The sequence below is a fragment of the Trachypithecus francoisi genome, unplaced genomic scaffold (genome assembly GCF_009764315.1).
Source record: "Trachypithecus francoisi isolate TF-2019V2 unplaced genomic scaffold, Tfra_2.0 Lachesis_group12, whole genome shotgun sequence".
Taxonomy (NCBI): domain Eukaryota; kingdom Metazoa; phylum Chordata; class Mammalia; order Primates; family Cercopithecidae; genus Trachypithecus; species Trachypithecus francoisi.
This window is the reverse complement of record NW_022681457.1, coordinates 46,995,025-47,135,973: the sequence shown is the minus strand read 5'-3', so window position 1 is coordinate 47,135,973 and position 140,949 is coordinate 46,995,025. Positions and strand designations below refer to the sequence as shown.

The 140,949-nt window shown below is 39.6% G+C and overlaps 2 protein-coding genes across 6 annotated transcripts; one reads left to right on the top strand and one right to left on the bottom strand.

Moving 5' to 3' along the window:
- Positions 1-21,029: 21,029 nt before the first annotated feature.
- WDR63 (WD repeat domain 63) lies at positions 21,030-94,819 on the bottom strand. Its single transcript, XM_033225444.1, has 23 exons — positions 94,637-94,819; positions 84,862-84,939; positions 84,096-84,134; positions 74,488-74,669; positions 73,487-73,591; positions 71,301-71,450; positions 69,961-70,160; positions 65,476-65,592; positions 62,062-62,252; positions 61,158-61,282; positions 59,694-59,783; positions 58,130-58,216; positions 57,138-57,266; positions 53,082-53,155; positions 47,290-47,434; positions 45,385-45,472; positions 37,963-38,093; positions 34,587-34,650; positions 30,174-30,304; positions 27,684-27,888; positions 25,587-25,678; positions 24,349-24,471; positions 21,030-21,336 (listed from the first exon to the last, which is right to left on the bottom strand). Exons 2-23 carry the CDS (start codon positions 84,923-84,925, stop codon positions 21,193-21,195), a joined length of 2,676 nt encoding a protein of 891 aa, XP_033081335.1. The 5' UTR covers positions 84,926-84,939; positions 94,637-94,819; the 3' UTR covers positions 21,030-21,192.
- A 13,778-nt stretch (positions 94,820-108,597) lies between these two features.
- MCOLN3 (mucolipin 3) lies at positions 108,598-140,717 on the top strand. 5 transcript variants are annotated; one of them, XM_033225448.1, is made up of 14 exons: positions 108,598-109,090; positions 109,889-109,923; positions 112,908-113,137; positions 117,438-117,605; positions 124,680-124,833; positions 125,932-126,016; positions 126,096-126,192; positions 129,358-129,457; positions 132,532-132,644; positions 132,728-132,877; positions 136,419-136,520; positions 136,627-136,749; positions 137,538-137,744; positions 139,560-139,694. In XM_033225448.1, exons 3-14 carry the CDS (start codon positions 112,910-112,912, stop codon positions 139,692-139,694), a joined length of 1,662 nt encoding a protein of 553 aa, XP_033081339.1. In that variant the 5' UTR covers positions 108,598-109,090; positions 109,889-109,923; positions 112,908-112,909. The 5 variants fall into 5 exon arrangements, with proteins under 5 accessions (XP_033081339.1, XP_033081337.1, XP_033081338.1 ...); XM_033225447.1 differs by having other exon boundaries at positions 108,990-109,090; positions 109,889-110,188; XM_033225446.1 differs by lacking the exon at positions 109,889-109,923 and having other exon boundaries at positions 108,950-109,090; positions 139,560-140,717.
- The last annotated feature ends 232 nt before the right edge of the window (positions 140,718-140,949 follow it).

Sequence of the window (140,949 nt, the reverse complement as noted above, 5' to 3'; positions counted from 1 at the left end):
CTGACCATTTTCACTTTGAATGCAATAAGGGCCACATTTGATAAACACTGAAATGCCACAAGTCACATTTCTTGATTGCATTCTGCCTCAGCCAGAAATGGACTTGCTAACTCAGGCAGAAATTGAATTATTGAGAAAATAGTGTATCAGAAGGAAGACTTTTGGGTGCTGAAAGTCTTTTATATTTTCGTCCAGGTGGTGGTTTCATAGGTGTTTACATATCAGGTTGCATCCTTAAGATTTGTGCCTTTTATATGTCATACCTCTATTTTTTATTTTTATTTTTTTAATGGGAAAGCTTGAGAAATAGACTTGGAAAATAAACAGAAACTAAGGGGCTAGGTCGTCAGAATGACAGTAATCAAGGCTGTGTCTGGTTACGACGCTGATGTTGCTGTGACTGTCACTAAGCAGCCCCACGTTTTCCCCACTGGAGTTAGTTAGAAAACATCCTCACTCTGCGTTATTCCTGATTCAGAGTTCTGGACAGAAGCTTGAGTTTGTACTCCAGCTTCCAGGAGGCAGAGAGGATTTAGCTTGCATCCTTTCTTAGAACTTACATACTAAGTAGATTGTATGACTGCAGAAGGAGATTTGGATGCTGAGCAGGCAAAACAGTGACACACACAATGCTTTCCTAATCTTCCATCTGAACCCTGTTGCTCCAAAATTGGAGTCTTTCTTACCCCGTCCCCCCAGTATATCCCAGTCATCAACAGGTCTGAGTGCTGTGTGTCTGAAACTGTATTGGAGTTTGTCACTGCTAACACCCTAGTCCAAGCCACCATCATCCCTCAATCTCCTAGTTCCTCTCTGCTATCGCTCTCCCCTCTCCACACTCATGATCCAGTCTCTTCATGGAAGCTAATGTGAAAAAGATAAACTACATTTCCTAGGCCTTCTCCCTTGTTCCCCAGCTCTAGCAACACTGGGGACCCTCATTCCTGTCTGAGGCTCTCTGCTCTTGCCATTGACCCTGTCTGGAAAGCTCTTTATCCAGATGTTAGTTAGGCAGCTCCTTTTTGTCATTCGCCTCTCTGCTCAAATGTCACTTCAAAGAGCCGGCTTCTGAACTGTCTGCTCTGAGAATAAGGGGAAGAAGCAGATGGAGATTTCTGTTTCTTGTAACAAATGCTATTAATAAGCTATTAATAAACACTTATGGTACTATCTGACTAAACTGCAGATATTTATCACTTTGGTAAATGTTTACATTTAAACCAAATTTAAGAAAAATGTTTGAAGAACTATACCCACATCCATTGTCACTTTTTGTCATATCACCTGGGCTTATTTTCTTCAAGGCTTTATCATTATCTGAAATTATCTCATTTATTTGTTTATTCATTTATTGTCTACATCCACTCTTCTAGAATGTAATCTCCATGGCAGCAGGGACTTTGTATATCTAGTTCATTGCCATATGCCTAGGGACTATAACATAGAAGCTGTTCAATTAATTGTTAATCAGCGAATGACTGTAACAAGACTTGAGAATGGTTGTCTTTTTGTTAGGAAAAGACTAAGTATTATAATCACAATGTCTACATAATTTTAAAAATATTCACTCCTGAGTAATAAATTATTTGTGGTTAAGAGAGTAATGTTATTTCTTTTTAAAAAACGACTTGTCTTTTTTTTTGTAGTTAAAATGGTCTTGGGAAAATTAGTGACTACAGGTAGGTGGGTGGGTAAATTTGGGATGATTTTTTGTAGTATTTCTTTGCTGCAGAATACAGTCTAAACATTTATGTGATATGTATATGAAAATGCACATCTCACCGTAACAAAGGAACATCTTTAAGAAATATTTTGTTAAAATGCATCATTTCTTTATGGAAATCATAAAGAGCAAAATATATCCTCTTGATTTTAACCTGATTTACTTCATATGCACTTTCTCTGGAACTGGAAAAAACTATCTTTCATTTTGTTAAAATATTTTCATAAAACTTGAATGAACCCTGTAAGTAGAACTCTTCCTTATTAGAAAAAATAGCAGAGAAACCACTTTGAGGGACAGGCACTACATTTAATGTTTTTATTTTCCTCAATGCCAAGTGTTTGTTTTAAGCAAGTGAGAAAATGCGTAAACATCGGCCTTGGGTTGGGTTAACTTCATTCTTATTTGTTTCATAAGGCCACTTGACATGCTTTTAAGTTATTTGGGTTAATCTTGCGTTTTTGCTTAATGGAGGCATAGATGTAGTAGAAACTTGGTGTTGCCCTCTATTTTCTATATACTTTGGAAATTCCATTCTTCAAAATAATTTTCCAAAGAGAGTTTAAAATTTCAACTTTAGAAAAGTACAATCCACATTAAATGAAGAAACAGGAAAGCCCCTCACATTCAAGACTTTTTTTTATGTGAAAGTTATGAAACAGCATGCCTGCAGCTCACATTTTTTTCACAGCTGCAGACATTGAACAGTGACCCCTTGTTCTTGACCTTTGTTCAAGAAACGAGATGCAGGTTGCCAGCCTGTTTGCGTCTGTTCTTGCCTTTTTTCCCCCTGTGGCCATTGTAAAACCCACTCTTTAACCTAAGAGCAAGTTTGAATCCTTAGGTAAGTGAAAACTACTTGTCTGAGTTGGTAGGTAAGAAATGTCAGAGCATAAAGTACCATCTGTCCAAGGTTATAAATCTACATTTGATCTGTACTCTGTGTCAAACTCACCTATAAAGCCAAGGAAATATACATAAAAGAAGGCATACCAGTGTCTTTTCCCTCAACATTTATGAACACTTTCAACTACATAGAAAAGTTGAAAATTTTATGGTGAATACCCATATATCTAGCATCCAGATTCTATAATTTATAAGCTGTTTGTTAATTTGCTTAATCACATATCTATCCATTATTTGTCATACTTTTTTGTGCATTTCAAATTAAGTTGCAGGTATCAGGACATTTCACAGTAAGTGTCATTTTGGAAGCCAAAGAAAAGATTCAATTGTTGGTGAACTTTGTGTGATTATAATTAACCTCTAAAAGATCTATGGTATTAATTCATCACAAATCTTAGAATTCATCACTGTTAGAAAGAACAAACATTGCTATTAATAGCCTCTAAAAAGTAATGAATATTTTGAGTATCTTGTAATTATTACTATTATTTTTTTTGAGACAGAGTCCTGTTGTGTCACCCAGGCTGGAGTGTAGTGGTGTGATCTTGGCTTACTACAACCTCTGCTTCCTGGGTTCAAGCAATTCTCCTGTCTCAGCCTCCCAAGTAGTTGAGATTACAGGCGCGTGCCACCACACCTGGCTAATTTTTGTATTTTTAGTAGAGCTGGAGTTCCACCATGTCGGCCAGACTGGTCTTGAACTCCTGACCTCAGGTATATCTTGTAATTCTTACATTACTTTTAGCTATCCTAGACTTCCATCATTCACAGACAACCTGCACAATTTCTACCATATTTAAATACCGTGTGTAATATTATTTTCTTATTTTCTTTAAAATTATTTTTTAATTGAAAAAAATTGAATAAAACTTCACACTGCTGCCATATGTGGAAAACCAGTATCAATTGTTATTAATGAGTTAAACAGTTTTTTCTATACACTAAAATGAATTCATAACTATTAAGATAATTAAGGTGTGAGCTCTATGTACTGTTATGTACACCTTAACATGCATACCACACTTTGGGAAATACTGAGTTATAATCTCTGCTATGGTTTGGATATGGTTTGTTTGTCCCCAGCGAATCTCTTGTCAAAATTTACTCCTCAGTGTGGTGTTTTGGGAGGTGAAAGTTGTTTGGGTCACGGGGCAGATTCCTCATGAATAGATTAATACCCTCCCTGGGAGGTGGAGTGAGGAGTTCTCACTGTATTAGTTCCAATAGAGCCAGTTGTTAAAAATAGCCTAGCACCTCTTTGCACACTCTCCCTCCACCACCACCCCTTTCTCGTCATGTGACCTGTGCATACGCTGTCTCTCCTTCACTTTCTCCCATGAATGGAAGCAGCCAACAGTGCTCACCCAATCTTGAACTTTCTGGCCACCAGAATCATGAGTCAAATAAACCTTTTTCCTTTATAAATTACTTATCCTCAGGTATTCCTTTGTAGCAACACAAAATTGACTAAGATAATCTCCATCTTTTGTATCACAGATGTTGGGCACAAGAAAAGTCAAAGCTGCATTGAAAGTTGAACACATAGATAACACCAGTCTGTTTTCTTTTTAAGGGACAAAAGCACCTTGTCCAGGTAAGACACTGGACTAACTCCCATCTGGAGCTGGCGATGGAGAGAGTGAAAAGTCTCCTAACGCAGCGTTGGGGAGGGTCTGTCTGCGGTCTGAGATTGTGTCCCAAATGGGGCCCATTCTTCTTGAACCCTGTAGGTGCCACACTGGCAGGAACAGAGCCAAAGCCCAATTCTTACAGCCTGCATTTCTGCCTTGAGGACTTCTCAGTGCTGTTTCCCTGACCATATTTTTTTTTTTCTCATTTTGTTTCCTCTCACATTGTTAACCCTCTCCTACCAGCATATTTTCCCCTGAACTACCAACATAGGGTTGGCAGGAAATCAACAAAAACTTATCTTTCCTTGCTAAGATTAGAACCAGGGCATAGGAGCCAGACATAGAGATCAAAATACCAAATTTACTTTTGATAAAGATAAGCTGGAGAATATGGCCTGAGTCTATGGCCAAGTGGGCTGCTTCATACATCCTCTGTGATCTGATCATCCCCACCTAGTCACTGGTGGAGTTAATGAAAAAAGGCCTCTCCTGGCATGGGCAGAGCCTGTCAGCACCATAAAAGTATGTATTACCAACAGGCTGGTATGTGGTGAAAGAATGCAGAAGGCCCCTAGCCAAGCATGCTCAAGTTCTTCTCAATTCACTACTCAGATGAGTCATTCTTTGTGACTTGGGGAACAGTAAATGAGGGGTTTAAAGAGAAACTGGAAGTGGTTCTCTCATGCTCTTTTACCTTGAGAAGTAGCGAAATCCCCTCCCTTTTATGGAAATGGTAAAAATACAGGATGTTATCCTCTAAAAATGACCTCCTATTGTTTCCTCTTAATAAAGGACCAAATTGTCACAAGATAAACTTTGGGACCCTTCTGTAAATGGAGCAGGAAGTGGAAATGCTGAACTGCACATAGGCAGTCAAAAAGAAACACACATAAAGATTTTCCAGGTATCACTAGGCAATTGCTGCCATGGGGCACCCAGTTAATTTGCAAAGTGGCCAAAACAGCATATTCTCACCTCTCTTGGTAAATCCTTTCCCCTCAGGCCCCCATGGCCATGTGCCACCTCTGGCTGCCTTGGGCCTCAGATATCCCAATCAGTCTTGCCTTTCCTTCCTGTGCCCAACAGAATCTGTCTCCTCCTTCTCTACCTCCAGGGAAATCTTGCCTTCCATTTGGTTTTACAATCTTGCCTGGAAGAATGTGGTCTCATCACCTGATTCAAATACTAACATGTTAATGATGGATAGGGTTTATTTGTACTTTATTTTAAAACGGAAGCATATTAAACTATGCCTAAGAAAGTGCTAGGGGTACTCCTTAGGTTCTCCTGGTTCTTTTTGCTAACTGTGGGGTCCCTTGATGCTCCTGCTACAGTTCCATGTTATGTTCATTTCTGAAAGACTGTTGGCTTTTGTATTAGCCATCTCAACTTCTCAGGTCTACTTTCATCCTCAGCCAGTAGGGAACAGTACTTAAGCCATTATCAGCCATATCCTTAATGCATTTAAACAGGGCCTAGGTCACAAGGAAGTTGTTGGGCTTCTGACAAATCACCTAGTGGAAATTTTATGAAAGTCAGAATTGCATATATAAATTTTTAAAATATACATACGCATACGAAGGACTAACCAAAACAACTTTGAAAGAGAACACAGTTGGAGGACCAACATTATCCAATTTTAAGGTGACTTATAAAGTGACAGTAATCAAGATGGTATAGTAATGGCATCAAAATAGACAAATCAATAGAATAATAGTTCAGAAATAGATTCATACATACATAGACAACTGATTTTTGATGAGACAATTCAGTGAAGAAAGAATAGTCTTTTCAACAAGTGCTGCAACAGTAGAATATTCCCATGAAAAAATGCCTTTAATCCACATCTCATACCATATGTAAAAATGAACTCAAAATACATCATAGACCTAAATGTAAAGCCTAAAAGTATAAAACTTCTAGAAGAAAACCTTGGATTATGCACAGATTTCTCACCAAAGACATGACACATAAAAAATTTTTTTTTGATAAACTGAACATCATCAAATTTACATCATCAAATTTCTGCCCTTTGAAAAACCCTGTTGAGAGAATAAGAAGATAAACCACAGATTGGGAGTATACATTTGCGTATATCTGATAATGGCTGACATCCAGGATGTATAAAAAAATTCCAAAACCTCAATAATAATTTAAAAAACACTCCCCTTGCTCCCTGCAATGAGCAAAATACATGAACAAACACTTCATGAAAGAATATATATGAATAGCAAATAAAGACATGAAAATTAACAACTATCATTAGTCATTATGAAATGCAAATTAAAACTACAAAAAGATAACACCACAGAGCAATTAGAATGGCTAAATTTTAAAAGAGCGACCCTACTGGCAAGAATGTGGAGGAAATGGGACTCTCATATACTGCAGGTGGGAATGTAAAATGGCACAACCACTTTGGAAAATATTTAGCAATATCTTAAAAAATTAAACATATACATACCACAGGATCCAGACATTCCATTCCTAGATATTTATCCAAAAGAAATGAATGCATATGTCTGTAAGGAAAACTTGTACAGAAATTATCATAGCAGACTAATTTGTAGTAGCAAGATACTCATTTCACAAAGGTCTAATATCCAGAATCTACAAGGAATTTAAACAAATTTACAAGAAAAAAAAACCATCAAAAAGTAGGCAAAGGATATGAACAGACACTTCTCAAAAGAAGACATTTATGCAGCCGACAAACATATGAAAAAAAGCTCATCATCATCACTGGTCGTCAGAGAAATGCAAAGCAAAACCACAATGAGATACCATCTCATGCTAGTTGGAATAGTGATCATTAAAAAGTCAAGAAACAACAGATGCTGGAGAGGATGTGGAGAAACAGGAACACTTTTACACTGTTGGTGGGAATGTAAATTAGTTCAACCATTGTGGAAGACAGTGTAGCAATTCCTCAAGGATCTAGAACCAGAAATACCATTTGACCCAGCAATCCCATTACTGGGTATATACCCAAAGGATTATAAATCATTCTACTATAAAGATACATGCACATATATGTTTATTGCAGCACTATTCACAATAGTAAAGACTTGGAACCAACCCAAATGCCCATCGATGATAGACTACATAAAGAAAATGTGGCACATACACACCGTGGAATACTGTGCAGCCATAAAAAAGGATGAGTTAATGTGTTTTCAAGGACATGAATCAACCTGGAAACCATCATTCTCAGAAAACTAACACAAGAACAGAAAACCAAACACCGCATGTTCTCACTCGTAAGTGGGAGTTGAACCATGAGAACACATGGACACAGGGAGGGGAGCATCACACACCGGGGGCCGGGCGGCTAGAGGGGATAGGGGAGGGATAGCATTAGGAGAAATACCTAATGTAGATGATGGGTTGATGGGTGCAGCAAACTACCATGACACGTGTATACCTATGTAACAAACCTGCATGTTCTGCACATGTATCCCAGGACTTAAAGTATAATAAAAAAGAAAAAGAAAAAGAAAGTATATTATGTAGATGCGTCCATTTAAATTTAATGGGTAAAAAATTTATTAAACATACCTACAAAATATAAGCAAGACATGAATTTAAAAAAAAAAAGAACAGTGCCTGACACTGTAACAAGAAAGATAGCTACTGCTATTAGGAGTGTGGCATCTATTAACAGTTTCCACCAGCAAACACAACCACTGTCAAATAATAAAGATCTATTATAAAAATATTCAAGCAACAGAGATCTATTAAGTTTTATCTTTGCTTCAAAATAATCTGGAGTGAGGAGTATAGATTAAAGATTAGCCATGTACTGATCTTTATAAATGCTGGGGCTGGTAAAAGTCCCCTCTTTGCCTTGCACACTTCTCCCTTCTCCCATTCCATCCCTCAGAAGTAAACATAACGAACACATTGATGGCTACACTTCCAGACTTTTCTATACATACAGAGAAATGTGAATGTTGGTACAAATACACATACACAGTTTTACACAAGTGGGGTCATATTGGATATATTGTTTTGCAACTTGATTTTTCCCTTGATAATTTGTAAACCTCCTTTCTTGTTGGAATGAAGAATGTTCCTTATCACAGCTGAAGAGTGGGTACTTGTCTGATGAACATATTTTGCCATTTTCCTAGTGATGGGCATGTAGATCCCTTCCACACATTATAATTTTGTTCTGGTTAATATTTTCTCTCTCTTTTTTCTATCTCTTTTTTTTTTTATCACCTGCTTCATTTTTCCTTTATCTATTTTCTCTCTTTAGTACCAGAAGTCAACACTTTTGTCAGCTTCTAGGTTAGCACTCCCCACCCACTGCTTCCTTGAATGCTCTGAAGACCAATGAATTCCTTATTCTATGAGCCTGCCCTTTATAGGCCAAAAAAGAGAGAGGAAAATAGCCAAGGAATTTCTACTACTGTCACATTTAAGTCACAGTGCAGGCTGCTTTTGCTTTCCTGAGAAAGTATGTCAAGTATTTTTTATATTCTTTTTTAAACATTTTCTTTAAAACCGTATTTTTTTCTTGTTCTTTCTTTTCTTTTTCTTTTTCCTTGCCAGCAGAAAGTGAAGGAGACACACTTTCAAGTTTGCTTTTTAATTCACAAACTCAACATTTTTTCTTTTCTGTTTACTAAGTCACACAATTTCCTTGGAGGCAGACCTTTATGTGTCCCTTTATTAATGTTTTGTCTTTTATTTTCCATATAAAGTAGTAAACTAATAAAATCTTTATTAGAATTTCTCTCCAACTTTGGAATCTTTTTATGAGGTTGTAGGAGCCTGAATAATGGTACCAAAGCCATCTGTGCCCTAATCCCTGGAACCTGTGAATGTTACCTTATGCGGCAAAAAGGATTTGACAAGATTTAATTAAGGATTTTGAGATGGGGAGATTTTCCTGTATTATCTAGATGGGGCCTAAATGTAGTCACAGGAGTTCTTCTGAAAGGGAGGCAAAGGGAGATTTGACTAAAGAAGAGGAGAAAGCAGTGTGCAGGTGGAAGCAGAGATTAGAGTGATGCGGCTACGAGCCAACAAATGCCTACAGCCCTGGGAAGCTGGAGAAGGCAAGGAATGGGTTCTCTCCACTGGAGCCTCCAGAAGGAACTAGCCCTGCTGATTTCGGACTTCTGGTCTCTAGAACTGTGAGAGAACAAATTTCTGTTGTTTTAAGGTACAGAGTTCATGGTAGTCTGTTGGGAAATGAATATAGAGCTCTATTCACAATGTTCTGTAATTAATTTTGCTTTTTTTTTCAATTTGTTGCTTGTTATTGTTCTTGTTAATTGCTCTTCTTCCCAGTAGTTTGCAGACCTCAAAACAAAGTTATATATTTAAAACTGGTGATAAACAATGAGTTTATAATAGCCTTTCCTGGTAGAAGTAGGGGCTTATTTAACTCCTCACCTCACCTGTTTTTGCCTTCCGCACTGGCACTCTAGCTGCACCAAACTCCTAGGGCTTTGCTTTGATACGGTCCTGAATCTGCAATTCCACTCACTAGAGGTGGTTTCTGCTATTTAGAGTTTTTTTTTTTTTCACCTTTATCAATTTTTAAGACATGTAGCACTTATTTCCTGTTTTCTGTTCTAGGTATTTGAGTACACAGCTTATTGTGTCTGCTGGATTGTATGTATTAAAGGCAGGGATTTACTATACACTATACTTCCTTATCATCTTTCCTGGAACAAAGTAGAAAGAAACTATTTGGGAGGTAATTTCCCAAATAATGGCCCCAAAGAGATTCATGCCCTAGATTTAATTAAGGTAAGGATATGGAGAGGGGGAGATTGTCCTGGATTATCTAGATGAGCCCTAAATTTAAGTCACAAAGATTCTGCAGAAAGGGAGGCAAAGGGAGATTTGACTATAGAAGAGGAAAAGGCAGTGTGCAGATGGAAGGAGTTACTGACACATTATAGATATAATAACTAACATTTACTGAGGATCAATGTTTCAGACACTGTACTGTGCATTTTATATATTCTGTCTCAGTTTATCCTCACAAGAGCCATGTGAAGTGGTTTTCCAGTTATCCATTGCTACATAATAAACCATCCCAAAACCTAGTGACTTAAAATAATGACAGCATTGGCCGGGAGCGGTGGCTCACACCTATAATCCCAGCACTTTGGGAGGCTGAGGTGGGCAGATCACCTGAGGTCAGGAGTTCAATACCAACCTGTCCAACATGGTGAAACCCTGTCTCTACTTAAAAAAAAAAAAAAATTAGCCAGGTGTGGTGGCGGGCGCCTGTAATCCCAGCTCCTCAGAAGGCTGAGGCAGGAGAATCACTGGAACCCAGGAGGCAGAGGCAGCAGTGAGCCGAGATCACACCACTGCACTCCAGCCTGGGTGACACAGCAAGGCTCCATCTCGAATATAATAATAATAATAGTAATAATAATAATAAATGACAGCATTTGCTTTGCTCACCAATCTGTGTTTGGACAGGTCGAGGCAGGGAAAGCTCATCTCTGCTTCGCTCAGCGTCAGCTTGGGTAGCTCGAAGGCTCAGGGTTGGAATCAGCTGAAGGTTCATTCACTCACATGCCTGGTGGCTGACACTGGCCATGGGCCGAAACCTTATTTGGAGCTGTTGACTGGAACACCTCCATTCTCTCTCTCTGTGAGCTGCCTCACAATGGTGGCTGGGTTCCCAGGGTGAGTGCCCAGTGAGAGAGAGCCAGGTGGAAGCTGTCTCACCCTTGATGACCTGGCTTCAGGTGAGATGCAGTGTCATTTCCACAGCATTTTGTTCTTTGAGCAATCACAAAGTACCACCCAATTTCTAGAGGAGGGGAAATGGAGTCTGTCTCTTGATGGGATGTGGCAAGAACCTGTGGAATGGGAAATGTTGCTCCACTTTTGAGAATTCCTTCTGCTGCAGCAGAAGCTTGTCATGGTTAAATGATTAAAGCTTGTAAGTGACTGAGTGCTCAACATTCTGACTGCAAAGCCCAGACTATGATTCAGAGATTTCTCTTACTATGTGACTTTTAAAACTATTAATATCACATGATCAATTCCTTTTATAAACTCTAAACAAATTCTTATATGCACTCTTTATTATTTTTAAACAAAAATTTTTATTGATTCACATAGATGTACATAGTTTCAGGATACATATGATCATTTAATACATTTACATAATTTGTAAAGATTAATCAGTGCATGTGGAATATCCATCACCTTAAATATTTGTCTTTATGCCCGAAACATTATTCTCTTCTAGCTATTTTGAAATCTACAATAGATTATTATTGACTATAGTCACCCCACTAATCTATTGAACACTAGGTCTTTTCTATCAAACCATATATTTGTACCCATTAATCAACTTTTCTTCACCCATACCACCCCCTCACCTTCCTGGACTCTGGTAACAACCAATCGATTCTCTATCTTCATGAGATCCACATTTTTAGCCCCCACAGATGAACTAGAACATGTGATGTTTTTCTGTGCTTATTTCATTTAACATAACCTCAAGTTCCATCCATGTTGATGTAAGTGGCAAGATTTCATTCTCTTTTATGGCTAAATAATATTCCACTGTGTGTACCACACTTTCTTTATCCAGTCATCTGTCAATAGGCACTTTGGTTGATTCCATGTTTTGGCTGTTGTGAATAGTGCTGCAATAAACACGGGAGTGCAGATGTCTCTTTGATATATTGATTTCCTTCCTTTTGAGTGTATACCCAGTAGTGGGATTGCCAGATCATATGGTAGTTCTATTTTTGGTCTTTTGAGGAACCTCCAAACTGTTCTCCATAGTGGTTGTACTAATTTACATTCCCACCAGCAGTGTATACGAGTTCCTCTTTCTCTACATCTTTGTCAGCATTCATTATTGCCTATCTTTTTGATAAAAGTCACTCTAACTGGGGTGAAATGATATTTCGTTGTGGTTTTGATTTGCATTATTCTGATGATTAGTGATGTTGAGCATTTTTTCATATACCTGTTGGACTTGTCTTCTTTTGAGAAATGCCTATTCAGATATTTTGCCAATTTTTTAATCCGATTGTTCTTTGGCTATTCAGTAGTTTGAGCTCCTTATATATTCTGGTCATTAATCTTTTGTCAGATTGGTAATTTGCAAATATTTTCTCCCATTCTGTGTGTTGTCTCTTCACTTTGCTGACTGTTTTCTTAGCTGCGCAAAGCTTTTTAGCTTGATGTAATCCCATTTAGTCTATATTTACTTTGGTTGCCTGGAGCACTGTTCATTTTTCCATAGGAGGACTATATATGAATTATTTTTCAAATGTGTATAGATACTGTTGTGCTGCATAACATACTAATTCATAGAGCATTTTTGAATTTTTGGTAGTTTTTTATCCAGGGAAAGGGAATAGCATTTTCAAGGAAGCAAGAGGTGAGAGGGTATAGCATATGTGGAAAACAGCATGGAGTGAAATGGCTAGAGCAGAAGTAGGGGAGAGCAAGGCTGTAAGAGATGAGTTTACAAGCAAGCAGGGCCATGCCACAGGAAGGCAAAGAGCTTAGACCCAATCCCTGAGGCAAGGAGGAGCCATTGAAACGTTGTAAGCAGGGAAGTGATGGAGTTCAGGCCTGATTCGTGTGTGTGTGTGTTTGAGACAGAGTTTCACTCTTGTTGCCCAGGCTGGAATGCAATAGCTGGATCTCGGCTCACTGCAATCTCCACCTCTTGGGTTCAAGCGATTCTCCTGCCTCAGCCTCCCAAGTAGCTGGGATTACAGGCGCATGATACCAAGTCCGGCTAATTTTTGAATTTTTAGTACAGATGGGGTTTCATGATGTTGGCCAGGCTGCTCTCAAACTCCTGACCTCATGATCCACCCGCCTAGGCCTCCCAAAGTGCTGGGATTACAAGCATGAGCCACTGCGCCTGGCCTGCCTCTGATTTTTAAATGACCACTTCAGCTTCAGTGTTGAGAATTTAAAAGCATAGGATTTGGAGTGATATGTAAATCTCAATTCACCCACTTACTGCATAATTTGAATTTGCTTAGAATATTTTATGCTCTTTCACTTCGTAGACACAGGTGATTTTCAATTCAGGAAAGGTTTTTTTTTTTTTTTCCTTTTGATATCTTTGGCTTTTTAATTTTCCTGGTGTCTTATTAACAGTGCATAGATTTAAGTTCAAATCCTGGGTTCCAACTGAGAGTTGGGCACATCTGTTCTAGTAAGACAGAGTGCTCTCTAATCTGCCCAAGTTCATCAGGATGGGCTTAGCTAATGGCATAACAAATAAAACCTGAAGTCTCGGTGGTTTAATATGATGAAGGGTTATCACCTGCTTGTGAAAAGTCTGATACAGAATGAGAAACTATTCTCTACTTTGTAAATGATGGCCTCAGGAACACATAGCAGGGGGAGATAAAGCTGGAAGATTCCATGAGATGAGTTAAAGTAAGGCCTGGAGTGGCTTCTGTCACTTCCACCCACATCCTGTTGGCTAGAATTCAGGCTCCAATCTGACTGCAAGGAGGCTGGCAAATGCAGAGGTGCACGGGGGATATTTGACCAGCACAAGTGGTTTCTGCCATCTTCCTCCTCATCCAGATTTTCTGTTACTCTCAATCAATTAAAATTGAGATTCTCATAATAAAAGGATGCAGTTTTTTTATTTCAAATTCTGTCTACAGCATATCATTTCTGAGGACTAGATGCCTCACCAGTATGCCCTACTTACAGCCCAGGTGTTTTTCTGGAGTTTGCCCTCTCCTGATGCTAAGGTGCCTGTTAGAGAAATGCAGACAAAATTCCAACAGTCTTAAAAAATAAAATGTACAATTGAGTAATGGCTACATGGTTCCCTGCTTGACATGGATTGGTTGAAAGGAACATACAAAGTGTCATCCTGCCTTTTAAACAGGTGGATGTCTTTTATATGACCACGTCTAATATTTTCCCCTTATTTCTAAGTTTCAGACTTTAAGATCCATAAAATTGTTTTTATTTTTTATTTTTTTCTACTCTTATCTGCTGAAGGGACCCACATAATTATTAAACTAAATTAATTAGCTACTAATACATGTAAATTATTTATCTAGTAGGGTAAGAGAATGGATATCTTGGTTAGCTGTTTTTTTCAGTAGGTACAAGGTTTCACCATGTTGGCCAGGCTAGTGTTGAACTCCTGACTTCAGGTGATCTGCCTGCCTTGACCACCCAAAATGCTGGGATTACAGGCGTCAGCCACCAAGCCAGGCCAAGCTGACTGTTAATTAAACACTATCGGGAATTACAATGTAATAAAAATATACTACAATAAATATAATTAAACTTCCTTTGATAATTCAGAAGTCACCTCAGAATCCCAAAGCAGTTCAACATCTATGTAAAATATTTTAATATGTATTTTACATATTTTTAAAGCACTTAGACTTTACAAAGTACTTTCATATGTTTATATCTTATTTAATCTTTATAATTCCATGCAGTGGGATTTATTATCCCCATTTGTTAGATGAAGAAATGAATCAGAAAGGTTATTTACCCAACATTACAAAGCTTGAGATGAGCTGTCTTTGTACTGAGGACCATCAGTAATTATTGTCAGTCCTGCAGACATGACAGTCTGGCTGAATTCTGACATTTGGATGGACCTTGAATTTGGTTATACACCTGATGATAACTCCTTAATAAAAAGTTGCTTATTTGTCTTTTGTTGTCATAAGTGTTCATTACAGAACTAGAAAATAATGAAGTTCTAGCTATTGGTTGTTAGGATTCTGGATAATTGGGAGTTTATTCTGTTTTGTTTTGTTTTGGAGACAGTCTCACTCTGTCCTCCAAGCTGAAGTGCAATGGCACGATCTCAGCTCACTGCAACCTCTGCCTCTCTGGTTCAAACGACTCTTGTGCCTCAGCCTCCTGAGTAGATGGGATTACAGGCACACACCACCATGCCCGGCTAATTTTTTTGTGTTTTTAGTAGAGATGGGGTTTTGCCAAGTTGCCTAGGCTGGTCTTGGGGTTACCAGGGTGAGCGACCATGACTAGCCTCTGTTTTTTATTTGTTATATTTAGATACGTACAAACTTCATTATAAATGAACAACTGGTACCAATTCAATTGTTAATTTAGCTTTTTTACTAAGGCTGAAATAAAGTAGACACTTTCTTTTCTTTTTTTCTCAGACAGAGTTTTGCTCTCATCGCCTAGGCTGGAATGCAGCGGCATAATCTTGGCTCACTCCAACCTCCGCCTCCCCGGTTCAAGCGATTCTCCTGCCTCAGCTTCCTGAGTAGCTGGGATTACAAGCGCCCATCACCAGGCCCAGCTAATTTTCTGTATTTTTAGTAGAGATAGGGTTTCACCATGTTGGGCAGCTGGTCTTGAACTCCTGACCTCAGGTGATCCACCTGCCTCGGCTTCCCGAAGTGCTGGGATTATAGCTGTGAGACACCGTTCCCGGCCAAAGCAGACACTTTCTGTATTTTAGATTTTACTTAGCATTATTTTCTAGAGTTTTCTTTTTTTTTCTCTAAAGGGAATTATTATTCTTAAAAATATGGTTCCTAAGAAGTACTGGAAAATGCATCTCTAGTTAACAGGGAAGAATGTGAAATCTTCTATTTTATATATTTCTTCCTTTTCCTTTTTAAGAAAAAAAGAATAAAAACATCTCAGATTTTCACATATACAGATGAGTTTGGGAAAGCTTATTTTCTGTCTTTTTAAGTTTGGAGCATTGACATTGTAGAAAAACACAACCTATATTATCTGTCATACTCACCGTCTATGTTTTTTATGTCATATTTGTTAACAAGAAAGCATTCAAAAGCAATTACACAACTTTTAAAAATCCATCGTTTCCCAATAAGCTCCCAAGGCTGGTTTTGCTGGTGTGCAGGGTTCTGCTCTGACAGTGTGCGCTATTTCACATTAGCCCGTGGCCCTCAGAGAGCTCATCAGCCATGGCAGGAGGAAATTCACTGCACAGGGGTTCATCGGCCCTTCACTAACATATTTAATTTCCGTTGTGAGGACCTTGCTCAGTTGCATAGATCTGTCCTGGCAATGGCAACCTAGCAACCCGGTGGAGCGGAACTCACCCTGGGCAGTGCTCCGAGGTAGAAGGGTGCAGGAGACGTTAATTATTTACAGTGCTGGATTAGTGAAGCTGTGAAGAGCACCTAGGCCACCATCCACTGGAGTTAATTGCCTTTTCATCTGAAGTGGACACACACAATGTGCTTATCTGAGGACCTGAAAATATGCTGGTTTAATCACCTGTTTCTTGGCGGATAAAAAGCAATTTGTAAAGCTGAATGATCATTAAATTTAATTTAAATTAATCAAATATTGGAATGATCAATTTTCTGAGTAGCATTATCAGTTCTGCAAAAAAAAGAAAGCTGTTCAAATTTATTTAAAATTTATGTTAAATACTACGTCCAACACTTGGGGTCTCATATTAAAATGATCAAAGGCTAATATTAAACCAGGCATGGACAGTCACTGCTTAAGTTGCATTTGAGTCTGGGAAACATTCCTGTTATTATTAGTAGCAACAAAAAGTTAAAATCAGAGATTACTACATAGAACAAAGAGGAAACACTATAGTTTCTTTGGTGTGTGTGTGCGCGCGCGCACCTGTGACCAAGCAAGAAACGGCAACAACATTCATTAAGCCAACTATATTCCAGGTACTTTATATACATTGTCTGTGTGCGGGGTAGGCTAGGTATTATTATTATCCCCACTTACAGACAAGGCATTTGAGACTTACAGGATAGTGCAGTTTGCCCAAGGTGATGAAGCTAGGATTTGGATTCGGGTCTGCCAGGACCTAAAGACCCCTGTCTTTTCACTACACTGTAGGCCAGACCAAATGACTTAAGGCTGAAGAAGATCAGATTGGCTCACAGTGGGTGGTAGGAGAAAGGGTTGGAGCTGTGGGGATTGGAAGGAGGCACACCGGTTAACTCCAGTTTCATTCACACCTGATATTCCTACAGCTTCAGTACAGGTGGTTAGCAGCCTCGCTTGAGCCTCAGCTGTGTTCTTTACTGGGATTCAGCATGCCTGGCCTTGTCTGCCAAATGGAAGGTCTGGGCCAAACAAAAGGACCTTAGCTTAAGGGGTTGAGGAGCCTCGGAGAGAACTCATCCCAGAGAAGGAAGAGACATCACTATGAGTTTGTTTCAAAGTCTTAGTGTTAAAGAGAGGTATCATGAATAATTAAACCACACTGAGTGGTCTGAGATGAATCCTATCATCTTCTGTCCTTTCCTCTTTCCTTCCATAGGTACCAGACCTGCACAATAATACCTAGCCTACCCAGCACAAAGCCAATGCATGAGCTCTGAAGGCTCTCCCTTGCTTCTTGCACCTCTGCTTCTGCCTTGGTGTTTGCTTCTTGCTGAACTTGAACTAACCCAGAAGCACTGTCCCAGCACCTTCCCCCATGTTACAGGCCATTAGGCAGCTCTAGCATTTTTGAGAGAACAGAGCCCTGAGTGCCTGGTGGTTGTGGCCTTAAACATATGTGACTCCACCTTCATCCCAGGGGCCACTGGACACACTTGGGGGCACTCTGCAGAAGGCTAGGCTACCTGAGAGGCAAGTGGGGCAACGGCCCATGAAACCTGGGCTGTGGCTGCGGATGTGACTGCATGGTGGACACAGGTGATGAGACTCAGGAAAACTGAGGTTATAAACACACAATGAAAATGCCACACCAGGGCTGGGTGCGGCGGCTCACGCCTGTAACCCCAGCACTTTGGGAAGCCGAGGCAGGTGGGTCACTTGAGGTCAGGAGTTCAAGATGTGCCTGGCCAACATGTGAAACCCTGTCTCTACTAAAAATACAAAAATGAGCTGGGCATAGTGGCACATGCCTGTAATACCAGCTACTCAGGAGGTTGAGGCAGGAGAATCACCTGGGAGGTGGAGGTTGCAGTGAGCTGACATCGCGCTGTTGCACTCCAGCCTGGGTGACGGAGCGAGACTCCATCTCAAAAAAAAAAAAGAAAAAAGAAAAAAAAAATCGTGCTGAACTGATAACAACGGCTGTCATAACCATAAGGAGCCCCATGTTTAGTTTCTATAGCAAGAATGTTACAACCATTTTGTATTTGTAAATTAGGCAAAACATATTTACTGCTTGCCATATGCTAGCCACTATACTAAGCTTTTTATTTGCTAACCCTAAGGCAGACACTTATTCAATATCCATACTCCAGTCCTTTACTCTAACAACACCCTGCTTTTATTTGAGACAACAATGTGCTTAGCCTCTGGTCATGGTTTATGACACTCAGTCATGACCCTCCTGTTCTCTGTAGTCCCAGCTTCTTTTCACGAAGGGAGGGAGACTGGGTTATGGAACACACTTCTAGAAGACTACAGGTGAAACCCCTCATGCCTTTCAGGCCTTTGCTCAAGTGTCATCTTCCCTTACCACCCTGTTTAAAATGATAGGCCCTGGCACATAGAAGGCACTCAATATATTTTTTTAAAGTCAGGTGTGGTGGCATGTGTCTGTCGTCCTAGCTACGCAGGAGGCTGAGGCAAGAGGATTGCTTAAGACCGACAGTTTGAGGCTGCAGTGAGCTATGATTGCACCACTGCACTCCAGCCTGTGCAACTGAGTGAGACCCTGTCTCTAAAGACAAACAAACCATTTTTTAAAGTGAACTCATGAAAATAAAATTAGAAGAATCTCTGGAGAAAGTACTGAACAGCAAGCACAGATGCCCAGGGAGAGGAAGATGCCTGGCATGTTTGGTGAACAGGAGGCCAGCATGACTGGGATGGGTGTGATGGAGGGGAGAGAAAGGAGGGATGGGACCAGGTGACAGTGGAGGGCCTGCCTGCACAAGGGTTTGCAGGGCACAGAGAGGCACTGGGATCATACTCTGAGTGATCATACTATGAGGCTGAGGAAGGACTCTGTGCAGAAGGATGACAACATCTGACAGCATCCATTTAAAATTACCATCTGGTTGTGGCTGAAAGAGACTGAAAATGACAACACAGAAGCAGGGAGAACAAGAGGCTGCTGCAAAATCCAAGTTGGTGATGATGCAGCTTGGACCATGGTGGTAGCAATGAGGGAGAAGAGAAGTGATCAGGTTTCGCATGCATACTGAATGTGTAGTCAACAGGACTTGCCGACAGATTGGATGTGGATTGTGAAAGAAAGGAGATGAAGGATGACCTTAAGGCTTTTGCCCCAAGCAGCATCATGGAGGACTGCTGGAGGAATGGCTTTTGGAGGGAAACATCAAGCACTCAATTTTGGATATGTTTAAGTTTGAGATGCCTATTAAACATTCAAGTGGAGATACAAAAGGTCAAACATACACTCCTCTTGATTTTAGAGAGAAGGCTAGGTCACAGAGGTAGTATTTAAAGCCTTGAGAGTGGATGAATGCACCTAGAAAGTGAGTACAGAAAAAAGAAAGAATAAAAGAAGTTCAAGTGTAAGGATGAGCCCTGGGAGACTTCAGTCATGATGACAATAATATGTGCCAGGCACAGGCCCCTTATCTTCAGGTGCTCATTTGCCCCTTACGTAAATGCTGCAAGGTAAGTTCTCTCAACCTGACTTGATAGAAGGGGAATCTGTTTCACAGAGCTGGGTCATCTGTTCAAGGGCACACAGGTGGTTAAGAGCTAAAACCTACCTGACAAAGTTTTCTTTCCTCTAGCAATCTAACTTATAAACCTTGGTATTATCTTGTATCTTCCCTTCCCCATCCAACCAGCCTTTCATTTCTACCTTCACATTAAGCTTTAGTACAGGGCATCCTAATCCTTTGCCCTGAACAATTCCTCCTGCCTCCATTATAATAGGATTTCTTGCCATGAGACTCTCCCCCACTCTAGTTCATTCCTTGTTTCCTAAAAATAAAGCTGTTCGGGTCAACTTCCTGTTTAGTCCTTCTATTCATTCCCCATAAATTCTAATCCAGCTCCTTAGCTCGGTAAACAGGAGTCTTCACAATCTGGCTCCAAGCTCTTCTGTGTCTCAGTTTCACATGCTGTTTTTGCTCTTTGGTGCCTATGCTAGGCTTGACCAGCATAGGCAGAATAAGGCAACTGCAGTACATGATGTTAGGTACCTGATGGTGTGCCCTGTGTCTTGTTCCACAACTCAAAGGAAAGCTTTCTACTTGTCACCATGAAGTATGATGTTTGGTGTAGTATTGTTTTACACACCCTTCATCAGATTACAGGAATTCTTTCTGTAGATGCTAAGAATGTATTGTTATTATCACGAATGGATGTCAACTTTTATAAAATGTTTTTCTGCATCAGCTTGGCATCATAATTTATCTCTTTTGATTAATCACTGATTTATTTTCTACTCTTAAATTAACCTTACCTTCCTTGGATAAACCCAACTTGGTCTTCGTGTGTTAACCTCTTTAAAATATAAATATATATATATATATATATATATATTTTTTTTTTGGATTTGATTTGCCAATATTTTGTTTAGCACACGGCCCTACAGTTTGTGCAGTGACCCAGGGGAAGCACTTTTTTTGGAAAGGTGGCCAAAAGCAAGCTGATAAGTAGGAGCAGTTTGATTTTGCCTTCTGCCTGGGATGAGGACCTCTGTGTGGATGGCAAGGATTGGGATGGAGGGGACATCCAAAGTTCTCTATTATTATAGGAAAATAAAAATTTTGTTATTGAAAACATTCATTAAAAAAAGAACACTTTCATATTCAGTACAAAATTCGGTGCATATTTGGTACAAAAACTGAAATAGATCTCATTGTTAAAATTCAAAAATTTTAATAGCAGTGAAATAAAAGTCTATAAATAAGCCTCTCTCTCTATATAGATAGATAGATAGATACACACACACACACACACACACACATATATATATGTTCAGCTTGCCAGTTCACCTGACATAAAAAAAATAAATAGAGCGAAGAAGTCCCCAAAACACCCCTTCAGGAAGCTTTTTCACATCACATCTGAGTATGACCCCTTTTCTGTGACTTTGATTAGGCCAAGGTTGATAAGAACAGTCTTTTCCAGTTCCAAATAACTCTCATAGTCCATTTTTAATTCAGCCTCCATTTGTTCTTTTGACTTCTGATATATTTTCTAGGGGGGAAAGAAAAACAAGACATCCCTATAAAACACTGATATCTAAAAATACCAAAGGATGAGAAGGGGCTGTTTGTGAATAGTTGACCTGGCTGCTGTTTTCTGGAAAGGATTGGATGGAGGGCAGGTGGGTGGGAGGCAGTCAGATGTGCTGGGAAAGGAGGGAGTGGAGGGAAACATGGTCCCCAACCACTCTCTCTCTCAAAAACAAATCCCTTTTTCCAGCCTTCTTCCCTTGTTTCCCTTATGTAGACTGGAGGGTGACTAATAGCCTAGAGGTTGCAGAATTCTTTTGAGATCCCCCTCTTCTGAGTCCCATATGGAGGGCATAGCTTGTGGATCACACGGCAATGACTACTCTTCCCAGGCTGAGTCTCCAGCTGAAATTCCAGTTAGGAAAATTCCCATTTCATATGCAATTAGAGCAGTGATTATTATTATCCTTTGAGGAGGTAGCTGTATCCAGATTATATGTTTACAAAGAGATGGATGCATGATTTTCCTGAAAGCTGTGTTGAACTGTACAGCCTCATCCTGGCACCTGCTGAGCACTCATACAGGCCAGCCTTGCTGGATGAACATGCGAACACTTTCTATGTGCCAGTCATTGGCTAAGTGCTGTAAATATTTTAACTCATTTAATCCCCATTGCAATCTTCTGAGGTTGTTACTGTTCCCATTTTCCCCTTTATCAGCCGTTGCTTAGAAGGAGACATTTCTGGCCGGGCGCGGTGGCTCAAGCCTGTAATCCCAGCACTTTGGGAGGCCGAGACGGGCGGATCACGAGGTCAGGAGATCGAGACCATCTTGGCTAACACGGTGAAACCCCGTCTCTACTAAAAATACAAAAGCTAGCCGGGCGAGGTGGCGGGCGCCTGTAGTCCCAGCTACTCGGGAGGCTGAGGCAGGGGAATGGCGTAAACCCGGGAGGCGGAGCCAGTGAGCTGAGATCCGGCCACTGCGCTCCAGTCCGGGCGACAGAGCAAGACTCCGCCTCAAAAACAAAAAAAAAAACAAAAAAAAAGGAGACATTTCTGACTAACATTAGTTGTTTTTACTTAGTGACTTTTTCTTGTTCTAAATGTAACAGAGGAACCCTTTCAAATTCATTCACATATCCACAATCAATTAATAGTTCCAGCGAAAATTTGAGAAGTGGTGGCTTTACTTAAAAGAGGGCACCATATCAAATGGAAATGAAGTAACAAGAAGTTGGGAACGTTTTGGAAATTGAAAAGTATAATACAATTTAAGATATTATTATTATAATATGCAGGTGTTTAAAAAGTATTTCACATGCAAATTATTTTTGGATTATCCACAATTCTACTTGCTCCCACTGATGTAGATAATTAGGAGCTGTTGCTATGGTATTTAAACACTCATAATAGTCATGGATAATTGCTGGAGAAGGGGAAGGGTGGCAGATTATCTCCCATAATAGAATCTCAACAAACCAACATTTGTTAAGTGTGCAAAAGAACAAAACTAAGATCAATTTGTTTGTAGCAGTGGAATGGAAAGAAAGGTTAATAAACTGGCATTCTTTTACACTTTGTCTCCAAACATGTTTTTGAAATGAGATCCTCTGCTTTTATTGCACTAATTAGTATCTATCAATAAGTGATAATGTTAATGTATTTGCTAATGCAGCACATTACAATATTTCCACATGCTAATGCCTTTCTTTTTTCTTTTTTTTTTTTTTGAGACAGAGTTTCGCTCTTGTTGCCCAGGATGGAGTGTAATGGCACAATCTCGGCTCACTGAAACCTCGTCTCCCGGGTTCAAGCAACACTCCTGCCTCAGCCTCCCGAGTAGCTGGGATTACAGGTATGCGCCACTATGCCTGGCTTATTTTGTATTTTTAGTAGAGACAAGGTTTCTCCATGTGGGTCAGGCTGGTCTCGAACTCCTGACCTCAGGTGATCCACCCACCTCAGCCTCCCAAAGTGCTGGGATTACAGGCGTGAGCTACCACGCCCGGCGCCACATGCTAATGCTTTTGAGACTGAGGGCCTCATGTGAGCAATTGTGTTTGAGGATGTAAGTATTTGGCTATACGGAATCTACAGATGGGATCAATGATGAAATGTTGGTAACAAAAGAGCAAAGGAGAGAGAGAGCAAGAGGGAAACAGAAATTGAGACTGAGGTGATCTCAAGTGAGAAAGAGAGAAAAGCCTAATTCACAGAGTGTTTAAAACCCCAAAATTCCAGTGGGCAAGGGAAGACCAGCAGAGTCACAGATTTCCTATCAAACAGGGAGAAGCTGAGAAAGAGGGGCATGGGGTGCTTTAGAGCTTAGGTTCTTTCTCAACAGAGTTTAGGATGGATGTGCCCTGTACCAATCTCCTCTATTTCAAGTTTCATAGCTTCAGCATATTATATACAGTAAAATTCACCTCTCTCTCCACCTCCTCATATCTATCTATCTATCTATCTATCTATCTATCTATCTATCATCTATCTAATCTATCTATTATTATAACAGCTCTATTTACTGAAAGTCTATTTGTCACATTCTTTAACTGACAGCCTTACAGTAATCTTAGTTATGAGTATTCCCATTTTCAAGATAAGAGACCTGAAGCTCAGCAAAGGTGACAGCCTTGCTCTAAATCTCACAGCTAGTAAGTGGCAGAGTTGGGATTTGAGCCCATGTGTCTTGATTCCATATTCAACTCTTTTTGTACCACCTTCTTTAATGCATTATTCACCAGATATTAAAATTCTATAATGAAAGCATTCAAATTTTGAATTAATGCACCTGTACTAAAGGACTTTGAAATTATAGAAAATTTCAGAAACTTAAATTGGACAGAATCTCACTAGTTGTCTAACTGGCAGTGAGCTAGGAAATCAAAGAAATGCCCCCTTGACTCTCATAAGAACAACAGAAGAATGTGAAAAAGTATAACTTTTCTACGGAAACTGTGGATTAAGCCAAACAAATATATTTCCACTGGTGTTTGAGGAAAACATCTTTCATTTCTGAAATTTAACTTACAACTTTTTTCTTCGCCATTTCTTTTTCCATTTCTTTCTTTTCTTGCTCACGAATTTTTTTGCGCTGTTCTATGTATTCCAGATGCTTGACTTCTCTTTCAAAGTAGTGGTTTATACTTGTCATCTGTTAGAAACAGATGCCTGTGAGAGAGTGACATGCAGGAAGCCCCCATGACCTTTACAAGACAAACTACCTAATTTACCTCCCTAATCTACTTGATCTAATGATCATCTACCTAATTATTATGTAGATATCTATTTTGTGATACTTTAAATCTCTTAGGTGAATATAATTTGGAAATTGTACTCACAGGCCTACTACCTGAGGAGCTGGCACAATTCAGGGGCTACTGTGCTAACGTTTAGGGCTCTGTGACTTGGAGGTTTCCAAAGTAGGGCTGGAAGGAGAGAGCTGCAATTCAGGGGTTGCTTTGCCCCCCATTTCTTCCTTCTTCCTTCTAAGTCTGAGGGAAGTTTCATATCATCAGTCAAACTTAGAAAACCCAGATGAGGATATCAATGTAAATCCTAGAGGGACTGGAAGCAGAGCTGAGCTCCTAGTCCCTGGAGGGCTTCACGTGTTGGCATAGAATAGAAGCAGGAAAGTCAGCAGAGACCTTGGGGAAGGCAACCAGGGGAGAGACAGCCTTTTGCCTGCCAGTAACTAGGCCGATGTTTGGACTTGCAGCAGGCTGAAATTTGTATGTTTAATGTTCATTGTATATACATTTATATATTTCTATTCATTGATCTTTTTAAAGCCTCATTGTTAACATTGTTTGAAACACTTGGGTAGTGGGTACAGGGTAGGGGTTGTAGAACACCGCCAGTTCAGTTGTGCTGCCTGCTATATTCCAAGTTGGGTTGGGAACCGGTGGGGATGGGTGATGGAGAGATGCATGAACATGTCAACTGGGCCCTTAGGGAAGGGTGTCACTGAAATCAGCATCCCACACTTTGGTTACAATAGGAAAAATGACATTTTCTGATTATGAATCCCCAAGTCATTATTCTCTCAGAGTCTGGATTTCATTTACTTGGTTTCCTTCCGATGTCATGTTTGGGGCTTTTTTTAAAACTTCAAACTATTAACTCATACAACAGAAATACATCCTCTTATTTACTGTATGAGTCTTTTGTTCCCTTACAGAGGAAAAACGCTGTCATTTCTCACATTTTTTTAAAAGACACATCTCAGCAATATCTGGTCACATTAATTCTCAAAGTCATGTTACTAACCTCATTGGTGGAAGGGCGACTTAATGTCCAAGGAATTTCTAATATATGCAGTGTTCCATAATAATCAGCTATGGCTATAAATTGCTGTTTAGCTGAAAGATTTAAAATAAATGGGAGGAAAAAATCAGCAAACAGAAAACCATCTTAAGCAGTTAAACATGAAATATGTTTTTGTTTTGTGTTCTCCAAAGGATCTACTGTGATTCCAGTGATCTTGGCAATTTCATCAGATGTTCATGGCTGGACCATGTAAACATGTACAAGTCATTTTTTCCAGCTGATGAAATGAAAGCTAAGACTGAGCCTTTGTTGGCCCCATTGCTGCCTCAAAACTTGTATTTCTGGTGACTGTATAAGGAATATGGCTCCTGGCTGAAGTTGACTATCTCTGTGACTGGACCCACTGGGCATACTTAAGAAGAAAGCAAGGAGAACACATGGAAAGATTTTCAAAGAAAAGTCATGAAGTTCATTTTCACCGAACACAGAAAGGGCTAAAGGGTACCATTATCCAGAAGAATTTCAAAGATGTAGCCAGAACCACAGGTCTTATTGTAAAAACAAGTAGCTTCCTTTGAACATTTAAAATGGGTATAATATGCAAAGTGTTTGAGATTTTTAGTCTTCTTCTCCTCCTTCTCCTTCTTCTTTCTTCTTCTTCTTCTTTTTTTTTTTTTTTTTTTTGAGACAGGGTGTCCCCCTGTGGCCCAGGCTAGAGTGCAGTGGTATGATCATGGCTCACTGCAGCCTCAACCTCCTAGGCTTAATCAATCATCCCACCTCAGCTTCCTGGGTAGCTGGGACTACAGGCGCATAGCACCATGCCCGGCTAATTTTTGTTTTGTATTTTTTGTAGAGACAGGGTCTTGCCATGTTGCTCAGGCTGGCCTTGAACTCCTGGACTCAAGGGATCTTCCCGCCTCACTCAGCCTCCCAAAGTGCTGGGATTAGAGGTGTGAGCCACCATGCCCAGCCTGAGAATTTTAATTTTCTATCTCACTGTGTGTGTGTTCTTTTCCTTTTCAGTAGGTCTGCTTCAAATTGCAAAATCCTGGATTCATAATGTGTACAAAGCAATGTTTTATACCAAAGCGGGAAAAGATACTTGGGTGGTACATATGGCTAAGCAGTAGTCTGAATGTGACACTCAAGATGCTGAAGACTGAGTTTCCAAATCTAACGTTTCTGAGAAATGGATAGAAAGAGAATTTCATGCTGTATACCTTTGGAAACAATGGAAAACTTCTTCTTTTAAAAAAGGCAGGTGGGTTACAGTGATTCCCCTATAATCCCAGAATTTTGGGAGGCTGAGGCAGGAGGATTCATCACACCACTGCACTTCAGCCCAGGCAATACAGCAAGATGTCACTGCAAAAAATTAAAATAAAATAAAAAGAGGCAAACATACTGGATTTACATAGAAATTACTACTTGGGCGAAACAGGAAAAAAAATGGAGACAAAAGACATACATCACATTTCCATAGACAAATCCTTGAATTTATGCTTGCTTTGTTATATAGTACTTTTTCCTCATAGTTGGTTCAAAGGTTAACGCTTAATACATACATATATAACCCCAGATAATAATTTTATCTTATGAAGAGAATTGCTTGATATTAGCCAGGGGAGAACCACAAAAGCGATATAATATTAAAAATATGATTTGTAATGAAAATTAAAGAAACAAAATTTATTCCATTTGGGAAAAAAAAACACCAAAAGATCACAAAGATCTAGGGCTCACCCTGTCTGACCTGGAGAAGAGGAGAAGGATGTTTCCCATCGTGGGGTTCAAAACCAGCCTCTGCCTGACACATGTCTCAGAAATCATTCTTGATGAGGCAACAGTGAGAAGAGCTCAGGTTGTGTCCAAGGTTTGAGAGCAAGAGAGAAGGAAAAGGAAGAGGAAAGATGGGAAGGAAAGGGAAGAGAGAAGAATGAAAAGGAAAGGAAGAGAAGAGAAGGGATAAGAAGGGATGAGCAAGAAGAAAAACAAAAAACTAAGAAATAAACATTGGAGGCTTTTCAGATGAATGTCCAGATGTTCCCAAGTTACCCAAAAACGACTTAGTTTATTTAGTTAGAATTAACATACGAGAAAAGATCCAGGGTTTGATGCAGGTGATCATAGTTATGCAAATGTTTTGAGACTGGGCCGGTTCATGGGTTTTCTCCAGAAGGTCCCAGATATCAATATATCCATCTTCTCGGCCGATATAGAAAACTCCGGGCCGAGTCAGGGACCAGTGGCCTGAGGTGTACCTTTTTGGTGCACAGCATGACTGAAGGAGGGGTCCAGTCTTTAAACAAATTTTGAAAAAGACAAGATTTTGTTATTATCTGAGGGAAATTCACTATGATGTTCGTTAAGTACAACTCAAGCTAGCTATGATCATATAACAGCAAAATTATGCCCACAGGAAGTCTTACTACTCTTTGTTGTAGGGTTTTTATAGAACACCAGCTTTTCTTCCCTGTTTGCATAAGCCATTTTTAGTTGCTTTTCAGAAAAGTTTAAATATTCCAATTAAGTTGTTGAAGTTTCTAATAGTCCCGCTTCTAAACCCACTACTGCTTCTAACCTTACAACTATTTCTGTGGAAATTGGTGGACATTAGACAAGTAAAGATTATAAGGACATTCTGCTTATGCCTTTATTTTGCTATCAGATATCTGCTCCCCATGGAAACAGCTCAGTAAACAGTAGAGAGTAAAACAAATGAAAAGTCTGCCAGTTCCAGCTGTGTACTGCATGTTGAAAATCGACAGCAGAATTGGCAAATTCTCATATAAAGTGACTTCAGATGGAAGCAGTTGATAGCCTATAAATACACTAGGAAGAGATTTTTAGACCATCTAAGCATCATGCAATCATCCTCTCTTTTCTCTACCATAGGGTAATCTGTCTTCTTTGGGAAGTTTTCAAAAGTAAGAACAGAATGTGCTTTCTACCCACTTCAGGCTTCATCTACTGACCGGGGTGCCCCTTCGCCTACTTATATCTACAGGGACTAAACTAAATCATGGAGCTGTCTCCCACCCTCCAATATATGCATAAGAGACTTTCCTGTGAAGAAACAATGTCACAGATTCATGGACTCTGTGGAGGTGACCTTTCAAACTTGTTCTCCTTGTCTACTTCTCCCAGCACCTTGAGTTTCCATAACCAAATTCCTGACCTGGCATCGTCTTTGGACAATCATGCCTGAATTTCCTTTTTCTTTTTCTTTAACTACAAAACTTACTAATTGTAAAAAAATAAATAAATAAAAAAAATCAAACATACAGAAGTACATTGGCATAAAGCAGAAGTTCTTCCATTGATGGTCATTTAAGTAGTTTCTAAATCCTTTTCAATGATAAATATACAGTTTTTGAGTATTTTTCTATGTTAGAGTTTCAGAAGTAGAACTGTTAGGTTAAATATATATACATTTATATACATATATGTATACCAACTTTGAAACATATATATGTGTGTATATATATCCACATTATATGCCTATATACATACACACATATATTTCAAAGTTGGTATACATATACGCATATATACATATATATTATATGCATATAATGAAATTCTATGCATATAAACATATATATATAGTTTCAGGCTTTGATAATCTCAAATGGCTCACCAAAGAGACATGTCAGCTTACAATCCCACCAAAAGTACTGACTTCCCCACACCCTTGCTTCACCGGATTTTATCAATCATTCTAGGTTTTGGCAGTTTAGCTCCTATCTGCCTAGATCCAGCCCCTCTCCTAATCCTGACCACATTCTTGCTGCCTCCCTTTAACCACTCTTTGTCCCTGGACAGACGAGGCTCTGCCTGCTGACATACCCTCAGCTTACTCACTCCCACTTTCTGAACCTGCTAACATATTCCTGGTGCAGAGGGAAAGATGACAAACCCAGTGTCTCTCCTTGCACTTCAATCAGAATTAGGCATCGCATCTTGTATTTTCAAGGGAGGAAAAAATGCAAGTCAAGTCCAGGTGTGGTGGCTCACACCTGTAATCCCAGCACTTTGGGAGGCCAAGGCAGGTGAATCACTTGAGTCCAGAAGTTTGAGACCAGCTTGGGCAACATGGTGAAATCCCTGTTTCTACAAAAAACGCAAAAAAAAAAAATAGCTGGGCTTGGTGGCGTGCACCTGTGGTCCCAGCTACTCAGGAGGCTAAGATGGGAGAATCACCTGAGCCTGGGAAGTCGACGCTGCAGTGAACAGAGATCACGCCACTGCATTCCAGCCTGGGCCACAAAGTGAGACCCTGGCCGCCACCCCCCAAAAATGCCAAAAAAGTCAACTGCCCACAGTAGATATTCCAAGACTGTTAAGTTTCAGAGAACAAGGAACTTATAAACTGTTTTCTCCCCTCAGGAAGGGAAAAACAAATGAATGTGTTTTCAAAAGGATTACAGTGGTTCTGCTGACAAGCTGGTGTTCCCGCCATCTGTTCTAATTTCTCTATAAAGTGTCCCAAAGGCACCATTATGTCAGAACATAACAGTTGCTCTTGTCTTTCTCAATAACAAAGGATTACACACCCACACCTCCATTTTGCAGGCAACTTACCATAACACTTTCTTTCCATATTGCCACGTTCCAACCCCCAACTGTGAGAATAATGTCGTCGTAGAAAGGTGATCTCTGAATAGTGTGGACAATTCCGTCATGAATGGTGTGGAGGCTCACTGGTTTCTTTGCTGTTGGAGTGAAAGAAGGCCATCTCATCTTTAATAACACTATTTGCATTCCTGCAGTGAAGAATGGACAGACCTCCAATGGACAGACAGGGCCCTATGAATGGGGTCCGGGAGTGGAGAACCAGAGACTAGCTGGGATGAATAGATCTGTCAGGGGATGGCTCCTTCTGTTATTATGGAATGTCCAGGGAACATCCCATCAAGGCCAGTTTTCAAGCTCAAATGAATACTTTGTGTTATTCACTTACTCATTCATTAATTCACTCAATTAGTCAATAAATATTTATAGATTGCCTATATGTAATAGCAGGTACTGTAGCTGGCTGGGTAGACAACAGTTAGTAAATAAACGTGATTTTTGCCCCCAAGGAGCTTGCAGTCCAGTGGGAAAGATAGAATTTCAATACACACATCTGAAAGTATACAATGTAAAAATTGTGAAAAGTGTTGTGAAGGAAAAAATATTACAAGTAAGAATAACAAGGGGATTTGTAATTTAGACTGAAGGGTCAGAAAAGGCTTCTGTGAAGATGCGTCATGTAGGCCTGAATACCAGTTGAACATGGGAAGATTTTGGTGTGAAGGAACATTCCAGACAGTGGAAACAACACACACCAAAGTCCTGAGGAGAGAAGTGTTTAGTGCTTTTATACACTTGAGGAAGGCACCCCGACTGCAATCTGGTCATCTTAGAGTGAGACATGAAACAAACGGAGACTAGGAGGGTCCAGGCCATGCTGGGCCTTGTAAGAAAGGAGCTCAGATTACATTCTAAGTGTTGTAACGAGTCCTTTAGGTCTCCAAGTGAGACAATTTGACTGACGTTTCTGAACGAGTCTCTGGCTATTGTGGGGAGAATGAATTAGAGGCAGGTAAAAGCGGAGGAGGCTGCAGTGGCAGTTCTGGTGAGAGAGGATGGTGGCGTGGACTAAGATACAAGGGAGAAGAAGGGATAATCAAGAAATACTTGTGAGCTAGAATTGACAGGACTTGGAGACAGCATGAATAGGAAGACAGAGATGAAATGCTGAGAATGACAGCCACGTTTCTGACAAGAGCCACAGCCCTTCCATTTGTTGCAAGTGGGAAGTCTTACAGGTTCAAACGTTAAGATCAAGAGTTCACTTTAGCTTCTGCCCCAGGTCCCAGGGTCTTCCTGCTTCTCTGGTCTCTTTACTCAGATAACAGGAAGATTCTGCTTGGGTTTCCTCTCCCTGAGAGTTGGCTGCAGAACTGAATCCTCCTAATTTCTTGTTACCCACAACCCTATGCCCCAGACATGACCATAAAAACATATGGCTGTCAAGGCCACACCACAATGTCCAGCCACTTTATACTAATGTTTTCTGAATTTTATCATATTAATTGCTATGTGAGAGATGGGGTTTTTCCTGCAGAACACTCATGGCACATTAAGCAGAAAAAGATGTACTAAATCTTGCAAGAAGCTTATAAAGTAGGGTTTCAAACAGGTATTTTTTCCACTCAAGTTCACAGTAGCATTATTCACAATAGCCAAAATGTGGAAGGAATCCAAGTGTCCCTTGAGGGATGAATGGATAAACAAAATGTGGTATATGCATACGATGGAATAGATTCAACCTTGAAAGAGAAGGAAATTCTGATCCATTCTACAACATGGATAAAGCTTGAGGACATTATGCTAAATGAAATAAGCCAATCACAAGAAGACAAACACTACATGATTCTAGGGTAGTCAAATTCATAGAAACAGAAAGTAGAATGGTGTTTGCCAAGGGCTGGGGGACCAGGGACAAATGAGGAGTTAGTATTTAATAGGTATGGAGTTTCCATTTTGCAAGAAGAAAAGAATTCTGGAGATTGAGTGCATAGCAACGTGAATGTACTTAACACCACTGAACCATACTTTTGAAATTGGTTGAGATGGTAAGTTTTATGCTTATGTGTATTTTACCACAGTTAAAACATTTTTTTAAGTAAAAATAAATAAAAATTGTAGCTTTTCTGGATTAAAAAAAAAAGGCTAATTTTCTTCCAACCAAACCCCTTGCTTGAAGAGAGCATAGAAGACAAACTTCTGAGGCCATCTTGAAGTGATCTAGAAGATTCCTGGTAAGGCTCAAGACCCTTGGAAACCAGCAGCTTTCTTCTTGCTGCTGATTCTGTTTCTCAGAGCCTGGGTTTGCCCTCCGCGTTAGCGAGGCTTCCTTAGACACCACCTCACTCCAGGGAGCAGAGCCCTCTAAGAACTGAAATAATTACCAATGACAGCAATGTTGACAGTCGTTAATGTCTGCACTTTAAAATAACGTTAGATGCTCTCAGCCCATAAAAACTTTTTCTTTCTTTTGTCCTTTGAAAGACCTTAGTGTCATTCAGCAATGAATGGAGCTGTCCTTAAATTATTAAATGGACTGCCAGAGCCTCCAGGCCAGGTTATTATTAAAAAATGAAAAAGCCATTTCTCAAAGCCATTATGTAATGCTGGAGGCAACATAGAGCAAACTAGCTGTGTTCAAATTCTGGTGATGCCACCTACGGTAGCTACCTATAGGGCTGCTGTGAGGACTACACGAGTTATCCATAGAAAGTGCCTAGCACATGACATGTGCCAATTTGTGGGAACGGTATATGACATGATTATGTCAACGGCCATCACTCAGCCTGCATTTATCTTGGCTTGTCACTTAGAACATTTGGAAAGTTTGTTTGGGCTTCCTTATCACACACATCTCAGTTAAGGTAATCTGTCTCTTAGAAGTTTCTTCTTAAAAACCTGTTTGTCATGGTCCCCCTCCAAAGCAGTTTAGAAGTTGGCTGTAGGATGAAGTGGCGCCCCAAGAAAATCTCTGAGACCAGGAGGAATCAGTGTCCCCTGTGCACAACCAAGTCATGGCATCAGGTCCTCAGCTTGTGTCCCAGGGGCATGGTAAGACTGCTGTCATGTTCTATAATGCCTAGCTTGCAGTATGTGTACAATGAACACTCATTAATTGTTGAATAAATAGATATATGAGTAAGCATAAAAGAAGTTGAATGTAATTCATGATATCCAATATCTAATTTTGAGTTCAGCTTTAAATCATGAAATTGGGATTGAATGGAAAGTGGGAAATCAGTCTCTGTTGTGTGTGCACTTGGCCCTCCCCTAGGATCCATCTGATCCTATCTCAATGCCCCACTGTTGTCAATGACACACATTTGAGGTTCCAGTCAGGGAAGAAAGTGGGAGTATTTTGGCTGCAAGTTTAAATGGCTACCCTGGAGGCACGGCTGATAGTCTTCTCAGATCTTATGACTGATTTCTGGAACCACACTCAGTAGGAGTGAGGCCAGGAGGTTACAGGTGAAGACCTGAGCTCCAATAACTGTCCCCTATAGGCTGTGGCTCTGACCTCTGGCCTCTGTCAGTCACTCACACTTCCACTCGCATGACTGACCAGATACCCTTCTGCGAAGAATCCAGCTGCTCTACCATATTGCTCCCTCACGGTGTTCTGAAGCCTTCTTGCCAGGCTTTGTCTGCCTAGCAGTTCCAGGAGCTACCTCTTCCTTTGCTTATGGTTATCCCAAACTGTGAAAATGCATTAAAGTATATTTTCATGCTATGACAAAATTCAAAGCTTTAAAATGAGTAGTTATAATTGTAGTGAACCCCAAGGCTCTGAGCCTGCTAGAGATAGGGAGCTTTGCTTATTGGGGTGCCTGTATTCCTGACTGCAATTCCTTCTCACACGTGGATGTGACCCACATGCTTCTGCTCAGCTTTCCAGAGGCCCAGGTCCTGGGAGCAGCAGACATAAAGACACAACCTGTCCTAGCCCTAAAGGAGGGTCCTGCAGTCCCTTTTCCTGTACTCTGCTGGGGTCTTCTAGATTATCATACATTTCGCTTGTAATCTAACTGACTCAGATTTTCCACATAGATGAACTATCAAGTTATTGAATTACTGAAACAGCATTTTATTTTTAAATTAAATCACTCAAGCTTCTCAGTCATTTAAGCAACATATAGGTCAGTGCTCCTCAAATTTTGGCGTGAAAACAAACACCCTGGAAAATGTTATTAAAATCCAGATTCCGATTCAGTAGGCCTGGGGTAGGATCTAAGATTTGTATGTGTGTTTTCAGCAAGTTCCCAGGTGATGACTATGGGGCTTATTCAAGGCCTTCACCTTATTAGTCAGTACCTTAGGAGCCCTCTCTCCCATTAGCACTGGCTCTGTACTGCATAAGATTCCTTTCGGTAGTTTAAATTAAAAGGAACATCTTATTAATAACAGGGCAATCACAAAACTTACACATAAGTCGGCCAGTTTCAGGGTCTTTTTCCATTTTCCAATCTGTGTATATCACTTCGCCTTCCTAAAAATATTACAGGTTCCTAATGAGTACAATGACAACGTAAGAGACAAAAGACCTCACACTGACTGTTAACCAAAACAACTGCAAAACAACAAGTCAATTTAATCAAGTAATTTGATCCAGTGGGGGAGAAGGAAAGCCTCAAAATAAGTACTCAATTTTATATTGAAGAAACAATGAGTTTGTTGTGTCTTTATCCACATATAATGATGTGGAGAACATGATAGTTCTGCAGATACTCCATCTGGGACAAGAGTCCCAACCACCAGGCATCCAAAGTTTTTGTTGTTGATCTATAAAGGGAGGGATCAGCCCATGTTATTCAGTGATTACTTTTCAGCCCATTAGAAAGTCAATTGTTAATAAATATTTATGGAATAAGCGAGAAAGTGGGACTATGAATGCATACATGGTAGTAATTACTACTTTTCAGATTGAGAACAGGAAACACAAAGTTCAATCTAAATAAAATAGCAAGTGATATGTATTCTTGTTCTGCCTCATGGCCATTTTAAGGAGAGGGGAAGGCAAATGGACCTGATGTTAAGAAGAGGAAGAAACAGTCATGCAAGGGGGAAAGACAGAGAGAACCGATTAATTACAGAGGTGGGAGAAGTTTATAGAAAATAATTAGTCCCTCGCTGTCATCGGATGGATGAGGAAACTGAGACTTGGAGAGGTTAAATGACTTGCTCTAGGTCACCCCATGCAGTCTCCTAATTCCATTGTTTCTTCACTGGATGAGAAGAGGAAAACACAGGAGTTTGTATAAAATGGGGGATGGATTGGGATCTGTAGCAAGGAAGGGGAGATGACAGCACATTTGATTTATGCAAAGGGAAGGACAAACTCACTGGGGACAAGGTCACTCATTCACCCATCTGAGCTTTTATTCATGTATGCTAATTCATTTAACAAACAAGAACTGTATTTGGTGCTGGAAATTCCAAATCCGAGGACAAGCCCTCTCTCCACTAACGGTCCTCACAGTTTAAGGAAGCAAACAGATGGGTACATGTTTTGCTAATCCATGGCCATGTTGCACACCACCCTCAGGGATACCACTTCTTGAGCACTCAGTGCTTGCCAGCGTTCTTAGGAGCTTTATGGATGTGACCCTCAGCCCTCACCAAAATCCTGTAAGAGAGTTATTAATATCTCCTGGGTCTCATAGCCAGTACATGAAACAATGAGATTGAACCAAGTCAACAAGGACTAGCTGGAATCAGTTTAATAAATATGTGTTGAAGTCACCTAGCTGGAAACCTTTACATCCTTCTCTAGCCACTTCTGTAATTTTGTTACCCAACTCCACTTCCCCGACCCCTGTGTTGACATTCTTGGCCCCACTGCTCAGGCCCTTTTCATTTCTGGGCTGGCCCACCTGAAATCACCGCCTGCCCGGCTTCTCTCCCTCCAGGGTTCCACTCCCTTCCCTCGCCCCTTGCCAGCCAGTCAAGACCCCAGAGAGGCTTCCCTGAAAATCTCTATCCAAAGTAGATGGATCAGCTGCATCACAAGTTGCTAGAACCTTCCACTGGAATGCCAACCCCACAAGGCCAGGGAATTTTGTCTGTTTGTTCACTGCTGTATCCCCAGAGTCAAAAACAATGCCTGGCATATATTAAATGCGTAGTGAGTATCTGTCGAGTGATGAGTAAAGAAATTCCAAGTAGGGCAAGGCCTCCAAAGGCAGGCAAGAATTTGTATTAGGAGAATGAGAAAAAAAGGCCAGGCACTGTGGCTCGCCCCTGTAATCCCAGCACTTTGGGAGGCCAAGACGAGCGGATCATCTGAGGTCAGGAGTTCAAGATCAGCCTGGCTAACATGGTGAAACACTGTCTCTACTAAAAATACAAAAAAATTTAGCTGGGCGTGGTGGCACACGCCTGTAATTCCAGCTGCTTGGGAGGCTGAGGCAGGAGAATTGCTTGAACCTGGGAGGTGGAGGTTGCAATGAGCCGAGATCGTGCCACCGCACTCCAGCCTGGGTGACAGAGTGAGATGCCATCTCAAAAAAAAAAAAAAAAAACAAAACAAAAAAGGAAAAAGCAGAGCTGCCACAGTGAGTGAGAGGGAGGTTGGTGCAGATGAGGTAGAGAGATAGGCAGGGGACAAATCTTATAGGCCATAGTGTGAAAAGTCTGGATTTTATTCATGTTGTACTGAGATGTCACTGAAGAGTTTGAGCAGGGGGTATCATGCTTTAATTTCTGCTTTAAGATCTTGCAGTCATTGATCTTTCTAAATCTGGTCTGATGGTGTCATTCCCCTGCTTTAAAAACTTTGGTGCACAAAAAGACAAATATTGTATAATTCCACTTACATGAGGTATCTAGAATAGTCACATTTGTAGATACAGAAAGTAGATGGTGGTTACCAGTGGGTGGGGAAAGAAAGGAAGAGGGAGTTATTGTTTAGTGTGTACAGAGGCCCAGTTTGGGATGAGGAAAAGCTCTGGACATGGATGGTGGTGATGGCTGTACAATATGAATGTACTTTTCCAACAGATTATTGAACTCTTTTGGGAAAGGAGTTTCTTAATACCACTGAATTGTACATTTAAAAATGGTTAAGATGATTAATTTTATGTTACATATATTTTACCACAATTAAAAAATTTTTTTAAACCTTGCTGTGAAACCCAAGTTATAAAGCACATATTTATTTGGTAATGTCCCATTGCTTACTAAATGAAACTCAAATTACCTAACACAGCAGGAAAGGCCCTTCAGTACTGGATTCCAACCAAGCATTCTAGACATAGCTTTATCTCTCACACCAAACTATTTCACTATCTCCAGACAAATCCTGGACTTTCATAACTCCAAAATATTGTTCAGGCTGTTATTTCTGCTTGAAATTCTACTCTCAACCCGATCTTTGAGATTCCTTCTCAACCTCCAACGTTTTGAATTGAGTGAGTTTTTTACTGTTTTTGTAAAAAGAAAATAAACACAATCTCCATAGATTGTGTTAGCCCAACAAAACAGTATAGTTTCTTAGTAAATCTCTAACGCTTAGTATGGTTTCTTCCAAATGATAAAGGTATTTGATGAATATTTATAGATCGAACAATATTAGTTTAAAAGTATGCAATTTTACAGATTTTTCCACATGTGTTCAGGAACATTTTAAAGGTGAATTTATGAGGTATCAAGGTTAAAAATATTTAATGCAAACAAGCATACTAAAACATGAAAATGGTATAACTTTTATGTCTTTACATAGCAAAAATGTACAACAGATATTGTTATAATATATTTCGGTATAAATAAGTATTAATTTTAAAAGCAGATAATCCAAATTTACCTCTGTTCCCACGAAGAACTTTGTGCAGAAGTCATCTATTGGCTTGAGAAGATTGGGCATCCCACTTTCCAGATTATGGTATGGGTTCATTTCTTCTGCCTTTGCTGTTTTGCTCTGTGCTAACACTTTGTCTTTCAGAGGAGTGTGGGTAGAAGGAGTACATACTTACAGTGAAACATCTTTTAAAATGTAGACAGTTTACATTTTCTGCCCCTTGCCACCTACATTTGCCCTGTTCCCTTCCCAATGTAGTAGGCATAAGTCCAAGCATTTTAGATTTCTAATTGATCAAAAGAACCCTTTTTTGTTCCAAACCAAACATCAATGACTGTACTGTATTATAGCTCTAGCTATACACGCACATAGTGTAAGAGCATCGCTAATTCAGGGGCTGAAACACAAACATCATCAGCAACCTGTTTCTTTTTAGAAGTATTTGATACTACTCTGTTTTAAAAGTCTTTTTGTAATCTAAAATTAATAAATGTTATTTATTTAAGCTTTGGAGAATAGAGAAAGGCGTGAGTAAAGGAACAAAATCATCCATTATTATGTCTCCCAGAGATAATATTAAAGTATTGTGACTTTTCTTATGAATCCACTTTAAAAAAAGAAAACTGGATCATATACTATTTCAGTTTTACATACTGCTTTTCTATTCTCTTAAAGCTATGTCCTAAACATTTTTCCAGGTAACTTACTAGTTTTTCAAAAATATGATATTCAATTCCTGGGAAAGATGGTAGAGAAATATATGCTCATAAAACCCTTCTCTCATCACACTTTTTCAATATGTCTTCTGAGTTATATCACCCAAGAGGAAACAAAAACCATGAAACCAACCAATAAACAGGCAAGTGAAAACTAAAACAGGAGAATAAAACTTCAGCTGTACTAAAAAGACATATTACATTAAAAAAAACTTTAGCATAATTCTGGACAAAACTTAAAAATGATTAGCATGATTTAGTTGGTATAGTCAACCAATACGTTCTTTGTTTGGAATCTACAGGTTTTGAGAGGTATCTTTTCCCACTAAGACAGACATCAAAAACGAGTATCAAAATGAGCCAAACATCGAACTAGATCTTTGAATAGCTGTACTACAAAGTGTAAACCAACATTTCAAACATGACTGGGCATATTCAATCACAGTATTCTCATTAAAAGATATTATTTATAATACATGTAGGAAGAGCAAAAAGGCATTTTGTACCCATTTAATATATACAATTAAAATCATTAAAATATTTATTTCAAATTCTTCACTCTCATTCGATATCTGTTCCTCTCTTTTTAAATCATGTACACAAATATATTAGAGAAGTAGAATATGTATATAATTTATAAATACATACACATACATTGAGAATCCGTACTTAAAAATGTCAAATGAGGGGGTATAAGATTAGAAGTGTGGAGCCTTCTGGTCTCACAAGGGGAGACAAGACCCTGATCTACAGGGTTACAACTGATAATGAAAAGGAAGAGGCAAAGGTGAGATAAATGTAAAGGAAAACATGATTATCTTGAGTGAGAGACTGGAAGTGGAGGCCTGAAGAGAGAATCAGGAATGACTCAAGTTATCAATCCTGTTCTGGACACATTGACTTGGATAGGGTAGACTGGGTTCAAACCCAGGAGACAGTAAGCATCAGATGGAGAATTCTCAGCAGAGATAAAAGTTAGAGCCATGCAGGTAAACTGTGTTACCAATGAGGAAAGCACACAGCTGAAGTTAAAGTTCAAGGTATATTCATGAGTAGATGGCAGCAAGGTGAAATGGAGCCAGGAAAGGAGATAGAGGAGGAAAAACAGAAGAAGTAGCAGGATAGGAAAATCACAAATGCTAAGAGAAGTGTAAGCTCCAAGAAAACAGGCTGAGTTAATAGCATTTAATGCGATAGAGCAGGGGTCTGCAGCCCCTGGGCCACAGATACTGGTCCATGGCCTGGTAGGAACTGGTCAGCACAGCAGGAGAGGAGCAGCAGGCGGGCGAGAGAGCATTACTGCCTGAGCAGTATGTCCTGTCAGACAGCAGCAGCATTACATTCTCACAGAAGTGTGAATCTTATTGTGAACTGCACATGCAAGGGATCTAGGTTGCATGCTCCTTATGAGAATCTAATGCCTGCCCCCTCACCTCCCCCTACCACCCAGTGGAAAAATTATCTTCCACAAAACTGGTCCCTAGTGCCAAAAAGGCTGGGGATGGCTGTGGTAGAGTCAAAGAAGGTGAGGCCAGGGAAAAATGTTATTAACTACGTTTATTCAGAGTTGACGGGAATAACTTTGGATACTTAGATTCAAAATCATCCTCACAGGTCACGGATTTCCTATCCTTTGAGATAGTAATAATAACAGCAACTGACATTTATTGAATGCTCACTACACGCCAGGCACTAAAGTGTGTGCTTTATAGGAATCATTTCATTCAGTCCTCATAAGCACTTCCAAGGTGGTTATGCATTGATCCTCCTCTAAGGATGAGTAAACTGAGGCTCAGAAAGATTAAGTAATTTAATCTCAGAGAGATTAAGAGATTAAGCAAGGTCTCACACATGGTAGCTAACATTTGCTGTGTGTTGACTATGTGCTATTCTGAGAGCTTCGTGTATAACTCACTTCATCTTCACGACACCCTATGAGGTAGTTCTCTTTATTATTTACTCCCCTAATCTTCCTCACTCTATTTTCAAATGGATTTAAAAGCAAAAAAACAACTAAGGTACAGAGAGGTAAGGTAATTTGACTTGGTCAAATAATACATTGTGGCTTTGGGATTTAAACCCAGACCATCAACTTCAATGTGGCTGCTATGCCACATTGCGTAGAAGAATATATGGCTCTAAAGGCTATTCCAACAGAGGAATTCCAAAAGCATTTAAAGCAAGGGTTTCCTTATCAGAATAAATACAGAATTTCTTAAAGTGACCACTTAGACGAGCATGGGTTGTCATGGACCTACAATGGTAGATATAGGGTGCGTGGTCCCTGGCCACTAGATAGTGACAGGGTACCAGACACTGACATTAAGTCTCAACAGGCCTCAAGAGAAAATGGGATAGCGAAGACTTGTGATACACAGTCAAAGGAGAAACCAGTACAGGATCAAGAATCAAAATGTGATCAAGAACCATATGAGTATATTCTAGTTAAGAGGGCCAAGTCTGGCCAGAATGGGTGGATAGTTGGCAGTGTGACCAAAGGAAATTCGAAATACCATAATTGATCTCAAAGTCTTGAAAGCTGGCCATTCACACAGGAGGCAAGATCATGGCCATATAGTGACCTTCCCCCTAAGATCAGGAACAAAACAGGGATGTCCACTCTCACACTTCATTTAACATTCTGGAGGCTCTACACAGTGCAATCAGGTAAGAAAAAAATAACCATCCAGATTGTCTTTATTTGCAATGACATTATTATTTATATAGAAAACTTGATATGTCTAAAAGAAGCCACTATAACTAGTAAGAGATTTTAGCAACATTTCAGAATACAAAATTAATATTCAAAGATAAATTGTAGGCCAGGCGTGGTGGCTCACACCTGTAATCCCAGCACTCTGGGAGGCCAAGGCAGGTGGATCACCTGAGGTCAGGAGTTCAAGACCAGCCTGGCCAACATGGTGAAACCCAATCTCTACTAAAAATACAAAAATTAGCCTGGTGTGGTGGCGCACGCCTATGGTCCCAGCTACTCGGGAGGCTGAGGCAGGAGAATCACCTGAACTCAGGAGGTGGAGGTGCAGTGAGCCGAGATCATACTACTGCACTCTAGCCCAGGTGATAGAGCAAGACTCCATCTCAAAACAAAAAATAAAAAAGAAAGATACAAATTGTATTTTTATACACTGGCAATGAACAATCGGAAATTTAAAAATTTTAAGTACCATTAACAAGAGCACCAAAAAATATGAAGAATATAGAAATAAACCTGTCAAAAGAGGTGAAAGACCTGTACACTGTAAAGTATAAAACATCTCTAAGAAATTAATGACCTAAATAAATGAAGAGATATACTGTGTTTATGGGTTAAAGGACTCATTTTGTTAGATGCTAATTCTCATAATATTGACCTACAGATTCAATACAATCCAGTCAAAATCACAGCTAGCTTCTTATGCGTAATAAGTTGTTCCTAAAATTCACATGGAAAAGCAAAAAGATTACAACAGTCAAAAACTACTTTGAAAAAAAAAGGTTGGAAGATTAACACTATCTAATTTCAAGACAAATTATAAAGCTAGCATAATCAAAACAGTGTGGTATTGCTCTAAAGATAGGTCAATGGAACAGAATAGAGTTTAGAAATAGACTCACATATATATGGACAAGTGTTTTTTGACAAAGGTGCAAAGCAGTTCAGTAGAAAGAGGATGGTGTATTCAACAAATAGTGTGGGAATACCATACACAAAAAAATGAACTTTGATCCATAACATATACCAATTACAAAAATTAACTCAAAAGAAATCATAGACCTAAATATAAAACCACAAAACTTCTAGAAAAATTAGGAAGAAACATTGTCAGCTGTGGGATAGGCAAACATTTATTAAATTCAACACCAAAATCATGATCCATAAAAGAATAAATTGATAAGCTGGACTTCCTCAAAATTAAAAACTTCTGATTTTCAAAAGACTGCTAAGAGATGAGACAACAAATCACAGACTTGGAGAAAATACTTAAAAATCACATATCACTGGTCCTGAGAAAGAACTAGTATATAAAATATATTAAGAATTCTCAGAATTCAATAATAAGAAAACAAACAGGCCAGATGTGGTGGCTCACGTTCATAATCTCAGCACTTTGGGAGGCCGATTTGGGCAGATTGCTTGAGGACAGGAGTTCGAGACCAGCCTGGCCAACATAGCAAAACCCTGTCTCTACTAAAAATACAAAAATTAGCCAGGCATGGTGGCACATGCCTATAATCCCAGGTGCTCGGTTGGCTGAGGCATGAGAATCACTTGAACCTGGAGGCAGAGGTTGCAGTGTGCCGAGATCGTGCCACTGCACTCCAGCCTGGGCGGCAGAGTGAGACTCTGTCTCAAAAATAAAAATTAAACAAACAACCCAACTGATAAAATGGGCAAAATATTTGAACAGACACTTAACCAGGGAAGATATACGGGTGGCAAAAAAACATGTGAAAATCTGCTTGACAACTTAAGTCATTAGGTAAGTATAAATGAGATCTGACTATGTATATTTTAGAATGGTTAAAAGGATTAACCATATCAACTGTTGGCAAGGATGTGGAGAAAATGGACCTCTCCATACATTGCTAGTGGGAATGTAAACTGGTAAAACTGTAAAATGCTTTGGCAGTTTCTGAAAAAGTAAAACATATACCTGCCGTATAATACAACCATTCTATTCCTAGGGATGTACTCAGGAAAGTATGAAGGCATATGTCTATACAAAGACTTGTACGTGAATGTTTGTAGAAGCTTTATTTGTAATAGGCCTAAGCTAAAAATTCAAATGTTTATCAACATGTGAATGGATAAACAACTGTTGTGTATTCATACAATGAAATGCCACTCTGTAATAAAAAGGATTCATTCAGACAACATGAATGAATTCTAAAATAATCATGCTAAGTAAAAGAAGCCAGATTGCTGCACATGGTGGTGCATGCTTGTAGTCCTGGCTACTCAGGAGGCTAAGACAGGAGGATTGCTTGAGCCCAGGAGTTAGAGGCTGCAGTGAACTATGATCATGCCCCTGCACGCCAGCCTGGGTGACAAAGTGAGCCCCCATCTCTTAAAAAAAAAAAAAAAAAAAAAAGGAGTATATACTGTATGATTTATATAAAATTCTAGATAATGAAACTAACATATAGTGACAGAAAGTAGATCCGCTGTGGCCTGGGAGTGAGGGAGGTGCTGGAGGGAAGCATCCCAAATGGAATTCCTCTATGAATAAACTTTTGGGAGTGATGAATATGTTCATTATCTTGATTATGTTGATGGTTTCACGGGTGTGTACATATGTCAAAACATATCAAATTGAACACTTTGACAACATGCAGTTCATTGTATATCAATTATACCTCAGTGTGGTTGTTAAAAATTAATAAAAACCCCTCACACTTTAAAAGAGGTAATGATATCCTTCTTATAAACTGGATAAAGGTAGTCACATCCTCTTGGCCACCTGTTTTCATTAGGTTAAAAAATAATACCAGGACATTTAATAAAGTTATCTTTTTACAAGTTACATTAACCTCTCTCAGCCTTGGTTTTCTTAATTATAAAATGGTAATGAAAATTCCCAGCTTGTAGATTGTTGTGATCATTAGCATCTGTTTTTGCTCACCATCATACCCCTGGGGCCTAGCACAAAGTAAGCAATTCATAAATATCTGTTCAATGAATGAAAGCATGTGCAATGGTAGCATGGTACCTGAACCATGGCTGGAATGCAATACATTAAAACCAATGATTGAATACAAAAGAGTAGGAAAAGAAGGAAGAGGAGGAGAGGTGGAGAAGGAGAAAACTCCCATTAGATTCCCTCAAGAATGAAGCAGGCCCTAATAGAGAAACAGCATTCAATGTTTTAATAATGCTTTGAAAATGTCTATAAAAGTTTAGTGATTCAACTTTTTTTAGCATGAGGTTTTGGGTTATATCAATAAAACACATGACTTCAAAGTGAAATTTTGCTCAAGCTGGGCATTAGGTATGTGTAACATGTTTTCCTTAGATATCCTATCATTTAACTGAACATTGAAAAATTTATAAATGGAAATCCGTTTGATAAGGCAAATGTTTGGGAAATATTTCAATTGCTAGTTATTCTCGAACATTTTCATTATGCATTGCTCTCCAGGTGCGACATTCATGCATACCTTTATCTTAATAGTTTTGACAGCTTATATGTGCGCCCTTCAATTACTTTAACAAAGATGTGTGGGTTGAGTTGAGATAGATTTAAAAGTCAGTTTTCTTTCGTTATTCAGTTTTACCTTGGCGCCGTATAAATATTATTTTAAAAAATTATATTCTAATTGAGAATGGTAATTTGTTTCTTGATACTTCATAACTTATTTTGTTAGACTTCAGATGTGTTCCGTCTTATAGCATTATTCTTTGAGCACATAACATTTTCATTAAGTGGGCTTCATTTTCTTTTAATGTAATGAGTTTCTGAAGACACATAAATGTGCTCAATAAATATTTTAGAAGCTGAAATGAACTGAATCTTTTTTGTGTATAGGCAATTTTAATGTGTTGGCAATAGCTATTATTGCCATTATAAAGTTCCACATTGGAGGGTTTGATTTTCTGTATTCTTTTTACAAATTAGATTATCCTGGCGAGTAACTCACGTTAGTCATAATCAGCTACTAACACTCAAACTAGTAAATGTTTTTGTTTTTTTAAATAAGCAAAGGCAGTTACCTTGTGTTTTGCAAAGACGATGGTCTTCTTTCAGGCTTATCTTGGTTGGACAGTGGTCTAAACTTGCTTCACCCTTGGACAGCCTTACCTTTTGGGAGAACATATAGCAAAGACTATTTCCACATATCCTGAAATTATCCTTGGGTAATTTATTCTTGCCTTTTTCTTCTGCTCCCATATTTAAGGAAACCCACCGCCTTTTTTTTCTTCCTTCCCTTTCCTCCCTCAAATTTCTAGTTTCTTTTCTCCGTGGAATGCACCTAAACCACATTTCTAAACCCAGCTACAGAAAGGAGCTTGTCTGAGGACACATTTCCACATCCCAAATACTCATGTGTCATTTTCTTTCTGAAAAATGTCTTGTCTTGTATTCCATAATACATCCTTAGTAGTCTTACTATAAAATAATAACTTGTTACCCTGTTCCCTAAATCTTTCCATTAAATGAGACTCCAGAAAGTTGTGCAGGGACCTGGCATCTGCTTGGCCACCTCCAAGTCCTCTCAGGAACACATCCACTGGAGTTCCAAAAGGCCCTGGGCCTGCACTGCATCCTGGTGGCTGGAAAGAGCAACTGTCACACTTCACAGTTTTCCCTCGCAGCTCCCTCAGCCTCTTCTCCTTCAGGGTGTTTGTCTGCACGCTATGCAATTATTCTTAGATGAGTTTGGGGTTGTTTGTTTGAATGATTCATAGCTCAGTAGATCCTACCCTCATTCCCCCAAATTTATAATCTTCTCTTTCCAATTCTTTCCCAATTATCTCAGCAATATTTTTATTCCTCCATGTTCTCCCTTCCATTGGGAGCAAATACAAAATAATATAATTCTTGTGATATTTATAAATCAGAAGAAAAGTATTAAGTTTAAAATTAAAACTAGACATTCTAAAGAAAGAGAGCCATTAAGTTTGAAGTCCGTTTATATTTTCCACACACATCTTGTCCATAGCTATATTTTTCTCAAATTAAAACTGCTTTTCTTAAAGCTCTGCCATGTGAGATAAATACAAACAACTTCTCATTCAGTTAATTTTCAGTTCTGTTTGGTCATAGGTATTATCAAGCTTTCTGTGGTCTAATATCCCAAAAACATACAGAAGGAACAATACCAGTTCCTTCTATTGATAGGCAAAATATGCAGAATTTTGGCTACAGTGGGGAGGAAAACTAGCTTTTCTGAGCTAACCTGAGTACCAACCAATTTTCAGGCAACTGACATGCAATTAAATAATTATTACACAAACGATTGGAAATTGTGGCTTGTTTATATATGAAATATCGATCTTGAGTTCATGATGGTTTTGATTTCTGCCTGGATCTAAAGAGACATCAAAATAACTTGTAGCGGGGAGGGAAAAAAGGGGGACAAGGGTTGAAAAACTACCTATTGGGTACTATGTTCATTACTTGGCTGATGGGTTAAACAGAAGCCCAAACCCCAGCATTATACAACATGACCATGGGACAAACCTGCATGTGTACCCCCTGAATCCAAAAATAATGATTAAAAAATAATGAGAGCTTGAAGTTTTCCCAGGAACTCGGAAACCTATCATTGTTATTGGCACAGTTAGAATGACTGAAATGTTTTTCTGCTCCCTTTTTCTGTATATCGCAAACATTAGCTACATCAGCAACCATATACTTCTTCATTGTCAACTTTTCGAAGTAAATCTGTGTAAATCATTATGCAATATATACAATAACGTGTATCAATTAAAAATAAAGTAAAACTAAAAGTCCTCTCAATCAAGGAATTTATTGGTTGAATAAACACAAATTGTACAGTCTTGTGTTAATCTGAGCTGCTCTACTTTTAGAGAGTGTGTATATATGTACGTCTATGAATGCAAAGTAAATAGCGTATTACGCAAACAGGATGGACTAAATCCCACATTACTTACCTTAGTGAGAGGTTTCCAGGAGAGATCTAGATGCAAAAAAGTAGATGGCACATCAAAAGGAATTTCAATATTTTCTTCCTTCTTTTTCTCTGTTGTTTGGGGGGTTAAAGGTTTCTGTGGTCTAATATCCCAAAAACATATTGTGCTAAAAAGAAGTTTATATATATATTTTTATTAAGTATAAACAAGAGGTGCAGCCTCAGGACTACCATTAATGCTGCTACATGTTAGCATTGTGACCATGGCTATATTTTAATGTATCTGAAACTAAGATTTTTATGAACTGAGACAGCTTTGTACTTCATATTTTAGAGAATTAAACTGTTTGTTGGGTTGTTTAACAGCTTCCCTCATCTTGGGATAATAACATACATAAGAATTGAGTTTGAAATTGATGCACTCTTTTAAAAATACAAGTTTTATTTAGATATAAATCATATACTACAACATTCATACAATTAAAGTGTATAATTCAATAGTTTTCAATATATTCACAGAATTGGGAAGCCATCACCACAATCAATTTTAGAAGATTTTTGTCATGCTCTCCCGCCTCATCAAAAAACCTCATGCAGATTAGCAGTCACTTCCTATTAGCAGTTTTTCCCAAGCCATCCCACCAGTCCTAGACAACCACTGATCTGCTTCTTAGCGCTATAGATTTTACTATGCTGGACATTTCATACATTGAATCATATACGGTCTTTTGTGATTGCCATTTTTCTCTGAGCATGTTTTTAAGGCTCATTCGTGCTGTGGCTGGCAGCTATCAGGACTTCATTCCTCCTTACGGATGAATATTCCATTGTATGGATATACTACATTTTATGTATCCATTCATCAGTACATTTGATAAATAAATTTGAATTCCACACACCCCCACCACAGCTTTTTGTCTATTATAAATGCTGCCAGTGAACATTTGTGTGTGTTTGCATTTCTCTTGGGTGTATCTAAGACTGGAATTGCTGGGTTAAATGATAACTCTTGTGTTTAATCTTTTGAGGAACTGCCAGATTGTTTTCCAAAGCAATTGCACCATTTTTACATTCTATCAGCAATGTGTAATCACTCCAATTTATCCACATCTCCGCAGGTTCACCAGCACTTGTTGCTTTTTGTCTTTTGATTATAGTCATTGTAGTGGGTATAAAATTGTATTTCATCAAAAGTAGTTTGGGTTCCTTTTGTGCTTTTGTTGTAATATCTAAGAAATCACCCCTCAATTCAAAGTCATGAAGATACATGACTATGTTTTCTTCTAAGAGTTTTCTAGTTTTAGCTCTTACGTTTAGATCATTATTCCATTTTATATGTTTGTATATGGGATGAGATAGGAATCCAACTTTATATTTTGCACGTGGATATCCAGTGGTCCCAGCACCATTTGTTGAAAAGATTATTCTTTATGTATCGAATTGTCTTGGCGTCCTTGTTGAAAATCAGCTGGCTAAAGATGTATGGCTTCATTTCCGGACTCTCAGGTCTTTTTCATTGATCTATGTATCTATCTTTATGCTAGTTCTAGTACATCTGTCTCTATTACTATAGCTTTGTAGAAAGTTTAGAAATTTGGAAGTGTGAGTCCTCCAACTTTTTTCTTCCTTGACAAGATTGTTTTGGCTATTCTAGGTCTCATTATTTGCATTCCCGTGATAACTAATGATATTGAGCATGTTTTTATGTGCTTATTGACCATTTGTGTATCTTCTTTGGGGAAATATCTACTGAGAACCTTTGTTCACTTTTTAATTGGGTCATTTGGGTTTTTATTGTTGCATGGTAAGAGTTCTTTTATATATTCTGGTACAAGTCTTTTATCAGATACATGATTTGTAAATATTTTTTCCTATTCTGTGGTTGTCTTTTCAATTTATTGGTAGTAACTTTGGAAGCTCAAAAAGTTTTAATTTTGATGAAGTCCAATTTATCTATTTTTTTCTTTCGTTGCTTGCACTTTTGGTGTTTCATCAAAGTCACATAATCTTAAAAGTGATGTAGTGAAAATAACATACACAGAGTTGGATATAATGTGCCTTGTACACAGTAGGTACCCAACAAGCCAAGTGTTATTTATCCTTATTCCTTCTTCCTCACAGGTTAACTATAAAAGTCAAATGAGATAATATATCTTTAAAATTTTTTTTTTTTTTTTTTTTTTTTTTTTTGAGGCGGAGTCTCGCTCTGTTGCCCGGACTGGAGTGCAGTGGCCGGATCTCAGCTCACTGCAAGCTCCGCCTCCCGGGTTTACGCCATTCTCCTGCCTCAGCCTCCCGAGTAGCTGGGACTACAGGCGCCCGCCATCTCGCCCGGCTAGTTTTTGTATTTTTAGTAGAGACGGGGTTTCACCGTGTTAGCCAGGATGGTCTCGATCTCCTGACCTCGTGATCCGCCCGTCTCGGCCTCCCAAAGTGCTGGGATTACAGGCTTGAGCCACCGCGCCCGGCCGATCTTTAAAAATTTTTAGAAGTTCCACACATACAGAGTGCACTAAAAATAATACTTTGTATATGTGTGAAACTTTATAAAGAATGTTCACATACACTATCTCATTTGATTTTCATAACCAACCTGTGAGGAATATGTTTCTGATAATGAAACTACAACACATTATAGTGATACTTGTATTAATTAAGTATATTTAATATTAATTATACTAGTCTGTGAAATTAATTATATTCTTTGTATCATTTATGTGAAAACATATAATGAAAATGGCTAAAAACATACCATATTAGCTCTATAATTTCTATCACTGAAGTTATATATAATCTGATTAATAAATTTAAGATCTATTGAATAACTTAGATGTGTAAGTTAAAGTATTAAATAGCAACTCAAGGAAGACTAACAAATTTTTAAATATAATTTAATCAATATAATTTATTCATTTAAATAATGGATAAATGGTTAAAATTAATAAAAATATTAATCATTTTTATATTGTCAAATCGATTTCTTGAGAAAACACCACAAGTGACACATTAAGATCTGTTTTTGGCCGCGCAGTGGTTCATGCCTGTAATCCCAGCACTTTGGGAGGCCGAGGCGGATGGATTACGAGGTCAAGAGATCGAAACCATCCTGGCCAACATGATGAAACCCTGTCTCTACTAAAAATACAAAACTTAGCTGGACATGGTGACGTGCACCTGTAGTCCCAGCTACTTGGGAGGTTGAGGGAGGAGAATCGCTTGAACCCAGAAGGTGGAGGGTGCAGTGAGCTGAGATCACCCCACTGTGCTCCAGCCTGGCAACAGAGCGAGACTCTGACAAAAAAAATAAAAAATTAAAAATTAAAAAATTAAAAAAAAAAAGATCTGTTTTTAAACATGCTTATAGTTGGTTTTAAATTGTTTTTCAAAATGATATAGCACTTCTTAAATCTTACAGGGTTAATTAGCATTATTCATAAAATGGCTTTGCTAAATACAGACAGCATCAGTTCAACTTTTTATATAAATTAGTTTGGAAATTAATTTTGCTATATTCTATGTTATAAGACTCTTAGCATGGCTGAAGTATAAAGGTTAGGACTAATGGAGTTTTCCAGATAACTGAAAGCTTTTCTAAAAGCACAAACTTTATTTTTTTACTTTAATAATTTTTTAAGGAAAGGTTTCCAGAATATCCCCATATTTACATAAATAATCATATAAATAATAATTTAACCAACCAGCCTTCTTCCTTCCTTCCAAACTCAAGAGCCATCATTATAAAGAAACAACTCAGGACCTATGTCAATATGCTTTTAAATGTTCTCCTAGTATAGCTTTTCATTCTGTTGTTTACATTCAACATTATAGCACAAGTGTTTCCCTATGAAATCATAATATGATATAATTTAATTGTTCCATGATATTTCATATGGTCCTATAGGTGATGTATTGTCTTTGCCTCGGGGACAACTTCCCCCTTTTCTTTTCTTTCTTTTTTTTTTTTTGAGACAGAGTCTCGCTCTGTCACCCAGGCTGGAGTGCAGTAGCTTGATCTCGGCTCACTGAAACCTCCACCTCCTGGGTTCAAATGATTCTCCTGCCTCAGCCTCCCAAGTAGCTGGGAATACAGGCATGTACCACCACACCCAGCTAATTTTTTGTATTTTTAGTAGAGACGGTGCATTCTAGTGGTTCTTTGGGGAACCACCCTGTTCTCCATTACATGTACTCAGGTTGGGATCGTCAGTCAAGGTGCTCTGTTATTTCTCCCCTGGCTAAAGGGATGGGTTCATGATACAGTGGGAGCCAGGCAGACCCCTTCCAGTTAATTTGACTCTTGAGCAGCGGGACACAATGATTGGCACTGATTCATTCAGAGAAAAAGGGCTGGCCATTTGTTCCTGCTACCCAAATCTCTGGGGCTATTTTCAAGTTCCGAATCAGTTCTTCCTTTGATTCAGGAACGTCATTACTTACTAGCTACAATATAGGACATTCAGTAGTGCTATGTATAACTCACTCTATATTTAGTCAGCTATAGGTGGAATATGAATTCGCCTTCAGAGCCTCATATTTATCTTTTCCTTTTTCTTTTTTTGAGACAGAGTTTTGCTCTTGTTGCCCAGGCTGGAGTGCAATGGCACAATTTCGCTCCTCATGTTTTCTATTTGTAAATATTTTTCAGGGTTGTTGCAAATATAAAGATAGTTAACCTATTAAAGCACTCAGTAGAGTATTGGCATAAATATCCAATACATTTATTTCCAATAAACTTATTTCTTTCCCTTAAGTTAGCCACAGTAAGTGCTCATTGCCTGTTGTCACAGAATCTTCCCCAATACGTGCTCACAGGATTAATCATGTCTCTCTCATCCCTAGCCCGTGGCTGCTGCTAACATCACTTGTTCCTTCTCCCATCACTCCACAACTTCTTCTGTGGCATATGGTGTCGTTTCCACTGGGGTCAAAGCTGTGTGGAATGGGAAAGTTTGTCCAGTATTTGGATGCTAGATAATGATATTATTCTTCATATTTCCTGTTTCATTATGAATTCTTAGTTCTATAAACTGGGAGATGTAATTTTGTTTAAGTAAATCTTCTTCAACGTAGCTACCGAATTGTTTTTAAGAACACTTTTTATAAATATACAATAAAAAGTTAAAAACTCTTCTACTTTTAAAAAGAAGCTTTCCCAATTAAATGTTGTAATCTTCAAAATTCCTAGATAAAATTGAAGATGAATAACATATATTACAAATTTACAAATATGAGAATGTGAAGAAGGAGAACTATGGATAATACTATACAACGTTATCAACCACAAAGCTTAGTTAATTCTTCTTTACATAACATATTTACCTCTATAAAACAATTTTTAAGCCAGCAACAATCCATAACATTCTTTCATTTCGTTATATTAGATTTAATTGCTACAATAAATATTAACGAGAAGAAGACACTGATTTTAGGAGCACCTAAGAAAAAATAACATGTATGAAAACACATTAGGAAATGTTTGGGCTGGGCGCGGTGGCTCATGCCTGTAATCCCAGCACTTTGAGTGGCCGAGACGGGCGGATCACGAGGTCAGGAGATCGAGACCATCCTGGCTAACACGGTGAAACCCCGTCTCTACTAAAAAATACAAAAAACTAGCCGGGCATGGTGGCGGGCGCCTGTAGTCCCAGCTACTCGGCAGGCTGAGGCAGGAGACTGGCATAAACCCAAGAGGCGGAGCTTGCAGTGAGCTGAGATCCGGCCACTGCACTCCAGTCTGGCAGACAGAGCAAGACTCTGTCTCAAAAAAAAACAAAAAACAAAACAAAAAAAGGAAATGTTTGAAACAAGACTTACCAATCTGCTGAACATGTGACAAGTTGACAGCATATTCCACTTCGATTCTCAAAGACGGAGCCCATTCTGTTAATCTATTTTTCAAACATGAAAGGGAAATAAAATTGTTTTTCTCATAGTTATTTACCTTTTAAATTCTTTTCTTCTTTGTTTTAAATGTTAATAAAAGAACATACTGGCTGGGCTCGGCGGCTCACGCCTGCAATCCCAGTATTCTGGGAGGCTGAGGCGGGGCGGATCACGAGGTCAGGAGATCGAGACCATCCTGGCAAACATGGTGAAACCCGTTTCTACTAAAAATGCAAAAAATTAGCCGGGCATGGTGGCAGGTGCCTGGAGTCCCAGCTACTTGGGAGGCTTAGGCAGGAGAATGGCGTGAACCAGGGAGGCAGAGCTTGCAGTGAGCCGAGATCGCACCACTGCACTCCAGCCTGGGCAACAGAGCCAGACTCCATATCCAAAAAAAAAAAGAACATACCACTATCTCAGAAGTTTGGGAAATAGAAGTTTTTAAAATTAAATACTGTTCTGCAATATATTCTTCTCTAGTCTTTTGTCACAGAAACATTTTTACATAGTTGTAATTAGAATGCATATAAATTTTTATACTGAGATTTTTCACTCCACATAATTTGAACATTTACCTGTATGTTCATAAATTATTATATATATATATATAATTATTACTATATAGTATTATTTTGAGAAAGCATCTCACTCTGTGCCCCAGGCTGGAGAGCAGTGGCACAATCTCAGCTCACTGCAACCTCAACCTCCCAGGTTCAAGTGGTTCTCCTGAGTCAGCCTCCTAAGTAGCTGGCATTACCAGCATGTGCCCACCATGCCCAGCCAATTTTTGTATTTTTAGTAGAGACAGGGTTTCGCCATGTTGGCCAGGCTGGTTTGGAACTCCTGGCCTCAAATGATCCGCCCACCTCGGCCTCTGAAAGTGCTGGGATGACACGCATGAGCCACGCGCCCGGCCTCATAAATTATTCTAATCCTTTTATAATATACGGATGATATGCCATCATTTCATTATCCATTATTATTAGAAATGTAGGCTCTGACAATTTTTCACTGAATTGTACAGTTGAACATAGGCGCTTTTATGAGGTTGCTAAGCAGGTAGATCAATGGAAAAGAGGCTAAGTGTTAAATGAGACCCCAAATAAAAGTGTGCCATGATTGTTGTAAGATCTGTCTTTTTTGTAATTATGGGCATAACTGCATGCACACAGAGGATTCACAGGAGGGTTTATGGTTCCTCAGGTCCTAGAAGGTCCAAAATTCCAACCCACTAGCTCTCAAAGAAGGCAGCAGGCTTTGAGGCAACCTGTGAAGATGCCACTCTGGAATTGAGAGGGAAACACATGACTTTCCCCAGTGCTCTAACCTTCTGATAGAACTGATGAGCAAAATAATAAACAGAGGTGGGGCTTCTAGCAGCAAATGAAGTTAGGTGGAAACAGGGGTGGGGAAGGTATAGGTGGTGCCCAGGTCACGACTGCAGGCATCCGGAAGCCAGGCAACCGCGAACCTGATGGACATCTCTGTGGCCTGAACTACCGACTTCCACTCCTTCCAGAACCTGCATGGTGTTACCTCTCTCTCTACTGAGGCTTTCCTGCTATAATGACCTCAGAGACCCCAGAGATGTGCTTGCTCTGGGGTTTTATGTTTTAATGACTAAAACTCCAAAAACATAACAGTATTATAGAAGTTTGGAAAACAGAATATTTTAGAATCATATATAATTCTGCCTTATAATCTCTTCCAGTCTTCTTTCATGGAAACACTTTGACATGATTTTTCAAGGTATGCATATAATTTTGTATCTAGATATACAAATTGGATCATTTCTTAGTATGAATTCTCTAAAACTGGAATTACTGGTCAAACAGTTTGAAAATCTGGATGACTTAAGAACCACCGTAACTAACTGCATTCCAAAAGTTTTATGTTGAAATCAGCAATGTGTTCTGGTTTCACCACTTTATTCTTTTTTAACATATTAATCAAATTTTTCATTTAAAAATTAAATAAATCCAAAATGGCACATTATTGTTGCCTTACTATTAATTTCTTTGATATTAGAATGGCTGAATGATTTTCATGTTGATTTATTGTTTTATTTTATAAGTCTTTTGCTTATTTATCAAAAATTTTTATATTTACCATATTTGGTACAAATATTTTCCTCCATTTTGTTATTTGTTCTTTACTTTTTATTTTTTATTGATGCATAGCAGATGGACATATTTTGGGGGTATATATGATATACTGATACATTCATAAAATGTTTAAAGATGAAATCAGGGTATTTGGCCTATCCGTTACCTTAAATATTAATATTTCTTTTCTTTATACTAGGAACAATCAAATTATTCTCTTCTAGCTATTTTGTAATGTATAATAGATTATTGTTAATTATAGTCACCCTACTAATCTATCAAACACTGGGTCTTATTTCTTCTATCTAACTGTATATTTGTACACCCATTAATTAACCTCTCTTTATCCCTCTCATTATTATTATTATTATTTTTTTACTTAGAGATGGGGTTTCGCCATGTTGCCCAGGCTGGTCTTAAACTCCAAGTCATCTTCCTGCCTCAGCCTCCCAGTGTTGGGATTATAGGCATGGATGAGCCACCATGCCCGGCCTCTCATTATTTTTTAACTTAGAAATTTATATTTGTATATTTTGAATCTGTCAATCATTCCTTTCTGATTTCTTTCAACATTAATTATCTTTGAAAACTATCTTCATTCCAGAGTCTGATATTCTATTTTGATTTACTGTATTTTTATATGATTTGTTATTTTCTTTTGTTTTCTTTTTTTTTTTTTTTTGAGACAGAGTCTGGAGTCTGGCTCCGCTGCCCAGGCTGGAGTGCAGTGCTGCAATCTCGGCTCACTGCAAGCTCCACCTCCTGGGTTCATGCCATCCTCCCATCTCAGCCTCCTGAGTAGCTGGGACTACAGGAGCCCGCCACCACGCCCAGCTAATTTTATTTTTGTATTTTTAGTAGAAACAGGGTTTCACCGTGTTAGCCAGGATGGTCTCGATCACCTGACCTCGTGATCCCCCTGCCTCCAACTCCCAAAGTGCCGGGATTACAGGCGTGAGCCACTGCGCCCGGCCTGTTATTTTCATTTAAATTTAAAATCATCTCAATGAAATTGCATGCATGGTGTGCATTGAAATGGAAGTGATATGAAGTTCCTTTACTTGTATTACAACTCCCATTAGTACTTGTAAACTTTTAATATATCACAGAAACTATATGTGGGCTATTTATTTTGGTTCATTATGACTTTTAAAAGTATCATTGCTTTGCATCATCCATTTGAATACCTCTTACAACTGGTATAATGATAATCACCTCTTACAACTCTAATTTCTCAGAATATTCTTGGTATTTCACCTGTTAATTCTTCAAAGTACATAGTAGATCTTTAATGCCCTTGAGGGAAACATTTGGGGAACTTGCCGGTTTCCAAATTTATAGACCCCATGCTTTGTGAGGTTATAGTCAAGTAAGTATACAACCATAAAGACAAACGCCAATGCAGAAGCCAGGCAGTCAGCTGGGCTCATGGACTGCACAACTAGTTTTCACCCACCAGCCTCTCAGCACACTCAATTCCAGATTGTGCCCAGCAAAATTACATGGTATGTCACAGATCTTTAGGGTTCCCTTCCCTCAAATATCTGAGATCATAAATCTTAAATTCATACATGGTAAGGGTGTAAAATATTTGCAGTTCATTTCTACACATCAAGCCCTCATTTTCTCCACTATTGTATTATATCAGTGTTGATACCACCCACATTTTTTAGTTAGAAGCCAATTGAGTTGAAAGATTGGCCTTATTCTTACTCCAGCTCAGATACTGGTCTGGCAACAGTAACCCAATTTTTTGATGCTTAGTTCCTGGTTATTTCACAATTTAAGTGTAAATGAATTGTTGACTTGAAACATCTTCTTTGCATAAAATCTGAAAATGTATAATTCAGCAGGAGAAAAATATAAGGCCATCAAGTCTCACCTCAAATGTGTCAGACAGCCAGTGTATATCTGTAATTACTTTCTTATGTCCATTTTCTATTGAAGAGACTGCACAGTGTCTGATATACATTGCGTCTTTATTACTCTCCGGTTCAAGGAGAAACATAGGCTGAAAAATATTAAAAGAAAGTTAAGTGCTAATTTCAGAGGGCTGATGAATGAACTCATACTTTACTCATCATCCCCATTAAAATTAACAATTTAGAGATACACTAGTTCAAGGAAAATCATAAATTAGTGTTTCTATATATCATATATTTAGGGAATAGTTTGGTCTAAGACTGTATCTCTAAACTTAGCAAGTATTATTGACCTACTCCCTAAAGAATCAATGAGACATCTCATTCTAGAGGGAGTATTTCTTTGTGCCTATAGAAGGCCGCATCTCACCATTCTTTGGTAAGAGACTTGTTGATGTTAAAGCTGAAGAACTGAGCTGGAGTAGATGTGTAATATGGTGGGTAGGTATGGAGTTGGGAGCTGAGGAATCTTCTCAACCCTCTTAACAGAATCCATAGCCCCACAAAACCATGGTGTATTATCATCAAATATGATGTAACCCCTTCATTTTATACATGAGAAAAGCTATCCTGCTGAGGTGAGGTGGCACGTCCAAACTCACAGGACTACGGTCCACAGCCTGGGTATCCGCTCTTCTGTCCAGTGCTCTTTCAATCACCTCACTTTAGGCAAGTCACATGGTCCCTTCATTTCATTTAACAATAACAACCAGACAGAACTTCATATCCTTGGGTAGATGGTACAACTTGATTCATTGTGTTTTAATCAAGGGCCCACATAAAAGTGATTCAGAACATGTTCACAAGCACAGGTGAAGGCTTGGGAAATAACATTCTTTTATTTTTTCCTTTTTTCTCTTGAGTTTTTATTAGCCTTGGCAACTATATTATGTACTTTTCCATAAACTCTTAAATGGAAAAACTTGCAAATGAAATGTTATAAAAAGCTTACCTTCAGTGTGGCTTTTTTACTTCTACTACCACCTGCCTTAACGTTTTCTATGCGATCTGCATGTGTGGTGATATCCCACATGACAATCTAAAACAGAAATCAATGTTATCATAACCTTTTCAGAAAATATCTAATTGAGTCTTAATTTTCTTTTAACTATTGGTTTGTAGCCTGATAAGTCAATCACCATAGGAGATAATCAAATTTAGCTTGTATCTTAAGTGAGTCAGCAATTTTTAAAGCTAGTATAAAAATAATGTTTTCTTCTCTGTAAAAGTATCTTTAGCACTTTCATTTTTGTGCTCACATTAATAAATGCCAGTATTTTTAAAAATCCAAAATAAATATCATGCAATTCCCTTTGCTTTGGGAAAAGTTCTTCCTCTGTTTTTGGAAATGTGCTGTGATTGTAAGGACCATTGCTTTGGATCCAGGAAAAAACAGCCCATACTCCAGAATTGAGTACAAACACCCGACTGTCCAAAGAAGGCTTGGAAGTGATGATTTTGATTTAACTGAATGGCCAACTCTGAATTCTTATGTATCTAGATGGCCATTTTTTTAAAAAAAGTCAGGATAAGGTAGAAATGTAACACTAAATTAGGTTTCCAATGACTAAAAGGTATTTCAGTACACTAAAGTTTTAACAAAATGTTAGGAGTACAGAATTGTAAGTGATTTTATTTTCATCATGTGCTTTTCTGAAATATTCTAAAATAAAGTCACATTACCTTTGTAATGAGTGAAAAAGGCATTTCAGGATTTGCAAGGCTTGGAGGATGGGCTCTGAGTCATTATGACCCTCAGTTATTGTTGAACAAAACTGAGGGAGAAAAAATTGTTTTCCTGGTTATTTTGGTTCTGGATAAACAGACACGGAAGCTGCAGGCATTTACATTTTAACCGCAAGGAAGTATTTCAAGCCACACACACAAAAATTATATACCCTTTTAATGGTCAAACTGACTCAGTCACAGTGAATTTAAACTTTGACCATAAAACAGTTTTACGATTGTTTTGCTTCACTAGAGAAACAGGATATTGGAGGATAGGATCTAAATTTGGTATTAGATAACTTAAAAAGAAGATAAAAGCAAATGGTATTTATCTATCTACATATAATCTATATATATCTCTATCTATCTATAAATTCAGTGATGTATGTATGCTTTCTAGTGAATTTCTGTTTAAGTTCTGAATCACCCCCTAACTCCTACTCCCTAGGAAATTTCAGAAGAGGCCTTTTTTTCCAAGAAGTAGTAATGCTTGTAGCTTTTGTTCTTCCATGGAATCTTATACAATATGTGGTTCGGTCCCAGCAACACAAATAGATTTCACCCAGTTCTGTTTCAGTTTTGAAGCTGGGTTACCCCATGAACACCTCAGGAGTTGATACCATGTGTAACACGTCTCTATACCCTGCTTCCTGGTGTGGTGTCTGGCACACAATTGGCATGCCTTCCTTCTGCTGAATTGAATCCTTAAGTCCAAGGAACTGCCAAATCAAAACTTATTACCAAAGCTTGTCTACATTAATACATAGCTGAAAAAATTCCGTAAGTACCTGCCCGTTGATACAGCCTCCAGCAATGATATTAGGATCACTTGGACAGAACTTGAAGCAGAAGATGTCATCTGGGCTCTCCAGCATTAACTAAAGTAAACCCAGCAAATTCATGAAAGAATGAGAAAACAGATTAAGATCATGGCTAGAAAATAATATTAAGACAGTTAAAAGTCTAATTTTGTAGCTATCTATAAGCAAGGTGTGTAGAGAGCCTATTCTCAGAGTTCTGCCTCTGAACTAAAAGCTGCTTTTGCTGAATTTTATTGTGCACATTGGCCAGAAGAGGGACAGTGAGTATGTTCTCAAGAGGACCCAGGTATCCCCCAACCCACCCCTCAGTAGAAACAAACTGTAGTTATTTGGGGAGCATGTTACAATGTTTATAAACAAAAAGACTATGAAATTCGTGTTCCTTGAAAACCATGGAAGGGAAGCTCTGTGAGGACAGGATCTGTGTCTGTTTTGTTGCTTGCTGAATACTGAGCCAGGCACTCCTGGAGTGGAGAGGAGATCTACAGGGTAGAAAGGTTAGAAAACTCTAGTGAGAGAGTGGCACTGTTTTCGTGGCTGACAAGAAAGGGTTAGAGATCTTTTATTTTGATCTCTGGGTCTATGATCATTAAAGTATTTAGAATCTATTACAGTAAAACTACCTTAATTCAAATGAATTGGGAAAAAGGAAGAAGGGGAGGCCAGGGTTTATTAGGGAAAGTCTTGATTATGCAATACTTTTTAGAAACAAAATATTATTATATTTAAAACATTGAAATAATCTAACACTATACACCACCCACCCACTAAGCAGATGTCTTATTGAGCAGACCATGAAAACTAGAACCCTGTGTAGCAAACCCAGCCTTCAGCCTCATTTTATTTGAATTGCTATGGGTTTTGGTTGGTTTGAGTGGGGTTTCTGTGTGTTTTGGTTTGGTTTTAGTTGAGCTATTTAAAATTGGGCGATTTCATACAAAATTCCAAATTTCTCAATTCTCTTAACAATGGGACCACCTGGCAACAAGAGGGCAGCCAGCCTAGAGACAGGTAATGCACTCTCCAAGGCCGCAGTCCGTACCACTCCCCAGTGCTCTCCCACACATTCACTTTTATTTATTATCCAGTGATCCTTGGAATTGAGGAAACCCATGTGAAACTAAAATCTATTTGCATTTGACCAACTGGTATTTAAGTAAAGTCCATAAAAAAGTTTGTTTTAAAAATAGTTTAAACATTCTTCTTACGACTTTTGAAAAAAATAGCATGTTGATTTGTTCAATAAACAAATTGTAAACTTCAGTTTTGCTCAAACTGAATGATGACAAGCTCTGCATTGAAGAAAGCCTAACTTTATAAATGTTTACAACATTACATGATTATAAAGTACTTTGCAATAAAAACTGCTAAAGGTATACATGAAAGTAGTATTTGAAAATTCAGGCTATATGGGCAACTCTTCCTAATTACCTGAGGATGTATAGGATCAGAGAAGCTCCAGAAAAGAATCAGTGATGGCTGCAGCAATAATTTACCAGAAAAGTGAACTCTGTCTTCAAAAGAAAGTCGCACGGCCACCGACACAGCTATTAGCCCTGATTGAAACACATGTAGAAATTAAAGTTGGCAACACCTATACATGGAGAAGTGTCTCTAGCTTTTGCTTTTCTACACAGCCACTCTTCATTTTCACTTTGTCCATAGGAGACCAAGAGTTTTCTTAGAGCTCTGTTGGCTAATGTGGTTGCCACTAGTTACATGTCACTTATTTAGCACTTGAAATCTGGCTGGTCCAAAATGACATGTACTGTTAGTATAAAATATACAGGGGACTCAGAAGATTTTGGAGGAAAAGAAAATCTTGTTTTGTTTCTTTTTTGTGAGGAAAGGGCTAGTGGAGGGTGAAAGGAGGAAGAAAGAGGACAAATACCTCTCTTTCCATGTTTCCACCTTTGCACAACCCTACCTACCTCCCTTGGCTGCTGAGCTCTATAAAGGAGGCACATTTCCTCTCTTGTCTAGTAATCAGAAAGGCAGTGTTAGGAGGAAGAAATTTAGCTTTGGGAGAGCAATAGGCCCAAGCCAAACCCAGACTCTGCCTATGCCACCTGGGTGACCTGGGCAAGTCACTTCCCTGAGTTGAGCTTGGGTCTTTTTGTTGTGAAACAGAGATGATGACAGGTGTGTGTCCTACAGGGTTGTTGGGAGGACACCTGACAGTGAAGATGTGGAAAGCACATGGCAGGTACCTAGTGAGCACAGAGCAAATGGAAGGTGTCTTATTGACATTGAGCTAGTTTGCAATTTTACATATGAAAGCAACAGACAATTTCAGTGTTATCACAAAACGGAATCCCCATCATTTCCATTTCACCATAGATAGTTGGATGCCATGAGACACAGGTAATCATTTTCTCCGTTGGGCTATGAAGGTCGGTAAAGGACTGGTACTCTTTCAGGTGGGTATCAGTCTTGTCCCCAAAGGTGCCTTCTTCTTCTGCGAGGTGTTTCCAGTCATCAGTAAATGTGTTCGTGATTTCATTTTGCTGCAGGGCTATTTCAACACTAATTTGTAAAAATAAAAAGCAATTAAGATACTGGATTTTAGTATCCAATAATGTGACTATCTTAGCAACTCCTTCTCCTTCCTTTATACTGAACAAAAAATAATAATTCTCAATTATATTTGGCAATAATGATTAATCTCATGTGAAATAAATGACTTAGGAGAAAAAAAATCATGGTGGCATGTTACTCAGAACTTCGAGCAACTTCATGATCTGCCTCAGTTTCCAAGCCAAGGCTGTACTCTCTCCAGGTCAATGCCTGAGCATGCAGCTGCAGGGATGGCTGGGCCTGGCCAGTCCTCCTTGTGCAGCACTCCCACAGCAGGCGTCTTTGCTCTGGAGCTCCTGCTGGGTAGGCTGAGAATTTGTCTGATGCTCTACCTTCCTAGTCCTGTCTCCCACTCCTTTATTTTTCACAGTGTAATCCTCAGTAAACTTCTGCCTCTAACTTGATGTCATTTGCTTCCTGGAAAGCCCCAACTGTCACAAATGGCAATTTTCTTAGGCATATTCTGTACTAAATGATCACTTATCCTAAACAGGATAGCCCCAATACATACGTAATTCAAAACAACAAATAAGAGATTCCGAACAAAGGAAGAATTGGAGTTTAGAAGTGTGTGCGTGCGTGTGTGTGTGTGTGTGTGTGTGTGTGTTTGTAGTTTTAGTTGTCACAATGCCTGGGAGGTGCTACTGTGTTTAATTCCATTACCAAGCCTCCTGCAATGCATGAGACAGTCCCCAAAATGAAAAATTAGCCTGCTAAAAATACTAATATTGTTCCTTTAAGATACCATCTGAGTGCTAGGATCATTTGCTAATAGTTAAGGACCTTGGTTTGACAGGCTCCTGCCTTAAAACAGTTCCTATGATAATGATTGTCCCTCTTTATGCTTAGGTCTGAAAGCTCTGCATACTCCCAAAGTCGCTGAGAGCTCTCCCACAATTAGAATGCCACCCAAGGTTTTGCCCTAATGATCAAAACTGTAAACTTCTTGGTTTTATATAGGTGTGGTAAGCTGAAAAAGTGGTTCTCAATTATGAATTTCTTAAAATAAGAAAAAACCCTTTAGATAGTTCAATATAAACAGTAAAAATAGATACTCCTAAAATATAAAAAAGGGCATCATTTGATACCCCTGTCATTGATCATTACACTACCAGTCATTGCCTAATTGAGTCCTCTCTTGGTTAAATTCTTCTTGTACTTCATCTTTCAAAATAGACCCCTTTCCTAAGACCTGGCCACTTAAAGTGTGGTCCAGTGACCACCAACATGACCTGGGGCTGTTAGAAATGCAGAGTCACAGGCTCCACCCCAGACTTACTGAGTCAGAGCCTGCATTTTAACAAGAGTCCTCAGGTGATTCATAAGCACATTGAACACTGAATAACCCTGTGTAGAGGACTGTCCAGACTTAAACAGTTTCCAGTGGAAGCATTAGGAAGCATTTTCCAAATCATGTTTCTTTCTGGTTAAGCCTAAATGAGAAAGGAATTCTCATGAGAAAAGTTAAAGACGTGGCTTTCGCTCTGGTTTCCTGATTCTACCTCCTCAGCCAGATTGGGGAAGTAATTCAAACAGAAGAAGTGAAAACACATCTTTCTTCTGGTTTCCAGTTTCTTGCTTTCCTGGAACCATGTGGCTCCTGAGAGTAACACATTGGAGGCTGGCAAAACTGTTGTCTAGGAATTTTAACTCTGAAAGGAAGGTTTCTTAGTTGTTTTGTGAATCCCCCGAAGTTCCTCTCTCTTGTCTCATGTCATTGCCTTCTTTTCAAATAATGCTTCCCTTAAGTTTGTTTTAGATAAAATTCTGTGAGAAAGAAATTTCCCATTTCTAAAAGGGCTTTCTTCCAGAACAAAATCAGGCTTACCTTAATTAAAAACTACTGAATAAACCTTAAGCAGTTTTAAAGCTGGAAGTTACATTTGCAGTGATATAAACATGGGTTTCTTATTTATTCTTGGCCAGTGCTATTATAATTCCTGTGCCAATTTTCCTCTTTCTTCTTATAGATCTGACTTCTCCTTCCCACATCTCAGGGAGGGAATCATAAAGGTGTCCACTATTCTTTTCTTTATAAGCATGGCAATTCAGAGGAAAGAATAAAAGTCCAGGTCTAAAGATAATATACAGTGTGGATTTATTTTGAACATTTTTTTATTACCTCAATATCTAGTTTTCTCTGGATATTGATTATATGTAAACAAACTTCTCATTTTTATTGTTCTTACAGGAAAAATTATAATGACTACTAAATTTTGATAAGGGGAGGGGGAAACTCAGGTTTTCTTATTTCTACCTCATTGCCCATATAGGAAAAATTATAGCATCCTTCCTGTGAATGAGTGGCAAATAATGTTCTCTCTGAATCATTAACTGAATTTTTGAGCCAGAGTCTCCCTCGGCATAGGTAACAACTTTGAAAGTTGTTGGAATTTTCAGGATATTTAATGCAGTCTGAAAGAACCAATGACATTTCTTAAAAATAAAAAAGCTTCACTTGGGCTATATATGAACTTGACTACCAAGTTTTTAATTTTGGAAAGAAACAGAAACCAGCCTATCGAATATAACTGACAGACTTGTCCTCCATTGGATCTACTTCTCTAAACTCTAGTATCAGCTTGATGAGAACTTGTCAAGTTGTTTCTCTGGTTTAGAAGCCCCAGAACTCTACCCAGGGTCCTACTAACAGCTTAGGGGGCATTTTGAAGATGCTTCTCTTTCAAAGCCAGTAAGAGTGCAGGAACACAGGAATTGGTGATAAGAGGGAAATGTCCAAAAAGACATTTGAATTCAGATTCTCATCTACAAAGATATTTTTGCAAATACTTATCACCATCATAACGTCCACAGCATTCTCCTCATCCTACAAAAAGTTAATGAAGAAGAGGAGTTAGGAGTGGAGAAAAAGACTTACATAAAAGTAACCGCGGTAAATACAAGTAATTGTTAATTTGCAATTAGGAAAACATCCTCACACACTCAACTCTTCACACTGTTTGATGTGGCCTTAGCTTGAGAGGGCTAAGATGTTGCATAGCAATAGAAAGGAAAGAAATACTGAATCTGTAGAATGTGTCATACCTGACAACTGTCTTCATACTTTTTATCTAGATACCATATATGGGATTGTTTATTTAGACCTGTTATTCTATGTAAACATATACATTTTATGTTTTATTTTTAAAATTTATAATATGCAATTTTTTACCTTATGGATGCATTGTTAAGAAAATCAACCAAAGGCTTTGATTGTTTGAGTGTCTCTTTTTCCTCTTCTGAGAATTCTCTTGGATAATATTGCGTAGTAGCATTTTTAGGATATGTCCTAATATATTAAAAGAAAATTCAATACCAAAGATTAGGTCAAAGAAGAGCAAATATGGGCCACAACAGGTCAAAAGTGTGTCTCTGTGACAATGATGTTAGGATATTATTTTATTTTATATTTAAATTATATGCATTGAATTTTCTTTATCCTAGACAACTGATATTGACCACTATTCAAAGTCTACATGAATTTTTCTCCAACATAATCAAAAAGATCTTATTTTTGTAAAATTTTTATTTAGAAATCATTTCAAACTTACAGAAAAGTTGTAAGAAGGGTATAAAGAATTCCCATATACCCTTCACCCAGATTCATCAATTATTAATGTTTTGCTATCTTTGTCGTTCTCTCTATCTCTTCATTAAGTCAGTATCTACCTCACTCCCTCGTGGGACATTTGGCAATGTCGAGAAACACTTTTGGTTGTCACAACCTAGACATGTTACTGGTGTCTAGTGCATAGAGCCCAGGAATGCTGTTAAACACCCTACAAAGCACAAGACAGCCTTCCCTCAAAGAGAATGATCCAGCCCCAAATGTCAATTGTGTTGAGGTTGAGAAACTCTGCTCTAAACATACAAAACCAGGAATAAGATACATTTCAGCAGTGATGGTGGCAGGAAGACTTGCTGCATCTAGTATGCTCTTAGCGGCCTCTGTATGTGAACACGTCATATGGCATAGTATCTTTGGGCTTTATTGTCAGTCTCAAGTACTAGACTGGGTGAGCCCTTGATCTCGGCATGTGGAGCTTAGAAAAGTCACATGGCACAATCATTAAGAGTGTGGACTCTGGTGATTGGCTGCCTGGCTTTGAAGCCCGCTTCTATCATTTACTAGCTATGTGACCCTTGAGCTAATTATCTAACCTTCTGTACCTGTTTTCTCATCTATAAATGAAATTCTTAAAGTAGCTAGTTCATAGTGTCATTGTAAGGATTGAATGTGTTGATACATGCAAAACTTTAAAAACAGTGCCTACCACATTTTAAGTGCTCAACAAAATACTATGTAGTATTTGTGTTTGTTGAACAAATGTCAGTACAACACAGAATGTCTCTGTGAGAGATAATATATTAAATGGAGAGTAATCAGACAAAGTGGTAAAGGGAGTTTTGAGTATGTTTACTAGAATAATTCATTTTTTTCCCTTGTTTAGGTCAGTATCCATAGCAGAAGGAAAGTGGTAGAAAGAAATAATATTAGTATTGGAACCAGAGAGACCTGGGTTCAAATCTCAGCTTCACCTTTTAATTTCTACTCTCTAGACAGGGTTAAGTAAAAAAAAAAAAGCCGGGTGCAGTGGCTCACGCCTGTAATCCCAGCACTTTGGGAGGCCGAGATGGGTGGATCATGAGGTCAGGAGATCGAGACCATCCTGGCTAACATGGTGAAACCCCGTCTCTAATAAAAGACACAAAAAATTAGCCAGGCGTGGTGGTGGGCGCCTGTAGTCTCAGTTACTTGGGAGGCTGAGGCAGGAGAATGGCATGAACCTGGGAGGTGGAGCTTGCAGTGAACCAAGATCGTGCCACTGCACTCCAGCCTGGGCAACAGAGTGAGACTCTGTCTCAAAAAAAAAAAAAAAAAAAAGATATGTTTTTGGTGGTTTTATCAAAAAAGATATGTTTTTGGCCTAAGAGTCACTCTTACTTTCAAAATATGATTTGTTTAGTTGTTTTTCAGCAAAACTATTCATTATTGCTTCAGGTTTAAATTATGCCCAAAACATTGAGCTTTCATTTTTAACCTCTTTTTGCTTCAGTTTCTCTATTTGTAAAATGGGGACAGTGCCTACCTCAGACAGCAGTTGTGAGGATTGCGTTGATGTGTGTAAAGCACTTAGAAGAATGCCTGGTATGTGGTGGGAACACTAGGCATTTGCTTTCACTGTCATTCTTCGAACTTCATCTTTGATTTTTCTTGACTCCCTCCAATATAATCACATATCCTACCTTCTCCACCTCATAACAGCTACCCTTCCTAATTTCCTGCTTGAAGTACCAGCCTTCTCCCAGTCATCTAGGTTTAAACCATTTGAGTTCCTTTTAATTCTTTGAAAAAACTTTTTTTTCATTTTGTGGGTCAAGATCTCCCTTATTTCTCATCTGTTTACTCCTTCTACGTAGGAACACTGCCACTATTATTATTATCCGTCTGTATTCTGAGTCTACCTACTGAGTCTACCCTGGCTGACTCATTCTTGGGACTTGTCTGTACCCTAGTAGGAACATAAAATAAATCTCTGGCTGGCTTGACTTAGAAATTTGTCTCAAAATTCAAGTTCCTTTGGTACTAATATATCACCTCTCTCCTTCCTCTCTTGCACTCACTTCTTGATATTTATGGATGTCTGATGTCCTCCTTCCCTGCCAGGACTTGACTACCAGTTCTTGTCTTTCTCTTTACCTCCCCTGGTTTTGGCCTGTCTGTTCATCTTCTTCTCTTGTTTCTGACTCATTTCTTGGCCCAACCTTTGGAGTCTGTATATATGTGCCCTGATTTTAACATTGCATTTTCATGGCTTTTAACCTGTTAGTTCACATAGATCTGAAAAGTATCTTCTGTATTGCATTCCATGTTGCTGAGCCCTGCTTCTCCTGGTCATGACCTGTCTCATTGTATATTTCATAGCTCTTCACTTAACAGTGAATTCAAATCTGTCATCATTCTGTACATTCTTCCTTACCTATATCCTTTTCTTCCTGTTTTCCCTCTTCCATTCCTTTTTCCCCACCATTTAATAAATATATGCCAGGAACTGTCCTAGGAGTTGGGAACATAGCAGTAAACAAAATATACAAAGTTTTATCTCACAGAGCTTAAATTCCAAGGGCAGAGTGAGGAGAAGAGAGACAATAAAAAACACAAATCAAGTGATTATAGCACAATGGAGAAAAATAGAGTACGAGGATAGATGGCAATGGAGTTGTTACTTTTTTTTTTTTTTTTTTTTTTTTGAGATGGAGTCTCACTCCTTTGCCAGGCTAGAGTGTAGTGGCACGATCTCGGCTCACTGCAACCTCTGCCTCGCGGGTTCAAGCAATTCTCCTGCCTCAGCCTTCCAAGTACCTGGGATTACAGGCACACGCCACCACGCCTGGCTAATTTTTGTATTTTTAGTAGAGATGAGGTTTCACCATGTTGGTCAGGATGGTCTCGATCTCTTGACCTCATGATCCGCCCACCTCAGCCTCCCAAAGTGTTGGGATTACAGGCGTGAGCCACGGCGCCTAGTTGAGTTGTTGCTTTTATATAGGAGTGTCAGGGAATGCCTCCTTTGAGCAGAGATCTGAATGAAGGAGGGAATAAACACAAGGGAAGAGCATTCTATGTAAAGGACTTGTAAGTGTAAACACATCATGTATGAGTATGCATGGTAAATCAAGGAATGAAGAAGCCAGTGTGGCTGGATGGATGAGCAGAGAGAACTGTGGGAAATTAGGGCAGAGGGGTAAAGGGATCTAGATCATATGAAGCCTCGTAGGTTCCTTTGGGATGACAGGCCATTGGAAGGTTTTGATCAGTGACATGATCTGACTTGCATTTTAATAGGATTACCAGGGCTTCTCTATGGAGAACAGAATACAGGAGAGAAAGGATGGATAGAGGAAGTCCACTTAGAAGGAATTACAGTAATCCAAGCAGGAGATGATGATGAATGGTCTAAGGTAATAGCAGTGGGTAAATTTTGAAGGTAGACCCAACAAAATCCAAGGCTTTTGGTCTGAGTAATTAGAAGAATATCATTACCATTTACAGAGAGGAGGAAGATTCAGCATGGGCAGAGGCAGGAAGAGGTGGAACCGCAGGTATTCTGGGAACTGGAAGCAACTCATAGGGCTGGCACACAGAGAGCTTATTCAGGAACAAGGGATGATGGGGCTGGAGAGGCAGACAGTGCCTCGTCATGGAGGAAGGAGAACCTCATATGCCATCTTAAGGGCTCTGGATGGATGTATTTTTTAAGTGATGGAAGCCAGAGAAGAAACCTAGACAATGAAGTAACACCATCTGATTTGATGTTTAAGAATGATGACTTAGGAGGTAGAACAGAGCAATGAGGGGCAATTGTAATATGCCAGATGACAGATGACCAGCTCTGTCATGATTAACAGCATCACTCATTTTCCTACTCCAGCCTTTACAATCTTCTATACTTGTATCTCATTTTTCTGTTATGATTTTTAAAGGCATTATTGAATATAATTAGATCTTCCTGAATTGAATTACTCTGTGGAGATCTATGTGTCATCATCATTAATCCATTTCTATTTATTATAAAGAGCTCTCAAAATAATAATGGATGTTATCAGATTTTACTGTAACTGGCTCTAAAATTACATACACCCATCACATACTTACCATTTTGTCTGAGTGCTTATGTCCTTTATTTGGGGGATTACTTGCATGCCAACATCTTTTTCAAGTTGTTTAAGGGTAAAATTTTTATCTGGGTAGGCTGTACATTCAATATAGGCATCTTTTACACTGGAAGCATTCTGGTCACTGAACTTAATTGGTGCACCAAATTCACTTCGTTTTCGAGAAATCATATATGTAATCTGTAACACAAGTAAACAGTAAAGGTAACACAATGAAGTCCCTGAAGAAAAACTGATGTGTAGGCAATGGTGGTACTCTGCCCAGATCCGCTCAGAGCCCTTTGTGCACTTTCTGTGAGTGCCTCCAGCTTTGTGTGCTTTCCATTCGCACAAGCAGCACCTGCTTCTCCTCTTTGGAGGGCTGCTCTAGGGCTATCAGGATCACTTTGCCAGCAGGTGCAAAGAACAGGAAGTAACTAGTAGTTTCATCTTGACTAATGGTAGACTGGCAGGAGGGATACATAAATCCTTCTCCTTGGCTTCTGTTTGGAACAACTCTGAGGTATAATTTACACTCCAGAGTTCCTCTCCGGGTTTGGCTGAAGCCTTCCCTCTGCAGACTTTTGCCAGAGAGTGCAGCCTGGCAGGGTTTCCTCCATATCCCTGTTCAGCTGCTTGTCGTGTTCTCTTCTGGAGCACTTTCCTAATAAACCACTCACACACAATTCCCCCTCACAGGAGTTCCTTTGAGAGGGAATGCCACTATACTAGCTTCCGACAGCTGCCATAACCAAGTACTACAAATGGGGTGGCCTAAAACAACAGAAACTTATTCTCTTACAGTTGTGGAGGCTAGAAGTTTGAAACTGAAGAGTTTGAGGGTTGTTTCCTTCTGAAGGCTCTGAGGGAGAATCTGTTCCGTTTCTCTCCTGGCTTCTGGTGACAGCCAGCAATCCTTGTGTTCCTTGGTTTGTGTATCCATCTTTCGAGCCTCTGCCTGCTTCTTTACATGCCATTCTCCCTCTTTGTCATTCCCATGGCCATCTTATCACAAGGACACCAGTCGTATTGGATTGGGGCCTACCCTACTCCAGTATGACCTCATCTTAAATAGTTATACCTGCAATGACACTATTTCCAGATAGAATCACATTCTGAGGTGCTGGAGGTTAGAAGTTCAATATACCATTTTTTGGAGACAAAATTCAACCCATAACACCCACTTAAGACAATGACCATTCTTCTATAAAAGCAAACCAAAACAACACACCAAAAACTATGCCTCCACAGCAAACACAGTAAACCTTATGAATTCCTCAGGAATAAGGGTTGTTCAGCTATAGGGAGGTAATGATTACAGATCATATTTAACCCTCTAACCTGCTTTGTAGATTCCGTAACTGATTCTTCCTCAATTTCTTTTTCACTGCCCAAAGAAACCCATGGTTTAGAGACAGGTGGTTTATAAATATACACATCTTCAGGAATATATTCTTTATATTCCTCTTGTTCTTCTGATACTTCTGGGGGCTAAAGTAAAATAAATAGCATTCTACAATATATGCCCAAGTTTAGGTTATAGCTATATGTATATATTTTGCAACAAACTTTACTTTTATATAAATTCATTAAGTACCGTCTTACTTTTTTTTGTCAATTCATACTTTTGAATTATGAAAAGGAAACAAAGCAAAAGAAAGGAAAAAGAAAAAGAGATCTCAGGAATACAGAAAGAAGAAAAAGACAGTAGACAAGAAGATATATATATATATACACACACAACTCTACATATAGATATATATATATATACATACACACACACACTGCTGCTTTATTTGTAATAGTAAAAAAAAAATCAACCAAATGAATATCAATAGAGGAATGGATTGATGACACTGTGGTAGAACCATAAAATAAAATTCCATAAAGCAGTTATAATGAACAAATTTTATCTACATATATATGGTATCTAAATATACTGATACTTATAGATCCTAGAATTTTATAATTTGGTGAAAAATGAAGTTGCAGACTGAGTATAAAAATGACACAATTTTTATGTGAATGCTAAGTTAATAAGACTATAAAATCCATTATTTGTGGAACATAAATATATGGTAAAAGTATAAAACCACAGACAAGAACAGTATGTAACAATTTAGAATAATGGTTCCTCATAGGGAGGAGTGAAGAAAATGGAATTAGGGAGGATACAAGAGGGAGTGGAATATTGTCTGTAATTTTTATTTATTTTGTTAAAAAGTTTCAAAGTAAATATAAAAATTAATATTTTAAAATTCTGGATAATGAAGTGTAGATATTTGTTATACTACTCTCTAGTTTTTTCTATACATTTAAAATATTTCATAACAATAAGAAATTAAAAACAGAACAGCAATCATAAAAATAAAATTGAAAATGTTAAGGCTAAATGAAAGATGATTTTTAATTGTAAACTGTTAGCTTTTATTTATTTTTTTCTTTTTGAGACAGGGTCTCGTTCTGTCACCCAGGCTGGAGTGCAGAGACATGATCATGACTCACTGCAACCTCCACCTTTCCGGCCTAAGTGATCCACCCATCTCAGCTTCCCAAGTAGCTGGGACTACAGGCACAAGCTACCATGCCTGGCTAATATTTTTATATTTTGTGGTGGCAGGTCTTGCTATGTTGCTCAGGCTCATCTGGAACTCCAGGCCTCAAGTGACCCCGCCTCAGCCTCCCAAAGTGCTGGGATTACAGGCATGAGCCACTGTGCCTAGCCTAGATATTTTTTAATTATATGGTTTCCCTTTATTCTTATTGCTTATTGGACAGCCACACAAACCTCTCTGTCATCCTCAAACAATTTAACCAAACCTCCCAAATTGCTTCCTTCAATTTGACCAAACAGGAATGGAAGATCAGAAAGAGAGTCTCATACATCTGTTACCTTTCTTGCACACCTTGAACAAAGGGCTTTACCTATATGAATCCTCATGAAAGCCCAGGAAATGTGCAATAATGGTATCACTGTTTTACAGATGAGAGGCTCAGTAACTTACTCAAAGTCACGGAGACGGCAAGAAGAGAACTAGGAAAGCGGTACTCCAGATTCACTGTTTCCTCTCTCACGAGGTCAACGAAGGGCAAATCTGTTACCCTGAAATACTTGATTTAGTTCATCCCCCATTTACTACTTACTTATTCTAGGTGCCAGAACCTGATCTGGGTCCCAAAGAAACCAAACTGAACAAGAATAATAATCACTATGTTTAGGAATCCTTGAGAGGTACTGCTTCCGCTTCCTTCTGCTAATCAACAAATTGCCCAGCCTGGGCAACATAGTGAGACTTCATCTCTACAAAAAATAAACAAAATTAGCTGGACGTGGTGGTGCATGCCTGTAGTCCCAGCTACTTGGGGGGCTGAGGTGGGAGGATCACTTGGGCCTGGGAGGTTCACGTTGCAGTGACCATGATTGTGCCACTGCACTCCAGCCTGGGTGACAGAGCAAGAGCCTGTCTCAAAAACAAACACAACCACAACAAAAACAAACAAATTACAAGGCCTTTGGGTTTGCTCACATTTAAATAGTTTTCTTTGCCCTCTTCAGTTCCAATAAGATAAAAGTTAAGTCCATATTTGAAGTCTTTGTCATAAACAAGCAGAAGCTCATTTCCAGGATATTCCTACAAAAATATAATTGAGAGAGGAAGTTAATATTCAGTGGTCACTCGGTTTATTTTGACGCCAACAGAAAATTCATATTTCTCTAATCAACCAATTATAGAAGATAACCATTGCGCTAATCTATGGCTGATAACATCAAATTGCAAAATTATTTTATTAACTTTAAAAAGCTCTTAAAAATATAATGCATCCAGGGAAATTTACATGCACTTTTACTTCTAACGGGAAAAAAATTTTAAAAAAGCAGTTTTTGTTTGGTATTGTGCTCTGTAGCATGCTTAGAGATAAATCAGAACCAAAATTATGAATTAAACAATTAAAGCAGAAAATAAGGATAGATTCATATTCTAGTTAAAACTGGGCAAAGGTGGAGCACGGTGGCTCATGCCTACAATCCTAGCATTTTGGAAGGCCAAGGCGGGCAGATCACTCGAGCTCAGGAGTTCGACCCCAGCCTGGGCAACGAGGCAAAACCCTGTCTCTACAAAAACAACAATTAGTCGGGATTGGTGGCCTGTGCCTGTGGTCCCAGTTGCTCAGGAGGCTGAGATGGGAGGATTGCTTGAACCTGGGAGGCAGAGGTTGCAGTGAACCATGATTGCGTGTTTAGCCTGGGAGACAGGAGTGAAACCGTGTCTCAAAAAACAAAACAAAACAAAACAAAAACTGGGCAAGGATGAGCTTTTCTGGGTATGGGATTAGATAACAAGTCATTGATGGAATTTTGCTTTTCACAGAGGATCATCAAACAGGATTCCCAAGCAGGGGTGGGCAAGCTAGCACTTGCCCAAAGCAATGGGGCCAGATTTGAACCAATAACCTCTCCAACTTTTGTTATTATGTACCAGGAACTTCTTGAGGTAGGACTGAAAATAAAGAGGGATATTGTGCTTACCTGGACAATTTTTTTGACTGGGTGGAAATCAGATACTGCAGCTCTGTTGCGCAGGTCCTCAAAAATATCCTCTTTATTGATAAGCTTATAAGGTTGTTCATCTGTGATATCTTCATCTATTCGGCAGTTAAATATTTCCTGGGTCTTGGTGGTTAATACTAAAGGATAAATTTCTGGATGACCTAGGAAAGACAAAGTGGAATTTGAACATTAAATATGACCACTTAAAATATTAGCATTAGAAAACATGCAATTGCTTGGTTTTAATAATGATCTTGGTTAAAATTGTAAGACTTTAAAATTATTGTTCCTGTATTTAAAGTAAATATATCCATTATTTTTTAAATGCCAAAAACATTTTTAAAAAAGAAGAAAATAACAATGGCCCATAATACTACATCTCAAGGAGAAAAACCTCTATTAATATTTTGCTTAGTTTGGCTGGATATGAAATTCTGGGTTGAAAATTCTTTTCTAATTGGCTAGCCATAAGTAGAAAGCTGAAACTGGATCCTTTCCTTACTCCTTATACAAAAATTAATTCAAAATGGATTAGACATTTAAATGTTAGAAATAAAAACATAAAAACCCTAGAAGAAAACCTAGGTAATACCATTCAGGACATAGGCATGGGCAAAGACTTCATGTCTAAAACACCAAAAGCAATGGCAACAAAAGCCAAAATTGACAAATGGGATCTAATTAAACTAAAGAGCTTCTGCACAGCAAAAGAAACTACCATCAGAGTGAACAGGCAACCTACAGAACGGGAGAAAATTTTTGCAATCTACTCATCTGACAAAGGGCTAATATCCAGAACCTACAAAGAACTCAAACAAATTTATGAGAAAAAAACAACCCCATCAAAAAGTGGGCAAAGGATATGAACAGACATTTCTCAAAAGAAGACATGCATACAGCCAGCAGACACATGAAAAAATGCTCATCATCACTGGCCATCAGAGCAATGCAAATCAAACCACAATGAGATACCATCTCACACCAGTTAGAATGGCAATCATTAAAAATCAGGAAACAACAGGTGCTGGAGAGGATGTGGAGAAATAGGAACACTTTTACACGGTTGGTGGGATTGTAAACTGGTTCAACCATTGTGGAAAAAGTATGGCGATTCCTCAAGGATCTAGAACTAGAAATACCATATGACCCAGCCATCCCATTACTGGGGATATACCCAAAGGATTATAAATCATGCTGCTATAAAGACACATGCACACGTATGTTTATTGTGGCACTATTCACAATAGCAAAGACTTGGAATCAACCCAAATGTCCATCAGTGACAGACTGGATGAAGAAAATGTGGCACATATACACCATGGAACACTATGCAGCCATAAAAAAGTATGAGTTCATGTCCTTTGTAGGGACATGGATGCAGCTGGAAACCATCATTCTCAGCAAACTATTGCAAAAACAGAAAACCAAACACCGCACATTCTCACTCATAGGTGGGAATCGAACAATGAGATCACTTGGACTCTGGAAGGGGAATATCACACACCAGGGCCTATTATGGGGAGGGGGGAGGGGGGAGGGATTGCACTGGGAGTTATACCTGATGTAAATGACGAGTTGATAGGTGCTGATGAGTTGATGGGTGCAGCACACCAACATGGCACAAGTATACATATGTAACAAACCTGCACGTTGTGCACATGTACCCTAGAACTTAAAGTATAATAAAAAAGTATATATATATATATATATATATTTTGCTTTATTTTCTTCTAGTCACTCCATATATACCTCATATGAACTTCTAAATACTGCTTTTAATATTTACCATTATGTCACAAGTATTTTACAATAACATTAAGTAATCTGTCTAAAACATTATTTTAGATGAATTGAATTCTATAGCATAATTTTAAAACATTCTCGTGTTGGTAAGCATTCTAATTTCTTTTCTTGCTTGTTTCCAATTATTGTAAATAATCCTACAAATATCTAGTTTTTAAATTTTTATTGCATTTCAAATTATTTTCTTGGGATAGATTTAAAAAGTGAAATTATTGGTTGGAAGGTATGACCACTTGTTTAGGCTTTCAGCCTGTATTGCTTTCCTAAAACACCCTCTCCCCTGCTGCTCTCTCTTACCAGGTGACTGGCTTTCTATTTCACAGAGAAAACAGGGTCTGAATAGCACTGAATCCTGCCGGCTCCTGCAGCCCTGTCCACCTGCTAATTAAAACGGGCACCACCTTTCTGCCCTTATGCACTCAGAGGACCTGCCCTCCTCAGCCGCCAGGGCCCCATAAACTATTCCTTTTCTTTCAGCTTTTCTTACTTCCATGCCACTTTCCCCCAGCATGCAGATTTGCTCAATGGTCTCTCATTTTAAAGAAACCTTCCCTTAGGGCTGATCAAGGCAGGCGGATCACGAGGTCAGGAGATTGAGACCATCTTGGCTAATACAGTGAAACCCCATCTCTACTAAAAATAAGCCAGGCATGGTGGTATGTGCCTATAGTCCCAGCTACTTGGGAGACTGAGGCAGGAGAATGGCGTGAACCTGGGAGGTGGAGGTTGCAGTGAGCCGAGATCACACCACCGCACTCCAGCCTGGGGGATAGAGCGAGACTCGATTGAAAAGAAAAGAAAAGAAAAGAGAAGAGAAGAGAAGAGAAGAGAAATTTTCCCTTGAGCCTTGAGCCTATATAGGGATCTCTCTTTAGGGCTTCTCTTTTTCACAGTCAAACTTACTATTACTCAATTCCTCACATTTTTCAAATAGTGACTTCTCGATTGTATTAATAAACCCTTGGACACAGGAAAGTGGGCAGGGAATCCCTTTACTCCCATCTGGCTGCCAGTCCCAGTATTGCTCTCAGAAGAAGAGAGAGGAGAGGTTCAAGAGGCTTCCATCCCTGGTCTTCCCATGCCTTCTTCGCAGCCCAGGCCAGTCCTCAGCAGCAGCATGCCCCAGGAGGGTGGACACTAGAGGACAAAGGAGCATTTTGCCTGCTGCCCTCCCCTTTCTCAAGCCTTCTTCCTGTTTTCTTATCTTTCGTATCACTATCATCAGCCACACAGTCTCAGCTCTGCATCTGCCCCCAGGACTCTCTCCCCAGCTCCCAGGATCCACTCCCATCTCCTCCAGCACCCATGCCCCTGGATGTCAGGCCATCCTCCCTCCAACTGCTCAACAGATGTGCCAGCAAGGGGGAAAGTGTCTGTGGCCTCTCATGTTGGAATTTTGAGCTTATTTTCAAATAGAAATATTTTCCCCCACCCCAGGGGCTCTATGGTACAATAATTCAGGTAATTTGGAGGTTTTAAATAACTGTATGCATAACACTGATTATATGTGAAAGTATATTTCTAACTGCAGTCAGCTGGCCTGACATTGGGAATTCAAGTTGTTCATGAATGAAGGACAAATTATACACTTTTATCTCCCTCAAAAGACTAACCATAACACCTGGCACCTATGAGATGCTCAGTAAGTAACTGTTGACTTGATTCAAATCAAGTGCTCCTCTGCAAACAGACTGCATTTGTGTATCGAATGTGTAACAAAAGTTCTATAGTTCTGCCTGAGAAAACCACAAGGTGGGACTGTGAGACTCACACTGTGCTAGTGTAGAAAAGAAGGCAGCTGTCCCTCATAAACAGTGGCATTCAGGAAGACCAGAAAGCTTTCTACCATCCCCGACACTGGAAAGACAGCACCAAAGATTGTTTTCTATGTTATCTGCCCCTACTAAACACACACTTCAAATTCTCCTGGCTTGATATATTTCACACACACACAAAATGATCCTTTCACACTAATTGGACTTTTTCAAGGCAACTCTACTATAGGATCTAACATTCCTTTATCTAGGAGTCAGTAAAACTAGTGGACTGTTTCTGGTTCAAGTTGGCAATCAGTGATAACTGCAGATAACTGGCAGCCAACAGATCACACAAAACTTCTACAGTCCAATACCATCACACCCCATCACCATGAGAACCAAACCAGGGCAAGGCCTGATGCTTCTGGCCACCCCACAGGGTCACCAGCCAAATACTATAAAACAACTGCTATTGGGTAGGCTTTGAGGCACACACTGAGGACAGCACCACAGGCTACAGCAATGAGGCTACTGTGATCAGCAATGAGATGGGCTCACTGGAGCCTTGAGAAGAGTGGGAGGCTGATTGCTCCAAGGAGTGTGAGACAAGTGTTGGTGCAGAGAAGGCCCCTTCAGGGCCTTCTGAAGCTGACTGAGGCCAGGAGTGCCAACCACAAGGACAATGTCTGCGAGGGCACTTCTATGGTGCACCTACTGCTGCCAGGCACAGTTTTAAGCACTTTATGTGTATTATTAACTCATTTAGTCTTCACAACAACATTCAGAGGTGGTTACTATAATTGTCTCCATTTTTTTAGCCGAGAAAACTGAGGGCCACAGAGTTCAGTAACATGGCCGAGGTCAGCCTCTGGGGAGTTGAAAGTGGTGGTACTGGGATCAAAACCAAGGTCCCTGAACTCTACTATGCTATGCTTTCTCTCTAATGAGTGGACACAAAAGAGCCACGGAGAGGGTCCTGCTTCTCCACACATAGACACGGAAGGAACAGAGATGACGTTCCATAGGATCCAGTGAATGGTAGTTATTCACCTAGCAGGAACCAAAGGCAGACTCAAGCTCTACACAATTCATGCCTCAGAATCTTATTGTGTGCACACAATAGAAGTCTATGCAATATAAATCATAGGTTACACATATATTGTCCTACATAACAAGTGTTATTTAAAATAACCTTCATACATTTCAACTGTACATTCTTTTTTTTTTTTAAACATCTTGGTTGCTATCTATTTTTAAAAACAGCTTTGCTGAGTTATAATTGACAAATGATAAACTGCATACAATATGTACAATTTGGTAAATATCTGCACATACCCCATGAAGCCATTACCACTGTCAAGATAAAGAACATACCCATAAGACCCAAATGTTTCCTCCTGCCCCTGCCCTCCAATACACCTCCTTCATCCCCACGTAACCCCAAGTAACCACTAAGCTGTTTTCTTGTCACTGTAGATTAGTTTGCTTTTTTCTGGAATATTTATAAATGTACTCTTTTTGTTTATCTTCTTTCACTTAGCATAATTATTTTGAGATTCATTCATATTGTTGAATGTAGCAATGGTTCATTCCATTGCTGGTAAGTATTCCATAAAAGAAAAAAATCTTTAAGATTTTAAAAAAGAAAATCTTAAGAAAGCTTTAAGATTTCTTGGGATTTTGGCTGTGGGTGTCATATCTGGGAAATCTTTGCCAACTCCAAGGTCACAAAGATTTTCTCCTATGTTTTCTTCTAGAAGTTTTAGAATATTTGGTTTTACTTTTAGGTCTATGATTCATTTTGAGTTAATTTTTGTATATGGTGTGATGTATGGATTGAGTTCACTTTCTCACTTATAACTATCTAACTGTTCTAGCATCATTTGTTGGAAAGACTATCCCTTCTCCACTGAATTACCTTTGGATCTTTGATGAAAATCAATTGACCATGAACATGTGGTCTATTTTTGGACTCTATTCTCATGGATTAATCTATTTATCTGTCTTTATAGTATCTTTTTATAGTAAAAAGAATATGAACCTACTTTGTGACAGCCCTATGTAAGGAAATGTGCATGTACTACTAATTTAATTTCCACATCAATCTTATGAGGTAGATAGTCCATCTTGCTTTTCAGATGAAGAAGCAGAGGCTCAGGGAGGTGAAGTCATCTGTGGCCATAGAGTCACTAAATGACTTTAAGTCATAAGTTTATGACTTAAACCAGGTCTGTCTAATTTCAAAGCCTGTGCTATTAACCACTTGTGGCAAACACAGTAATGTCCCCCTAATATGTTCATGTCTAATTCCTGAAACTTGTTAATATGGTTTTGCGTGTCCCCACCCAAATCTCATCTTGAATAATTCCCATGTGCAGTAGGAGGGGCCCAGTGGGAGGTAATTGAATCATGGGGGCAGGTCTTTCCTGTGCTGTTCTCATGATAGTGAATAAGTGTCACAAGACCTGATGGTTTTATAAAGGGAAGTTTTCCTATACATGCTCTCTTGCCTGCTGCCATGTAAGATGTGACTTTGCTCCTCATTCACCTTCCGTGATGATTGTGAAGCCACCCCAGCCATGTAGAACTGTGAGTCAATTAAACCTCTTTTTTCAAATAAATTACCCAGTCTCAGGTATGTCTTTATTAGAAGCATGAGAACAGACTAATACACTTCTGTATTGTTACCTTACATAAGAAAAGGGACTTGTAGATATAATTATGTTAAGGATCTTTACTTTGTGTTGTTTTTGTTTTTATGTTCTTTTTATTTATTTATTTTTCATTTTTTTAAACATTTATCCCAGATGTTGAAGGTTAAGGATTTTGAGGTAGGGAGATGATTGGGCCTTTGAGATTGGCCCAGTGTAATCCCAGGGGGCCTTATAAGAGGGCGGCAGGAGGATCAAAGTCAAGGAAGGAGATGTGACAAGGAAAACAGATGTTATAGAGAATGATTCAAAGATGCTATGCTGCTGGCTTTGAAGTGGAAGGAAGGGGCCAGGAGTCAATAAATACAGTGGCCTCTAGAAGCTGAAAAAGGCAAGGAAACATATTCACCCCTCAGGGCCTCCAGAGATAATTAGCCCTGCTGACACCTTGGCATTAGCCCAGTGAAAGTAATTTTGGACTCTTGATTTCCAGAACTGTTAAATAATAAATTTATATTGTTTAAGCCACTAAGTTTGTGGCAATTTGTTACAGCAGCAATAGGCAACTCGTATACCACTAAGTCATATTATAATTTGGACACATTATTTAACATTTGGGAGTCACAGAGCACCTTCATGTCTGTAATGGCCATGATAATGCCTACTTTATAGAGCTAAGGCAATGAGAAGAGTGGGCCTGGCACAAAGTCATTGCTCCACAAATATTAGCTATGTGTAAAAATTATATTTATTCTCCTGAAACCTCTGGGCATTGCCCTGTTAGGCCCTTAAGACTGACAGTTTTTTAATTAGCCTATTGATACCTTGGTTCCTTCTTAGAAAAAGGGATCTCAGTTTCTTGGAGCATGACAGCCATCAGCCCTGAGTAACAGTTGGCAAGGTCAGGGCCCTACCGTAAGGAAGTCAGAGGGGTCCTGATGCTACCTGAGGGGAGTCTGGGAGTAGAGACAGGCTTGAGGAGAAGGGGATGCTAACTCAAAACCTACACTTGTCTCACCATAAAGGTCTGAGGTTAGTTTTTTCTTTCCCTTAAGCAAACATATTCCTAATTTTCAGTTCATTTACTTTCAATGAATACATCTCAAACCATGCCCCTTTATCAGGTTCACAGATTTTCTTACCAGTCAATGCATTTAGTCAAGAAATATTTACTGAGCACCCACTATGTGAAAAGCATGGTGCTACTGCCAGGGTATCCAATCTAGACAGAGAGAGAGATATTAAATAATAAAGTACACTCATAGATACAAATCGTGGGCTGGGCATGGTGGCTCACACCTGTAATCCCAGCACTTTGGGAGGCCAAGTCAAGAGGATCCCTTGAGCCCAGGAGTTCAAGACAGTCTGGGCAACATAATGAGAACCCATCTCTAAGAAAAAAGAAGAGAAAAAATAAAAAACAAAAATAAATAAATACAAATTGTAATAAGTGCTATTTGGGAGAAAACAGGCTGAGAGACGGAACTAAGAAGGGTAGCTGTGGTGGTCTATTTAGACAGGAACAAGAGACAACACAACTCATTCACTCATTCATTTATTCAGTAATGAGTTATAGTGCTGTTTGCCATGATTTGGCCATGAGTTCAGTGTTAGGGATCAACAGTATACATTACATAAGGAGTATTTAAACAGAAATACACATAAAACAAGGTTATATATTGACTAGTTAATGAAAATGTGACCAGAGGCTCACAGGAACCTAACCTTGTGTTTCCCCTAGGAGTAATAGTTCAGTATTGGCTAATTCAGTATTCAAAGGGACTGTATAGATTCCGTGAACAAGAATTGACTGTACTTTAACTTCAGAATTGTAAGTGCTATGAAAGCAATTAAACAAGGTAATAGGTGACACAGAGGTCAAGGAACATCTCTTCAGGAAGTGAGATAGTGGTCTAGATCTCAACGATAAGAAAGAGGAAGTTGCATAAAGGGAAGATCTAGCTAGGCATCAGGGGCAGCAAAAGCAATGGCCCTGAGGCTGGAATAAATTTGGAACATTCTGTGCTAAGCAAGGCTGATGGGCTGTAGGTTGGCAAAGAGGAGGAGGAAGCAAGGTCAGGACCACTTGAGCACAGGAGTCAGGACCACTGTAAGGTATGCCCAATGGCAAAGAAAGACCATGGGGGAGTTTAAGCAAGAAACACGAGTTTAAGCATGGTCAGGCTGCTGTGTGCCCAGTGGACTGAAGGAGACTGAGTGGAAGCAGTGATACCAATTAGAAACCTCGGGAACTAATCGATGGGAGGAGTGCGGGGAGGTTTGACTAAGGTTGCAGATGGGAAGATAATGCAAAGCAGATGGGTTTGAGATATATTTTTAAAGAGGTGGAATTCACAGAAGTTGGGGTGGTTTGGAAGGGGTAGGGGGGTGTGGAGGGAGAGGGAGAAAGAAATTAAAGACGACTCCCATGTTTCACTAACTCAATAAATATTTATCGGGCAGCATATTCTGCTGCAGGCACTGTGCTGGGTGCTGATAACAGAGCCACTGACATTAGCTGACATTTTCCCACTTTTACGCCACCTCCACACTCCACACCTCTGCCCCTATCTACCGCCCTGACCCAGGTCATCACCATCTTTTCCCTGGATTGTTGGAAAAACTTCCTAACTAGTCTCTCTGCTTCAGTCCCTGCTCCTGCAGTTTACTTCACAGTAGCCAGGACTACCTGACCCTTTAAAAACATGTCAGATGGAGTCACTCTTTGATTAAATATTACCAATATTTCCTCATCCCATATGATTAAAAGACAAAATCTTTACAGTGGACTACAGAGCTTTTAATTCTTCCTCCTTGTCCCCCTCATTGTCTCCTTTCTGTTTCTAAAAGTGAAGTGTGTCATCTAAGTCAACTCGAAGAGAGAGGTTCCCCCTGCATCCCACCAAAATAAGTTTTGTTATAATAAGATTACTTAGCCTTTACATGTAGGAACAACATTAGGTTAGTTGTCTAAGTTCTAGTTATTTGCTTAAAAACCAGCCTCTTTCCTTGAAATAGTGGCATCTTAGAGTGAAGTACAGATAACTACCTATGAGCAAAAGTTTGAAAAAATACTTATCTGATAAAAGTCTTAAGTTGCAGACTTTACAACTTATAGTTATAAAAGGCCTTTCAATAATCATATAATGAATTTTTAATGAACTGCTTGGTCCAAGTTTGTTTCTTAGTTTGAAATTCTCTACTCTTATTTTTTCTTTAAAAAATTTTTCATTTTATATTTTAATTAGAATGGTATCATTTTAGCCCATGTACATTTTGATTGATCACTTCAGTTTGCAGTATTCCTGCTTGCTTACTGCATAATTAAAATATTATAAAACTGAGGACGTAAGTTGTAAATTATATTTCCACTTACCCATGCTCTCCATGTTTACTGGTTCCATGTCTTCACTAGCTAGAATATAATAAAAAGAAGTCAAATTTACATTTTTGAATCAAATACATCTCAGTTTATTATAGTCTTTTTTTCTTTTTCTTTTGAGATGGACTCTCGCTCTGTCACCCAGGCTGAAGTGCAGTGGCACGATCTCGGCTCACTGCAACCTCCACCTCTGGGGTTCAAGTGATTCTCCTGCCTCAGCCTCCTGAGTAGCTGGGATTACGGGTGTGCGCCACCACGCCCGGCTAATTTTTGTTCTTTTAGTAGAGACGGGGTTTCACCATGTTGGTCAGGTTGGTCTCGAACTCCTGACCTCATGATCCACCCGCCTTGGCCTCCCAAAGTGCTGGGATTACAGGCGTGAACCACTGTGCCTGGCCAGTTTATTATAATCTTTACCAAACCTCAAAACACAAAATATAAGTGCAAACATACAATGAAGAGTTAAACTATCTTGTGAATAATTAGAGAAAATCTGAAAAATTGTCTTTAACACTGTTATCTCTTAGTGATATGTTTACTACAGCATTCATTATATAGCATTTAATTGGTATCATAATGAAATTAGTCAAAAGACTAATCCATAAGAATGAATCTCCATATATCTTATTCCTCATTCATTTGACTTTATGACACAGGAATATTTTATTTACTTTGATATGTAAAACCATAATCATTTTGCTTCTAATATATATACAAATACTCCACAAAAAAATCCCATTCAATGAAGAAATAATCCTACCAGCTAATATTGGTTTTGGGCTTTTTTTGCGACGTGATGACTTTTTCTTTTGTTTTGGAGCCATGGTTCTGGCTTGGGCTGCATAAAGAGATGATATTATTAGTAAATTATTACAGTTTGCAAACAACTTACAATTTCAAATACCAAACATTATCATTTAATAAACATAAGAATATGTTTTCTAAGTTTTACCCTGGGCTAAATCAACCTGTATCTTCCTAGAACGGGTGATCTGTGACAAATGTTTATTGCAACAACAATCTTACTGATGAGATCTTACTGTTCTGGTGGAGCCATTCAGCTGAAGCACACTGTGGTGACCTGCCAGAACAAAGTCTCAGCCACAGGTCCTGCCGTGGAAGCACAACAGAGGACTTGGCTTCCCTACATCTCACTGAAATTCCCATCCCAGGTAGCTGCTCTGTGCTACCTTTTGCTGGGCTTCCCAACAGGTAGTCCAGCTACAAAGACAAGATAGGCCACTGGGAGTGATAGGCCCACAACATGCATATGCATATATAATTTTTAAATTAACGTAATTGAGATCATACTTTTGTCTGATCAAAAGTATGTTATGTGTTCACATAACCACTAAGGCCTTATTTGGACTATCAGAGAGAATGCCTCCAAAAGTTTTCCATGGAACTGCTCATCAATTTTGACAGGATACAACACTGGCCAAGGTCACCACCATGACATCAAATCCTTGTCATCTCCGCCATGCTCACGTTTGTCCTGTCCTGTTTAAATGGTTAGGAGTGTGACTGCAGGAGCCTGGTCAGCAGAGTTTTTAAACAGGCTCTACTTTTTCCAGCTGAGTGACCATGGGCAAATTACTTACCTTCTCTAAGTCTCAGTTTATTCATCTATTTAATGGGGATAATAATAAAATCTGCCCCACAAGGTGACTGTGAAGACTTAATGAAATAAAGTGTCGTCAGTTAACTCAACCATCTCTGACTGGTTTGCGTCACTTTAACAAATCAACACAGACTATTATTTCATAGCCCATGGTCAAAATATCAAAGTTTTATTTTATTCCTATACGCTCGATCACAAAATCTTGTCCAAAGTGTGGATGTGAGTGTGTCTGTGTTTATGTGTAAACATCTTCCCTTTAGATTTTCTCATATGTATTTTTCAAATATTAAAAATAATAGCTCACATTTGTGAAGTGCTTACTATGTGCCAAGCACAGTTCCAAGTACTTTACATGTATTTTTAATGTAATCTTAACCACATTAAAACATTTTTATTGACATATAATAGTTGTACATATGATATTTTGATACATGTATACAATGTATAATGGTCAAATCGGCAACTGGGATTATCCATCATCTGAAACATTTATCTTTGTGTTGGGAACATTACAATTCTTCTAGCAATTTTGAAATATGCAATGAATTATTTCCTACTGTACTACTGAATACTAGATAACCACATTTTATTATTACTATTACCTTCATCTCCATTTTATAATGAGAAAACGGGGCCCCAAGAGGTTCAGGTGACTCTCCTGAAGGGACACAGAGCTCAGTGGGCACTGGTGTCAGGCTGTGAGCCCAAGCAGCCTGGCTCTAACAGCCACATTCTTACCCTCTGTACTAGATGATCCCTTGGATTTCAGTGATAACTGCTGTGCTTCATTGCAAATGAAACTATTTTAAATCATTGTCTTTACCCAGGAAGGCAGGATTTTTTTTTTTTTTTTGAGACACAGTCTCACTCTGTCGCCCAGGCTGGAGTGCAGTGGCGCAGACTCAGCTCACTGCAACCTCCGCTTCCTGGGTTCAAGCAATTCTCCTGCCTCAGCCTCCCAAGTAGCTGGGACTAAAGGCGCGTGCCAGCATGCCCGGCTAATTTTTGTATTTTTAGTAGAGATGGGGTTTCACCATATTGGCCAGGCTGCTCTCAAACTCCTGACCTGGTGATCCACCAGCCTCGGCCTCCCAAAGTGCTGGGATTACAGGCATGAGCCACTGCGCCCAGCTAAAAAGCAGGATTTTATTATCTAATCACTATTTTATGATTCTGACAATTTCTATTTTTAAGATATTCTGCAATGAATGGATCTGACTCAACTCTTTAGGCTGTCAAATGTCCTCCATATCACTTCCCAGTCTTAGCATATTTCAAATCTTTCATCTATTCCTTTTTTCAGAAGATTCCGTATCAATGTACTCCTTCTCCATATGCTATCCCAGCTGCGTTTTAGTTTGATGTAAAATACTGGAAAAACTTTCTTTTTTTCTCCCCCAAGACAGCCTACTCTGTCGCCCAGGCTGGAGTGCTGTGGTGTGCTCACAGCTGTAATCCCAGCACTTTGGGAGGCCGAGGTGGGTGGATCACAAGGTCAGGAGTTTGAGATCAGCCTGGTCAACATGGTGAAAAACTCTTAACACCACTTAGCCTCACCCTACGCACACACCATCACCACCACCACTATTTATTCCACATATACACATTGAGTGACTATGCTGCACCAGATGCTATCCTAGGTGTTAGGGATACAGCAGTGAACAAAATAGGCAAAATAGGCAAAACCCCTATTACAATTTAGGGGAAGAAAGATGAACAAATAAAGGAGGAAAATATAATTAGTATTTTAAGTGGTGAGAACTACTAAGGAGAAAAATAAGGTAAGAAAAGGAATTGGACATTGGAACAAAGACCTGAGAAAGGAGAAAGCAAGAAACACAGATATCTGGGAGAGGAAGAGTATTTTCAGGTGGAGGGAACAGTATGTCTAAAGGTTCTGGGGCAGGATCATGCCTGGCATATTTAAGAAAACAGCAAGAAGGTCATGATGGCTGGAGCAGTCAGGGAAAGACTACGGCAAAGCTGGTCAGAAAGGTGATAGGGATATATTAGTCAGCTTTGCTGCAGTAACAAATGACCCCTACATCTCAGTGACATACAATAACAAACATTTATTTCTTCTCATGCTATGCACTGTGGTGTGGATGAGCTGCTGCAAGTCCTCTTATTCCGGGACCCAGGCTGAAGAAGCAGGCCCTATTTCACACGTACCACTTTCACAGCAGAGAAAAAAGCAGGAGAGCTAACGGAACTACATAATGCTTCCTAACTTTCTCCTTGGTACTGACATATCGTGTCTCCTGCTGACATTCTATTGGCCCAAGCAAGTAAGTCAATCCTGATAATGGGGGAGGGATTCTCTGCCTGATTGGCAGTAGGTGGGAATGTATGATCCTCTTACAGGTACGGGAGGTAATGGCTGGGAAGGATATAATTGGAAACAACTATATAATATGCCACCAAGGGGTCTAGGTCATGTATTAGGACCTTGGCTTTCACTCTGAATGAGGTGGAGAGGTACTGGATGGCTTTGAGCTGAGAAGTTACTTTACTCCATCTGTCCCCACAATTTAAGGATCAATATGGCTACTGTGTTGAGAAAAGACTGCAACAAGGAAAAGGCTGAAGCAGGAAATCCAGTTGAGAGACATTTAAAAATCCATGGGAGAGATGAGAGTGCTTAGATCAGGGAGGTGAAAGTGAGATGGGAAAAGTGATTGGATTCTGGCTATGTTTTGTTAAGTAGACCCAATAAGATTCACTGGTGACTTGAACATATCGCTTATGAGAAGGATAACATCAATGAATTTTGCCTAAGAAATTGAAAGCATGGAGTTGCTATTTATTGAGATGGAGATCCCATGGAAAGAGCAGATTTGAAAGAGAAGTTCAGGAGTTCAACTGAAGGTATATGAAGTTAGATTGCAAACTAGACTATAAACTCTGTGAGCATGGGGATTATATTTTCTTTCCAATTTTTGTAACCCCTGTAACTAGCACAGTGAACATACTTAGAAAAAAAAAACAAAAACTTAGATTTATAACTCCTTGGTCCTCCTTCCCTTCTGCCATGCTTAGCCTATGAATTTCCAGTCTAAACGAAAGGCTTCTGCCTAATGGTCTGTGGAATAATCTGTATGCATGCTGTATTAGTTTTCTCTTAATGCTGTAACAAATTACCACAAATTTTGTGACTTAAAACTACACAAATCTACTATCTTACAGCTTTGTAGTTCAGATGTCTGACACAGGTCTCACTGGCTTAAACCAGGGAGTCAGCAGGGCTGCATTCCTTTCTTTCCAGAGACTCTAAGAGAGAATCTGCTTTCCTGCCTTTTCCAGTCTCTAGAGCCCACCAGCATTTCTTGGTTTGTGGCTCCATCCTCCAACTTCAGAGTCAGAAGGGAGAGTTAAGTCCTTCTTACATAGCATACTCTGACCTCTCATTTCTCTTTCACTTTTAAGGACCCTTGTGACTACATTGGGCCTACCTAGATAATCCAGGATAATCTCCCTCTGTTAAGGTCCACGATCTTAATTTCATCTGTGACTTTACTTCTTTGCCATATATGGTAACATATCCACAGGTTCCAGGAATTAGGAAGTGCTGCCTTAGAATTAAACTTGAATATCAGTTTATAATCATCCTCCAAATAATCAAAATAAACAAGTGTCCTGTTCTTTTCAAATGCTGCTATTAAATGCTCTGTAGATAATTTGAGTTTCCAGTTTTCAGGGAAAACCAAGTCAAATTTTCGGCAATAAATTAGGCACCAAAATTGGAACATACATTAATGCATGCTGCCTTGCCTGAACTGCTCATTTACTACTTTCACAAACGTTAATTGACTACTGTCTAAATTACTGACTGGTGACTAAGGGCAAAGTGACCTAGTGACTGGTGAGCAGGTACTAGTGACCAGGTTGTTCTAAAGGCTTTTAGGGGTATTAATGCTTCTTCAATAAAAAGCATAATATCTCAATTTCTAGGCACCACAGACAGAAACATTCATAAGCGGAAGTGAGCCAGGTGAATATAGTCTAAACTGAAAGGAAAATGGTTACTTTGGGAGGAGCCACTTTATATTGTATTTCAGTTTCAGGCAAAATTTTGCAGTTTATTTTAGTAATTGTAAATAATAAAAATCCTACCAACATTATGTATAGAAAATAAATCACTTTTAATTGGGGGTACCGAAACCAAATGAATAATATACTCTGTATAACTTCAATAAACACATTTATTCAAGGTTTATTTTTTATGTAGATCTTTCTTTTTAAAAACAAATTCCCAATAAAAGATATTACTTCCAAATTATAGCAGGACTTACTGAAGTTTTTTTTCATAAAATTAATTGAATATTTCATGAATGTGTTATATTTAACAAAACTTTTTCTATTAAGTTGCTTATTAAAAGATTATGAAAAAATTTTCAATACCCAATCCTACTTTACTAAGATTACTTTGAAATGTGCATAACATTTTTTCTGTTCCCCGCTGAAATCAATTTGTAATTATTAAGAGCAGCAGAAGAGGACAGGCGCGGTGGCTCATGCCTGTAATCCCAGCACTTTGGGAGGCCGAGGGGGGCGGATCATGAGGTCAGGAGATCAAGACCATCCTGGCTAAGACAGTGAAACCCCCGTCTCTTTTAAAAATACGAAAAAAAAAATTATCCAGTCATGGTGGTGGGCGCCTGTAGTCTCAGCTACTCGGGAGGCTGAAACAGGAGAATGGTGTGAACCCAGGAGGCGGATGGAGCTTGTGGTGAGCCGAGATTGTGCCACTGCACTCCAGCCTGGGTGACAGAGTGAGATTCCAATTCAAAATATATATTATATATATATATATTTCATCTACTCCTAAAATAAAGGTTATGCCTAACCCAGGTGGCTTGTGTTTTGACTGGTTTTCAAACCACTAGAACTGAGTGGATTTCAAAATAGAAATTTTGGAAGGTAACACTTAGAAATGTTTAAGCATTTTTATTAAAAATATTTTTGATATTAAAACTACTTATTTTCTTTGTAAATTAATTTACCCATTTGAGAACACCTTTTGCCATCAATGCACAAAGGTCACATTTTCTAGATTCTATGTTAACCGCAACAGACATTAGAGGTTGACATTGGGTAAGTCCCCTGCATAACAGATAAAAACCTGGGATGGTGCACCACTTGATTATGAGGACCACTGCATTCACAGCTGTCTACGATCTGCTTCCAAACTAACTCTCCAACTTGCCCATGACTGTATCCTTTTATGATGCTTCTATTATTCAGGAGGTTAACTACCAAAGATGAAGGCATAAGTAACATAAATTAAATTGTCATAATACAGTGATTTAAACAGCTATTAATTGCCTCTCTTCACTTTATTCATGTAATGCATTGTGAAAGTTGTCAGAATCGGTATGGAGCCACTTGTGTTAAAAACCCTGACAAACAGAGCTAGGGAAGGCCATGAAGGGAGTGTATGTCACAAATGCCAGATAACAAGAACTATCACAAAAGACTATACAAAACCACAACCTTGCATAAAGGTCATTGCCACTCTACACACACAAAATACTTCTGCAAGGATATCTGCCCAGGAACTGCCTGTCCAACCGTAGACTGGTGCCACCCTTGTCACTGATTCTCTAGCCAAGGATAACTATCTGAAGACAATGATATAATCCTCATTTTTCCTTTAAAAACCTTTGTCTTCTTTTATCTCCTTGAATATGTATATAGTTTACCGCTGCGTGTGTCTTCCCATTGTAATGCGTATTCCCAAATAAACATTTTATTTTAGAGAGTCCCCCTCTGTGTTTGCTATCTAGGTTGACAGCACACACCTGTTTACATACTCTCATTTGTTGCCTGTGTGTATGTGTGGCTTATTCCCAGCCAAGAGATCTTGATTATGAAAGACCTTGTAGCACTGGCACCTTCTCTTTAACTGGAGTCTCCCTTACAAAAGTCTTATCTTCTCAGATCTTCTTCAATTAGCTGACCTTATCTAGGTGATCATCATCCTCTTTCCTCTTCCCAAATAATTTACAAGCTCATCATGCTGGCCTTCCATTTTCCTATATTTATTCATGTATTTATTTATTTATTTTAATTGAGACGGAATCTCGCTTTGTTACCCAGGCTGGAGTGTAATGGCATAATCTTGGCTCACTGTAACCTCTGCCTCCTGGGTTCATGCGATTCTCCTGCCTCAGCCTCCCAAGTAGTTGGGACTACAGGTGCCCACCACCATGCCCAGATAATTTTTTATCTATTTTTTAATTATTTATTTATTTATTTATTTATTTTATGGGACAAAGTCTCGCTCTGTCGCCCAGGCTGGAGTGCAGTGGAGCGATCTCGGCTCCCTGCAAGCTCCTCCTCCCAGGTTCACGCCATTCTCCTGCCTCAGCCTCCCGAGTAGCTGGGACTACAGGCGCCCGCCACCACGCCCGGCTAATTTTTTGTATTTTTAGTACAGACGAGGTTTCACCGTGTTAGCCAGGATGGTCTCAGTCTCCTGACCTCGTGATCTGCCCGCCTTGGCCTCCCAAAGTGCTGGGATTACAGGCGTGAGCCACCGCGTCCGGCCAATTTTTTATTTTTTAGTAGAGACGGGGTTTCACCATCTTGGTCAGGCTGGTCTTGAACTCCTGACCTCAGGTGATCTGCCCGCTTTGGCCTCCCAAAGTGCTGGGATTATAGGCATGAGCCGCTGCACCCGATCTTTTATTTTATTTTTAAGAGATGAGGTCTGGCTTCGTTGCCCAGGCTGGTCTAGAACTCCTAGCCTCAAGCAATCCTCCTGCCTCGGCCTCCCCAAATACTGGAATTATAGGTGTGAGGTACCTCTCCAGTGGTATCTTTTAAAACAAACAAACAAACAAAGATTTAGAATAAAACCCAAGACTAACATTTTGGGTCTCTGGTAAATGTGTCTCCAAGAACTACTGATTCTCAGTAAATCTTCACTAAGACCCTGGTTAAGCTTCAAGATTCTCCTGGGCCCTTCAGCCATATTTTGGCAAGTATGCAACATCCACCCCTAGAGACAACTATTCCTACAATGTCTATTAGTCTATTCTCTCATTTCTTTCCCTCCATAACTATTTCCACTTCTTTCCAAGATTGAATACCTCACTTATTTGAGTAGATGCTATCCTATTACTTCTCCCTTCCAAATATCTCCTGAATTCCAAGCCCTTCTCTCCCACAGCCTCCTCTGGTTCAGGTCTTTAACATGTCCTCCAAAACTGGAGCTGCAACCCTGTTTTGAGCCATGAACCTTTGGCAGCCTGGTGAAGCCCATGCATCAAATAAAAACATGGAATTACAAAGAAGACAGATTATATGGAAATATAGGTATTAAAATATGTTTTAAATCATGATATAATAATTTGTACTTCTTTATTAACACATTAAATAACAAAATCTAGCAGTGGTTCTAATAACTACCTTAATTGTGAGGTAATGATGAGGATAAATAATATATTTACAATCTCTATAATGTAATATGAAAAGAGTTGCTGGCAAAATCACAGGCCTGTGAATACTACTGTGGTTTGTTACCAATTGCATACATTTCAATCGGTGGTTAGTGAAAATAAATATGTAATTTTAAAAATCCACAGATTCTCCTCCCCGAATCCTCTGCCTTAGATCATGGACACTTAACTGGCCTCTCTGCCTCTGTTCTAACCAGAACAACTACTCAAGAGGCCAACCTCAGAGCACTTCAAAAATGCCTCTCTTATCAAGTCTCTTCCCTGTATAATGACTTTTGTGGGTCCCTGTCATTCACAGTAGCATTCTCTTCCAGATTGTAGAAATGGAGCTCATTTGAAATACATTCCTGGACCTCCTTTGATTTTGGAGGTCTGGGGTGAGCCTGGGACTCTGTATTTTTAAAAGCATTGTGAGACAGTCTTGCACTGGTGGTCTACACACCAGACTTTGCAAAACAAAATAGAGTCCGAACTCATATAAGTATGGCCTTTGATACCTTCACAGTCTGCCTCACTGTGTCAACCTTTCCAGTTCTATTCCATCCTCGTATGGTTTCCATTCATTCCCAAACAGTCCAGGACTTTCCCACCTCCCTCTCTGGAGAATGGGCTTCCCTCCCACCCCTCCTGCTGCTTCTGGTCCACACCATACAGGCATCTCTCTGCTTGCTTCAATCTTACTCATCATTCAAGGTCAATAGGAACTTTTTCCCCAAAGCCTGAATTCTCCCTGACTTCGTCACTCAGGCTGAAACAATCTTGTTCTCCCTGACACTTTCCAGTCATACGATGTGTAATTATGTCAGGTCTCTGCAAAGGCAGGGGGCTTCAAACTCAGAGCTTCCTAAGAGATTGCTGTGAATTCGTTTAGCATTCACCATACACAAGAAGAAGGAGAAAGTATTGACCAACAGTTTAGGTACTAGGTAAACTAGTCTCTAGGGGAATAAGACAATGTCCTTACTTTCAAAGAGTTTGTGTTCCCTGTTCATCTTCCTCACTGTTTATCTACTCCAGCCCTTTCTGAACAGACCTGAAGTAATCTATTTCAGCCCACATTAATCTTTTATTCTTTGACCCCCGCCCCTAGACGGATAATCAGAATCAGCCTATTTTGGCATTCATTCATTCATTCACTCACTCAATCATGGTTTATTGAGCTCCTACTATGTGCTAGGCAATATGATAGTCACTGGGTATACGTAACATGGGAACAAGACAGTAATGCCCTCAAAGTTCTTAGAGTGTCGTTAACCGCTCTCTCGTTGCTATTTTTGTCTCCCTCGCTAGGCTGGAAGCTCTTTGAAAGCAAGGAAAGACTTGTATTTTTTGTAGTCTTCACTGCCACTAACCTAGCACACTGCTGACACAGCGAGTGTTCAAATACCCTTGAAAGAGTGAGTAAAATACTTCTTTTCCACGCCGCCTTTCCGATTCAGAGCTTCCCTTACCTGATACTGCTGATCTGAAGGAAAAGGCGCCTCTTTGCAGTGCCCTCGGGAAAAGCTCCTTCGAGAGCTGGAGGTGGGAGTTTGACTCTCCTCTCTCAGAATAACAAATCGCAAGGGCACAAACCGCAGCAACTCTGCCGACTGTTGCTAGGACGCATCCGTCGCTAAGAGAAAAGAGGCGAGCCCTCTGCGAGATTGACAGAGAACCTCTACCAATACAGTGTCCGCTTCCTAACAGTCTCTTTCAAAGCAGGCTTGTGATTGGTTGCTACGATGTGACGTCACTTAACGCTAACGGGTGAGGCCTGCAGCTTTCCACTACTAAGGAAAGAGTTTTGTGGCTTAGGTATATTGATGACAGTGGCCCGGCCTGACCCCAGGTCTGACAGGCTCGGTCCATGCCTCACACCCACCGCAATCTTACCCAGAGAAGAATCTTTTTGGGGTGTGGACCCTAGGAACCAGGAGAGGAGATGTTAAGAAGTCTGCCCACTCAGAATCCTTTGGGGCAGCTTTCCTGCCCACCCGGGAGCTGGGCCCTCCTAGGGAGTGGAGAGGAAGCTGCGCTCCACTGAGTGTCGTGGGCGCCCCAGAACCCTAATGGGTTACATTTCCCTCTTATCAGAATAACTTTTGTTTATAATTTGATTCAAGCTTAAGTATGAGTCTCCGGGGAAGAAACTTGAATCCGTGAGTAATCCAAGGTTCATTTTAACTGTGATTAGAAGTCCTGTGGGATTCATACAGTGAAGCTTAACTCTCTGAACATTGTTCTCCTCCTTTCCCTTAAAAAAAATTATAACTGCCTAATTTGTAAAGTGGCAGAATTTAATAAAGTAATGTAATTGGCTGCTGTAATTGGTCTAAATTAATTTTTACACTCAATTTAAATAAAATATTTAATTGAGAAGAGGCTGATCATTTATAACATATGGGACTTTAGGGGGCTGGTGCGGTGGCTCACGCCTGTAATCCCAGCACTTTGGGAGGCCGAAGCGGGCAGATCACGATGTCAGGAAATCAACACCATCCTGATTAACACAGTGAAACCCCATCTCTACTAAAAATACAAAAAATTAGCTGGGCATGGTGGTGCGCGCCTGTCAGTCCCAGCTACTCGGGAGGCTGAGGCAAGAGAATTGCTTGAATCTGGGAGGTGATCGTTGCAATGAGCCAAGATCCGTCTTAAAATAAATAAAGAAATAATAATAATAACGTCCTAATTTGTAAATTGGCAGAATTTAATAAAGCAATGTAATTGACTGCTGTAATTGGTCTAAATTAATTTTTACACCCAATTTAAATAAATCTTTAATTGGGAAGAGGCTGATCATTTATAACATGAGACTTTAAGGATCCTGAATGAAGATTTTTACATAATGTGCAGAAAGATCATATAGATTCTTTCAAATTTCTGAAAAATTTGTGTTCACAAAATTCAAATAACTTTTACAATACAAATTATGAAGGAAAAAAACGGAAAAAGAGGTATTATCTAAACATTCTGACAACTTTTTTCCAGCTTGTCCACTCCCAGGCACTGGAAGATTTGTTTTCCCCTGGGCTCAGTCTTGAGTCTTCTTTTCTTACTCTTCGCACTCTCCTGGTGGCATCAGCATCATATATTCCCCTTAGCTTCAGCCATTACCACTAAACATGCCAGACTTCCATTTCTACATTCTCAGCCTAACATATCTCTTAAATTCCAGACCTGAATTTCCTCTAGCTACTGGACATTTCCAACTACCTGTCTAGTTCAGTTCATGTTGTTTAATAGATGCTAAATAAAGATTAAATGTAGTGAAGGAATGAATTGCCATAGCACCACAACTTAGCAGAGCCAAAGTCAACTCATTTTCTTTCAGGAAACTGTTTTTCCTTCTTTATTTCCTACCCTAGGTAATAGTGTCATTGTCCATCAGTTGCAAAATGAAATGTGAAAGTCATCCTTGACTCCTCTTCTACTGCCCACAGTCAACATATCATTAAGTCCTGTCATTTTTCTTTCTTAACTGTCTCTCAAATAATCTATTTTCTCTTAGCCATCCTCTGCCTCTGCCTTATTTCAGATATGCCTTGTCTCTCACCTAGATGGTAGCAATAGTCTTTTGACTTGTTCTATCTCTTTCCCTCTAATTTATTTGCCAAGTTGCCACAGAATTTTCCAAATCATAGTTTGAATTCTGACATCACCCTGCTTAAATACGCTCAAGCTGGCATATGAAACTCTGTATAAACAGGGTTCTGCAAGACACTGGAAATAAATCCGAAAGGTAATTAGTTATTTTTCTAACCTCATTTCCTGCCTCCATCCCCAGCCCAACCCACATTTTAGTCCACTGCTTCTTAATTGAAGACCCATAACAGCCAAGGAGCAGGAAATCACAGGGGCCAGGAGTGAGTAGTAGGTTGATGGAAAGAAGGTTTATAACATGAAATAGACTCCTGCAACTGAGATATATTTGTTTCGTATAAAAAATTTATGAAGTTTTTGCATTTGGCTCTGCAATGAATTCATGTTTGTTTCAATTTTTTAAAAAATGTCTAAAGCCACTATTAACTAAAATCGACAGAAAATTGAATAAACACAAAGAAACCTTAGGCAACTGTGACATGCTCATCCTGTGGTTTTGCACAGCCCCTGACATACTGCTGTGCAGGTCCAGGAGTGTGTGGGTCTCAGGTTGAGAGTCAGAGCTCTGGTTACCCAGCTCCTGACTGGTCCCCATGTGCTGTGCTGGGTTACAACTGTGTGTCTGCTTATTCCGCTGCCTCAATTTCTGCCTCTACCTCCATCTGCAATGCCTTTCTTCATCCTCATTACTTGGTAAATGACTATTTATTTTTCAAGACCCAATTCAAATGTCACCTTCTCTGTCTGGCCATATAGGCACTCAATAGAATTAGACACTCTTTCCTCTGTTTTTCCATTATAGCAAGTATTACATTGTGTTGCAATAGCTTGTTTACATAGATGTCTGCCCCTCTAGACTTTAAGGCAGGGATGGTGTCTCATTACTTTATATTTCCTTTACATCCTTTATATCACACTGTCATATAGTGTCAAACACAGGTTTTGGTTTGTTGTTGTTTAGAGAGGGGATCTCACTATGTTGTCCAGACTGGTTTTGAACTTCTGGGCCCAAGCCTTGGTGTCCCAAAGTACTGGGATTATAGGTGTGAGCCGCCATGGCCGACTGGACATAGGTATTTAATGAAGCATATATTTAATTATGTAATTGATTTACTATTCTTGCAAGTAAATCTAAATGAAACTCTCTAACAGAAGCTTCTTTGTATTTTTCTAAATAATTTGCTTTCCATAAAAAAAAAATTATAATCCTTCACGGTCAGATTTAAGGAAGTAAGAATTATAACCTTGTGATCTGGCTGAGACAACAAGCCCTTCTGTCATCTTTTCTTTAGAGACATGCCAAGGGGATGTCCATTTGATGGAATGAGCCATAAGTCACAGTACTAAGAAAGTTAAAAGTTAAATTGGAAATGTTTAGAAATTTCTTCATGTTACAAATTCATGATTGATTGACTACCTATTCTTTCATGGGAGTGGTCAGAAATGAAATATCATCATGGTAGCTAGTGGATATGTCCATGCTCTTCCAGGGGAGGTTGAATTGAATTTCCCTGAAACTTGAAGAGATGTAAAAATTAATTTTAGTTTTATTGAATGAGCAAACATCTAAAGAGTCAATAAATCATAATTGAAAATATTTCCCTGATTCTTTAAGGACATCTTGATAAGTTTCAGATTGAGTTTACAAAAGGATCATCTGATAAATTGATATGAGGTAGATTTTTACTACTTATTATTTTGGTGAGTGACTCATCCTTTTTATGGATTATTTTTTAAAGAGTTAGCGCAGGACTCTTTAGGCGTGGAGGACCCTATTTTATGCCTGGAAGGGAGAAGTTTTCTTGTTTGAGCCCTAAACTGCTGGGATTACTACATATTTTCCAAGCGCTTGGGGAAACTACCACAACCTATTGCATGAGGAAGCGAGAAGCATTTGAAGAGTACTCAGCTTCAGAAAGGAGAAAAAGAGACAAAAAAGCCTGACCCTGGGACGAAGATTTAGCTGTTGGAAGAAAGGGCCAATTTTTGCAATTCTAGAAAAAAAATGGACTAGAACATTAATGAGAAATTAGGATCTATTCAACATTAAAGTCAGGAGAAAGACATTCTTAACTGCACAGAATGGCTTGAGTCTACTGGAGACTAAGGAAGACACAGGCCCCACATGGCTCCAGAATTGCTGGCCCTTCCCATAAGAGAAGGCAGGGCTCCAGCACTCATCTGCAGTCTGCAGGCAGCAGGTATCTCCAGAAGGGCCAAAGAGAGAGCTGTGGAGGTAAAAACAGGGCCATGTGGTAGCAGAGTGAACTTACTTGTCAGTACGGCTGAGACTTAACTCCCTACACCTAGAAATAGTTGGTGGTGGGAGAGTCATTGTATGGTAGTGATAGACCTACAATATCATAAAGCATTAAAAGTCAGTGAATATCAGTTTTACATGTATAATTTTTATTGTCATTAGAACACTTAAATATTGTTTAAAGTGAAGTCACTCAACTATTGTATTTAAATAAGGAAATTATGTTGAAGCCTAAATTTGTCACTTTCTGCATAGGTGACATTAAACAAGTTATTAAACTCTCTAAATCTCATCTGCAAAATTTGGGATGATAATGCTTTCATCAGAGCCAGGCCAGATAAAGGGCAAGAGCAACCACATTGAGTAACCAAGGGTGAGGGCAACCAATGCTGCCCTAAGGGGCATTCTTCAAAAGATACCAAACTTCCCTATGGTGAATTGTGAATAGGTTGTCAGTTAGTTTGGGTTTCCATAGGGAAAATTTTACATGCCAGGAGAGACATAAATGTATTCTTCTCTCAACCAAATAGCTTCAGATTTGAAATAAAATCTATGTTGAAAAATTTTGCCATTAAAGGTAACAATCATGAGGGTCAACCAAAAGGCAATACTCCCATTCCTGAGTTCAGCCTGCTTTGATACCTACATTTTGATTTAATTTTTAATTTTTTCAAGATGGAGTCTTGCTTTGTCATCCAGGCTAGAGAGCAGTGCTGTGATCTTGGCTCACTACAACCTCAGCCTCCCAGGTTCAAGTGATTCTTGTGCCTCAGCCTCCTGAGTAGCTGGGATTACAGGTGTGTGCCACCACGTTCAGCTAATTTTTTTGTATTTTTAGTAGAGATGGGGTTTCACCATTTTGGCCAGCCTGGTCTTGAACTCCTGACCTTAAGTGATCTGCCTGCCTTGGCTTCCCAAAGTGATGGGATTTTGGGCATAAGCCACTGTGTCCGGCCTGATACCTATAGTTTGAATAGTTTGGCACTCCCCAAAAGTTGTCTAGTTTGGAAAAGTGTGTTTTTAATAAGTTATTTCAAATGTAAAGAAAGAATATACATGTTTATTAACAGAAATCAATTTTTCCCTATTTCCACTAGAAAAATGGTGAACACATTTTTAAGGGCTATTAGTATGAAAGGATGCCAAATTACTAGCCTGTCCAGATTGCCCACAGATTTTAATCTGTCCCTTCCTCATAGTATTGCCATGAAAAACCAGATAGTGCCTCAAATGTGGCATATTCTCAATGAATAGTTGTGGAACCAGAATTAATCAAAATTCTGTTCCAAATGAATGTATAGACATTACCTCTGTCCTTTGGTGACTATTAAAAGTAGATTTGAATACCCAACTGTCTACAAGACATTTCCACTTGGATGTTTAATACATAGTTATCTAAAGCCTGGCCTTTCCTTCAATGCCAGCCAGGAAATATTTACTACTAGACCACTAGTTTATGAAATAATTGTGACCCATCTGTAGTAAAAGTAGTACTGAAATTGGGAGTTTAAAAACTTTTTAGCAAATTGACACAGTAACTTCATGTTATGTATGAACAAAATTGAGGTTTATATTTCAAACGTCCTTATTTCATTCTTTTAGCAATTTATTTATATTGTAATTTTACAGAATTATTAGTCTGTGAAAGAAATGAAAACAAAACCAAGTCAACTAACCTTTAACAGATAGTCTGAGAAGCACTTTATAGACACTTCAAAAACACATTAAAAACTGAACTGCTGGTTCTCCCTAGATACCTGCTCTTCCTGCCATCTTCTTCATCTTAGCTGATGGCAATTTCATCTTCAGGGTCACTGCACAAACTTAAGAGTCATCCTTCACACCTTTTCTTCCATCCTTCACACTTTTAGGATATATTTTCAACACTGCAGTCAGAGGGATGCACTTTTAAAACAAGTCATATCATGTCAGTCTTCTGCTCAATACCCTCCAACAGCTCCAATTTCACTCCATTTAAAAGCCAAGGTCCTCACAATGGCCAAGGTCCAGCATAACCTGGTTCCTGTTATTTGCTTCATTTCCTACCATTACTCCCTGCAGTTCACACCACTGCAGACATACTGGTGTCCTTAAGGTTACTCAAACACACTAGGTAGGCATCTCCTCTTTTGCATTGGCTGTTCCCTCTGCCTGGAGAACTTAAACAAGATATCCTTCAAGTTTTTGCTAAAATGTTAACTTCTCAGTGAGGCCTACTCTCCACTGTTTTTAAAATGCCAACTTCTCAGCACTCCTCATTCTCCTTTCTCCGCTTTATTTTTACTCATAGTATTTATCACCTTCTAACACACTGTGTACTTATGTTTGACTGTTTGTGTCCACTAAAATGTAAACTCTACAAGGGCAGGGATTTTTGCCATGCTTACTCCTCCTGTCCCAGTGTCTAAGTCTATGTTGGCATACAGAAGGTATGCCACAAATGTTCATTAAAGGATTTGGAACAACCACTTTTGAGAGTAATTTGACAGTATATATTAACTAAAAATGAATACCTCCTATAATCTAGCAATTCTACTTCTGGATATTTACCCTAGAGAAAATTTTACAGATGTGCATAAGAAAATGATTCATGGATGTTCACTGCTGAAGTTTTTTGTTTTTTGTAATGGCAAAAGATGGCAGCAACCTAAATGTCCATCAGTAGTGAAATGCATAGAATGATATGGTATAATCAATAAAATAGCATACAGCTGCTAAAATAAACTTGAATGAATATAGCTTAAGATAAAATGGTAAGGTAAGTGTTAAAGATTAGGTACAGAGCAATGCTATCTTTGTAAACAAAAACATGCATGAATGATTCCTATATATAATGGGAACATATATTCAAGAAAAGTATTACAAATGGACTGAAATGATTCACACCAATTCATGATAGAAGGTTATACTCAGGGAGGGTTGGTGTATTAGTCCATTCTCAGACTGCTATAAAGACACTACCTGAGACTGCGTAATTTATAAACAAAGGAAGTTTAATTGACTCACAGTTTCACATAGCTGGGGAGGCCTCAGGAAACTTATAATTATGGCAGAAGAAGCAGGCATCTTCTTCACAAGGCAGTGGGAGAGAGTGTGAGTGTGTGAAGGAGGAGCTGTCAAATACTTACAAAACCATCTGATCTCCTAAGAACTCACTATCATGAGAACAGCCTGGGGGAAACCGCCCACATGGTCCAATCACCTCCCACAGGGTCTCTCCGTCTACAGGTGGGGATTATGGGGATTACAATTCAAGATGAGATTTGGGTGGAGACACAGTCAAACCATATCAGTTGGTTAACTTTATAATGCTTTATTCCTCATAAATTAGGAAGGCCAAAAACAAAAGAAAATGTAAAATGTGTTCAATTTGGGGGGTTGTGGGTATTGAATAGCATTAATGTATTGTTATTTTTGTAGTTTTCTGTATTTGAAATTTTCTCAAAATTAAAAAAATCATCTTCTAGACTGTAAGATCCTTAAGAACAGCACTATATTTTATTAATATTTTCATTGACAGTATCTAATACCATTACTGGAAAATAGGAGTCCTCAATAAATACTTGCTGAATATGTATGTGTTAAATAAAAAAAAATTTTATTGAGAAAAAAAGAAGAAATTAAGGGGAGAAAGATAAATGGTACAGATGTAAGAAGACAGAAAGGTAAAAACTATTTTGGGTTTACAAATGTGTGATTTAATACTCACGCCTCCTGACACTTTCAGCTGAGCTACCTTACTCTAAAACAGATAGGAATTTTGAATACCAAGATAGGGATGTGAAAAAAGCTCCCTTTCATCCAGCAGATATGAAGAATGTCATAGAGATCTACTGGCTTGAGATTCAGGAGCAAAAAATTGGAATTCTTGAAATCATAAGTTACTTTGTAGTTTTCATAACACTTTACATGTTTCATAACACTTTACATGTTTTAAAAACATAATGAGTAACCATAATAATAAACTGAAACTTTTCTGTGCTAGAATTATACTAAAAGTTTCAGAGGTTTCTTCTGGTTTTAAAAAAGATAATAAAAGCATGATTTATTATTATTATCAGCCAACATACTGAAGAAGAGTTTGTATTTGATTATATATGATAATGATCATAGATATTTCGTAGTAAAAATCATTAAAAGAAGGAAGCATTAATGCAAAATAAATTCCAAATAAAAACTTCTAAATTTTAATTAAAAATAATTCTTCAAACGACAATTTAAAACACATAAAACAATTTCCTTATCTGATATATTTCATCTTTGCTTTGTGACAGATATTCCAGATGAGAGAAAATTTCTCTCATTTTGCACTTGATGTCAGTTCACTTGTTAAACGTGCTTCCAAAGTATTATCAGATTGGACATTGGAATATCTGTTGCTTTATATAAGCTCATTTACTTTTTTAACAATAAAAATATTTTGTTTTACAAAGAACGATACCCTTTAGTGAATATTCAAACTCTGGAAAATGCAGAAAACGAGATTGGGTATTCAAATACAGTCATGCATAGCTTAATGATGGGGATACATCCTAACAAATGCATTGTTAGGTAATTTTGTCATTGTATGAACATCATAGAGTGTACTTACACAAACCTAGATGGGATAGCTTTCTATACACCTAGGCTATGTAGCGTAGCCTATTATTCCCAGGCTACAAACCTGTACAGCATGCTACTTTACTGAATACTGTAGGCATCTGGAACACAGTGTTTAGTATTTGTGTATGTAAGCATATCTAAACATAGAAAAAATAAAACAGTCAAAATATGATATAAAAGATTAAAAATTGGGGCTGGGCATGGTGGCTCATGCCTGTAATCCCAGCACTTTGGGAGGCCGAGGCAGGTGGATTGCAAGGTCAGGAGATCGAAATCATCCTGGTTAACATGGTGAAACCCCGTCTCTACTAAAAATACAAAAAATTAGTCAGGCTTGGTGGCGGGCGCCTGTAGTCCTAGCTACCCAGGAGGCTGAGGCAGGAGAATGGCATGAACCCGGGAGGCGGGGCGTGCAGTGAGCCGAGATCACACCACTGCATACCAGCCTGGGCAACAGAACGAGACTCCGTCTCAAAAAAAAAAAAAAAAAAGATTAAAAATGGTACACCTGTATAGGGGACTTACCATAAATGAAACTTGCAGAATGGAAGTTGCTCTGGGCAAGTCGGTAGGTAAGCAGTGAGTGAATGTGAAGGCCTAGGTCATTATTGTACACTACCTTAAATTATAAACACATAGACTACACTAAATTTATTTTAAACTTTTTTCCTTTAATAATAAGTTAATGTTAGCTTACTGTAAGTTTTTTATTTTATAAGCTTTTATTTGAGACAGGGTCTTGCTCTGTTGCCCAGGCTAGAGTGCAGTGGCATAATCACGGCTCACTGCAGCCTCCACCTCCTGGACGCAGTGATTCTCCCACCTCAATCTCTGGAGTAGCTGGGACTACAGGAACATGCCATCATCCCTGGCTAATTTTTAAAAATTTTTGTAGAGATGAGGTCTCCCAGTGTTGCTCAGGCTGGTCTCGAACTCCTGGACTCAAGCAGGCCTCCTGCTTTGGCCTCTCAAGTGCTGGGATAAACAGGCATGAGCCACCTCTCCTGGCCTAAAAATTTAAATTATTTATTCATTTATTTATTTTTCATTGCACAATGGAAATAGTATGAACTTTTATTTATTTTACTTTTATTTTTTTTTGAGATGGAGTCTCCCTCTGTCACCCAGGCTGGAGTACAGTGGTATAATCTCAGCTCACTGCAACCTCCGTCTCCTGGGTTCAAGTGATTCTCCTGCCTCAGCCTCCGGAGTAGCTGGGTCTACAGGTGCCTGCCACCAAGCCCGGCTAATTTTGGTATTTTTAGTAGAGACAGGGTTTCACCATATTGGCCAGGCTGGTCTCGAACTCCTGACCTTGCGATCCACCCACCTTGGCCTCCCAAAGTGCTGGGATTACAGGCGTGAGCCACTGTGCCCGGTCAAACTTTTAAAATGATTAAATTTTCCTTTGTAATAACACAGCTTAAAACACAAACACATTGTACAGCTATACAATAATATTTTATTTATATCCTTATTCTACAAGCTTTTTTTCTATTTTCCAATTTTTTAAAACTTTTTTTTCGTTAAAAACTAAGACAAAAACACACACATTAGCATACGCTTACACAAGGTCAGGATTAACAATATCACTGTCTTCTACCTCTACATCTTATCTCACTGGAAAATGTCCAGGGGTAACAACAGGCATGGAACTGTCATCTACGATAACACCATCTTCTTCTGGAATACATCCTGAGGCTATTTGACAGCTGGCTTTTTTTTTTTTTTCAAGTAGAAGTATACTGTAAAATAATGATAATAGTATAGTAAATATGTAAGCCAATCACATGGTTGCTTATTATCATTGTCAAGTATTATGTACTGCACATAACTGTATGTGCTACACTCTTATAGACTGGCAGTGCAGTAGGAGTTTATTTACACCAGCATCCCCACGAATAGGTAGATAACGCATTGCTCTACAATGTTATTGCGGTGACATTACCACATCACTAGGTGATAGGAGTTTTTCAACTCTGTTACAATCTTATGAGAGGTGTTGTGTACGTAGTCGGTTGTCCACCAAAGTGTGTTATAATTGTAATATACCATTTGGATATTCTAGCAACATCAAAAGCATCACATAGAATCATATGTTGAGGCCAGGTGCGGTGGCTAATGCCTATAATCCCAGCACTTTGGGAGGCCAAGGTGGGCGGATCACCTGAGGTCAGGAGTTCAAGATCAGCCTGGCCAACATGGTGAAACCGCATCTCTACTGAAAATACAAAAATTAGCTGAGCGTGGTGGCATGTGCCTGAAATCACAGCTACTCGGGAGGCTGAGGCAGGAGAATCACTTGAGCCTGGGAGGCAGAGGTTGCAGTGAGCTGAGATCGAGCAACTGCACTCCAGCCTGGGCAACACAGCTAGACCTTGTTTCAAAAAAAAAAAAAAAAAAAAAATGTTGAAATTAGCAATGTAGGGACTTGTTTTGCTTCCAACACTTATTTCTTGCAATACCATTAATTGGATTAACACAATATATTCTATGAGTATAAATGTATTGATGTTTATCTACAAGAATGACTCACCGCCAAGTCCAGAAACACGCACTTACAATATTGTAAAAGTTAAAAGCAAGATTGACTGATAAGATCTTAACTGCTTTTTTATGCACTCCTCTCCTGCTTTCCAGGAATGTTTATGTAAACCTTTCATGTCAGCTTTCCTGCCTTTCTTTTGACTTGGTGTCAATATATTACTTTAAGTCAGTAAAATAATATATTGATTGTTAAGGTTTAATATTCCCTTTTACATTGTTTTAACATCTTTGTCAGAAATCAATTGACCATATATGTGTGAATCTATTTCCAGATTCTATTTTGTTCCATTGCCTATGTGTAGTCTATATGTCTCTCTTCATCAGTACCAAGTTGTCTAGCTTAAATAACTTTTTGATATAGGTAGGATAAATCCTCCAGTTTTATCTTTCTTTTAAAAAATGGATATTCTTGATTCTTTGTATTTGCTTCCATAGGAATTTTAGAATCAGGCTGTCAATTTCTACAAAACAGTTGGCTAGAATTTTCATTGAGATTGGGTTGAATCTATAAATGAACTTGGTGAAAACTGACATTTTAATAATATTGATTCTTGTAATTTATGAACATGGTTGATATTTTCATTAAGTCTTCCAATAAAAAGGGGGAGTCAGCATTTATAAGCACATCACATATGCTTGACACAGTAATGGGTGCTTTACATGTATCATATTAATTAAAAATCACCATTCCTTTTATTAGCTAGATTGTGTTAGGGACAAGCTGCCCCAAAAAAGCTTCTTGGTACTGCCAACACCCCCACCCCCACCCCCGCAAACCTCTCCGTGTCACCCCTCCCCTTCCCCCAAACCTTTTTACATTTCTAAGCCCTTATCTAGGCACCGCGGTGAAGCCAGCAGACTTTTACCTATCAGGCCTTGCTGCTATAAAGCAAACCCAATTACAAACCATCTGGACCGCACAGTGGGAGGTCGTGGGAAGCGTAAACAAATTTTACCTACGCCTCCGGTACCACAAACGTCACGAGGTGATATGTGGCAGAGTAAACCAACAAACAACCACAGGCTCTCTCTCCCCCATATAAACCCCTCATTTTGTAAGCTCAGGGCTGCCTCTCTCTGTAATGGAGCAGCCGGGAGGTTGAATAAAGGCTTGCCTGAACTTGTCTGTCTGTCTGTCTGTCTCTCTCTCTCACTCACTCTCGTTCTTTCTCTCGGCTAACCTTACAGATTGCACATAAAAGGAAAAGGGGTTGAGAGAAGGTAAGTAACTCCCTAGAGACCAATAAGTGGCACAGAAGGTTATTTGGGCCCTCATCTGCCTGAGTTCAAACCCTGACTTTTTCTGTTCACCGGTCCTTATAACTCAGCTAAAACGAGGGTTAAGCAAGGGCCATAATTTATGACTGTGAACCTCTACAAAGTTCAGATTGTTCCTGAACAATCAAGCATTTCAAACTCTTACCATCAAGTAAGGAGATAGCGTTACATCGTGTGTAGGCATATGTGAATTAAAGATTACATTGTATTTCCCAAATTGCACTTGAGAATTGTGCCAATTATATCCTTTCTGTTCTTGTTCACGGTATGCGGGATCTACCTTGTTCACGGTATGTGGGATCCAGGTTAATCAACAGCATAAAGGCCGGGCGCGGTGGCTCAAGCCTGTAATCCCAGCACTTTGGGAGGCCGAGACGGGCGGATCACGAGGTCAGGAAATCAAGACCATCCTGGCTAACATGGTGAAACCCCGTCTCTACTAAAAAATACAAAAAACTAGCCGGGCGAGGTGGCGGCGCCTGTAGTCCCAGCTACTCGGGAGGCTGAGGCAGGAGAATGGCGTGAACCTGGGAGGCGGAGCTTGCAGTGAGCTGAGATCCGGCCACTGCACTCCAGCCCGGGTGACAGAGCGAGACTCCGTCTCTAAAAAAAAAAAAAAAAAAAAAAAAAAAAAAAAGCATAAAATTCTTGTACCCTGTTGCAAAAATTTATTAGTAATCCATGCATACTGGTTTAGGATTTGAAAACAGGTTTTATAAAAGGTTTGCCAGGTATCGACCTAATTTCAGGAATACCCTAGTAGGGAAATTCAGTGACCTTTACCAACTTACCTGTGGCCAAAAAAATAAATAAGTAAAAATTAAAAATCAGAACGAATCCAAAGTAATCATAATTAAAATTAACGAAAGTTTCTGATCCAATCCTGATAAGGGGTATTAGGTTTAATATTTAAGGATAATTTATGAAGAAAAAGATTACGGTTCAAAGTCTACTTTAGGTATTTCTATTTACATTTCTTGGAAAAGCTTCCCAGGGCTCTTTCTGCCCCAGCCCCCAATCTACAGAGGAGTCTAGTCGACTGTCCACTCATTTCACAGCACTTGTCAGAAACTAGAAGACCCAGGGAGGAACAAGGTTCAGGCTTGAAACTCCAAGACATTCAAGATTTCACCTTGTATGCAAACATCACAATGGGAGGCTGCAGCGGGGCCTCCCACTCACCGGCGCTAGGAGCTATAGATCCCGCACCCGCGGAGCCCGGCAACCACCTGAGCGGCCTCGGCCAGGAGGGGGTGGCCCCCCGGCAGCCTCTGAGCAAAGCGGGCAAACCTGAGCAGGGCGGAACGGGTTGCTCAGGGAGAAAATGAAGGGAGTCATAGGGTAGGGGTGGCAGAGAACGGGCACAACGCCGGCTTCCTCCGGACGGCCTCCTGAGTCCCACCTGTGCTCCTGAAAGGCGGCCCCCGACAGGGCGCGGCGGGAACCCGAGCCGGGAGTAGGGTCACGAGTTAAAGCGGCGGGGGCGGGAGGATACGCGGGCGGCGGACGGGGCGCTCTCCTCCCTTCTGACCCTGGGCGGAGCGGGGCTCGAGGTTGCTGGAGCCGCTCGCTGACTCTCCCTGCGCTTTCGCCGCGGACACCGGAGCTGCGGCCGCTCCCCGCTGTCCCACAGGTGAGCCCGCCGGGCACCACCCCGGGGCGTCGAGTGTCGCGGGAACGGCGCCCGCAGCGCACAGGGAGGGGTTCGGGAGGCCGGGAGGCAGCGAGCCGTCGGGGACGCCGCGGGAGGGCCAGGCTGGGCCGGGCAGTCGGCGCCATGGAGGGCAGGCGGGCTTTAGCTGGGCGCGAGATGCAGCTGTTCCGCGCCGCCCCCACACCGCCCGCAGGTCAGTGGAGGTGCGCGCCTGCCAGGCCTGCCCGGGGCTGGGCGGGTGGGGGTGCTCTGCTCTTCACTCCCCCTCCAGGCCGCCGCCCACCTGTGACCAGGGCTCAGAAGGCTGGAAGCCACCTCCGCCCGGAGCCCCTGCGCTGGAAGGCTTTGATATCGGCCGGGGCTCCAGATGGCCTTGAGGCGGCTCGGCCGGCCCCTCTCAAGGCGGACTCTCCCCCTGTTAGAGGTGGGGGCGGCTGGAAGTGGGGGCTCAAGCCCGGGTCGCTGCGCTGGCTGAAAGCAGCCGCCAGCCGGACTGCGGCCGTCTGAACTCAAGGGCAGTGCCCGGGGATGGCAGCGACCGCTCTGGGACATCGCTGCAGCCCTCTGGCTCTTTCTCGCACAGACTACCCGACATAAGTGTCAACTCTTGTTTCTTTGTTTAAAAAAAAGAAAAAAAGAGAAAGACTGGTGAGACCAAAGTTTTGGGTCTGATGAAGTGGGAAAGCGCTTCTGAAAAAACGAGGTTGCGTAACTTTGTCGCCGACTGCGAGGCCTTTCCTATTTATACAGTCCCGGGCTTTCTCCAATTTTCTACAGCTTACTCCAATCAAGCCTCTGCCTGCCAGGAATAGGTAACCTGTGTGTGTCCGTTTGCTCCTTCTAAGAGCATGCCTGATAGATACTTCGGTAGCCTCTCCGGATGGCCCCTTCGTCGGGTAGCCTCTCCTGCTGGGGCCCTTTGCCCACCTTGCCTCCCGTGCCGGTGCTCCGGGTGAATGTCAAAGGTGGCTGGCTGCGAATACCTCCTTCAGCTGCTGGGGTTCCCGACAGTTTGCAGTTTTTAAAAGTGCACCCTCGGAAGTGCTTTTCAGACTGGGTAAAGCTAACGTTTCCAAGGTCAGCAGCCGGTCCTGGTGAATGAACTGTCTTCCGGGACAACTCGTTGTGATGTGCTGAATAGATGCTGATTGGCTTGTTTTCTCTTTGTTCCTGTGGGTTACTGTTACATGGTGTGTGGCTAGTTTGTTTAAAATTTAATTTTCCCTGTATCAAAGTGGAAAGGGCTTAGTGTTAATATACAGTTCACCAACATGCTTGATTATTAACAGCTTCATCATTATGTTGGTGTTCATATGCGAGCTTTGGTGAACATGAAATCATCTGTGTTTTAAGTCCTATAGATAAAGTCTCCTTAAATGCTGGTTAAAATATCCTGCCTTCATGAAAAAATGCTCATCATCACTCGCCATCAGAGAAATGCAAATCAAAACCACAATGAGATACCATCTCATACCAGTTAGAATGGCAATCATTAAAAAGTCAGGACACAACAGGTGCTGGAGAGGATGTGGAGAAATAGGAACACTTTTACACTGTTGGTGGGACTGTAAACTAGTTCAACCATTGTGGAAAACAGTGTGGCGATTCCTCAAGGATCTAGAACTAGAAATACCATTTGACCCAGCCATCCCATTACTGGGGATATACCCAAAGAATTATAAATCATGCTGCTGTAAAGACACATGCACACATATGTTTATTGCAGCACTATTCACAATAGCAAAGATTTGGAATCAACCCAAATGTCCATCAGTGACAGACTGAATGAAGAAAACGTGGCACGTATACACCATGGAATACTATGCAGCCATAAAAAAGGATGGGTTCATGCCCTTTGTAGGGACAGGGATGCAGCTGGAAACCATCATTCTCAGCAAACTATCACAAGAACAGAAAACCAAACACCATATGTTCTCACTCATAGGTGGGAATTGAACAATGAGATCACTTGGACACAGGAAGGGGAACATCACACACTGGGGCCTATTGTGGGCAGGGGGGAGGGGGGAGGGATAGCATTAGGAGATATACCTAATGTAAATGACGAGTTAATGGGTGCAGCACACTAACATGGCACATGTATACATATGTAACAAACCTGCACGTTGTGCACATGTACCCTAGAACTTAAAGTATAAAAAAAAAAAAAAACTTGCCTTTTTGAAGGAAGTAAAACTGTTGAGTGAAAATCCTAATTTATTAATAATTTTCTTTCCTTTATGCCTTTACCTAAGAATTACTGCATTTATGCTTTGACAGGCATTTTAACACACACACACGAACCACACTTTAATGAGTTATATCATAATTATTTCATTTTGAAGGTACTGCATATGCCATACAGTAAATATGTTTTATGGTTTATTCATCCAGCAGTATCCTTATTAATCTCTTCATTAATCAAGAGTTTAAAAACCTTCCCCATGGCTATTCTTTATAGCCAGTATCTATTGTTTGGAGATGTTGGGCTTGCTAAGAATGCTTGAATTGGAATCAAAAGTGAGGTTCTAGACTTGGAAAGCAGCATGGTATCTAACCAGTGACTTGTAAGAAATTGTATGAATGCAGGTTGCAATTTTCCTCCTTCATTGCTGAATACAAGTTATTATTAAAATGTCAAATAAAGCCTGCCTTTCTATTCTGTATGGAAGAACCCTACTCATGGTTTGGGGTATTCTACTTTGAACAGGTTTCCATAGTATAATATCAGTCTTAGTCTGAGGGAAAATCCAAGACCCATCCCAGTCTCTGGAGTGACTTCTCCGTCAATTTGAAAAAGCTGATTCTGAAGACAATCAAACCAGCCCAACCCAACCCTTTTCAAACGCACCGGCCTCCCCAAATAGATATGAAGTACTTTGAAAATATGCTATAAATATAAGGCCTTCAATAAAAAGTCCTTACAAGTGATGCCACAGACTGGGAAGTAGGCTTAAATTGAGGGCCTACTTTCCCCTTTGTGCAACAGTTATGTTTCCTGAGGCACATACTGCCCCTTAAAGAACCTTTCTAGGAAGCCGCTCTGTCGGCTGTGGGTGTTAGGCAGGTGAGTCTGCTTAGCACTAGACCCTATGCAAATGCTTTGTTTGCTGTTTTATTTAATGGTCACTACAGTCATAACTATTTAATTCTGGCTACAATCGTAGAAGGGTAGGTGTTGTTGTTCCCATTATTGCTGGAGAGGAAACTGAGGCTCAGAAGGGCTAAATGATTTCCTTGAGATTGCAGAAATGTCAAGTTATAGAACCAGGATTAGAAACCAAACTGAATCTTGGTTCTTTACACTACACCCTGCTATCTTTAACTCAGTGGTTTTAAACATTTTTTGATAATCCATGAAAGTTTTAGTTACTTCCCAGGAAAAAGTGTCCACAGCCACATACATGAAAGTTTTCATATAACTTCAAGGCCCACGTACCCTCTGAAGTCCTTCCCCCTGGTCCTCAGGTCTCTGATCCTGCTCTAACTATACTGAGTGAGGCAGAAAACATATACATTCTATATATATGTACATATAATCTTTTACTATTGGGAGCAGCCCTTGAATTTGGTAACTTTGAACTATGTGAAAATTCCCTTTGTAATTAAAACAAATAAAAAAGTGATGTCTTACATTAGAACTGATTCTGTAAACATCTAAAATGCAGTTTAGAGCAATGGTGCTTATTTGAAACCAGAACTTCTATTTCGGCTTCTTCCTGCAGTATCAAAGAATATGGACTTGTGTCTTTACTCACTAAATGGAAATGTTGGTTGTTGTTTTTTTTTCCTCTAGAGATGGCAAATCCTGAGGTAATTATAAGTAGCTGCAGCTCTCATGAAGAGGAAAATCGCTGCAATTTTAACCAGCATACATCTCCATCTGAGGAGCTTCTATTAGAAGACCAGATGAGGCGAAAACTCAAATTTTTTTTCATGAATCCCTGTGAGAAGTTCTGGGCTCGAGGTAGAAAACCATGGAAACTTGCCATACAAATTCTAAAAATTGCAATGGTGACTATCCAGGTAAGTATCTCAGATCATGAGTTTGGTGAAAGCCTCTTTTAATAGCAAAGAGAACTATGGACAGTGTTTTTGTTTTTTTAATATATATAACTTTTAACTACATGCATAATGTAGAACAGTAACAGATAAGAAAACATAAAATCTTAGACCCTTCTGTCTTCAACATTTGTGAGAGTTTGGCTTCTTTTTTCTTAGTTTTTTTCTTCTCGTCTTTCCCTTGGTTATAATTTTAGTCACATAATCTTATTAGTTTTCAGGAAAGGAAAACTAATATTTGACTTCCAATGAAGAGGTTCAGCTGGTTTCTAAATAAGCCATGGAAACTAGTGTTGTCCAATATTAGGACTTTCTTTTCCTTCCTAGTTAGTTTCCTGGGAATTTCTCTCTTCAGAAACTTAAAGGGCTCCTGCTACAGGCAAATTCTTAGGTTCTTACCACCCTGTGATCATGAGACCCATGCAATGGAAGAATGTGAAGTTAACTAACAGAAGAAGAGTGGCAGGAGCTAGTGAAACACAGGACCTTTTTTTAGTTCAAAGGGAGCTTTTAAATCTTATTTCCTTGGCTGCTTTTAATATTTTTATGGGGGAAGGAGGAACCATATTTTGTGATTCTTAATATATACTGGTTGTGATTTACTGTTATGAAAATATGTTTTCCCGTTGGTGAGAGTAATTATCTCTTGCTAAAAGCAAAGGGCAAAATAAAAGCAGATTTTAATGAGAAAAATCGATGTGATGGGTTTATTTTTATTATTACTTACTCTTCCTAAGTTGGTGAAAAATGCCTAAGTAAATAAACAATTGGTATTGAAGGAGAGATTAAAAAAACAGGATATTACTAATTTTAACTGCTTATTGAGAACAAATGCTTATGATTGTTAGGGAACCAAGGCAATTTCTACAATCATATGAAGTTGGTAGAATTCTTGCTTGTTTCTAATGCTAGATGTTGTATCAAGGGAAACAAACATTTGGTGACTACCCTGTTCCAGTACATTATTTCATTTAATTCTAACATTCCTACTGGCTCATTTTACAGAAGAGGAAGCTGACATTCATAGAGCTCTTTTAAAGTCACATGGCTTGGCCAGGCAGGGTGGCTCATGCCTATAATTGCAGCACTGTGGGATGCTGAGGTGGGTGGATTGCTTAAGCTAAGGAGTTCCAGACCAGCCTGGGTAACATGGCGAAAACCCATTTCTACGAAAAAATACAAAAATTAGCCAGGTGTAGTGATCACACCACTGTGCTCCAGCCTGGGTGACAGAGTGAGACCCTGTCTCAAAAAAAAAAAAAAAGTCACATGGCTAGTCAGTGGCAATGCCAAGACTTTGAAGGCAGGCATTCTCTCTATTATACACCCTGAAAATGGATGTTCAATTCTCAGCCAAATATTTGGCAAGTTGAAATTGAAATTCTTAACTTCTGAGTGATAATATGGTGTGTCACAATAGTGAAAAGTTTATGTCTATTGTTTCTTATAAAAGGGAAAAGCCTGTATCAATTGAACATGAATATTTTCTACTTAGAATAATAATAGGTGCCACTTGAGTGTCTGCTGTGTACCAGGCTAAACATTTTACAGATGTCATCACATTCAATTCTTTTTTTTTTGAGATGGAGTCCCGCTGTGTGGCCCAGGCTGGAGTACAGTGGCACCATCTCAGCTCACTGCAACCTCTGCCTCCTGGGTTCAAGCAATTCTCCTGCCTCAACCTCTCGAATAGCTGGGATTACAGGCACATGCCACCATGCCTGGCTAAATTTTGTATTTTTAGTAGAGATGGGGTTTCACCATGTTGGCCAGGCTGCTCTTGAACTCCTGACCTCAGGTGATCCATCCACCTAGGTCTCCCAAAGTGCTGGGATTACAGGGTGAGCCACTGTGCCTGGCCCATACTCAATTCTTAAAACAAATTGGAGGGTAGGTAGTGGTATCCTCATTTCACAGAGGAGAATAATGAGGGGCTTGGTAAGGAAAAGGACCCTGTCATAGTCAGGAAACTAGAGGAGTAGAACTGATACTCAAACTCAGATTTATTTTCTCTAAGATTTATGTTCGTGATTACTTCTTAATTTTTAGGGAGCTCATCTAACCTTCCTATGTTTACTAGGGTGATCAAAGGAAAACTGGCCAATGGTTTAAGATATTAAAGCTGCTAGTAATAAGCATGTAAAAGGTGTTTAGGTAAGTTTTTAAAAGGAACTGAGGGTTTCTTAATTGTGATGTTTCCTTAATTTATATCAGAGCAATCAAACAGATAGTAGATAAAGACAGCTTTGTAATTGGGCAAATGAGGTGAGCAAATGGTGACAGATTCTCTCAGGGAAAAGGAGGTGGTCCTTCGGTTAAATTGGAGGTTTTGTGTCTGCAGCAGCAAAAGAAAGATGTTTACAATGGTAGACATCCTACTAACAATTTCTCTTTTCCCACTACCTGGCTTACTCTGAATGACAGCAGTTTTCTCTCAGCCATTGTTATTCCTGTCTGCCACTAAACCTTTGAGGGCAGGGGCCAATGTTTTCTCGTTGTATCCTCAGTCCTAGCTCACTGCTGACACATGAGAGCCAGGTGTGGTGGCTCCACTACCCAGCCTCAGCCATCACTATGATGAAAGATTAAAATTAATAACTATGACCCTGGGTGTAAGTAGTCAGTAAGTCCTTAGAGCTGAAAGTACACTTTCAGGGCCCCTTAACAAATAATGAGAATATTAACTTTTCAGAGTTTGTGCAGCAACCAAGACCTAAAAATTCACTTGAAAGTAAGGCCTTTATGTCATATATGACAATGATTTTATTGTGACATTGATTAACTGCCAAACAAAAAACAAGCTTGTTTTTCATATAGGTGAATACTATATTTTATTCTGAGTTTGTAATACATATTTTTGCCATAATCATATTTGTATTTTTGCCATAATTGTATTTGAATGACTGGTAAGAATATCTTTGAGCATTCTTTGGGGCTGTTTGGCCATCAGCTTCAACAGATGCAAAATCCCCAGAATATCAAGTATAATCTATTGAGGACAATTAAAGAAGCTCTGCAGAAATGAGTTAGGTGCAGAGTGATGATATGTGTGGGGTGCAGACCATATATCATATGTGGAAGGGAGAGGGGAAAAGATTTGTCTGCTCTATTTTTTTCTGATCAAACCCTGAATTACATTGTGTAGCATGACAGGGTAGATAGAACCTACATTTAGTCTGTCAGACATGGGTTTCAATTTTGACTGTATCAACTGGCTAGTTATGTGACTTAAAAAAATTATGTAACTTCTCTAGGCCTCACCTCTAAAATTGGTGTATTAGGAATATAGGGCAGGATTAGTATGAGGAAAGTTCCCAGAATACTGTATGACACATAGGTGGTCAACACTGTTCCCGCCTTCCATATAAAATATACTCTGCCTCACTCTGGGATTTAAGTAAGAGTGTAGTTTCTCAATTTACAGCATGTACAGCATGTGGGGTATGTATGTGCATGTGTGTGCCTGTGTGTGCATGTGTGTATGAGAGAGAGAGAGACAGATAGAGGTTTGGGTGAGAGGGAAGAGAAGATGAAAGAGAGACTTAGAGTATGGTAACCTTTTTTTTTTTTTGAGACGTAGTTTCGCTCTTGCTGTCCAGGCTGGAGTACAATGACGCAATCTCAGCTCATAGCAACCTCTGCCTCCCGGGTTCAAACGATTCTCCTGCCTCAGCCTCCCGAGTAGCTGGGATTACAGGCATGTGCCACCATGCCCAGCTAACTTTTTAAATTTGTGATAGAGATGGGGTTTCACCATATTGGTCAGGCTGGTCTTGAACTCCTGACCTCAAGTAATCCACCTGCCTCTGCCTCCTAAAGTGTTGAGATTACAGGCATGAGCCACTGCGCCTGGCTATATTATAAGCTTTTAGGTATAATTGAAAGGCCTTAGGTTAACATGACAACAGTGCAGTGAAACCTTTTGTGTGTGTGAACAACTGAGTTTCATTTAAAACGCTTAGGTCAATCCTGCATGACTATTAAGGATACATTATGTTAATATACTTTAATTTAAACATGAGTTGAAAAGGTATTTTCCATTTTTGGTCTTACTGTCATGGTTTTGGTGATTAGACCTAGGACTATAGTTTGGTCATAGGACTTGTACTTTCTTAACTTATTATCCACCTGCTGCAAAACCTTCTTGATGTCTCAGAGAATTCATTTTAAACTCTTCTATTTGTTGTTCAAGCCCCTATACCTTCTGCTCTGCTTTTTCTGCCCATATTTGCCACCCTCTTACCTTTTCTTTTTTTCTTTTAAGCTGGTCTTATTTGGGCTAAGTAACCAGATGGTGGTAGCTTTCAAGGAAGAGAATACTATAGCATTCAAACACCTTTTCCTAAAAGGATATATGGACCGAATGGATGACACATATGCAGTGTACACACAAAGTGACGTGTATGATCAGATAATCTTCGCAGTGAACCAGGTAAATCAAGTGTGTGCATTATTTACTTGGGAAAAAGAACAGACTGGAAAAATGGTGGCAATGTACATAATAGAAACTGACATTCAAGTGGAGAAGGGTGAACATTTCTGCTTAGAAATGACACATACAAATTTATTTTTAATTTTTAAAAAATACTGTCGACAAATTTTTATAAAACCAGAAGTTGAGAAAAGCTTTTGTTTAGTAACAGAAAGGCAGAAACTTTAAAGATTTAATTAAAAGAATCAGAGGTAGGGCTTGGCATGGGAGTCTCAAAGATTAAAATTAGTAACTGTGACCCTGGGTGTAAGTAGTCATTAAGTCCTCAGAGCTGAAAGTATACTTTCAGGTCCCCTTAACAAATAATGAGAATATTAACTTTTCAGAGTTTGTACAGCAACCAAGACCTAAAAATTCACTTGAAAGTAAGTAAGGCCTTTATGTCATACATGACAATGATTTTATTGTGACATTGACTAACTGCCAAACAAAAAACAAGCTTGTTTCTCATGTAGATGAATACTGTATTTTATTCTGAGTTTGTAATATATATTTTTGCTATAAATAATACTTTTCAGGACCCCCAATTTTTAAATTTTTAGGTGTCATTGAAAGCATCCTTGAAGTCAGCGTTCCCTGACTGGGTTAGTTTGCAGAACACATTTCAAAATTATTACAATTCTTCTTCAGAAAATTATTATAGTGTAATCGTGGCTATTCATTTTCTAGAGACAATCTATGCACAGTAAGATGTAAACTGCTAGGATAAAATACATATTTATAGCATGAAGTCTTTCTCTTAGCACTGGGGTTGGGAAAATGAGCCAGAAATCTAAAGTAATAGAAATAAGTTACATAAACTGTTAAACAGAACTATGTCCTACAACTTGTAGGGGGGAAAAGGCATAATGATAGAGATACTCAGTTTTTAGAATTTTAAGTATATTAAGTTTCTCTAAAGCTAGTCTGATCCAAACTGGTAGTTCGGTGTTTTTGGAGGGGGTGGCGGGGAGCAGGATAGAGGCAAGAGGTAAACAGTTCATTAAATTTTATTTTATTGAGATAGGATCTTACTCTGTCACCCAGGCTGCAGTGCAGTGGTGCAGTCATACCTCTCTGCAGACTCAACCTCCTGGGCACAAGTGATCCTCCCACCTTAGCCTCTCAAGCAGCTTGAGGCCACAGGCATGCACCACCATACCTAGCTAATTAAAAAAAATTTTTTTTTGTAGAGACAGGGTCTTCCTATGTTGCCCAGCTTGCTCAAACTCCTGGCCTCAAGTGATCCTCTCACCTCAGCCTCCCAAAGTGCATTAAATTCCTTATAAATCATCTTAACCTTTATTTGCAAACCTAGACTCAGTCTTCAAAATGTAGTATTTGGCACTTAGGCCATTCTGCTTTTCAGATTTCCACATTCCTTCTGGAAATGCATGTACCTGCTTTATTCTAGTTGTCTTGGTCTGTTCCTTCTGCTACAACAAAATACCTGAGACTAGATAACAGACAAACAACAGAAATTTCTGCCTATTAGTTCTGGAGCCAGGGAAGTCCAAGATCAAGCTGCTGGCAGGTTTGGTGTCTGGTAAGGGCTTGCATCTTCTTGCTGTGTTCTTACGTGATGGAAGGCAGAAGGACAAAAGGGCCTGGCTAATTTCTCCCAGCCTTTTATAAGACCAGTAGTCCTATTCATGATTGTTGGCCTCCTAAAGACTTCACCTCTTTTTTTTTTTTTTTTTTTTTGAGATGGAGTCTTGCTCTGCCACCCAGGCTGGAGTGCAGTGGCCGGATCTCAGCTCACTGCAAGCTCCGCCTCCCGGTTTATGCCATTCTCCTGCCTCAGCCTCCCAAGTAGCTGGGACTACAGGCGCCCGCCTCGTCGCCCGGCTAGTTTTTTGTATTTTTAAGTAGAGACAGGGTTTCACCGTATTAGCCAGGATGGTCTCGATCTCCTGACCTCGTGATCCGCCCGTCTCGGCCTCCCAAAGTGCTGGGATTACAGGCTTGAGCCACCGCGCCCGGCCAAGACTTCACCTCTTAAGACTATCATATTGGGGTTTAATTTCCAACATAAGAACTTTGGAGGGACACATACATTCCATGTATGACTCCCTACTATTGATTCCCTACTGTTTTCTAAGGTGATTTACTGTTTTTCTAAGCAGCAGTACGTACTTTTAGCTGAAGATAAAAAGTGTCTTGATCAAATTTTTATGAATAAGTAGAGTTTTGAGTGTTAGTGAGTACAGTTCTCTTTCATGCTTCTGAGAAATGAATAGAAAAAAATGTGAATATTTTCTATTTTTTATTTTATTTTTTATTTTTGAGACGGTCTCACTCTGTCACCCAGGCTGGAGTGCAATGGCGCAATCTTGGCTCACTGCAACCTCTGCCTCCTGGGCTCAAGCGATTCTCCCACCTCAGCCTCATGAGTAGCTGGGATTACAGGCTCCCATCACCATGCCCAGCTAATTTCTTTTGTATTTTTATTAGAGGCAAGGTTTCACCATGTTGGCCAGGCTGGTCTCGAACTCCTGATCTCAAGTGATCTGCCCGCCTTGGCCTCCCAAAGTGCAGGGATTACAGGCATGAGCCACCGCACCTGGCCAAAATGTAAATTATTTTTAAAACGGGAAGGATCTTTGTTTTCTGTAAAGAAAGAGTTTCCTTACTTAATAGTTGAGGTGATTGTTACTGAGAGGAACTGACAAATAGGGCAGTGGCATCTCAATTCTTAGAAGCATATCCATAACTATTAGTTATCCTCAAGGGTTTACTCCAAGATGTCATCCTACTGGATAATGTCCAGGGCTCATTCTGATCCAATACTGTGATTATAACAGCACTGCTGTTTATTATATATGCTTCTATATTTGAATGTGAGAGACCTACTTATTTTCTTTTTGGGCTGTCTCCTGGCTTTCCTCTTATTTCTTCAATAATTTTGGGGTCAGTTTTATTGGTTCTTTTTCTTTCATCTGCCTCTTAAATTTGAGCAGTCCTCAAAGCTTGGTCCTTTTCCTGCAGAAACGACCTTCACTACCCAGCCTCAGCCATCACTATGATGAAGGGACTCCCAAGTAGTTGCCCACACTGCCAGACACCTACCTCACAAGCACTTCAGAACTGCCCATCCAAGAGCAGCTTCACAGTCTCCTCCCACCCACTCCCTAGGCTGTTTCTCCTTTCTGGTCTTCTGGCTTAGGTTGAAAGGCCTCAGGGTCTTCCTGGAATCGTTTATTCTTGCAGCTCAAACATAGTTTATAACTTCCTGTTTCTGGATGGCTTCCTTTCTTTCCTACCCCCCTCCCCTAACACCTCTTGCTTTTGGTGTCACAGCATTTAGCTAAGGACATTTAACGTGTTTTTATATTATCACCCAAAGGCTGACCTGGGACCCATGGATCTGACGGAAAACTTCTTCTCTCAAGGCAGAACTGCAGAGACCAGGAGGGATGGATGCCCAGTCTAGTTAAAGCTCCACCAAGGCCTTGGCCACTTGGCTGCTCTGTGCTGTCTCGCCATCGTTAGTTCCAACCATCATCTCATACCACATTTCTGTCCTGTAACCCTCTGTCTTGGGCTCTAGAGCTGGCCTCTAGCTGGACACGGCCCTGCTGCTTCCCTAGATTACCCACTTCTTGCCAGATGCTCAGACCTACACAAAGAGCCATATGAAGAGCTCAAGGAAGTCTGGCTATAGCATATATAGTTAATGTATATATTATATAATGTAACTATGTGGTGTATATAGGTATAATGTTAACAGGTACCTGCAGCCATGGGCCTCAGACCTTTCACAGTTCAAGACCTTGAAGGGTTTAAGACATAAGATTCTGTGGTCAGGAGTTTCAGCCATTTAGGGGATTCCTGTGGGGACTGCCCCACAATTACACCTGGACTCTGGGAGGGTTGTAGGGCCCCATCGCAGCTATGACTGTGCTTCGTGACCCCTGCTTGCCTTTCCCGATGTACTTCCCATTACACATCATATGTTCTAGGCACACTGGTCTACTGGGTACCTTAAATGGAAAACAAAAATCTCAAAACTGAGTATCTCCAGCATTATTCTACTTTACCCCTATATGCCAAACGTAATGTTGTTTACTAGCTTAGGAAGCTTGCTTCTATTACCATAGATTTCTGGCTCACTTGCCCAATCCTAATGCTAACAGAAAGCTTGGTGCCATAATCATCTATCTTATCCTGTTTACCAACTCACTGTGCACAGATTAGCTCTAGTAATGAAGAGCTCCATCGCATGATTGTAATTTTTCACCTCACCATTCACTTGACAACTATTTGAGCACCTACTGTGTGCCTGCAGGGCTGGTGTTAGAGCAGTGGATTGATAAATTCCCTGTCCTGTGGAACTTGCATTCTAATGGGGGAGATAGATTTTAAACAAGTTTAACTAAAATCTTTTGGTTTAGGGTAATGATGAGTGCTATGAAGAAAAATAAACCAGCATAAGGCAGTGACAGTAGTCTCAGAGTGGTCAGAAAAGGCCTTTCTGAAGACTTGAAATCTTGGGGAGAATATTTCAAGCTGAACGAGTGACAACAGCAAAGGCTCTGAAGCTGAAAGCGTTTGGTATGTTTGAGAAAATGCAAGGGAGGCAAGTATGAGGGGGCAGAGTTAGGGCCAGAGGAGCTGGGGGCCAGGTCTCTCAGGACATGTAAAGGAGCTCTGGATTTTATTCTGAGAGACAGGAAGCCATGGAAGGGCTTTTGATAGGGGAGAGACAATGATAATATACATAAGCAAAATCTAACATGTATTCACTCAAATATTTATTAAATAGTATCTATTGGCTGGGCACAGTGGCTCACGTCTGTAATCCCAGCACTTTGGGAGGTCGAGGCGGGTAGATCACGAGGCCAGGAAATTGAGACCATCCTGACTAACACGGTGAAACCCTGTCTCTACTAAAAAGTACAAAAAAATTAGTTGGGCGTGGTAGCACGCACCTGTAACCCCAGCTACTCAGGAGGTTGAGGCAGGAGAATCGGTTGAACCCGGGAGGCAGAGATTGCAGTGAGCTGAGATTATGCCACTGCACTCCAGCCTGGGTGACAGAGTGAGACTCCATTTCAAAAACAAAAACAAACAAACAAACAAAAAATAGTATCCATTATGTATCAGGCACTTTTTTTGTGTGCAGGGGTACTGCAGTGAACAAATAAAAGTCAAGGAGGTAATACTCTCATTGGAAAAGCCAGGCAATAAATAAGTATATAAGAGCATCTTCTGTCAGTTTGTAATAAGTATTGTGAAATGTAAAATAAAGCCAGCAAAGTGAATAGCTGGAGGTGGTTAGAGAAGGTCTCTTTGACAAGGTGACATGTAAACAGACAGCAGACTAAAGAGAGGGCATGCAGCCTGTGTCTATCTCAAGGAAGAACCTTTTAGATAGGAAGAATAGCAAAAACAAGAGTCTTGAGCAGGTGTATTTTGGATATCACTGTTCTAAGGGCTATACATGCATGAATTCATTCATTCCTTATAGCAGTCCTATGAGTTCTAGATGGAGACTAGACTAAGGTGAGAGGGGATATTGGAGAGGCAGAGGCTTAATTTGTCCAGGAGAGAGAGGATGGTGGTTTGGACTAAGGCCATATCATTGAAGGTGATGAGAGACAGTCCTATTTGTGGTGAGGAGGCTCAGATTTTTAAGTGATTCTTGTGTGGAGATAATTTGAAAGTCATTTATGACTTTCAGATGGACTGGAAGTACAGTATAAGAGGAATTGACAAAAGGATCTTTCCTAAGTTTTGGCCTGAACAACTGACTGACTTACAGAATAATTTATTGATACTGTGGAAGAAGCAGGTGTTTCTGTGTGCACATTTACTAGAGATTCCTCTTAGACATCATAGGCATCATGTAGGCAGATTGCCATCCATGTGTGGTATTCAGTGGAAAGGTCAGAGCTGGAGATGCAAATTTGGAAGCTGTCAGCATAGAAGTGGTATTTGAAACATGGGACTGGTTGAAGTCAGTTGTGGAGAGAATGTGGATAGAGGTCATGGCCTGAATCCAAAGATACGCCAAAATATAGAGGTCAGCAGTGGGAGGATTCAGCAAAGGAGACCAAGAACAAACAATCAGTGTCCCAGAAGTCAAGTAAAGCAAGTATTCCATGTAGGAGGAGCATTCAACTGCATCAGATACCATGGAGATATTAAGTTATAGGAGGACTGAGAACTAGGCATCAGATTTGGTAATATGCTGCTCATTAGTGACCTTGACAAGGTCCAACTCAAAATCCATCCCATATTAGAAATTATTGTCTTCATTTGTTATAGTATGCTTCACACATATCTTTTAGCAGATTTTCTATGTGTCGATCACACAAAGTTGTTAATTTCAAGAATGACAGAATGACCAATTGTACCAGATATATTGCTCCAAAAACACTTCGTTTTGGAAACATGTCTGCAGGTATCCATTAAGAATTTAAGATGACAGTTATTCCAAGGCACCATAAGATTCTTACTTGTAAAAGTAATTTTTTTTTTAAATGTAGAGGACCTGCTAGGATAGGCAATATTGCTATAAAGGTGATTAAATTATAACATTGCAAAGATAAAGGTTAAACCAATACTTTCTTAAAAAAAAGTTCTGCTGGCTAGCCTATAATAATTGTACCCCACTTCTTATACTACAGTGTTAAAGTAGAACTCTGACCTTACAGGAGATAGTTTAAAGATAAATAAAATATGTATTTACATTGAATGTCACAGTCAGTTCCTAAACATAATTCCTTAAGGGAGGAAAGAAACGCAAAGATTAAGTGGCTTCAGACTTTAATTTTGCAGATAAGGAACTAGAAGTTCAGAAAGTTTGTCACAGAAATGAGGCTTGAATCTAGACTAACTCTAATTCATGATAGCCCTTTGCCTTCCTAGTGCACAGCAGCAAGTCACTTACCCTGTTTATCAAGGTGAATGTCTCTATCTCAAGGGGGAGGTGGGAACCTGCCAGTATCAGAGGTGGGGAGGGAGAGGAGTTATGGCTGCACTTCTGCCCTGGCTGGCATTCCCATTTTCTGTTTCTCGTTTTGGTTGAAGTACTTGCAGCTATACAATGTCTCCGTTGGGAATCATGCTTATGAGAACAAAGGTATCGAGCAGTCTGCTATGGCAATCTGTCAGCACTTCTACAAGCGAGGACACATCTACCCTGGAAATGATACCTTTGACATCGATCCAGAAATTGAAACTGGTGATGTTCTTCTGTAACGTAGAACTTCAATTTTTAATGCCTCAATTTATATTTAAAATTAGTAATTTCATCTTTGAAAACATTGATTTGGTCCGTGCTATTAGGACATAGTAAGAATGATATAGGAGTTATTATGTGTCATGTACTGTTCTGAGCCCTTTACTATAACTCAAGAATCCTCAAGAAAACCCAGCAAGTCAAGGATTATTATTATCCCCTTTTATAGAAGACTAAAGTATGGCTCAGAGAGTTAAATGATCTGCCCAAGATGGAGCTAGAAGAGGCAGTGCTGAAATTTGGCCCAGGCTGTTTGTGCTCTTAGCTACCATATTACACCATCTCTTGTGCAGGACATGCCAGTGAAGTATTAATAAATAGATGCTATGCTTGTAAAACATTATGCTTGCAAACTCTTGCCGCAATATCGCTTCACTACCATGCATCTTTTGGGGCAGATTGAAGGGGAGGAATGAGAATCAGAACATGGAATAGCATGGCTTATTCTTCTTAGCAAAGTTCTATTTGCAATTGTACCTAAAATATTAGTTTAGGTCATTGAGTTAAAAAATAAGTATTCAAATACTTTTAACAACAGCCACTAGGATTCTTTTTTTCGAAAGGTAATACTGATAATAGTGCCGACTAGTGAAAACTTTCTAAAATGCTGTCTTCCCTTTTTGGTGTGTGTGGGGGGTGTGTATTGAAGGAACATTGTTAGCACATACTGTTTTAAAAATAGATCCTTCAAACTGCTTAGAAAATATTACTGTAATTACTGCAAGTGCTTCAAATCCTATGCTTAGGAAAGAAAAATGGGGAGGGACTCAAAGTTTAGGCTTAAAAACGAAGAGAGCATTTATATAAAATTAACAATATAGAGTTCAGATCTTTGTCTAGCCTCCATCCACTCCAGAAATGTTGTAGCCACATAGGTCTTAAAAACAAATGAGTCATGTGTTATCAATGTTTATTTAGCTTTTAAAATTTTAATTCAGAAAAATAATAGAATCTGAATAACTGGTCTTAAATGTAAGCCTTTCGAAATGCAGTCTTATTTATTAAAGTACTGTATCATGTTTTTGTTCCTTTCTATGGCAGAGTGTTTCTTTGTAGAGCCAGATGAACCTTTCCACATTGGGACACCAGCAGAAAATAAACTGAACTTAACACTGGACTTCCACAGGTGAGGGGAGCAGATAGGAGTATAACTTACGTTTGTATGTATATATTGCCACAGAACTAAAATCGCCTCTGTTTTCTAGACTCCTAACAGTGGAGCTTCAGTTTAAACTGAAAGCCATTAATCTGCAGACAGTTCGTCATCAAGAACTCCCTGACTGTTATGACTTTACTCTGACTGTAAGTGTGGGCCAGTCTGAATTTGGTTCCAGTCTGGAGAAAAATTGTTTTATCTGATTATGTTTCATATCCTTGGATTATGGTGTGATAAAAAATATAGGATGTTTTCACTTGAATGTGCATAAGGGAAACATTGATACATCTAGCTCTATTTTGCTATAATAATAAGTTTACTTGTTAATTATGTCTTCTGCACCTCTGTATAAGTTCTGGGAGAGCAGGGACCTTGTTTTGTTCACTGTACTATTTCTAGTACCACGAACAGTGCCTCGTATAGATTTTCAAACACAAAAGGAATAGGTGTTTTTAGGTTCTGTGTGGTTGGCTCTCAGCTGTCTATGGCTGGCTGTCAGCTAAAGGTTACTGCCAAGGGTTCCTGTTACTTAGTTTCCTCACCGTGGATGTTTCCATGTTTGGGGTTTGTAGTATATGCCTTTAACGTATTACAGTCTACCTTCAAGTTATACCACTGCATACAGTGTAAGAACCTTATGACAATGTACTTCCATTTCTCCCATCTTGGCCCTTGTGCTATTGTGGCCATATAATGTATTTCTACATGTGTTATAAACCCACAATATATGTTATTATTTTTTCTTTAAACAGTCAATTAAAAAGTGATTTAAATAATAATAAAAACATCTTTATATTTGCCCATGTAGCTACCATTTCCAGTGTGCTTCATTCTGTGTAGCTCCCAGTTTGCATCTGGTATTATTTTCCTTCTGCCTGAAGGGCTTCCTGTAACATTTCTTACAGTACAGGTCTGCATTTTCAGCTTTTGTATGTTTAAAAAAGTATTTTGCCTTCCTTTTTAAAGTTCTTATTAGCATCTTTTAAATAAAACTTTTACAAATACATATTTATGGGGTACAGGTGATATTTTGATGCAAGCATTCAGTGTGTAATGATGAAATAAGGGTAATTGGGACAACATTCAGCACCTCAAATATTTATCACTTCTTTATGTTGGGAATATTCCAAATCTACTCCTTTATTTATATTGAAATATAAAATAAATTATGAACTATAGTTGCCATATTGTGCTACTAAACACTAGATCTTATTTCTTCTATCTCACTGTATCTTTTTTTTTTTTTTTTTTTGAGATGGATTCTCACTCTGTTGCCAGGCTGGAGTGCAGTAGTGTGATCTCGGCTCACTGTAACCTCTGCCTCCCAGGTTCAAGCGATTCTCCTGCCTCAGCCTCCCGAGTAGCTGAGACTACAGGCACACAACACTACACCCAGCTAGTTTTTGTATTTTTAGTAGAGACGGGGTTTCACCATGTTGGCCAGGATGGTCTCGATCTCTTGACCTCGTGATCCACCTGCCTCGGCCTCCCAAAGTGCTGGAATTACAGGCATAAGCCACCACACCTGGCCCTCACTGTGTCTTTGTACCCATTAACTAACCCTTATTTATCCCTCACGCCTCCCCAGTGCCCTTTCTAGCCTCTGGTAATCATTATTCTATTCCAAGCCTTCCTTTGCTAAAGGTAGTGCCCCTGGCTATAGAATTCTATCTAGGTTGACTGTTTTTTTCCTCAGCACTTTAAAGATGTTGTTCTTCTAGCTTGCATTGTTTCTGATGAGAAATCTGCTGTCATCTTTATCTTTGTTCTTCTCTATGGGATATTTTTTCCCATCTGTTGGCTTTTAAATTTTTCCTTTATCTCTGATTTTAAACAATTTGATTGTGAAATGCTTTGGTGTTGTTTTCTTAATGTTTCCTGTGTTTAGGTTTCACTGAGCATCTTGGATCTGTAGGTTTATAGTTGTCATTATATTTTATATTCAGCATGATTTCTTAAAATATTTTTGTCACTCGTCCCCCCACCTTTTCAGAGATTCAGAGACAAATACGTCTGTATTTGATTACTTGGAGTTGTCCCATAGCTCACTAATGATCTGTTTGTTTTATGTTTCAGTTTTTTTCAGTGTGTTTCATTTTTGATAGTTTCTGTTGCTGTATTTTCAAACTCACTATTTTTTCTTCTGTGCTATCTAATTTTTTCTAATCCCATCCATTATTTTTCTTCTTTGTTTGGGATTCAGCTTACTGAGATGTGATTGACATTAAGCCCTAGTTTTTTACTCAATAGATATTTAGTGAGCACCTATTATTTGTACAAGCCAGAGGCCTTTTGTGTAGGAAAAGCATGGCTTCTCCGAGGCAAAGATTTCTGACTCAATCAAATAACACTGAGCGTCCTCCTTGCACGAGGCCATAGGCTGGGTCTTGCAGCCATTAGGGATATGGGCAGACACTGACTATGCCCTCAGTTGCTTGTCAAAGAAAGAAGTTTACAATCGCTCGTGAGGAGAAATGCAGTGATTGAACTTTTAAAAGTCATTTGAAATCTTGCATTTGAAGTGTTTCTGATTACCCCATATGGAGAAGCTTCAGTACAATTTATTTAAACGACAGAGTTTTCAAAGAACTTTTTTTCTTCAGGACTTGAGAGAAAGAGAAGAGGCAGAAATGAAACGGAATGATTTTCTTGCCTTGCCTTCCCTGTCCTTGCATAAGGAGGACAGTAGAACTATGGAAGGTGTTCTGGCCTAGCTTTGTCCTCCTTGGCCCCGGTGTCCTGAAGTGATTCTTGAAGCAAGATGTGACTGCTGACTCCCGGTCACCAAACCATTTATAATACATGTGGTGCCAACGTGACTAAGAAATCTAGACCCAGAATAAAAATCAAAAAAGCTCCACTTGAAATGTCTTAAAGCGAAATAATGAGCCTTTGTATTAGAAAAAATTATAGCAGCACTGAAAATCTACCCCCAGCTGAGGTCCTGCCGGAATTTGGGAGAAAGCACAGTTGTACCAACTCTTGCTCATATGAAGAAGGTATCTGGAGGTACTTAGAGTGGAGAGCAAGAAGAAGTGCCCTTGTTATATAAGTTCTTTGGAGTGGAAATGCTGTCCTAGACATACAACGTTTTAGAGACTACAGAGTCTCTGTAGAAGATCTAGTTCATCCTTCTCATTTCACAGAGAAATGAAAGGAACTTCCCATGGCTGAACGGAGTTAGCAACAGATTGGAGATGAGAATCTGGGTCTCCTGTCCCCTTGAAAGAATTGTTTCCTAAATAATGTGTAGATGTTTCTTGGTTTCAAAAACTTTAAGTATGTTTTTGACTGTTTTCCTGTCTTCACAGATAACATTTGACAACAAGGCCCATAGTGGAAGAATTAAAATAAGTTTAGATAATGACATTTCCATCAGAGAATGTAAAGACTGGCATGTATCTGGATCAAGTAAGTGAGGAGCATTACTAGTTTTCAGAATGGTTATTAAATAATGGAAAATGGTTATTAAAACCCCACCCTCTGGATATGTAGAACAGCAAATAGAAGATTAGACCATTTTCAAGTCCCTAAACCTCTACTGGTGTTTCAGGCAATATGTGAGTCATTAATAACTGAAATGGCCTTCCTCTCCTTGTGCCCTCACTTGCCCACTCTTGACCAAGAATGTACTCACAGTCCCATGCCACCAAAACCCTACATACACCCTCCCAGACCAACACTTACTGAGTGCATGCTGTATACCTACTTCCACCTTAATTTTCTTCATTTTAATATTTTAAAATGCCCTTAAGATAGGCAGAATCCTTATTTTTACAGATGAAGAAATTAAGGCTCAGAAGCCAGGGGCAAGTCAGGTAGGATGTGACCCTGAAGCATCCCACATATTACGATTGTCTTCAGTCCATTTAAAAGTATACTAAAAGAGGAAAGGATCTATTCTTAGAAATATGGACAAGAATTCAGGTGCAGACCAAATACTGTCAAGAATTTTGGAGCTGAACTGGAGAAATTGCCTGAAAAGAATTTATCTAATTTTCTAGTCCCTCATAAGTAACATAATGGTACATTGTACTGGACTTAATGGTCACTAGATGAGGAATTCTCAGATTCTAATCAGCAGAAGAATCATCCTGGGTACCTGCTACGATGTAGTTTCCCCAGCTGTATGCAAGCCAGTAGGTCTGGGGTCTAGAAATTATAAATAGGCCTTATTCAGACTATACTTGGATAATCACAGTTCTAAAGTTTCTTACTAATTGATTTGCCAAGTTCAGACGTAATAATGAGAAAGAGTACATAAAATGAAGTGTTGCCATCATAGTATTTTTTTCACTAATAGGTGACTTCAAATATATGAGGCTCTTGAGTCACATTTGAAACACAAGCCTGTTTCGTCATCTGTATACTTCGTAATGCTTCTCCACAAACACCAGAATAAGGAAAATGAGGGTGTACACAAGTGTCTGGCACCTAGGCTTCTCTCAGATGTTTGTTTCTTAGTTTTTAAGTTTCTCTAAAATCAATTTAGACATTTAGGTAGTAATTATGCTCCTTGGCAGATGGATGCTTCATCACAGAACTAGTCTTAAGTACTTTCTTTTGTTGTCAGCAGAGAGCAGTCTAACTTGTTAAATAGAGACAAGCTCTGTGGCAGAGCGTGTACAATGGCTGACACCTCTACCCACCTCTCTCCATTGGCTCCACGCATGCTGGCCAGGACTTCACACTTTCGATTCTCCAAAATCTCCATAAGGGTGGCTCTTTCTTACCACTCAGGTTTCAGCTAAAACCGCCTGCTCCCTCAGTGAGGCCTTCTTTTACTACGCAATATAAATCAACCTCTCTGCTTCCACATTGCCCCACACTAACCTCCCTCATATACAGCAGGAGTTCTCAAACTTTAGCATCACCTGGAGGGCTTGCAGAAACCCAGTTTCTGATTCAGTGGGTCTGGAATAGGACCTGAGAATGTGCATCTCTAACAAGCTCCCAAAAAATGCTAAGAACCACTGACATAGAGTGATGGACACTGGAAACAAACTGCACAGATTTTCCCCTGACTCTTCCACTGACTAGCCCTGCAACTATGGGGAAATCATGTGACCTCTCTGTGCTTCAGGTTTCTCACCTGCAAAGTGGGGATAATCATGCTTATCTCATTGGAGTTGCTGTGAAGCTCAAACAGGTTAACACATATAAAGTGTTTAGAGCTATGCTTGGCAAGAAATGTGCTCAATACATGTAAGCTATTGTGATTTATCTTCTATTACTTACTCCTAAACACGGTGAAACCCCGTCTCTACTAAAAATACAAAAACTAGCCGGGCGACGTGGCGGGCGCCTGTAGTGCCAGCTACTCGGGAGGCTGAGGCAGGAGAATGGCGTAAACCCGGGAGGCGGAGCTTGCAGTGAGCTGAGATCCGGCCACTGCACTCCAGCCTGGGCGACAGAGCGAGACTCCGCCTCAAAAAAAAAAAAAAAAAAGAAAGTATTTTGTTATGTGTTTGTTTACTTCTTTGTAGTAGAATAGAAGTTCCACAAGATCAAGGACCTTGTCTATCTTGTTCACCACTGTATCCTAACATCTAGAAAAATGTCTGGCACATAGTGAATGCATAATAAATATTTTATACCTAGATAAGTATATTTTAATAGAATATGCAGGGAGGTGGGCCTGGGCATGGTGGCTTATGTCTGTAATCTCAGCACTTTGGGTGGCTGAGGTGAGAGGATCACTTGAGACCAGTAGTTCATGACCAGCCATGGCAACAAAGTGAAACCTTGTGTCAGCCCAGTATGATGGCACATACCTATAGTTCCAGCTATGAGGGAGGCTGAGGTGGGAGGATTGCCCTCACCTGGGAGGCTGAGGCTACAGTGAGCTTGATTGTGCCACTGCATTCCAGCCTGGGCAACAGAGTGAAACCTGATCTCAGGAAAAAAAAAATAATAAATATATGCAGGGAAGTAATTGTATTAAGAACAAAAGACCACAGGCTTATAATTAAAGATCTTGGAATGATCTTCAATTGTGTGGTGATTTTTTTTTGAGACAGAGTCTTACTCTGTCGCCCAGACTAGAGTGCAGTGGCACGTTCTTGGCTCATTGCAAGCTCTGCCTCCCAGGTTCACACCATTCTCCTGCCTCAGCCTCTCAAGTAGCTGGGACTACAGGCACCCACCACCACGCCCGACTAATTTTTTTGTATTGTTAGGAGAGACGGGGTTTCACTGTGTTAGCCAGGATGGTCTTGATCTCCTGACCTTGTGATCCACCCGCCTTGGCCTCCCAAAGTGCTAGGATTACAGGTGTGAACCACCGCGCCCGGCCCCAGTTGGGGTAATTTTTTAAAAGAAGGACTTTTACCCTTCTTTAAATACTAATTGGAAGAACACTTATCAGGGCTTCTTTGTTGTCTTACCAGAAAGAATGCTTGAATTATTTAAATGATTCTAAAAAGAAGATGTCACCATATTAATGTCCCACCACATAAGCACCATGTAATCCTCTTTGCTTTCAGTGCAGAAGAACACTCATTACATGATGATCTTTGATGCCTTTGTTATTCTGACTTGCTTGGTTTCGTTAATCCTCTGCATTAGATCTGTGATTAGAGGACTTCAGCTTCAGCAGGTAGGGAATGTTGCTTTCTAGGACTGCTACTGCTATTTTGACTGACAGAGACATTCACTGTGCCTCCCCTCTTTTCCCTAAAGGAGTTTGTCAATTTTTTCCTCCTCCATTATAAGAAGGAAGTTTCTGTTTCTGATCAAATGGAATTTGTCAATGGATGGTACATTATGATTATTATTAGTGACATATTAACAATCATTGGATCAATTCTAAAAATGGAAATCCAAGCTAAGGTAATTTTTTTCCTAATCATGCTATTGTTAGTGTCAGATTTGCATTAATGGTAATGTATTTTTCCAGAATGTGAGAATTTTCAGAATGAATTGTTTTTTCCAAACTGTATATCAAGTAGACTTGAAATTGGTAATGGTAGTTTTCTTAAATCTAATCAGGAGGTCTCTTAGGCAGAGTTTTTCAAAGTGTGATCCGCAAACCATTGCATCAGAATCATTGGGTGCCTGGTAAAAATGTACCATGTTACACCTACTGAGTTCAGACTCTTCAGCAGGGCCTATGAATTCTTACACACACCAAAATTCATACACAACCAAGGTAACTAAGGTAAGAGTTTTTTTTTTTTTTTTTTTAATCTTACAAGAAATGCTCGAATCTTTAACAAAAATGAATGGGGCTGTAGGGGAAAGTGAGGTCAAGGCACTATGGTGTGTATGCTTGCGTTTGTTTCCTCCGTCCATTCAAAGTGAGAATGCTCCCATTTTCTTACTTTCCTATTGATGTGCTACAAGCTTATCCATTTTAAGACTAACCTAGCCTAAAAATCAACTGTCCCACAAAATAAAAGTCAAATTAAAAAACTAATAGCGTTCAAACTAATCTTGCTCAAACTTATGTTTCCCTAGTCTTGATGCAACTGATTGAGTCACCTGGGGAGTTGGTTATAAATCCGGGCAGAGACCCCAAATGCAATGGCTCAGAGAAGATAGGAGCTTATTTCTCTCTTATGTAATAGTCAGGATAGGTTTTACAGATTGGTGAGTAGCTCAATGTCTCACAGTCATTCAGGCGCCCACGCTCCTCCCATTTTGTTTCTCTGCCACCCTTAAGGACTTGCCCTGACTGCATGATTACTGCTGTGTTGCCTCAAACAGGTTGCAGCTTATGGGAAGCAAAAACACGTATGGTGGAAGCTCTCCCATAGAGCGATGGCTTGGCTCAAGAGCAGCCAACTTTATTTCTGTACATATCCTACTGGATAGAATTTAGTCAATCCTAACTGCAGAGGGAGCCAGGGAACACAGCCCATGCATGTGCCTAGGAAGGGGAGAATGGGTTTAGGTCGACACTTAGCAGCTGCCACTATATATGGCTATAGTATGTATTATTGGAATAGATGTTTAACTTTAGGGACAAATAAACAAAAACCCAAAACAACAAAAAAGAGGAGTAAGGGGAGAGATGTGCAGCAAATCTTTATTTTTTACCAACCTAAATTATCATTAATTTCAGTGAACCCTAAATGGTGTCTAACAAAATATCTTTCTATATTTTTCTAGACTATTCACTGTCTCTGCCTCACAGATGATCATATCATGTTTTCTTCTTTTCTGAAACCTCTAATACCCTTGTTCTATCCTCATTCTAAGCTGATGACCTTACTTCCTATTTCACAAAAATAATAGAAAAAAAACACAGAATTTCCACAAACCCCCACCTAATTTATCTGCCTCCTGCCATCAGTGAGCATATACTGTGCTTTTTTTCTGTGGATATATTATTTAGGCCACTATTCAGGGCCAGCCCCTCCCACCTGCCTAGTAGAGGCCATCACCACTTGTTTATTCACAGGCACAGCTCCAGCTAGTTTTCCTTCTCTTGGGGATCATCAGTTTCCCTCTCTCTACAAGGTCATTCCCATTAGCATGTTTTTGCCCCTTTTCTTAAGAGATAATATCTCAACCCTAATTCCTCCCCCTAACTTACTACACTCATTTATTTAGCAAAATATCTAAAAAAAAAGTAGTTAATCTTGTTTCTGATTCTGCTTCTCCCCTCCCCCACTTGTTTTTTTAAAGAGATAGGGTTTCACTCTATTACGCAGGCTGGAGTGCAGCAGCGCGATTATAGCTCACTGCAGCCTCAAACTTCTGGGCTCAGGCAATCCTCCCACTTCACAGCCTCGCAAAATCTCTTTCTTTCTATGTCTGTTCCAATCAGGCTGCCCTGCCACACCAAGGAAAGTGTTCTTTTCAGTGTCCTCTCATTCTGATAAGTCCAATAACCAACTATGTACCCTCATCCTGACCTAGCAGCAGCTTCGAACACTGCCGAGCACATGCTTTCACTGGACTATCACCTGGTTTTCCTCCTAAGTCACTGGCTGGTCTTCTGACTTGCGTTGGCTGGTTCCCTCTCATCTCACCAACCTATTAAGGTGATAATGCTTTAAGGCATAGTGCTTGGACATCTTCTCTTTCTGCCACTGTCTTGGTAATCTCATCATGTCCCATAGCTTAGTATCTATATGCCAATGACTCCCAAATCTATACCCCCACTTAGAATTCTTCCCTGAACTCCAGATTTGCATATCCACCATCTAGTCTATATCTCCACTTGGATGTCTGCTTTTCCTTTCAAATTTAACACACCTAAAACAGAACATCTAAAGCCCCCACCTCTGCAGTCAAAACCTGCTTCTCCCATAGCCTTTCTAATTTCAGTTAATGGTAACTCTCATCAGTTACTCAAGCCAAAAATCATGGATTCATCACAGACTCCTCTCTTTCACTAATCTCTTCCTTCCCATATCTAATCCAAGAGGAAATCCTATTGTTCTACCTTCACTGGCCAGGCACTGTGGCTCATATAATTCCAGCACTTTTGAGAGGCTGAGGCGGGAGAATGGCTTGAGCCCAGGAGTTCCAGACCAGCCTGGGAAACACAGTGAGACCCCATCTCTGTGAAAAATAAAAAACATTAGCTGTCAAGGTGGCATGTGTCTGTAATCCAAGCTACTTGGGAGGCTGAGGCGGGAGGCTTTCTTGAGCCCGGGAAGTCAAGGCTGCATTGAGCTGTGGTTGTGCCACTGCACTCCAGCCTGGGTGACACAGTAAGACCCCTGTTTCAAAAAAATAAAATCACCTCATCAATTCCACTATTACCAGCCTGGTCGAAGCTACCATCTCTCATTTATATTATTGCAATAGCCTCCTCACTCCTCCAACAACCTGCTCTCAACCACAGCAGCCAACATCTGATCATGTCACCTCTGTTTGAGGTTCTCAAATCTCCCCAGTTGAGTTAGAGGAAAAGACAAACTTGGTGAGTGCCACTTTATCTCTATAACTGTATACCTTTTCTATTGCTCACTCCAGCCAGATGCACTATCTTGCTAAGCACCCTCCTGTCTCAGGGCCTTTGCACTTGCCAGTCCCTGTGCCTGGAAGTCTTCTCCCCTAGATTTTCCCCTGATTTGCTCCCTCCCTCCCTTCAGATCTTTGCTCAAATGCCTCCTTTTTAGTGAGACCTTCTCTGGTCACTGTATTTAAAATGACAAACCCATACCCATTCCTCATCCCCTCCTCTGAATTTTCTCTTCAGCTATTATCAGCAGCAAATGCCCCAAAGTTTCTATTATTTCTATTGTCTCTCTCTTCCCTCCACTAGAATGTAAGCTTTATGACAGCAGAGAATTTTGTTTGTTCACTGCTTTATCCTTAGCACCTAGAACAGTGCCTGACTCATAGTTACCTCAATATTTATTGCCAAATGAATTTCTGCTTTATAATCTGATTACGTTTTTCCACTTTGTCTTAGAGTCTAACTAGTTATGATGTCTGTAGCATACTTCTTGGGACTTCTACCATGCTTGTGTGGCTTGGAGTCATCCGATACCTCGGTTTCTTTGCAAAGTACAATGTAAGGAATTCTACGGATCTCCATGCTGTTGGTATTTCTCTCAAAGTTATTGCACTGCTTTGGCTAAAGGACAAAGCGATTCTAATGGCCTCTCTTACTTTCCCAGCTCCTCATTTTGACCCTTCAGGCAGCGCTGCCCAATGTCATCAGGTTCTGCTGCTGTGCAGCTATGATTTACTTAGGCTACTGCTTCTGTGGATGGATCGTGCTGGGGCCTTACCATGACAAGGTACTGATAAACAACTTTTTTCCTATTGCTATTAACCCGTTAGCATAGTGCCAGTGGCTTGTTATCCTTTTTCAATGAACTCCTTTCATTTTGTGATTCAGCTTAAAATGTTGAAGGTAGTATATCTAGTGCCATATTTATAAAGTGATAGGGTGTGACCGGCTTGAGAGAATATTTGATGTACTCAACTGTCTCAAATTCTTTCTTGCAATATATCAGGTAATTAAGTTCCGTTTACCACCAGTGAAGTCAAGTTTAGTCAATTTGATTCATCAGTATATCTAAGAGCAGTCTATTCAGATAAGCCTTCTCAAAATGTGACTTTATTTAAAAAGTAGCATAGGGGGAAACTTGTAGGAATATTTGAAAATTTTGTTACTACAGCTATAGTTTGGAATATTATGCCCTTAAATGAAATAAACTTTAAAATGAAATGTATGAGCATGCATGGTTGGGACCTGGGTATCTCTGCACAGGCATTTCAAGGTCTCTTTAAGGTAAAGGGCAGATGCAAGGCTTGATTCAGAAAAGCACTGAGGGTGCAGACCAGCTCCTGCATTTGATTCAGGCTACTCCAAGAGAAAGCTGCTTGTCCCAGGAAAAAAATAGTAGGCTTATATATGTTATATGCATCACAAAGCAAATGTGTGTGGTTACCTCAGGTTATTTGTTTGAAAATGGTAACTTGGGTTATCTGGTCCCATTATCTTTAATATGATGTCAAGAACAGAGGTCTCCAGTGGGAAGGAACATGGAATAAAGTGAACTTTTCTCTTTTCTTTTTCCAGTTTCGTTCTCTGAACATGGTCTCTGAGTGCCTTTTCTCTCTGATAAATGGAGACGATATGTTTGCCACGTTTGCAAAAATGCAGCAAAAAAGTTACTTGGTCTGGCTGTTTAGTAGAATTTACCTCTACTCATTCATCAGCCTCTTCATATATATGATTTTAAGTCTTTTCATTGCACTGATCACTGATACATATGAAACAATTAAGGTAGGTTTATCAAGAGCCTTAAGTAGTAGCATTGTCCTATAACTTGTAGTATAGCAGTAAAATTCAGTACCTAATGGCAGAAGAAAAGTTGATGGAATGTTACTTTCTTCAGGATAGCAAAGAAGGACCTTATTTTTAGAGACTGATTAACAGAAATAGAGGGAAAATTGAATGTTGAAAGTCTTAGTCTCTAAGTAGTTATGCTTTCTCACACAAGCTTTCTAACCTTTTATTAGAATTATAAGGGTCATTAGAAGTCTGGGGGGTAAAGAGTGAAAAACTAAATAAAGAATGAAAAGGGTTAGTAGATATTGAGTGAATAAAACATATGGCATTTCAGAAAGCCAAAATATTGTGGGGAACACAAAAAATCAAATTTTCATAAAGTACAATTGACCCCTTTGTTTGGAGTGTACTGTAACTATGCCCATTGCTCTTTGCAAGGCCCTGCAGGGCACAAGCCCAGGGCCCAGCCTCCAGAATAGCAAAAGGATTAATGGGTCCAGTACTAGCACGTAGCTTTATACAGTCAGATACCTGAACTGAAAAACTATTGTCATTCATATAAGATCTTTTAAAAATCAATTTGAGCCCATTGAAATATGGAAAGGCAGAATAAATATCTACATATGTTTACATTTCCAATAACCTTATACTGTTAGGTGTATTTGTGGCATAGACACTTCCACTTGGGAACTTTTCTTTCTGGGTATGAGAGGGGTAAAGAAACATGAAGCCATGTGATTGGCCCTAGAGATAAAGAGAATGCCTTGGTTTGGAGCTGATAATGATGAATACTTTGCTCATGAAGCCAGGGCTGTGACTTCATCCTTACTGAACAAGATTTCAGGGACCAAATGTCCTCCTTGCTCTCTCATCTGCTCAGCAGATGTGTCCTTCGGATCACCAAGGCAACTGGGAAAGAATGTAGTTGTAACTTCAGATCCTTCCAAATGGTACTCTAAAAGTTCACTGCCTCCAACTCTGCATGCAGAGAACTATGTGTTATTCGAGGGTGACATCTGAGAGCTCTAAGGGTAACATGAGTTTTCACCTTTGATGACATAAGCCTGAAACTCGTATTTTAGATGCTAACCTCTCTCCGTGGGCTCAGGGCCCTTGCCAAATGGGCAAGCTAAGTTATTTTTGATCCTTTCTAATCATGGCATGTCCTAGAAATTTTAGGTCCCAAACTGATATAAATATGAGGCCCTTAAACAAACTTGTCTGCCTGGAAGACTGACTCCAAAAGGGTGTGCAGATTGAAAAGTTCCCTTACAGCATTCAGACCTTTGTCCAGACACCTGGGCCAGCTCAGGAGAGTCCAAGACTGTGCTGAGAGGTCTTCTGGGTGAGGTCAGGGATTTCCATCTCTTAGCCTGCTAGAAAACCTTGTTAATTTAAATCCACTGGGCTTCTTGTGGCCTGAACCATAGTCCTTTGAAAATGCCTGCATCACACTGGTCTGGAAGTCACAGGCCTACAGGGCAGAGTAGTGACAGAGGTTCTCCGACTTGGGATGGGGCTGACTCAATTCTCCCTGGAAGGACAACTAAGACTTAGACTCAGTGTGCCCATTTGGTTTCAGTGGACCCAGAAAGAGAGCTCAGGTAGGCAGCTGCAGAATCCCAGGCCCACTTTACCTCCGCCAAACCTGAGTGACTCTAGAGGCTACATCTCCTTGCAGGTACTCGGAAGTAACTATACTGTCTCTGTAGAAAACCCCCTCCCTTGCCAAATGATCCATTTTGAATTTGGAATGAAGCTGTTTTCAAGGGGCTTATTAATGAAAGCTTTTAACATTCTCCTGTTTAGCATTACCAACAAGATGGTTTCCCAGAGACTGAACTTCGTACATTTATATCAGAGTGCAAAGATCTACCCAACTCCGGAAAATACAGATTAGAAGATGACCCTCCAGTATCTTTATTCTGCTGTTGTAAGAAGTAGCTATCAGGTTTATCTGTACTTTAGAGGAAAATATAATGTGTAGCAGAGTTGGAAGACTATATGGATATTCTGAGATCAGATGTAGTATGTTTGAAGACTGTTATTTTGAGCTAATTGAGATCTATAATTCACCAATAACTGTTTATATTTTTAAAAAGCAATATTTAATGTCTTTGCAGTTTTATGCTGGGTTTTTAAAAATAACTTCAATGAGGAAAGCTATTGGATTATTATTATTTCTTGTTTTTTTTTTGCCATGGCTTTAGGATGTATTCTCTGTGCCTCTCTTTTGCTCTGAAAATCTTGCTTCCCACTATTCTGATTGTGTGGACTGTATAATCAGTGGAAAACAATCCCTGGTCTGACTGTGACTTCGGACAACTCAGTAACCCTGGCTTGGACCACTCTCAGGAGTCCATCCTTGAGAGACGGGGAGTTATTACCATATATACAGTAATCATTGCATTTTAAAATCTTCTCTTAAAAGGAAGAGTAAGAGTGCACCAGAATGAGAGTGTGCCAGCTAACAATGTGATACAGCCATGTGTCACTTAGGACAGAGATACAGTCTGAGAAATGTGTTGTTAGGTGATTTTGTCATTAAACATCATAGCAGGTACTTCCATAAACCTAGATGGTATAGCTTACTACACACCTAGTCTATTTGGTATAGCCTGTTGGTCCTAGGCTATACCAACATGTTACTGTAGTATTGAATACATTAGGCAATTGTAACACAATGGTAAGTATCTACACATAGAGAAGGGACAGTAAAATTATGGTTTTATAATCTTCTGGGACTACCATTGTACATGCGGTACGTCGTTGACCAAAACATCGTTATCCAGCATATGACTGCATTTGGTTATGAAAGGCAACTGTTATTTGATTCTGCTTTTAGTTCTTAAGAAGATCAGGTTTTTAAATACTCATTTACAAGTTTTCTATCCTCTTTCAGTGTTAAAGTAGAAAGTAAAAAGAGTATCTTATACATGCACGAAATTAAAGCATATACCAAATGCATTTTTGATCAAGTAGTGATTATTTTATTAGTACTTGAGCAGCCTGTTAAAACTAGTGATGTACTATACCTTTCATAGGCACATTATGTCTCACAGCAAAGTGTTTTGGGGTGAGAGGCTGTGGTTTCATGGGGCAAGGTTCTATAACTCACATTACAGATACTTCAGGGCTGGGCACAGTGGCTCATGCCTATAATCCCTGCACTTTGAGAGGCCAAGGCAGGAGGATTGCT

Bases quoted from the DNA above. Each gene is read 5' to 3' on its own strand.
- WDR63 (XM_033225444.1), bottom strand. From the start codon at position 84,925: ATGGCTCCAAAACAAAAGAAAAAGTCATCACGTCGCAAAAAAAGCCCA. The intron at 34,651-37,962 runs GTAAATTTGGAT...TAATATTTTTAG, and splicing joins AGTTCTTCGTGGGAACAGAG to GAAGGCGAAGTGATATACAC. The intron at 21,337-24,348 runs GTAAGTTAAATT...TTTCCCCCCTAG, and splicing joins AAATGGCGAAGAAAAAAGTT to AAAATATATCAGAAGTCAAA.
- MCOLN3 (XM_033225445.1), top strand. From the start codon at position 109,235: ATGGAGGGCAGGCGGGCTTTAGCTGGGCGCGAGATGCAGCTGTTCCGC. The intron at 129,458-132,531 runs GTAAGTGAGGAG...CTTTGCTTTCAG, and splicing joins CTGGCATGTATCTGGATCAA to TGCAGAAGAACACTCATTAC. The intron at 132,645-132,727 runs GTAGGGAATGTT...TTTTCCCTAAAG, and splicing joins GAGGACTTCAGCTTCAGCAG to GAGTTTGTCAATTTTTTCCT.